Here is a 144,179-nt window from a genome sequence, read left to right on the forward strand (position 1 = left end):
CGCATTTATCCAGGTTGAACTCCATCTGCCACCTCTCAGCCCATCTCTGCATCCTGTCAATGTCCCGCTGCAGCCTACAACAGCCCTCTACACTGTCAACGACACCTCCGACCTTTGTGTCGTCTGCAAACTTGCTGACCCATCCTTCAATTCCCTCGTCCAAGTCATTAATAAAAATTACAAACAGTAGAGGCCCAAGGACAGAGCCCTGTGGAACCCCAGGTTACATCTTTAGGGTAGGTATCCTTAGAGGCTTCACAGTGGAGTTAAAATTGTTTCAGAGATAGTAGGAACTGCAGATGCTGGAAAATCTGAGATGACAAGGTTCGGAGCTGGATGAACACTGCAGGCCAGGCAGCATCATAGGAGCAGGAAGGCTGATGTTTTGCACGGATCCAGGCCCGAAACGCCAGCCTTCCCGCTCCTATGATGCTGCTTGGCCTGCTGTGTTCATCCAGCTCCACACCTTGTTATCTCAGATTTTCCAGCATCTGCAGTTCCTACTATCTCTGAAGAACAGTGGAGTTATCATTCACTCAGAGATCATAAGAACTGCAAATGCTGGAGCCAGAGATAACGCAGTGTGGAGCTGGATGAATACAGCAGGCCAGGCAGCATCAGAGGGTCAGGAAAGCTGACATTTCGGGTTGCCCCTGACTTGAAACATCAACTTTCCTGTTCCTCTGATGCTGCCTGGCCTGCTGTGCTCATCCAACTCCGCATTGTTTTTATCTATTGAAGAACAGAGGAGGATGTTTAAAGAAATATTTAACACCATACAAGATCAGTTTATATCCCTGAGCAAGAAAAAAATCCATTTTATTACAAAAAACATCAAAGGACAGCTAAAGAGGGCAGCATAAATCTAAATGAAAGGACTTACAAAACTATAAACAAATAGCACTCATCCTATTGAATGGGAAAGGTATAAAGACCAGTCAATGGCCACAAAACTGCTTATAAGAGCTACTAATAGAGATAGAACATAGAACATAGAACATAGAACATAGACATTACAGCACAGTACAGGCCCTTCGGCCCTCGATGTTGTGCCGACCTGTCATACCGATCTCAAGCCCATCTAACCTACACTATTCCATGTACGTCCATATGCTTGTCCAATGACGCCTTAAATGTACCTAAAGTTGGCGAATCTACTACCGTTGCAGGCAAAGTGTTCCATTCCCTTACTACTCTCTGAATAAAGAAACTGCCTCTGACGTCTGTCCTCTTTCTTTCACCCCTCAATTTAAAGCTATGCCCCGTCGTGCTCGCCGTCACCATCCTAGGAAAAAGGCTCTCCCTATCCACCCTATCTAACCCTCTGATTATTTTATATGTCTCAATTAACTCACCACTCAACCTTCTTCTCTCTAACAAAAACAGCCTCAAGTCCCTCAGACTTTCCTCATAAAACCTTCCCTCCAAACCAGGCAACATTCTAGTAAATTTTCCCTGCATCTTTTCCAAAGCTTCCACATCCTTCTTATAATGCGGTGACCAGAACTGTACGCAATATTCCAAGTGTGGCTGCATCAGAGTGTTGTACAGCTTCAGCATAACCTCTTAGTTCCGGAACTCAATCCCTCTATTAATAAAAGCTAAAACACTGTGTGCCTTCTTATCAGCCCTGTCAACCTGGGTGGCAACTTTCAAGGATCTGTGTACATGTTCACCAAGATCTCTCTGCTTATCTACACTACCAAGAATCTTACCATTAGCCCAGTACTTTGCGTTCCCGTTACTCCTACCAAAGTGCATCACCTCACACTTGTCCGCGTTAAACTCCATTTGCCACCTCTCAGCCCAGCTCTGCAGCTTATCTATGTCTCTCTGTTACCTACAGCATCCTTCGTCACTATCCACAACTCCACCGACCTTAGCGTCGTCTGCAAATTTACTAACCCATCCTTCTACGCCCTCAACCAGGTCATTTATAAAAATGACAAACAGCAGTGGACCCAACACCGACCCTTGCGGTACACCACGAGTAACTGGTCTCCAGGATGAACATTTCCCATCAACTACCACCCTCTGTCTTCTTTCAGCAAGCCAATTTCTGATCCAAACTGTTATATCATCCACAATCCCATTCCTCCGCAATTTGTACAATAGCCTACTGTGGGGAACCTTATCGAACACCGTGCTGAAATCCATATACACCACATCAACCGGTTTACTCTCATCTACCTGTTTGGTCACCTTCTCAAAGAACTCCATAAGGTTTGTGGGGCATGACCTACCCTTCACAAAACCGTGCTGACTATCCCTAATCAATTTATTATTTTCTAGATGATTATAAATGTCGTTATAAATTCAACATGCTTTCATTTCCCCAATTCATTGACGACATCCTCACTATCAGTCTTCAGTGGGCCAACATTGCTCCTGGCCACTTGATTTCCCTGTATGTCACTTTAGAATGTTTTCTTATAGATTTTAATGTCCCTAGAAAGTTTCCTTTCATTATCGCTTTCATTTTCGACAGTATTCACTCTAGAAAACAACAATGTTGTCGAGGAGAATACTGAGATACAGGCTACTAGACTAGGTGGGATTGAGGTTCACAAGAAAGAGGTATTAGAAATCCTACAGAGTGTGAAGATAGATAAGTCCCTTGGGACGGATGGGATTTACCCTAGGATCCGCTGGGGAGCCAGGGAGGAGATTGCCGAGCCTTTGGCGTTGATCTTTAACTCATCATTGTCTACAGGAATTGTGCCAGATGACTGGTGCATAGCAAATGTGGTTCCACTGTTCAAGAAGGGGAGTAGAGACAACCCTGGTAATTATAGACTAGTGAGCCTTACCTCAGTTGTTGGCAAAGTATTGGAAAAGGTTATGAGAGATAGGATTTATAATCATCTAGAAAAGAATAAATTGATTAGGGATAGTCAGCACGGTTTTGTGAAGGGTAGGTCGTGCCTCACAAACCTTATGGAGTCCTTTGAGAAGGTGACCAAACAGGTAGATGAGAGTAAACCGGTTGACGTGGTATATATGGATTTCAGCAAGGCGTTCGATAAGGTTCCCCACTATAGGCTATTGTACAAAATGCGGAGGAATGGAATTGTGGGAGATATAGCAGTTTGGATTGGAAATTGGATTGCTGAAAGAAGACAGAGGGTGGTAGTTGATGGGAAATGTTCATCCTGGAGACCAGTTACTAGTGGTGTACTGCAAGGGTCGGTGTTGGGTCCACTGCAGTTTGTCATTTTTATAAATGACCTGGACGAGGGCGTAGAAGGATGGGTTAGTAAATTTGCAGACGACACTAAGGTCGGTGGAGTTGTGGATAGTGATGAAGGATGCTGTAGGTTACAGAGAGACATAGATAAGCTGCAGAGCTGGGCTGAGAGGTGGCAAATGGAGTTTAACGCAGACAAGTGTGAGGTGATGCACTTTGGTAGGATTAACCGGAAGGCAGAGTACTGGGCTAATGGTAAGATTCTTGGTAGTGTAGATGAGCAGAGAGATCTTGGTGTCCATGTACACAGATCCTTGAAAGTTGCCACCCAGGTTGACAGGACTGTTAAGAAGGCACACAGTGTTTTAGCTTTTATTAATAGAGGGATCGAGTTCTGGAACCAAGAAGTTATGCTGCAGCTGTACAAAACTTTGCGGCCGCACTTGGAGTATTGTGTACAGTTCTGGTCACCGCATTATAAGAAGGATGTGGAAGCTTTGGAAAGGGTGCAGAGGAGATTTACTAGGATGTTGCCTGGTATAGAGGGAAGGTTTTACGAGGAAAGGCTGAGGGACTTGAGGCTGTTTTCGTTAGAGAGAAGGTGGTTAAGAGGTGACTTAGTTGAGACACACAAAATAATCAGAGGGTTAGATAGGGTGGATAGGGAGAGCCTTTTTCCTAGGATGGTGACGGCGAGCATGAGGGGGCATAGCTTTAAATTGAGGGGTGAAAGATATAGGACAGATGTCAGAGGTAGTTTCTTTACTCAGACAGTAGTAAGGGAATGGAACGCTTTGCCTGCAATGGTAGTAGATTCACCAACTTTCAGTACATTTTAAGTCGTCATTGGATAAGCATATGGACGTACATGGAATAGTGTAGGTTAGATGGGCTTCAGATTGGTATGACAGGTCAGCACAACATCGAGGGCCGAATGGCCTGTATTGTGTTGTAATGCTCTATGCTCTATGATAATTACTTCGTCCCAATATTTACAGGAGAAAACGGAGGATAGCTTACCAAAAGTCCTGAGGAAATTAATAGAGGTTTGGAACCAGGAGCTGAATAAAATTAGTTAAAGTTAAACATCAGTAATGAGGAGATTAATGGAATTAAAGACTGACAAATCCCTGGGACCTGACAGTTTCCATTCAAAGATGTAAAAGGAAATAGAGGGCACATTGTAGACAACCCAACTATAAACTTTTACGTTCCCTAGATGCAGGTGTTGACTCTCTGGATTAGAAAGTTGCACATGTTACTTCACTTTTTAAGAGTGAATGTGGAAAACCAGGGAATTATAGACCATTTAGCAATATGGCAGGGAAATTGTTGGAGTCTATAATCAGGGAAGGGTAACTAAACATTTTGAAATTTTTCAATTAATCAGGGAAAGCCCGCATGTATTCATAACATGAAGGTCATGTCTGACAAGTCTTATTGCATTTTTTTGAAGAGATGACTAAGGTAGTAGATAGGGGAATGTTTATGGATATTGTTTATTTGGGCATCCAGAAGGCATCTTGTAAAATCCTACACGAGAGAATGTGAACTAAGATAGAATTTCAGATGGAACTCAGGGCAAATTATTAACATGGCTGGCAAATTGGTTGAGTAGCAGATGTGAGGAAGTGGGGTAATGGTATTCACAATGGCAGAATGTGACAAGTGGTCCCTCAAGGATCTGTGACAGAGCCTCAATTATTCACGTTATTTATTATCAACTTGGTAATGACGTAGAAAGTTAAATATCCAAATTTGCTGATGACACAAAGTTCCACAGCTTTATAAACAGTATAGATGATAGCATAAAATCACAAAGATATTGATCAACTTGGTGAATGGACAATACTGTGGCAGATGGAGTTCAATGTAAGCAAGTTAACAAAACGTGTAGCTGGATGAACACAGCAGGCCAAGCAGCATCTTAGGCGCACAAAAGCTGACGTTTTGGGCCTAGACCCTTCATTAGAAAAGGGGGATGGGGAGAGGATTCTGAAATAAATAGGGAGAGGCAGACTGAAGATAGAGGAGAAGATAGGTGGAGAGGAGAGTATGGGTGGGGAGGTAGGGAGGGGATAGGTCAGTCCGGGGAGGAGGGACAGGTCAAGGGGGCAGGATGAGGTTACGAGGTAGGAAAGGGAGGTGTAGCTTGAGTTGGGAGGAGGGTATAGGTAAGAGGAAGAACAGGTTAGGGAGGCGGGAACAACGGCGCCACCTCATGCTCCCAAGAGGAGCTCGAACAGTTCATCCATTTCACCAACACCTTCCATCCCAACCTCAAGTTCACCTGGACCATCTCCAACACATCCCTCCCCTTCCTGGACCTTTCTATCTCCATCTCAGGCAACCACCTACAGGCTGTCCATTTCAAGCCCACTGACTCCCACATCTACCTAGAATACACCACCTCCCACCTACCTTCCTGCAAAGATTTCATCCCCTATTCCCAATTCCTTCGCCTCCGCCACATCTGCTTCCAGGATGAGGCATTTCACTCCCGCTCATCCCAGATGTCCTTGCTCTTCAAGGCCGCAACTCCCCGCCCCCCCCCCCCCCCCCCCCACCCACCACCCCCCACCCTGCAGTGGTCGAGAATGCCCTCGACTGTGTCTCCCACATTTCCAGTACCTCATCCCTCACACATCGCCCTTGCAATAACTGCCCTAAAAGAATCGCCCTCGTTCTCACATACCACCCCACCAACCTCCGGATACAACACATCATCCCCGACACTTCTGCCATCTACAATCCGACTCCACCACCAAAGACATTTTTCCCACTCCACCCTTGTCTGCCTTCTGGAGAGACCACTCTCTCCGCGACTCCCTTGTCAGCTCCACACTCCCCTCCGACCCCACCACACCCGGCACTTTCCCCTGCAACCGCAGGAAGTGCTACACCTGCCCCTGCACCACCTCCCTCACCTCCATCCCTGGCCCCAAGATGACTTTCCACATCAAGCAGATGTTCACCTGCACATCTGCCAATGTGGTATACAGCATCCACTGTACACAGCGTGGCTTCCTCTACATTGGGGAAACCAAGCGGAGGCTTGGCGGCCGCTTTGCAGAACACCTACGCTCGGTTCGCAGCAAACAACTGCACCTTGCAGTCGCAAACCATTTCAACTCCCCCTCCCATTCCTTAGATGACATGTCCATTCTGGGCCTCCTGCAGTGCCATGATGATGCCACCCGTAGGTTGCAGGAACAGCAACTCATATTCCGCTTGGGAACCCTGCAGCCCAAAGATATCAATATGGATTTCACCAGCTTCAAAATCTCCCCTCCCCGCCCCGCCCCCACCTCCCAAAACCAGTCCAGCTCGTCCCCGCTTCCCTAACCTGTTCTCCCTCTCACCTATCCCCTCCTCCCACTTCAAGCCACACCTCCATTTCCTACCTACTAAACTCATCTTGCCCCCTTGACCTGTCCGTCCTCCCCAGGCTGACCTATCCCCTCCCTACCTCCCAACCCATACACTCCTCTGCACCTGTCTTCTCCCCTCTCTCCCTATTTATTTCAGAATCCTCTCCCCATCCCCCTTTTTCTGATGAAGGGTCTAGGCCTGAAACGTCAGCTTTTGTGCTCCTGAGATGCCGCTTGGCCTGCTGTGTTCATCCAGCCCCACACTTTGTTATCTTGGATTCTCCAGCATCTGCAGTTCCCATTATCAATGTAAGCAAGTGTTATGTTGCTCATTTAGAACTGAAGAAAGGATAGGGCCAGATACTTTCTAGATGGTATGAAGTAAAATTCAGTAGATGAACAAAGAGACTTAGGGATTCAGGTGCATAGATCTTTAAAATGCTACAAACATGTGCAGAAAATAGTCAAGACATCTAGTAGAATGTTGGCCTTTATGTCCACAGGACTGGAGTACAAAGATGCAGAAGTTATGCTGCAATTTTAGAAAATCCTGTCAGACCCCACTTGGAGCACTGTGAGCAGATCTTCTTTTGGCCTTGGAGAGAGCAATGTAGATTTACAGGAGTGATACTCCACACCAGAGGTCAAGTTATGAGGCAAGATTATGTTCTTAAGAAGATTAAGGGGCCATCTGCTCAAAATCTTTACGATATTAACAGGAAAAGACAGTAAAAGATAAATTATTTCCACCACTTGGGGATTGTAGAACTAGGGAGTGTAGTCTGAGATTTAGGGCCGGACCATTTGGGAGAGATATTATTAAGCACTTCTACACACAATGAGTAGCTGATGTTTCGAACTTTTTCCATATCAATATGGATCCTGTGGTTGCAGGATCAGGTGCTCATTTTAAATCTGAGACACACAACTTTTTTTGTGCAGTGGAGTATTAAGGAATATGGGACAAAGACAGGTACATAAACCTAGGCCACGGATCAGCCATGATCTCTATCAATGGTGGAACAGGTTTGAAGGACTGAATGGCTTACTCTAGCTCCTATGTTTCCAACTGACTCTATTACCCTCCCAGGCTGTGCATTTCAGAATCTACCACCTTCAATTTCTTCAATTTCCTTTAAACCTCAAAAGCATGACCCCTTGCTGTTGACCCTTCAATGAAGGGGACAGCTGCTTTTACACTCTCTTTGCATGCCTGCCATAATCGTATATACCTCTGTTAGATCCCCACTCAGTCTTCTCTGCTACAAAGAAAATAATCCAAGTTTATCCAAAATCAATTCAAAACTAAAATGCTCTACCAGAGGCAACAACTTGGTGCATCTCCATTGCTCCTTCTCCAGTTCAGTCAGTTTCTTCCTTTGCTGCAGTAACTGGAACTGTGCACTTTACACGAGCTGTTGTCTAACCAAAGTTCTGTACAGCTTCAACATAACCTCCATGCTCTTATAATCTATGTTATGACTGATAAAGGCACATGACCTGTATACCTTCTTAACTATCCTCTTAACATGTCCTGTTACTTCAGGGATTTGTTGACAAGCACCTCAAGACCCCTTTGTTCCCTCAAATTCCTGGTGACCTACCATTTATTGGGTGGCACGGTGGCTCAGTGGTTGGCACTACAGCCTCACAGTGCCAGGGATCTGGTTCGATTCCAGCCTCGGGTGATTATCTGTGTGGAGTTTGCACGTTCTCTCCGTGTCTGCGTGTGTTTTCTCTGGGTGCTCCGGCTCCTCCCTTGTCTTGTTAATTCTTCCAAACTGCATTACATTGCACTTATCAGGATTCAATTCCATCTGCCACTGCTCTGTCCACCTGACCAATCCCAGTTTCTAGGGTACATGCTTTCAGAGAGGGTTCCAAATTCTCTTTGCTTCTCAAAATTGAGAAAAGCATTTTTTTGTCCATTTCTCTTAGTAAAAGTTCTTCTTTTGTCATGTTGGCAGTGGCCCATAACTAAATGATTTCACCAGCTCACTAACATTATGTCCTCTATTTTCTTTCAAATGGTCAATTGCCCCGGTTGCACCATGAAGACTTTCCAAGCAATTTATTAGTGTTTTTTGACATTTACTCTAACAGTGTGTGTTCAGAAAATTTGACTCCCAAATAAAGAAGTCCGTCTGAACACTTTGGCATAGTCAAAGCTGCACTTAAATACCAGCACAGAACAGGATTTTCCAGAAGAAATTGCTCTTTTTGTATGCAATGTCTTGAATTCCATATGTAATCTTCTATGGAACGTTCTTCACTCATTCTGAACTTGTCAAAATCTGATCATGCCTCATGAGCAATTTTTAAATCAGCTCTTTGATAAATTTTAATTGAAGTAAATTAATAATCTGGTCAAATCTTTATCTACGTTCAAATAATCAGGCTTCAATTCTGAAAGCAGGGGTAATTGTACCCAACTTATTTTACATGCAGACAACTTTCTGGAATTTTCTCCAAGTGACTTTTCAGTTGGAATAATTTTGTTTTATTCACTCATGGGATAAGGGTGTCACTGGCTAGACCATCACTTATTGTCCATCCATAATTTCCAAGTGGGCAGCTAAGAGTCTGGAGTCACATGTAGATCTAACCAGCGAAGGATGACAATTTCCTAAAGGACATTAGTGAACCAGATGAGTTTTTACTCCAAAGAAGTCATGGTCATCATTAGGCTCTTAATTCCAGACTTTTTTAAAAATTGAATTCAAATTCCATCACTTTTGAACCCGGGTCCCCACGCCATTCTGGATCATGGATTTGTAGAGTAGTGATAATACCACTAGGCCATCACCCTGCCCATTTATGCCTAGTATTCAATCTTTGGCATATAAGTATTAAATTGTTCTCTGCTACCAATTTTATACATTGTAGCTTAAATGTTGCTGAGACAGAATCTAAGCATACACCTGTCCAGTCAGAGTTTTGTTTTACGCATTCTCCACAAACTTTAACAACACTTGCTACCTCTAGATATGGATACTTTTAATCTGGAGCAGATGGGGCTTCAACTCATGTCTTCTCAGTCAGAGGTATAAGCATTACAGTGCTCCAGAAGAGCCCTTTTCCCCGACATATAAACACCCAGTCAAGTCCCCACCCAACTATCCTTCACTTAACATAAGATCTTCACCTGTTCCTTAGTTCAGTTTAGTCACAAGCATTCCTGCCAGATCACAACACTGTTGGTAACAAAAAGGACGCATCACCATACTTAGAAGAAGGCTGAACAAACTACAAAATATATAGGACTAATCACATTTTTGTTTGGATATATAATCCTTCTTCATGTGAATGTGAAGACTGTGATGTAAATTTAGAGTGAATAGTTATGTTATAAACTTTGATTATCGCACATTCTATGATCTAGCACTCAGCACCATTACAGAATCCAGGATTTTAAATGAATTAATTCAGAGATGTGAGCATCACTGGTTAGCCAGCATTTATATCACGTCTGCAGTTGCCCTTGAGAAGGTGGTAGTGAGCTGTTTTCTCGAACCACTGCAGTCCACATTCTGCAGGTGGATCTACAATGACATTAGGGAGGGAATTCTAGGATTTTAAAGCAGTGACACTGAAGGAATGACAATATATTTCCAAGTTGGGATGCTGAGTGGCTTGGAGTGGAACTTGCAGGTGGTGGTGTTCCTATGTGTCTGCTGTCCTGACATACAATCATATATTCTTCATCCCTCTGATTGGCGGTCATAGTAGAGTCAGGAATACATCTGGCAATAAAGCTGTGCATTATGTTTGAGTACAATTCTACTGCTGTTGATTGCCAGCTTGTCCTCATGGATGCCCAGTTTTGAGTTGCTGGATATGTTGTAAATCTATTCCACAACCCTTTCCTGTGAGTTCATATTGTATTAATCATGTAACCCACACGAGTTCCTCTGTGAAAGTGCACCGTCTCACTTAAATAAAAACCAAAATAACTGAGGATGCTGTGAATCAGGAACAATAGACAATAGGCAATAGGTGCTGGAGTAGGCCATTTGGCCGTTCGAGCCAGCACCACATTCATTATGATCATGGCTGATCATTCACAATCAGTATCCTGTTCCTGCCTTATCCCCATAACCCTTGATACCACTATCTTTAAGAGCTCTGGCCATCTCTTTCTTGAAAGCATCCAGAGAGTTGGCCTCCACTGCCTTCTGGGGCAGAGCATTCCAAGTATCCACCACTCTCTGGGTGAAGAAGTTTTTCCTCAACTCTGTTCTAAATGGCCCACTCCTTATGTTTAAACTGTGTCCTCTGGTTCTGGACTCACCCATCAGCGGAAACATGCTTCCTGCCTCCACAGTGTCCAATCCTTCAGTAATCCTATACACCTCAATCAGATCCCCTCTCATCCTTCTAAACTCAAGTGTATACAAGCCCAGTCGCTCCAAACTTTCAACATATGATAGTCCTGCCATTCCGGGAATTGACTTCTTGAACCTACGCTGCACTCCCTAGCTGGATTAGCTGGAAAAGCTCAGCAGGTCTGGCAGCATCTGTGAAGGGAAAACACGGAGTTAACATTTCCGGTCCAGTGACCCTTTCCCAGAAAAGGTGATGGAACTGAGTTCTGGGGAAGGGTCACTGGACTGGAAATGTTAACTCTGTTTTTCCTTCACAGATGCTGCCAGACCTGCTGAGCTTTTCCAGCAACTTCTGTTTTTGTTGCATTGTTTCACTTTGTTTTATACCTATTACTTATACATGGTTTTGGCAGAGCTAAAGGCAGGCTGGTTGTTCTCCTGTTCTGACTGTTTGGATATTTGTGCCCAGAGTTTTGAAGCTAATATTGGTCTTGCAAAAAGCTGCCTCATCTCTGAGTGTGCAAGGAGCCGCAGATGCTATGATTTGGAAATGAATCAGTATTGACAATTTGCAACTGACATTGGGAGGAATGGGAACAACTTCCCAATTCTCCATTTCCATGTATGGACTTAGTCCAGGAGATTCTCAATTTCCCTCTTCCCAGCAGTGCTTTGCCAGCCAAGAGCTGAGGTGCAATTTGCTGCAATTTAGTTAGGTTGTGAACTAACATGGTGAAGGTTTTCCTCCATCATATTTAATAAGCTTTCAATCTTTATTTTTAATGCATATGGAAACCAACACAAAGGCTTGAGAAGTTATGGTATCTTTGTTAGAGACATATTCTTTAAACTCTCTATAATCAAGTACTGTGCGTCTGGAAATGTTGACAGAACCGAACTTATTTTCTTCTTCTTCTTCTGAATAGTTACTTCATTGATAACCACTAAAATCCAGCAACTATTGGTTAAAATTTAATAATCATCTGAGGATAGGCTGGAAATTGGGAAGGCCTGATAAACAGATGCATAACGTTTTGTTTGTCTTTTGCCTTGTGGTTTTAGGGTCACACCTGAGTGTTTGGTTCCAAGATACGGAGGTCACGGCGAAGAGAAATCAAAAGCTACCTTCAGATAGGCTTCTTCACAATCCTAACCTTACATGGTAATTGGAGATATACCAGGTTCTCAATTTATCATTATATTGTTACAGACTATTATCTATATATGCTTCTCTCTCTCAATTCCACTGTGCTAATTATGCCTTGAGGAAAGCAGCTCTATGACATCATCATTAAATTGCTCCAGGTTCCTGAAACCCTTACACAATAATCTGATGCTGCACCCAGCATCCAATTTGCCATCAATGGGAAATGTGGCAGATAACCTTAATTTAGGTCCTTTGCTACCTCCATTGAGACATTTTGGCTGTGCCACAACTGAGGATCATTTGCTCTGTGGTGGAAGCCTCCATTTCAATACTGAGGCTACCTAGAAGGTTGAGTAGAGGCTCTCTTGTCAGAGTTGTTAGATCGCAGAAGGACGTATCATCGGTAATACCTGTGTTTAAGGAAATAGAGCAACTTGCACTCAATGAACAACCCCATCACCACTGCACCACATCACCCTGGGTGTCTTTGAGAGCCAATGGTTCTTAATGTTTTCATTTGTTTCAGATAAAGCTCCAGCGGTGGCCAATATTAGCAGTGATGATACTGAAGTTGCTGAGCTGTCATAACTCTGATTGGCCAACAGCTCTACACCAACAGTAGTGACTTAAATTGTCTGCCGCATATAAAATCAGGACCAGGGTCCTGAAACAAAAATGGTTGAAGTCAAAACATGGAATATTTTCAAGTAGGAGTTATATACAGTTCTTAAGTGTGGAGATAAAGCAGGAACAGGTAAGGGTTTGAATGATCAACCACGATATATTGAATGTCAGAACAAACCTGAAAGGTCACCTCCTATTTCTGCATTTGTATTTATCTCAGTGTGATTGCCACAGTAGCCAGAACCTTGTTGTCAATCCCAGTGTAGGAATCCTATCTGCCCTCTCAATGTCCAGCTGAGCAGGGGTCTCCATCCACATGTTACCATCTGCACTGCTGTCTCTGTCTCCAGCATCTGCTTATGCTCATCTGATACATGCCTCACATCTGACAGTGCAGTTTATTGCCTTGGAAACCCAGTTGAGATATATGCATCTGAACTGGTGGAAGGAGTTCATGAAATGTGCCTTGGGGAATTATCAGAGCAACTCTTCCTCTTCCTGCACAAATCCCTGTGGATGCTTGAAGGACTTGAGGTTGTTGATGAATAAAACTGATTGAATAGGTCAATTTCTAAAGAAATATTCAGTCTTTTGAAGCAGTAATGTCTCTTGATGGATTGTTGTAATGCAATATTTTGTTAAATGTAGGTAAATACATTGTTAATTGTATTTCAAATATGTAACAACTCTCAAGGTACAAAGAAAGACCTTTTCATGATTCATATGGTCACCTAGAATTCCTGAAGGGCATTGACAATGAATGCACTAAAATAGTGGCTCTTAACTGCTGCCCACAGCTGATTGAACATCTATTGAAAATCTTCAAGGGATCTAAGAGCCTGAAGATGCCCAGTGAGCAGGGTAACAATCCAGGGTGCCATTTTCAGGTCTTGGAATTCGACCTTGCTACCACATAACCATTCAGGGTGTTGTAGACTTTGGCTAAAAGTATCTTATAGAATCAAATGGTAGATACTAAATGTGTCCCAAGCTCCTCCCTCTTCATAATTCCTTATCACTCTATCTGTATAAAGTTGTCAAACTGGTCTTAGAGCATTCTTCATCCATAATTCACAGGGTTACTGCTCTACCAGGCTCGGTAAATAGAATTATATTTTAATTGCATGAGATTTTGACAGATGTACCGGGGGCAACTTTCTATCAATCTTTCCTTACGGGCCTTCACTGTATTTAGCATGATTTGTAAGGTAAGTATCATAAACTATTACACCAAGGACAGACACACTTTATAATAAGAAGCAGACTGTGACACCTACAAGCAAATGCTTGTCCTAAAATCATTATTACATCCCACTTTGGATGCAACATTTTTCATGCTGGGTGTTATCATTTAGATGTTGAGTGTGGTGTTGCTTATTATTACTAATCCATTTGAAAAAATGTTCTTTGGTCAAAAGAGGTTTCAGAATCACTGCATTAAGGAAGAGACTTATCAATTCATTAAAGTCTGCAGAGAAGAACTTCAATCCATTTGTAACTGGAGGTAGTGGACTTGTATCTTTATACTTTAATGGGAAATGGGTACAGTCAGCATTTTTTTGCACATCCTTAAATGTCCCTTGAACAACATGGCTTGCCTCACCATTTTAGAGGACAGGGAAGAGTCAACCACATTCCTAGAATCACACAAACAGAGCAGGTAAGGGCTGAAGTAAACCAGAAGGGTTTATGTGACAATGATTGATGATCTCATGGTCACATTCCAGACTTATTAATTAAATTCCAAGAGCTGTTACACTGGGATTTGAACCCAACTCTCAGAACATTAATATGGGCCTCTGTATTGCTAGCCTAATGACATGACTACTATACCACCCTTAATGTAGCATTAGTGAAGACAATTTGTGTCAATTTATTGAATCATACTTCAGTGAAAGTATTTGTAAAATGACTTTGTTCAAGTCCGAAGCCATTAATACAGGACACCTTAGGTGGCAGCTGTGGGAGAGCAGGGCGGCACCATTCCCAGCATTACAATTGGAGGCACAATGCGCTCAAAATTTTGATGTGTTGTTGCCTTGTTCACAGTCTATCAGTCTGCATTTGCAATTTAATGCGCAAATTAAAATTTATTTAATTCTAAAACTATGCCCTTCAGTAACTGTGACTCTTTCAGTCGTAGATAGTTTGAACTTGCTGATTTTAATGTACCTGCATTGTCACCAGCTTAAAAGCACAACTTCCTCTGGTTTAAATAATGAGTGATCATGCTCAAACCTGGTCCTGATGTCAGACAGCGGGGAATATCTTCATTATTTAAAATTGCAAGGTAATCTTGACCTTTTGTACTTTGGCATGGAATAAATTGTTCAGCAGTTATGAATAATTGAATAAAATATAGGTATGGCTGCAGATTAAGTGTGAACTAATATTAATTTATCAACAAAACAACATGTTCTACACATATTGAGACAGATTATGGAGGAAAAAATTAATAACCGCTCAGTTTTGGCAAACAATTCAACGGGAATGTACTTAGGGGAAACTTAACAATGCAAACTAGGCATTTTGGAAGATAAAATGGAACTTGTACCATTTAGAGCCTCATGTGACTTTTTAAATTGGGGTTTTCACTGAGCATGGAGGTGAACAACTCTTAGTCTTAAACTCTGCGTACCTTTATAACTAAATTTAATTCTTTATTAAGTTAATATGTAATACAGGTGATGCATTACTGCACTTCCTTAACCATCCCCTCTCTGCAAAGAAAGAGATTTCAAGCACATTTTCTTCATGATAGCTGTTAACCATTTATCCATGTATTTGAGGTAAATTAATCCCAGGTCTATTTGGGAGAAGTTATTAGTGCAGTTGACTACATTGGCAACTTGACTTCTGGTAATCTAGTCCTGTTACTCAACCTGAAATGCTCTCTAAATAAAAAGCGAAAGAACTGCAGACGCCGTAAATCAGGAACAAAAACATAAGTTCTGAGGAAGAATCACGGGACCCAAAATGTTAACTCTGACTTTTTCTTCACAGATGCTGCCAAACCTGCTGAGCTTTTCCCGTAAATTCTGTTTTTGTTCCTGAAATGCCCTCTCTGTGTGTGTATGGGGGGGGAAAAGAACAAATCAAAAAAGCTTAAAAGAAATAATCCTAATAAGAAAATACCATGGTCCACCTGATCAACCCTCAAATTGCAGAATGGTCAGCACCCTACAGAAACTGCCTGTTATTATTGCTAATATCAAACAACTGTGAGAAAAATAACATTCCACTTTGTGGTCTGGACTTTTGATCTTGGAATTTTGCTTACCATGTGCATAGCCTTTCTCCACACATTTGTGTTTGTCTGTCGTCTTCGTGAATGAGAGCGTGTAGATTTTTGATTTTCAAAAACAAAATTTAAGTTGCATTGTAGCAAGTTAGAAATTCTCCATTTTTTTCTGTTATGCTTAAAATTGAGTGCGCTATAATTAATAGTATTTTTTTCCCCTGTTAATGACAACACCTAGTGTGGATCGCTCTTGTTTGCTTTTGAAGAGCAGTCAGTCAGGTAAATTGTTCACTTTGGTGGTCTCATTAAGATTTTATAGAGTTAACATTGTGTGACAGCTTCCATGTTGTGATGTCTCATTTCAATATATATCAAAACCCTTAAAAACCCTTAAAACATATCAAAACTCTTCATATTGTCTTTTTTTTAAGCTGATCTTTATTCTCTGGTTAAAATAGTCATTGTAAATCAAATTGTTCTTAAACATAATTTGTTCACCCTCATAAATCTGGCCATCACTGAATTGCAAATACAATAGAGCATTGCAAATGGAATTCAATCCAGATAAATGTGAGGTGAAGCACTTGGGCAAGACAAACAAGACAACAGAATATATGATGAATTGTAGGACCTTGGATAGCACTGAGAATCAGAATCACCTTGGCATGTATGTCCACCAATGCCTTAAGGTAGCAAGGGATAAAAAGACATTTGGTAGACCTGCCTGTATTAGTTGAGGTGCAGAGTTCACAAAAAGGGAAGGCATGTTGCCATTAAATGAGACCATAAGTTAGGCCAAAGCGACAGTATTCTGTGCAGTTCTGGAATCCACATTATAGGAGGAACGTGATTACACTGAAAAGGGTGCAGAGGAGTGCAATGATTGTAATTAGGTCAGCCAGGTGGCTCTCATAGAATATGAGTTCCATGATTGGGGCTGTTAATCTGGTCCAATCAGGGCGCACTGGTTGACAGATATAAACAGCAGTATCAGCAGCTCTGTTCATTCTGAGGGAACAGGATCAGCGTCAAGGACTTGCCACCTGTTAATAAAGGTTGACTTAGTGATGGGGTGCCGAGCTCTGTGGTGTTATGTCAAGGAGAATTACTGGCATGTTTTCTGGAGACTTTCAGTTTTGAAGAGAGATTGGGAAGATTGGTAGTTTTCCTCAGAACAGAGGTGACCGGGGTGGGGACATTGAAATTGACAAAATTATGATGGGCATAGATAGATCACTTGGAATGATGATTGACAGGGGACATAGATTTAGGGTAAGGAGGAGAAGGTTTAAAGGTGATGTAAGGAAAAGCTTTTTCATCCAGAGGTGGTGGGTATCTGGAACTCACTGTTGATAAGGTAGTAGAGGCAGAAAACCCCATAACATTTAAGAAATACTTAAATGTGACTTGTCATGCCAAGACATACAAAGTTATGGGCCATGTGCTGGCAAACAGGATTAGATTGGTTAGACAAATTGGGCCAAAGTTCTTTGTGCTGTAATTCTAAGATACTGTGATAATAAGGACATTTGATCAGTGGAAAACAAAGCTAAAATGCCTCTCTATGGTAGCAGGAACTGCAGATGCTGGAGAATCTGGGACAACAAGGTGTAGAGCTGGATGAACACAGGGGTCAAGCTTCAGAGGTAGTAGGAATAGTAGGGTCTAGGCCTGAAACATCAGCCTTTCTTCCTCTTTATGGTGTTCGGAGTTATCACTGAGGACATTCACTGCACTGGCTTTATACCATAGGGATTGATAGAGAGATCTGGTTCATTGGAGTGATTATGTAACGATAGTCTTGGATATACTTAAACTTGGATAGTCTGAAAGGCAGGGTCTTCTAATTGTGCCACTACTCCCAGGCTGTAAGTAAAGAGAACACAGTAAGATAGTAGGGATTTTATTTGTCTTTGTCGTTTCCTGACTCAGTATCAAAGTCACAGCCAAGTTTTTCCTTTCAGTTTTACTTTTTTTCATTAGGATCAAAACAAAGTTGCTGGAAAAGCTCAGCAGGTCTGGCAGCATCTGTGAAGAACTGAGTTCTGAGGAAGGGTCACTAAACCCTGACTTTTTCTTCACAGATGCTGCCAGATTTGTTGAGCTGTTGTAGCAACTTTGTTTTTGTTCCTGGTTTACAGCATCAGCAGTTCTTTTGATTTTTTTTTTTAACTTTTTCTTTGTTCTTTTCTAACAGCTTTGAGACAACTGAGTGACTTGTTATTCAGGTCATTTATATTAGGTGATAAGGGTACAAGAAACAAATGTCTGGAGGAGGTGCAAATGGGAAAACCTAATTATTGCATCAACTATTGTCCAAAAACAAAACCAAAAGCTATTCATTCATCCTGAATTTAAACAACTATCTTGGCCTGTATCCTTATTCCACTCACTCCCACATCTATCTACCCAACACACATACAGGTCCCTTGTGAATTCTTGTCTTGTTATTCATAATCGAGGAACTCAGAAGGCAAGTTGATATTCATGGCACACAGGATGAAGTAGAGCAACAAACATGTTCAACAGAACAATATCAAAATGGTCTGTTTTACCAAGAAAAATATGGTGAACTGAAAACCAAAAGATAGTTTCATTATAGACTGGCATTTGTCCAGCTAGCTTGCTCTTTAACAGGTTTTTCAGAGCATGCAGTTGATCACAGATGGTACCATTTTGCAGACTGTGCTTTTTTGTACATCAGTAGATATATCACAGTCTCAGTTTGCTTAGCTCCTTTGATATTCATTGGCAATAATGCATCGCACCTGTAGTGCTGTGCTGAATAAATACATTGTGGATTCATATCACTTATTGATTTTCAAACTGAGAAATGGGCTCTGATATATCTAAGAGTGAAAAATGCACATATCCTATGTTGGCATTTCAAATTGAGATTGAAGAAAATACAGACATTAATGATTTTTATCCCCAATTAAGGCACTCCAATCGATCAAGTACTCTGAATTAAGGTGATTAAAATATGATGAATGATTTACAACGACTGAATAAACAATGGATTCTCATGTGTCAAACTCCTCTAAGTCCTTCCAAACAGCACAGTGAGAACACCTACACGATGCAGATCACAGCAGTTTAAGAATGTATGAAATTGGAATGTGCGTAGAACATTCAGTCGCCAATCCTGCCCACTGTTCAACAAGGTCATGGCTGATCATTTTAAACATTCCAGTTTTAGTAGATCTGCTTTACATATAGAACATAGAACAATATAGCACTGAACAGGCCCTTCAGCCCTCAATGTTGCGCTGACCTGTGAACTAATCTAAGCCCCTCCCCTACACTATCCCATCATTATCCATATTCTTATCCATATGGTGGAATGAACACAAGAAGGTGGTTTGCTAGCTATTACTTTCTCAAAGGCAATTAGAGATGGGAAACAATTGCTGGTCTGCCCACTGAGCTTACATCCCAGCAACAATTAAAAGCAATTATTGTTGTCTTGGCAAACTAATTTATGATTTTGAATGTCAACTTAGCTGCCTGTCCATTTTTCCATAAAACCGCAAAACATTTAAAAGAAATGTATTAACAAATCTTATTTTTAAGAAATCATTTCTATTTTATTATTTTATCCCAATAGCAAGGCCAACATTTATTAACCAGCCTGAAGTTTTCAATGCAGCATGTGGTGTTTAAGAATTCTGATGGGATTGGAATCTTACGTATAGTTGATATGTTTCAGAATGTATAGTTTCCTTTGAACATTGATGAATCTTTTGGGTTTTTCATGAAAATTGCACAATTTTGCTGATATCAGATTTTTACTTCAAGCTTTCTGACAATGTAATATTGCTCGCAATGAGCTGAAAGTTTTAAGCAGTTGGGCTGTTATGCCACCTGCCCAGTTTAGCACTACTTGGGACAACCCAAGTTCCAGCAGAACAAGACAAGCAGCTTTGGAAGGGAAAGCTTATTATTTGCTAATAACATAGAAGGGACTTCTAGGAAGAACATAGAACATTACAGCACAGTACAGGCCCTTCGGTCCTCAGTGTTGTGCCGACCTGTCATACCGATCTCAAGCCCATCTAACCTACACAATTCCACGTACGTCCAAATGCTTGTCCAATGACGACTTAAATGTACCTAAAGTTGGCGAATCTACTACCGTTGCAGGTAAAGCGTTCCATTCCCTTACTACTCTCTGAGTAAAGAAACTACCTCTGACATCTGTCCTATATCGTTCACCCCTCAATTTAAAGCTATGCCCCCTCATGCTCGCCGTCACCATCCTAGGAAAAGGCTCTCCCTATCCACCCTATCTAACTCTCTGATTATTTTATATAGAACATAGAACATAGAACAGTACAGCACAGAACAGGCCCTTCAGCCCACAATGTTGTGCCAACCATTGATCCTCATGTATGCACCCTCAAATTTCTGTGACCATATGCATGTCCAGCAGTCTCTTAAATGACCCCAATGACCTTGCTTCCACAACTGCTGCTGGCAATGCATTCCATGCTCTCAACTCTCTGTGTAAAGAACCCGCCTCTGACATCCCCTCTATACTTTCCTCCAACCAGCTTAAAACTATGACCCCTCGTGCTAGCCATTTCTGCCCTGGGAAATAGTCTCTGGCTATCAACTCTATCTATGCCTCTCATTATCTTGTATACCTCAATTAGGTCCCCTCGCCTCCTCCTTTTCTCCAATGAAAAGAGACCGAGCTCAGTCAACCTCTCTTCATAAGATAAGCCCTCCACTCTAGGCAGCATCCTGGTAAACCTCCTCTGAACCCTCTCCAAAGCATCCACATCTTTCCTATAATAGGGCGACCAGAACTGGACGCAGTATTCCAAGTGCGGCCTAACCAAAGTTTTATAGAGCTGCAACAAGATCTCACGACTCTTAAACTCAATCCCCCTGTTAATGAAAGCCAAAACACCATATGCTTTCTTAACAACCCTGTCCACTTGGGTGGCCATTTTAAGGGATCTATGTATCTGCACACCAAGATCCCTCTGTTCCTCCACACTGCCAAGAATCCTATCCTTAATCCTGTACTCAGCTTTCAAATTCGACCTTCCAAAATGCATCACCTCGCATTTATTCAGGTTGAACTCCATCTGCCACCTCTCAGCCCATCTCTGCATCCTGTCAATGTCCCGCTGCAGCCTACAACAGCCCTCTACACTGTCAACGACACCTCCGACCTTTGTGTCGTCTGCAAATTTGCTGACCCATCCTTCAATCCCCTCATCCAAGTCATTAATAAAAATTACAAACAGTAGAGGCCCAAGGACAGAGCCCTGTGGAACATCACTCACCACTGACTTCCAGGCAGAATATTTTCCTTCTACTACCACTCGCTGTCTTCTGTTGGCCAGCCAATTCTGTATCCAGACAGCTACGTTCCCCTGTATCCCATTCCTCCTGACCTTCTGAATAAGACTACCATGGGGAACCTTATCAAATGCCTTACTGAAGTCCATATACACCACAGCCACAACTCGACCCTCATCAACTTTTCTAGTCACATCCTCAAAGAACTCTAACGTTTGTGGGGCATGACCTGCCCCCCTCAAAGCCGTGTTGACTGTATTTGATCAAGCCATGCTCTTCCAGATGGTCATAAATCCTACCCCTCAGAATCCTTTCTAACACCTTGCAGACGACAGACGTGAGACTTACTGGTCTGTAATTGCCGGGGGTTTCCCTATTTCCTTTCTTGAAGAGAGGAATTACATTTGCCTCTCTCCAGTCCTCAGGAACGACTCCAGTGGAGAGCGAGGATGCAAAGATCTTCGCAAGTGGCGAAGCAATTGCATTTCTCGCTTCCCAAAGCAGCCGAGGACAAATCTGGTCCGGGCCTGGCGACTTGTCAATCTTAATGTTTGACAAAATTTTCAGCACATCAGCTTCCTCTATCTCTATCCATTCCAGCATGCACACCTGCTCTTCAAAGGTTTCATTCACTACAAAGTTCGTTTCTTTCATAAAGACAGAAGCAAAAAACTCATTTAGGGCTTCCCCTACCTCCTCAGACTCCACACACAAGTTCCCTATGCTATCCCTGATCGGCCCTACTCTTTCTTTGACCATTCTCTTATTCCGCACATAAGTGTAAAATGCCCTTGTGTTTTCCCTGATTCGTGCTGCCAAGCCTTTCTCGTGCCCCCTCCTGGCTCTCCTCAGACCATTTTTGAGCTCCTTCCTTGCCTGTGTGTAATCCTCTCTAGCTGAACTTGACCCTAGCTTCCTCCACCTTACGTAAGCTACCTTCTTCCTTTTCACAAGAAGCTCCACTGCTCTCGTCATCCAAGGTTCCTTTCTCTTACCCCTTCTTGCCTGTCTCAGAGGGACATATTTACTCATCACTCGCAACAACTGTTCCTTAAACAGTCTCCACATGTCTATAGTGCCCTTACCATGGAACAACTGCTCCCAGTCCATGCTTCCTAACTCATGTCTAATCGCGTCATAGTTTCCTCTTCCCCAATTAAATATCCTCCCATTTTGCCTAATCCTCTCCTTCTCCATAGCTATGTAGAATGTGAGGCAGTTATGGTCACTATCACCAAAATGCTCTCCCACCACAAGATCTGATACCTGCCCTGGCTCGTTTCCGAGCACCAAGTCTAGAATGGCCTCTCCCATCGTCGGCCTGTCAACGTACTGCGTTAGGAAACCCTCCTGAACACACCTTACAAAAACAGCTCCATTCAAATCTTCTGCTCGAAGGAGGTTCCAATCAATATTAGGAAAGTTAAAGTCACCCATTACAACAACCCTACTGCGTGCACACTTTTCCAAAATCTGCGGACCTATGCTTTCTTCAATCTCCCTGCTGCTATTGGGGGGCCTGTAGTAAACCCCTAACGAGGTGACTACTCCCTTGCTGTTCCTAATTTCCACCCATACTGACTCAGTAGGCAGATCTTCCTCGACAATGGAAGCTTCTGTAGCTGTGATACCCTCTCTGATTAGTAGTGCTACACCCCCTCCTCTTTTTCCCCCCTCCCTATTCTTTTTAAATGTTCTAAACCCTGGAACATCCAGCAACCATTCCTGCCCATGAGAAACCCATGTCTCTGTTATGGCCACAACATCATAGCACCAGGTACTGATCCATGCTGTAAGTTCATCACTTTTATTCCTGATACTCCTTGCATTAAAGCAAACACACTTTAACCGATCCCTTGGTTCCTTCCCACTAGCTGGTCTACCTCTTGCTACTGCCTCACCTGCATCAACTCTCACCTCCGGTATACAGCTCAGGTTCCCACCCCCCTGCCGTACTAGTTTAAACCCTCTCGAACTACTCGAGCAAACCTTCCACCCAGGACATTCGTCCCCTTCCAGTTCAGATGCAACCCGTCCTTCTTGTACAGGTCCCACCTTCCCCAGAAGGCATCCCAATTATCTACATATTTGAAGCCCTCCCTCCTACACCAGCTGCGTAGCCACGTGTTAAGCTGCGCCCGCTCCCTGTTCCTCGCCTCGCTATCTCGTGGCACCGGTAGTAAACCAGAGAACACTACTCTGTTTGTCCTGCTCTGCAGCTTCCATCCTAACTCCCTGAAATCACTTTTTATATCCTCAATCCTATTTCTGGCTATATCATTAGTGCCAATATGTAACACGATTTCTGGCTGTTTGCCCTCCCCTTTTAGAACCTTATACACCTGATCGGAGACGTCCTGGACCCTGGCACCAGGGAGGCAACATACCTTCCGGGAATCCCGATCCTGACCACAAAGTCTCCTGTCGATTCCCCTAACTATCGAGTCCCCTACCACGAGTACTTTTCTATTCTGCCCCCTTCCCTTCTTTGCCACAGTGTCAGGCTCAGTGCCAGAGAACTGACTACTATGGCTTTCCTCTGGTAGGTCATTCCCCCCCAGCAGTATCCAAAACGGTATACTTATTGCTGGGGGGAATGCCCACAGGGGATCTCTGCACTGTCTGTCTGTCCCCTTTCCTCCCCCTAACTGTAACCCATCTATCCTTGTCCTGAGCCTTAGGAGTGACCAACTCCCGGTAACTCCTCTCAGTTACCCGCTCTGCCTCCCAAATGATCCGTAGTTCATCCAGCTCCAGCTCCATTTCCCTAACACTGTTTTCAAGGAGCTGTAGTTGGGTGCACTTCCCGCAGATGTAGCCGGCAGAGACGTGTGCCAAGTCTCCCAACTGCCACATTCTGCAGGAGGAGCAAGCAACTGCCCTAGCATCCATACCCCACTTATCTGAACACCCACTCAGTACTAAAGTAGAAAGCTTACTTCGAGTAATAATAACAAATTAATAACAAACTTATATTCAATAGAGAAAGTTTAGAATGAACCTTACCTTATTAACTAGGTTAGAGGAGGAGGGCGGGTGGGAGACACTATAGTTGTAGAGTCTCGGGTTTAGCCGCCTTGCTGATACATATGGTCACTGCTTTCCTTCCCGGCTGCCCCTCTGGTCCTCGTCACTTCCTCTGGTGCTCCCGCTCCTTCTCTGAAAGAGGAAAAACACCGCTGCCCGCTACCGGTAAGTAATTTTAAAAATAAACTGCTTTACCTTAGCTGCAGTCTTCCGGGTTCGTCTTACCTCCGCTGCTGCTCGCACTCAAAATGTTTCAATTAAGTCACCTCTCAACCTTCTTCTCTCTAATGAAAACAGCCTCAAGTCCCTCAGCCTTTCCTCGTAAAACCTTCCCTCCATACCAGGCAACATTCTAGTAAATTTCCTCTGCACCCTTTCCAAAGCTTCTGCATCCTTCTTATAATGCGGTGACCAGAACTGTACGCAATACTCCAAGTGCGGCCACACCAGAGTTTTGTACACATTCACCATAACCTCTTGGTTCCGGAACTCGATCCCTCTATTAATAAAAGCTAAAACACTGTGTGCCTTCTTAACAGACCTGTCAACCTGGGTGGCAACTTCCAAGGATCTGTGTACATGGACACCGAGATCTCTCTGTTCATCTACACTACTAAGAATCTTACCATTAGCCCAGTACTTTGCCTTCCGGTTACTCCTATCAAAGTGCATCACTTCACACTGGCCTGCATTAAACTCCATTTGCCACCTCTCAGCCCAGCTCTGAGGCTTACCTATGTCTCTCTGCAACCTACAGCATCCTTCATCACTATCCACAACTCCACCGACCTTAGTGTCGTCTGCAAATTTACTAACCCATCCTTCTACGCCCTCATCCAAGTCATTTATAAAAATGACAAACAGCAGTGGATCCAACACCGACCCTTGCGGTACACCACTAGTAACTGCTCTCCAGGATGAACATTTCCCATCAATTACCACCCTCTGTCTTCTTTCAGCAAGCCAATTTCCGATCCAAACTGCTATATCTCCCACAATTCCATTCCTCCGAATTTTGTACAATAGCCTATAGTGGGGAACCTTATCAAACGCCTTGCTGAAATCCATATACACCACATCAACCAGTTTACTCTCATCTACCTGTTTGGTGACCTTCTCAAAGAACTCCATAAGGTTTGTGAGGCACGACCTTCCCTTCACAAAACCGTGCTGACTATCCCTAATCAATTTATTCTTTTCTAGATGATTATAAATCCTATCTGTTATAACCTTTTCCAACGCTTTACCAACAACTGAGGTAAAGCTCACTAGTCTATAATTACCAGGGTTGTCTCTCCTCCCCTTCTTGAATAGGGGAACCACATTTGCTATCCTCCAGTCATCTGGCACTATTCCTGTAGGAAATGACGAGTTAAAGATCAACGCCAAAGGCTCGGCAATCTCCTCCCTGGCTTCCCAGAGGATCCGAGGCTAAATCCCATCCAGCCCAGGGGACTTATCTATCTTCACCTTCTGAAGGATTTCTCATACCTCTTCCGTGTGAACCTCAATCCCACCTAGTCTCGTAGCCTGTATCTCAGTATTCTCCTCGACAACATTGTTGTTTTCTGGAGTGAATACTGTTGAAAAATATTCATTTAGCACTTCCTCTGTCTCATCTGACTCCACACACAATTTACCACTACTATCCTTGATTGGGCCTAATCTTACTTTCGTCATTCTTTTATTCCTTAAATACCTATAGAAAGCCTTAGGGTTTACCCTGATCCTATCCGCCAACAACTTCTCATGTCTCCTCCTGGCTCTTCTGAGCTCTCTCTTTAGGTCTTTCCAGGCTACCTTGTAGCCCTCAAGTGCCCTAACTGAGCTTTCACATCTCATCCTAACATAAGCCTCCTTCTATCTCTTGACCAGAGATTCCACCTCCTTCGTAAACCACGGCTCCCTCACTCTACAGCTTCCTCCCTGCCTGACAGGGACATGTTTATCTAGGACACACAGGAGTTTTACCTTGAATAAGCTCCACATTTCTAATGTGCCCATCCCCTGCAGTTTCCCTCCCTATTCTATGCTCCCTAAATCTTGCCTAATCTCATCGAAATCGCGTTTCCCCCAGCTATAACTCTTGCCCAGTGGTATACACCTATCCCTTTTCATCACTAAAGTAAACATAACAGAATTGTGATTGCTATCACCAAAGTGCTCACCTACTTCCAAATCTAACACCTGTCCGGGCTCATTACCCAGTACCAAATCTAATGTGGCTTCGCCCCTTGTTGGCCTATCTACATACTATGTCAGGAAGCCCTCCTGCACACTCTGGACAAAAACTGACCCATCTATAGTACTCGAACTATAGTGTTCCCGGTCAATATTTGGAAAGTTGAAGTCCCCCATGACAACTACCCTGTCTCTCTCACTCCTATCGAGAATCATCTTTGCTATCCTTTCCTCTACATCTCTGGAACTATTCGGAGGCCTATAGAAAACTCCCAACAGGGTGACTTCTCCTTTCCTGTTTCTAACCTCAGCCCATACTACCTCAGTTGAAGAGTCCCCAAACATCCTTTCTGCAACTGTAATACTGTCCTTGACCAACAATGCCTCATCTCCGCCCCTTTTACCATCTTCTCTGTTCTTACTGAAACATCTAAATCCCAGAACCTGCAACAACCATTCCTGCCCCTGCTCTATCCATGTCTCCGAAATGGCCACAACATCGAAGTCCCAGGTACTAACTCATGCTGCAAGTTCACCCACCTTATTCCGGATGCTCCTGGCATTGAAGTAGACACACTTCAATCCAACTTCTTGCTTGCCGGCGCCAGCTTGCTTCCCTGAAACTTTATTTCGGACCACCCTACTCTCAACCTTTTCTATAGTCGAACTACAATTTTGGTGCCCATCCCCCTACTGAATTAGTTTAAACCCACCCGAACAGCCTTAGCAAATTTCCCCCCCAGTATGTCAGTACCCCTCTGGTTCAGGTGAAGACCATCCTGCTTGTAGATGTCCCACCTACCCCAGAAAGAGCCCCAATTATCCAAGAATCCAAAACCCTCCCTCCTGCACCATCCCTGTAGCCACATGTTCAACTCCTCTCTCTCCCTATTCCTCGCCTCACTAGCACGTGGCACGGGCAACAAACCAGAGACAACAACTCTGTTTGTCCTAGCTCTCAACTTCCATCCTAGTTCCCTGAATTTCTGCCTTAAATTCCCGTCTCTCTTCCTACCTATGTCGTTGGTGCCATTGTGGACCACGATTTGGGGCTGCTCCCCCTCCCCCTTAAGGATCCCAAAAACACGATCAGAGACATCACGCACCCTGGCACCGGGGAGGCAACACACCAACCGTGAGTCTCTCTCGTCCCCACAGAACCTCCTATCTGTCCCCCTAACTCTGGAGTCCCCAATGACAACTGCTCTGCTCCTCTTCCCCCTTCCCTTCTGAGCAGCAGGGTCAGACTCTGTGCCGGAGACCTGTGCCCCACTGCTTTCCCCTGGTAAGTCGTCCCCCACAACAGTATCCAAAACGGTATACTTATTGTTGAGGGGAATGGCCACAGGGGATCCCTGCACTGCCTGCCGGTTCCCTTTCCGTCCCCTGACCGTAATCCATCTGCCTTTCTCTTGTACCTGAGGAGTGACTACCTCCCTGTAACTCCTCTCAATAACCCCCTCTGCCTCCCGAATGACCCGAAGTTCATCCAGCTCCAGCTCCAGTTCCCTAACGCAGTTTTCGAGGAGCTGGAGTTGGGTGCACTTCCTGCAGATGTAGTCAGCAGGGACACTAGTGGTGACCCTTACCTCCCACATTCTGCAGGAGGAACATTCAACTGCCCTGACCTCCGTTCCCATTATTCTAAATTCCCAAGACTTAAAAAAACATAAACTTGTTACCTTACCAATCAAGCACACAGAACCTTTTTTTTTGGTTAGAGGAGGAGGATGGGTGGGAGACACTACCCGGGTAGTGTTTCGGGTAACGCAACCTCACAAATATATTATCTCACTCACTCACCAGCCCCGTGTCGGCTCCTGCTCAGCGTCTCTCCGCCTATTCACGAGGTAAGCTTTTTAACGATTCAAAAACAGTGACTCACCGGCTTCCTGACAGGCTCCTGCTCCAAGCTCCTGCTCGCGCTGCCACTGCAACCAAAAGAGAGGTAATAGCTAATTTACGGATAGTTTATGTAATTAGAAATATATCAAATAGAGGTAGGAGTTGGCCATTCAGCCGTTCAATCCTGCACCACCATTCAGTACGATCATGGCTGATCTCACAATTTCAGTATCCCATTCCCACGCTCTCCCCATACCCCTTGATCCCTTTAGCCAGATAGGCCACTCCCAGCTTCCTCTTGAAAGTATTGAATGAACTGGCCCCAAAAGCTTCCTTTTGGGAGAGAAATCAACAGGTTCATAACGTTCCGAATGAAGAAATTCTTCCTCATCTCAGTACTGAATGGCTTATCCCTTATTCTTAGACTGTGAACCCTAGTCTGGACGTCCCCCAAACTCGAGAACATTCTTCTCGCATCTAGTCTGTCTATTCCCATTAGGGCTTTATATGTTTCAATGAGATCCAACCTTGTTCTATTAAATTCCAGCGAGTGCAAACCCAGTTAATCCAATCTTTCCTCATATGTCAGCCCTGCCCTCCCAGGAATCAGTCTGGTGAACCTTTGCTAGACTCCCTCAATAGCAAGAATGTCCTTCCTCAGGCTAGGAGGCCAAAACTGCACACAATACTCAAAAAGTGTGGTCTTTCTGAGTCTCTGCATAACTGCTGTAAGACATCCATACTCTGATACTCAAACCCTCTCACTATGAAGGTCAGCATGCCACTACATTTCCTCACTGCCTGCTGCACCTGCATGTCACTGCTCAGCGAATGTTCCACCATGTTTGCCCTCGGGAGTAATAGGGCACTTATCATGCAATAATAGTGTCTCTACCTCCAGGTCAAAGGTTTAGGTTCAAGATCTCCCTTCTCCCCACAATGAGATACTGCCATATAACTGCTGTGTAGGGGGGCCTAAGATCTGGCAGCATTATTGGGCGGTGAGGATAGTTGATTTGGTCAATGGGCAGATGGAGTTTAATTTGGATAAATGCAATGTATTCCCTTTTGGTGAGGCCAACAAGGGCAGAACTTATACAATTAATGGTAAGGCCCTAGATAGTGCTGCAGAACGGAGAGATCTGGGGTTTCAGGTACATAGTTCTTTCAAATTTATATCACAGGTAGACAAGGAGGGTTAAGAAGGCATTTAGCACATTTACCTTCATTGCTCAGACCTTTGAGTATAGGAGTTGGAATGTCATGTTGAGGTTGTACAGGATGTTGGTGAGGCCTCTGTGTACAGTCTGCTCGGCCTGGTATAGGAAGGATATTAGAACATAGAACATAGAACATTACAGCACAGTACAGGCCCTTCGGCCCTCGATGTTGTGCCGACCTGTCATACTGATCTCAAGCCCATCTAACCTATACTATTCCATGTACGTCCATATGCTTGTCCAATGATGACTTAAATGTACCTAAAGTTGGCGAATCTACTACCGTTGCAAGCAAAATTGGATATTATTATATTATTATTATTAAATTGGAGAGGGCTGATAAAAGATTTACCAGAATCTAGCTGGGAAGTTATAAGGAGAGGCTGGGTTGACTGGGACTTCTTTCACTGGGGCATAAGAAGTTGAGGGATAACCTTAGAGAGGTTCATAAAATCATGAGGAGCATAGATAAGGTGAATAGCAAAGTTATTTTCCTCAGGGTGGTAGTGTTCAAAATTGAAGGCATAATTTTAAGGTGAGAGGAGAGAGACTTCAAAGGGACCTGAGGGGCACATTTTTCACAGAGAGTGGTTCGTATGTGGTATGAATTACCAGAGGAAGTCGTGGGTACGGGTACAATTACAATATTTAAAAGATGTTTGGATAAGTACATGAATAGGAAAAGTTTGGAGGGATATGAGCCAAAGGCAGACAAAAGGACTAGTTTAGTTTGGTGAAATGGTTAGCATGGACTAGTTAGACTGAAGAGTCTTTTTCCATGCATATATCTCTATGGCTCTATGACTAGGGTCTTAGCTCAGGGAGAAGTGAGGGATAAAATTGAAGGTATTTTTATCTATACTATTTCATGATATGATATATCATACACTGTGTAAACCTGAGCTCATACAAAACTCTGCTGACCATATCATAAGTCCAAGTCCTCCTTATGATAGAGGAGATTATAAGATAATTTTTGACAAAGATGTTCAATATCATGATGGGTTTTGATAAGGAGACAGAGTGTCCAATGTCAAAATGGCAAATTTAAATTAAAAAGAACAGATTTCACTTACATCCATCGTTCCTAACAATTGTTTCCCTGGCTTTTAAAGATACCAGTGCTTCTCTATTGTCAAACGATGAAGAGTGGAAAGGTAGTATTTGTGAACGGCAAGCCTTTGCAATCCAATATGTGGTATGACTAGTTGCCAGTATTTAAAATAAACTCTATCAATAAAAGCTCAACTGTATTCTGTAAATTGTGGTATATTATCTTAGCCTAGTCTCACCTTGTAGCACAGTAAAAGTATTATTGCCTCTCAATTAGGAGACCAGGGTTCAAATCCCACCTGCTTTATGGTGAGTACTAACATCTCTGAACAGTTTGATTTGAAAGTATGCCTTATCTTAGTCCCTGTTGAAGCCCTTGAATGTTCTGGGACATGCCATGAGCTCATGTTTAAGATTTTTTTTAGGGATGCAAAGGTCTTTGATTAAAAACATTATGAGATGTGCCTGCAAGTGCACAGTCTTTCTGTACATAGGTAATAATTATGAGATTTACCTATAAGGTGTTCCGATCTTACTTAGAGTGCTAGTTCTTCAAGTTTCTTCCTCTTGCTGAGGGTCACATGTAATGTTAGACCAGTTGTTCTTTTTCCCATGTACACTTCACAATGAATGAAACTAATGCCAATTGATAATGTTTCAATCCACTACTCGGGGGCTGAACTTTCACAAGGGTTTTTTTTCAATCTTCTTCATCATTTCAGAAGACGGTTTGAGGAAATATCTCAATGCAGTGGCTGATTGGAAGAACCTGGTAAAAATTCTTTGTGATAATTTAAGATGCTACTTTAATAATTTTCCAATGAATTGTGAATGATTTCATTTGGTTCCTGTTTTCATTTTTATTGATAGCTTTCGTTACCTGCTGATTGTAAATTAGCTATTTTCCCAAACTCTGAATGGTCTTTCATTAGCTATTTAGGATATTCATTTCCAATCGCATTGACCACATCAAAGCAGTCCAAACCCATTTTGAATCCTGGGCTGCTACATGCATCCACTCCCATTTGGAGACAACAGTTGCTCTGTAGGTGGACTGATTGTTAATGTTCGTTGCTACATGCTGTGAGCTTACTCCCCTGCTTGTATGATCCAGTAATATCACAGTAGTATTCCTTTCTAATATTGGCTGGATCTTTTCTACGTGAATTTCTGAAGAATGAGTGGATACTTACAAGGTGAGGATTGTGCAAATCGTATATGGACACATTTTAAAAGTGATTACATTATTGGTGCAGAAATCTAGAGTAATAGTCCAGAGAACATGAATTCAAAACCTCCTGTGGCAATTTGAGAGTTCAAATTTTTTTAAATAATCTGGAGGTAATATTAAGGAAGAAATTTGGTCTCAGTCAAAGTGCTTATAAAGCTGTCAGATTGACTTGAAACTTGATTGACAGCTGTTTCATGGTCAATGTAATTGGAGAAATGCAGCAATGCTCTGTCCCCTTTTTTGTAAGTAATAAGATGAAAATTGTGCTAATCAGAGTGGATAAAACAGCAGGTCCTGCTGACATGCTTCTAAGGTTGTTAAAGGACATTAGAGAGAAAGAGCAAAGGCTTAACTAATTTCCTTGGGCTGAGACAATTGGAGAATTGCTAATGCAACACTTTTGTTCAAGGAGGAAAGTGGAGATAAACTGAAAAACAATAAACTAGTTAGCATAACATCAGCAGTAGGTATCCTGCAGGATAATATGAACACTCAGAAAAACATTGATTAAATATAGGCATGAAAGAATATGTAAACAACAAGCTATGCTTAACAAATTTAAGTGTTTTTTTTTCAAGGACTGTAGAGAGTATAGATTAAGCATCAGTGAAAATTGCCTATGTAAATTCTCAAAAAATCTTTTGAAGCTGCAACGCATACTACGTTAATTGAATTACCAATGTCCTTTAGGAAGAAAACTGCCATCCTTACCTGGTCAGGCCTACATGTGACTCTTGACCCACAGCAATATAACCTCATGCTCAAGGGCGATCAACAATGGTCAGTAGCGCTCACATCCCATGAATCAATACAAATGCAAGAGTGCACAGTATTAAGAAGAATGGGAAAACAGGATAACTGAAGAGTAGAAAGTGAAGAAAATGGTGAATAAATTCTTTTGCTCTTAGAGACATTGTCATTTTAGAGCCAGAAGCAAGTCAAGGGCCAGAGAGGAGGAATCCAGTGAAGGTTAGTGAAGCAGTTGGGTAGAATGCTGGTAGAGGGATAGACAGTGGGGAAACTTGGAATATTGTTCAGAATTTTTGTCTATGGTACTTTAACACAGCCATATAATTTGAAGATTACTTTCAGATTTGAGGCAGCTAGTGTGGCATGGATCCTTAACAGCAACATCCCAATAACTTATACAAAGGTGGAATTCAGTGCATTTAGGTGTTTGATCAATGAGAGAGAGGTTTAATCATGGATTCAGAATGATAAAGAGCCACAAGATAATAAAATGTGAGGCTGGATGAACACAGCAGGCCAAGCAGCATCTCAGGAGCACAAAAGCTGACGTTTCGGGCCTAGACCCTTCATCAGAGAGGGGGATGGGGGGAGGGAACTGGAATAAATAGGGAGAGAGGGGGAGGCGGACCGAAGATGGAGAGTAAAGAAGATAGGTGGAGAAGGTGTGGGTGGGGAGGTAGGGAGGGGATAGGTCAGTCCAGGGAAGACGGACAGGTCAAGGAGGTGGGATGAGGTTAGTAGGTAGCTGGGGGTGCGGCTTGGGGTGGGAGGAAGGGATGGGTGAGAGGAAGAACCGGTTAGGGAGGCAGAGACAGGTTGGACTGGTTTTGGGATGCAGTGGGTGGGGGGGAAGAGCTGGGCTGGTTGTGTGGTGCAGTGGGGGGAGGGGATGAACTGGGCTGGTTTAGGGATGCAGTGGGGGAAGGGGAGATTTTGAAACTGGTGAAGTCCACATTGATACCATATGGCTGCAGGGTTCCCAGGCGGAATATGAGTTGCTGTTCCTGCAACCTTCGGGTGGCATCATTGTGGCAGTGCAGGAGGCCCATGATGGACATGTCATCAAGAGAATGGGAGGGGGAGTGGAAATGGTTTGCGACTGGGAGGTGCAGTTGTTTGTTGCGAACTGAGCGGAGGTGTTCTGCAAAGCGGTCCCCAAGCCTCCGCTTGGTTTCCCCAATGTAGAGAAAGCCGCACCGGGTACAGTGGATGCAGTATACCACATTGGCAGATGTGCAGGTGAACCTCTGCTTAATGTGGAATGTCATCTTGGGGCCTGGGATGGGGGTGAGGGAGGAGGTGTGGGGACAAGTGTAGCATTTCCTGCGGTTGCAGGGGAAGGTGCCGGGTGTGGTGGGGTTGGAGGGCAGTGTGGAGCGAACAAGGGAGTCACGGAGAGAGTGGTCTCTCCGGAAAGCAGACAGGGGTGGGGATGGAAAAATGTCTTGGGTGGTGGGGTCGGATTGTAAATGGCGGAAGTGTCGGAGGATAATGCGTTGTATCCGGAGGTTGGTAGGGTGGTGTGTGAGAACGAGGGGGATCCTCTTGGGGCGGTTGTGGCGGGGGCGGGGTGTGAGGGATGTGTCGCGGGAAATGCGGGAGACGCGGTCAAGGGCGTTCTCAATCACCGTGGGGGGGAAGTTGCGGTCCTTAAAGAACTTGGACATCTGGGATGTGCGGGAGTGGAATGTCTTATCGTGGGAGCAGATGCGGCGGAGGCGGAGGAATTGGGAATAGGGGATGGAATTTTTGCAGGAGGGTGGGTGGGAGGAGGTGTATTCTAGGTAGCTGTGGGAGTCGGTGGGCTTGAAATGGACATCAGTTACAAGCTGGTTGCCTGAGATGGAGACTGAGAGGTCCAGGAAGGTGAGGGATGTGCTGGAGATGGCCCTCACCTTCCTGGACCTCTCAGTCTCCATCTCAGGCAACCAGCTTGTAACTGATGTCCATTTCAAGCCCACCGACTCCCACAGCTACCTAGAATACACCTCCTCCCACCCACCCTCCTGCAAAAATTCCATCCCCTATTCCCAATTCCTCCGCCTCCGCCGCATCTGCTCCCACGATAAGACATTCCACTCCCGCACATCCCAGATGTCCAAGTTCTTTAAGGACCGCAACTTCCCCCCCACGGTGATTGAGAACGCCCTTGACCGCGTCTCCCGCATTTCCCGCGACACATCCCTCACACCCCGCCCCCGCCACAACCGCCCCAAGAGGATCCCCCTCGTTCTCACACACCACCCTACCAACCTCCGGATACAACGCATTATCCTCCGACACTTCCGCCATTTACAATCCGACCCCACCACCCAAGACATTTTTCCATCCCCACCCCTGTCTGCTTTCCGGAGAGACCACTCTCTCCGTGACTCCCTTGTTCGCTCCACACTGCCCTCCAACCCCACCACACCCGGCACCTTCCCCTGCAACCGCAGGAAATGCTACACTTGTCCCCACACCTCCTCCCTCACCCCCATCCCAGGCCCCAAGATGACATTCCACATTAAGCAGAGGTTCACCTGCACATCTGCCAATGTGGTATACTGCATCCACTGTACCCGGTGCGGCTTTCTCTACATTGGGGAAACCAAGCGGAGGCTTGGGGACCGCTTTGCAGAACACCTCCGCTCAGTTCGCAACAAACAACTGCACCTCCCAGTCGCAAACCATTTCCACTCCCCCTCCCATTCTCTTGATGACATGTCCATCATGGGCCTCCTGCACTGCCACAATGATGCCACCCGAAGGTTGCAGGAACAGCAACTCATATTCCGCCTGGGAACCCTGCAGCCATATGGTATCAATGTGGACTTCACCAGTTTCAAAATCTCCCCTTCCCCCACTGCATCCCTAAACCAGCCCAGTTCATCCCCTCCCCCCACTGCACCACACAACCAGCCCAGCTCTTCCCCCCCACCCACTGCATCCCAAAACCAGTCCAACCTGTCTCTGCCTCCCTAACCGGTTCTTCCTCTCACCCATCCCTTCCTCCCACCCCAAGCCGCACCCCCAGCTACCTACTAACCTCATCCCACCTCCTTGACCTGTCCGTCTTCCCTGGACTGACCTATCCCCTCCCTACCTCCCCACCCACACCTTCTCCACCTATCTTCTTTACTCTCCATCTTCGGTCCGCCTCCCCCTCTCTCCCTATTTATTCCAGTTCCCTCCCCCCATCCCCCTCTCTGATGAAGGGTCTAGGCCCGAAACGTCAGCTTTTGTGCTCCTGAGATGCTGCTTGGCCTGCTGTGTTCATCCAGCCTCACATTTTATTATCTTGGAATCTCCAGCATCTGCAGTTCCCATTATCTCTGATAAAGAGCCACACTTCAGTTTAGTGATGCATCGCCTGATGCTCTGATGGGTGCAGTCAGGATCAGGCTCTTCCCCCAGCGATGGGAGTGGTACGAGAGGAAATGGCCAAAACCCCCTGTTAATTAAATTAAAACACAAGCCCCAATTTGTTACGACAGCAGTAGGGGCTCCCCTCTAATAATTACCCCCGAAATACCCAGAGAAGCTCATCTTTCCACTCGTAATCTATTAAAAGAACGGTTAAAAGAAAGATAATCCCTGATCTCCACTTTACCAGTAACAAGAAACAATTTATTGAACCCAAAAATGAACAAATTAACAAAATTACTAACAAACCAATAATACCCACCTAAGCAACTAGCTACTCCATAACTGGTCTAAATTCTACTGGAATGCTGTTCAAATGAAGACAAGTCAACTAAGATAAACCCAGTTAATAAGGGACAATAAATTACAACAATCTCTCCAATTTGGCACAGACTGTCTTCTGGAATATCCTGTCATCTCTGCTCTCTTCACAAACACCTTTCTCCCATTACTTCTGCGGTCAGGAATGTTTTGTCTCTATAATTTCTTCAGTGAGGACTTTGAGCTAAAATGCTGTTGTACCTTTGATTAATTAGATGGGCTTTCTCTGAGAGCTGAATGGTGCTAACTCTGTCAGGTGGCAAATGGTTCTCTCTCTCTCAGATAGTTGTCTCTCCCTGATTTTTCCAAATGTCCTTGTCTTATATACCCATGATGACATATTCAAATTCCTATAATATGTTTGGTTTCAGGCAGTCAACACCATCAGGATTAAATTCAATGGTTTTCTGTATCTAGGTGTTTTGTTTAAATTAATTGTCTGAATTCAAACTCATTGTCACAACATCAAAACAAGACCACTTTTTTGTCTGCCACCTGTAAGGCCTTTTTGATCAGAGGTAATAGGAACTGCAGATGCTGGAGAATCCGAGATAAAAAAGTGTGGAGCTGGATGAACACAGCAGGCCAAGCAGCAGCTTAGGAGCACAAAAGTTGACGTTTCGGGCCTAGACCCTTTGTCAGAAAAGGGGGATGGGGAGAGGGTTCTGAAATAAATAGGGAGAGAGGGGGAGGTGGACCGAAGATGGATAGAGGAGAAGATAGGTGGAGAGGAGAGTACAGGTGGGGAGGTAGGGAGGGGATAGGTCAGTCCGGGGAGGACGGACAGATCAAGGGGGCGGGATGAGGTTGGTAGGTAGGAAATGGAGATGTGGCTTGAGGTGGGAGGAGGGGACAGGTGAGAGGAAGAGCAGGTTAGGGTAGTGGGGACGAGCTGGGCTGGTTTTGGGATGCAGTGGCGGGGAGGGGAGATTTTGAAGCCTGTGAAATCCGCATAGATACCATTGGGCTGCAGGGCATCCAAGCAGAATATGAGTTGCTGTTCCTGCAACCTATGGTTGGCATCATTGTGGCACTGCAGGAGGCCCAGGATAGACATGCTGTCCAAGGAATGTGAGGGGGAGTTAAAATGTTTTGCGACTGGGAGGTGCAGTTGTTTATTGTGAACCAAGCTTAGGTGTTCTGCAAAGACTTGTTTTACTTATTTTGAAGATCTCTGCACTAGCAACTTCAGCTACTGCTTACAAGTCTCTTAAAGGAACCACACATTCTTTTCCCTGCCTTGCACTTCACAATTCCTCTAACCAACCTCATAACACATCCCTGCTTTAGAAACAAAAGAGCCGGTAATTTTTAGAAATTCATTTTGTGGGATGTTGGCATTGCTGGCTGACCTGCATTTCTTGCCCATCCCTAGGTGCCCTTGAGAAGGTGGTGGTGAGCTGCTTTCTTGAATGGCTGCAGTCCACCTGCTATGGGTTGACCCACAATGCCTTTTGGGAGGGAATTCCAGGATTTTGACACAGGGACAGTGAAGGAACGCTGATATATTTCCAAGTCAGGATGGTGAGTGACTTAGGGGAACATGGAGGTGGTGACAGTCCCATATTTCTGCTGCTCTTGTCCTTCCAGATGGAAGTGTTCATAGGTTTGGAAGGTGCTGTCTGAGGACCTTTGGTGAATTTCTGCAGCACATCTTGTAGAAAGTAAACACTGCTGCTACTGAGCATCAGTGGTGGAGGGAGCAAATGCCTGTGAATGTAATATGCTGCTTCAAGTGGTTTGCTTCATCCTGGATGGTGTCAAGCTTCTTGAGTGTTGTTGGGGCCGCAATCATCCAGGCAAGTGGGGAGTACTCCGGACTTGCGCCTTGTAGTTGGTGAACAGGCTTTGAGGAGTCAGGAGGTGAATTACTCACTGCAGTATTCCCAGCTTCTGGCCTGCTCTTGTAGCCACTCTGTTAATGTGGTGAGTCCAGTTGAGTCTCTGGTCAATGGTAGCCCCCAGGAGTTGATAGTGGGGGATTCAGTGATGGTAACACCATTGAATATCAAGGGATGGTCGTTTGATTGTCCCTTATTGGTGATGGTCACAACCTGGCATTTGTGTGGCACGAATGTCACTTGTCAATTGTCAGCCCAAGCCTGGATATTGTCCAGATCTTATTGCATGTGAACATGGACTGCTTCAGTATCTGAGGGGTTACGAATGGTGCTGAACAATGTAAAATCATCGGCGAACATCCCCACCTCTGACGTTATAATGGAAGGAAGGCCATTGAGGAGGCAGCTGAAAATGGTTGGGCTGATGACACTGTCCTGAGGAACTCCTGTAGAGATGTCCTAATCTCAGATGATTGACATCCCACAACCACAACCATCTTCCTATGTGTCAGATATGACTCCAACCACTGGAGCTTTTTTGCCCCCTGATATCCATTGATTCTGGTTTTGCTAGGGCTCCTTGATGCCTTGGTCGAATTCAGCCTTGATATCAAGGGCTATCAGTCTCACCACACCTCTGGAATTCAGCTCTCTTGTCCATTTTTGAACCAAGGCTGTAATGAGGTCGGGAACTGAGTGGCCCTGGTGGAACCCAAACTGGGTGTCACTGAGCAGGTTATTGACGAGCAGGTGCTGCTTGATAAAACTGTTGATGACACCTTCCATCACTTTAGTGATAATCGAGTGGAGACAGATGGCTGGGTTGGATTTGTCCTGCTTTTTATGTACAGGACATACTTGGGCAATTTTCCACATTGTCGGGTAGATGCCAGTGTTGTAACTGTACTGGAACAGCTTGGCGAGGGGAGTGGCAAGTTCTGGAGCACAAGTCTACAGCATTATTGCTGGAATGTTGTCAGGGCTCATAGCCTTTGCAGTATCCAACGTCTCCAACCTTTTCTTGATTTCACGTGGAGTGAATCGAACTGGCTGAAGACTGGTATCTGTAATGCTGGGCACCACTGGAGGAGGCCGAGATGAATCATCCACTCAGCACTTCTAGCTGTAGATTGCTGTGAATACTTCAGCCTTATCTTTTGCACTAATGTGCTGGGATCTTCCATCATTGAGGATGGGGATATTTGTGGAGCCTCCTCCTCCAGTGAATTGTTTTAATTGTCCACCATCATTCACGACTGTATGTGGAAGGACTGCAGAGCTCAGATCTGTTCCGTTGGTTGTGGGATCGCTTAGCTATATCTATCACTTGCTGCTTTTGCTGTTTGGTGTGCAAGTAGTCCTGTTTGGTGGCTGCATTAGGTTGACACTTAATTTTCAGTTATGTCTGGTGTTGCTCCTGGCATGCCCTCATGTACTCTTCATTGAAGGGTTGATTCCCTGGCTTAAGATAACAAAGTGTGGAGCTGGATGAACACAGCAGGCCAAGCAGCATCTGAGGAGCACAAAAGCTGACGTTTCGGGCCTAGACCTGAAACGTCAGCTTTTGTGCCCCTGAAATGCTGCTTGGCCTGCCGTGTTCATCCAGCTCCACACTTTGTTATCTTGGATTCTCCAGCATCTGCAGTTCCCATTATCATTGATTCCCTGGCTTGATGGTAATGGTTGAGTCAGGGATATGCTGGGCCATGAGGTTACAGATTGTGCTGGCAGACAATTCTGCTGCAGCGAATGGAACACAGCGCCTCATAGATGCCCAGTCTTCAGTTGCTAGATCTGTGTGAAGTCAGTTCCATTTAGCACAGTGATAGTGCCATACAACACAATAGAAGCTGTTCTCAATGTGAAGGTGGGATTTCATGTACACAAGGACTGTGCGATTGTCACTCTCTTACAAAATACTGTCATGCACAGAAGCAACTGCAGTTGGCAGATTAGTAAGGATGAGAGTAAATCTGTTTTCCCCTCTTGTTGGTTCCGTCACCATCTGCCACAGACCCAGTCTAGCAGCTATGTCCTTTAGGACCCGACCAGCTGGATCAGTAGTGTAATAAAATGTGAGGCTGGATGAACACAGCAGGCCAAGCAGCATCTCAGGAGCACAAAAGCTGACGTTTCGGGCCTAGACCCTTCATCAGAGAGGGGGATGGGGAGAGGGAACTGGAATAAATAGGGAGAGAGGGGGAGGCGGACCGAAGATGGAGAGTAAAGAAGATAGGTGGAGAGAGTGTAGGTGGGGAGGTAGGGAGGGGATAGGTCAGTCCAGGGAAGACGGACAGGTCAAGGAGGTGGGATGGGGTTAGTAGGTAGCTGGGGGTGCGGCTTGGGGTGGGAGGAAGGGATGGGTGAGAGGAAGAACCGGTTAGGGAGGCAGAGACAGGTTGGACTGGTTGTGTGGTGCAGTGGGGGGAGGGGACGAACTGGGCTGGTTTAGGGATGCAGTAGGGGAAGGGGAGATTTTGAAACTGGTGAAGTCCACATTGATACCATATGGCTGCAGGGTTCCCAGGCGGAATATGAGTTGCTGTTCCTGCAACCTTCGGGTGGCATCATTGTGGCACTGCAGGAGGCCCATGATGGACATGTCATCTAGAGAATGGGAGGGGGAGTGGAAATGGTTTGCGACTGGGAGGTGCAGTTGTTTGTTGCGAACTGAGCGGAGGTGTTCTGCAAAGCGGTCCCCAAGCCTCCGCTTGGTTTCCCCAATGTAGAGGAAGCCGCACCGGGTACAATGGATGCAGTATACCACATTGGCAGATGTGCAGGTGAACCTCTGCTTAATGTGGAATGTCATCTTGGGGCCTGGGATGGGGGTGAGGGAGGAGGTGTGGGGACAGGTGTAGCATTTCCTGCGGTTACAGGGGAAGGTGCTGGGTGTGGTGGGGTTGGAGGGCAGTGTGGAGCGAACAAGGGAGTCACGGAGAGAGTGGTCTCTCCGGAAAGCTGACAGGGGAGGGGATGGAAAAATGTCTTGGGAGGTGGGGTCGGATTGTAAATGGCGGAAGTGTCGGAGGATAATGCGTTGTATCCGGAGGTTGGTAGGGTGGTGTGTGAGAACGAGGGGGATCCTCTTGGGGCGGTTGTGGCGGGGGCGGGGTGTGAGGGATGTGTTGCGGGAAATACGGGAGACGCGGTCAAGGGCGTTCTCGATCACTGTGGGGGGAAAGTTGCGGTTCTTAAAGAACTTGGACATCTGGGATGTGCGGGAGTGGAATGTCTTATCGTGGGAGCAGATGCGGCGGAGGCGGAGGAATTGGGAATAGGGGATGGAATTTTTGCAGGAGGGTGGGTGGGAGGAGGTGTATTCTAGGTAACTGTGGGAGTCGGTGGGCTTGAAATGGACATCAGTTACAAGCTGGTTGCCTGAGATGGAGACTGAGAGGTCCAGGAAGGTGAGGGATGTGCTGGAGATGGCCCAGGTGAACTTACGTTTGGGGTGGAAGGTGTTGGTGAAGTGGATGAACTGTTCGAGCTCCTCTGGGGAGCAAGAGGCGGTGCCGATACAGTCATCAATGTACCGGAGGAAGAGGTGGGGTTTGGGGCCTGTGTAGGTGCGGAAGAGGGACTGTTCCACGTAACCTACAAGGAGGCAGGCATAGCTGGGGCCCATGCGGGTGCCCATGGCCACCCCCTTAGTCTGTAGGAAGTGGGAGGAGTCAAAAGAGAAGTTGTTGAGTGTGAGGACGAGTTCAGCTAGGCGGATGAGAGTGTCGCTGGAGGGAGACTGGTCGGGCCTGCGGGATAGGAAGAAGCGGAGGGCCTTGAGGCCATCTCCATGCGGAATGCAGGTGTACAGGGACTGGACGTCCATGGTGAATATGAGGTGTTGGGGGCCAGGGAATTGGAAGTCCTGGAGGAGGTGGAGGGCGTGGGTGGTGTCACGGACGTAGGTGGGGAGTTCCTGGACCAAAGGGGAGAAAATGGAGTCCAGATAGGTGGAGATGAGTTCGGTGGGGCAGGAGCAGGCTGAGACGATGGGTCGACCAGGGCAGGCAGGTTTGTGGATTTTGGGAAGGAGATAGAAACGGGCCGTCCCCTCGTTCTCACACACCACCCTACCAACCTCCGGATACAACGCATTATCCTCCGACAATTTCGCCATTTACAATCCGACCCCACCACCCAAGACATTTTTCCATCCCCTCCCCTGTCAGCTTTCCGGAGAGACCACTCTCTCCGTGACTCCCTTGTTCGCTCCACACTGCCCTCCAACCCCACCACACCCGGCACCTTCCCCTGCAACCGCAGGAAATGCTACACTTGTCCCCACACCTCCTCCCTCACCCCTATCCCAGGCCCCAAGATGACATTCCACATTAAGCAGAGGTTCATCTGCACATCTGCCAATGTGGTATACTGCATCCACTGTACCCGGTGCGGCTTCCTCTACATTGGGGAAACCAAGCGGAGGCTTGGGGACCGCTTTGCAGAACACCTCTGCTCAGTTCGCAACAAACAACTGCACCTCCCAGTCGCAAACCATTTCCACTCCCCCTCCCATTCTCTAGATGACTTGTCCATCATGGGCCTCCTGCAGTGCCACAATGATGCCACCCGAAGGTTGCAGGAACAGCAACTCATATTCCGCCTGGGAACCCTGCAGCCATATGGTATCAATGTGGACTTCACCAGTTTCAAAATCTCCCCTTCCCCTACTGCATCCCTAAACCAGCCCAGTTCGTCCCCTCCCCCCACTGCACCACACAACCAGTCCAACCTGTCTCTGCCTCCCTAACCGGTTCTTCCTCTCACCCATCCCTTCCTCCCACCCCAAGCCGCACCCCCAGCTACCTACTAACCCCATCCCACCTCCTTGACCTGCCCGTCTTCCCTGGACTGACCTATCCCCTCCCTACCTCCCTACCTACACTCTCTCCACCTATCTTCTTTACTCTCCATCTTCGGTCCGCCTCCCCCTCTCTCCCTATTTATTCCAGTTCCCTCCCCCCATCCCCCTCTCTGATGAAGGGTCTAGGCCCGAAACGTCAGCTTTTGTGCTCTTGAGATGCTGCTTGGCCTGCTGTGTTCATCCAGCCTCACATTTTATTATCTTGGAATTCTCCAGCATCTGCAGTTCCCATTATCTCTGGATCAGTAGTGTTGTTGCTGAGCTACTCTTGGTGGCGGAGTTTGAAATCCCCCACACAGACTCCGCTTTGTGCCCTTGCCATCCTCAGTGCTTCCTCCTAAGTATTGTTCAACATTGAGGAATACTGATTCATCAGCTGAGGGTGGACGTTACGTAGTTATCTTCAGGAGGTTTCCTTGCCCATGTTTAACTTGAAGCCGTGAGATTTCATGAGGTCAGGAGGTAGTGTTGAGGACTTCCAGAGCAATACCCTCCCAGCTGTATACCACTGTGCCACCCCCTCTGCTGGGTTTGTCCTGCCGGTGAGACAGGACATATCTAGAGATGGTGATGGTGGTGATTGTGAAATACATAATTCAGTACTTTAAAGTTATACCTTTCATACTGACTCTAAATGTATCTAACATTAGACCATTCTGGTTCTCAGTTATCCACACATTTTCTTTAAACCCGTGATAAGATTCCTGTAACAACATTTTTCAATCCCACAGCATGTGCAATTTGTAAGTTAAGAGCCTAAAACATAATACTCCAACAAAATAGTCTAATATTTTCGTCCTTAAATCTTTCCAAAAAAGAGAGCGTTGTGTTCTGTACACACCACCCTCTCTGAAATATTGTTCATAGCATAAACCTTAAAATGATGTAAGGCCAATATCACACTCAATAATTCTTTTTCAGCAGTGGAGTATTTTTTCTGATGAATATTGAGTTTCTTTGAAAAATATCCAATTGGCCTTTGAATTCCATCATCATCCTTTTGCATCGGCACAGCTCCAACCCCCGTATCACTGGCATCCATAGCAACTTTAAAGGGTTTCAAGAAATTATGGGTGGCTGACATGGCTTTTAAATTCTCAAAGGCATCCTGGCATTGTTCTGTCCACCCAAGTTTCATGTTCTTCTTTAGCAAATCTGTCAGCGGTGCCACCACGCTACTATAGTTGGGCACAAACTTCTGGTGGAATCTGTTCAGTCCCAAAAATCAAAGCACCTCTTTCTTCAAGGATGGTCTTGGAAATTCCTCGACGGCCTTCATCTTTTTGTTCCTCGGGGTCAACTTCCTATGTTCGATGTTATGCCCCAAGGGTATCCCTTCTGCCTTCGCCAATTCAGCTATTGCTAAGTTTATAACCAGTTTTACCTCCCAAAAGCTTTCAAAGAGCTCTGCCAAATGAACCATGCAATCTTTCTATGAATGGCTAAAGATCAAAACATCATCTATAAACACAGCAAAATTATTCAATCCTGTCACAACTCTGTTCATAAGTCTCTGAAATGTGGCTGGTGCATTCTTCATACCAAAGGGTATGACTTTAAATTGATACAGTCCATTTGGGGTTACAAACATAGAAACTTCTTTTGCTCTCTCTGACAGAGGTACTTTCCAGTAACCATGGAGTAAGTCCAACTCAGTGATTTTTTTTTCCCCTTTATTCATTCACGGGATGTGGGTGTTGCTGGCCAGGCAGCATTTATTGCCCATCCCTAATTGCCCAGAAGGCAGTTAAGAGTCAACAATAGTGCTGTGGGCCTGGAGTCACATGTAGGCAAGAGCAAGTAAGGATGGCAGTTTCCTTCCCTAAAGGACATTAGTGAACCAGATGGGCTTTTCCTGACAATTGGCAATGGATTCATGATCATCATTAGACTCTTAATTCCATATATTTATTGAATTCAAATACTGCCATCTGCCATGGCAGGATTCAAACCCAGAACATTATCTGGGTCTCTGGGTCAACAGCTCAGCAATAATGCCACTAGGCCATCACCTCCCCATTGCGACATGCTTGGCTTGTCCAACTGTTTTCACACAGACCTCCAGCCTTGAAATTGGGTATGATTCTGATTTAGTTATGGCATTGACCTTCTGACAATCTACACAGAACCATTTGAGTACGATCAGGTTTCAGAGCCAACACGATTGGCGAACTCCATTCACTTTGACTCAGCTCAATGCCATCTTCCTGCAGTATCGCTTCCACTTCCTTCTGTATCTGTGCGGCTTTGAGAGGATTAAGCCTGTAGAGGTATTGTTTTATTGGAAAAGCATTCCCTATGTCAACCTTGTGCATTAGAGTACTCATCCTCCTCATTCTATTCCCACATATATCCTCATATTCCTGCAACAAATTTGGTTCTGTGTTCTTGAGACAGTAGCTCACTATCCTTTCCCATCTATAATAACTTCATCATTATTTAACTTACTTTGAGGCACATCAAAATCAGATGATTTGGATTCTGATCCCTCACTCTGAGGGTCAGTAACTAATATCTGCTTCTCTGGTTCCCTGTCCAAAGGTGCGAGTTCTCTTACTTCCTGTGGCTTCTCTACCATTTAACAAGTATGACAGGTACGGCAAAATTCAACCACATCCTTATGCAATCCAAGCGAATAGAAGCGTTTTTGTATTTTAACCTCACTCCTAAATGACAACCTATTGGTAATTCATGTGCTAACAGTAATGCTTCCTGGCTGTGTGTTACTGGCACACAATTTGGTGCACTTCCACCCATTTGTCCTCTGTACTAGCCAGCCAGTGACACCCATGTGCCCAAGAGTCAATTAAAAAGCTTTACAACTCAAGCCACCCAAATGAGCTAAACAGCCCTTTACATGTTTATACAGACACAGCATTGCAGTCCAAACCCTGGACACAGGCTCAGCGAAATCAGGAACATTACAAGACAGGATAATTGATGTGTCAGTGTGTGTTTTTATTAAACATGCAGAATTGTCTTGTTGAAGTAACCATGCAAGAGGTGTGCCTGAAATGAATTAGAAAACAGATGTCCCAAAGGCACACCCTGAAAGAGCTTTCATTCCTTACCCATTGCCTCATTCATTACCTCACTGCCTGTGAGAAGTGGCAGGTGTACAGTGATGGATGCAGTGGGTAGTGATCTGTGCTGTCAGCAGCCAGCAGCAGTGAGGTTTGGAAATGGCCAACAGGAACACTGGCTGGCTGGAGAGGGAGGAGGGGTGTTAACTGAAGGCTTTATCACTGTCAGTGATCACATCACAGCCTTCTACATGCTTCACACCTCTCTGTATTCGATTTTTATTAATCACTTGGCCATCTTGCTATCTATCACCGTTCTCTTTGCCCATAGTAGTTGTGAATTCTCAGTCATCTCCCCATTTTTGAATTGTGTCCTTTTTTCGACATTCATTTGTGGGACATTGGTGTCTAGATGGTTGTGGTTGTGTGTTTGGAAGGTGCTGCCACAGGAACCATAATAAATTTCAGACCCAAGTGTTGATGTCAATATAGAGCAAAAGAAGCATGCTCATCCTAATACCCCCTGGGCTACCTCGTGACATTCTTCCACCAGTCAGAAAAGTTCTCAACAGCAAAGTTTTCAAAAATAAGTGGAATTGAACACTTTCCAATGTATCGTATTTTGTGGCAGGAAGCTAAAGGCCTGCCTCAGTTGTTTGTGATTCCATCTCAAATATTTTCTTTAATATTAGGCACTCCCTAACCTCCCAGAAACCTCCCTCACCTACCTTCCCATACTAATACATATGGCAACTCATGCCCCAATACATTCTAATGCCTGTCATACACTCCATGCTAATGTGTGTCTACCTGCATATTCCATAGCTCTTTATAGCTCTGTGGCAACTTAATGCCAAATTATCATCCTTCCACACGGCCCTTCATATCCCCTACACAAACACATACCCACCTTTGCCCTTCTTCAGGATTCTCAAAGGTCACTGAACCTGAAGCATTAACTCTGCTTTCTCTCCACATATACTGCCAGGTCTGTTGAGTTTTTCCAGCTGATTCTGTTTTTGTTTGCCCTTGTGCCTTCCATGCCAATGCATTCACAAGAAGACCTTTGAAGCTAAGAGGAAATTAAACAAAGTTCTAAATATCTAATACAGACTTCACTACTTTAAAAAGAAACTCAAATTCACAAAGGCCGTTTTAATATATTGACATTCCCTCAATACTTTACCCATTATAAAACAAATCTCTGTGTACAATACCCCATAACAAATGTAGCTACGTTTTAAACTGCTCAGGGGAAGTTGGTATCAGTGGCTAGCTGAGAATATAGCTCCAATCTTTAATTACCCAGGTAATCCATTAATAACCTATTTCAGCTGATGATAGAACTATGAACTTGCAGCAACTCCTCAGGTTTTGGAAAGGAGCCAAGAATCATTACTGGTGCTTTGGGTCATACAGTCAGCGACATATAGCATAGAAACAGGCCGGACAGCCCACTATATCTATACCGACAACAAACATCAAATGATATTAGTTCCATTGACCTTCACTTCACCTATACTTACTATGCCTGGCATTTTAAGTGATTGCCCAGATGCTGCTTAAATGTTGGTAGAGTACCTGCCTCTATCGACCTCTGAGTCCTATATTTCTATCACCTCTGGGTAAAAAAATGTTTCCATAGATTTCCTTTAAACCACTTATTCCTCAAATTAAACTTATGCTGTCTGGTCTGAGACACCTCTGCCATGGGGAACAGATTCCCATGATCTACCCTGCTCTAATAATCTTGTTTACTTCAACCAGATCCCTCCCTAGCCTCCTCTGTTCCAAGGAAAACAAACTCAGCCTATCCAGTCTATTTTCATAACTGAGATTTTTCATACCAGGCACCGTCCTGGTGAATCTCCTCTGCATCCTCGCCAATGCAATCACATCCTTTCGATACTATGGTGACCAGCACATGCACATTATTCACCTGTGACCAAACCAATATTTTATAAAGTTGTATCAAGATTTCCTTGCTCCTATGTTTTATGACCTCGCTAATGAAGACAAGCAATCCCGTTTGCCTTCTATCACAACAGCTACTGAGAGGAGGTGAGGGTGACTGCCCTCGACATCAAGTTCTCTTATGATTGATTGTGGCATCAAGGAGCCCCAGCAAAATTAGCTTTACTGTGAATCATGGGGGAAGCTTTCTGCTGGTTGGAATCATACTTAATACAAAGGAAAATGGTTTTGGTGGCTGGAAGTCAACAATCGAAGCTCAAAGGTACACAGCAATGTGTACCATCTAAAAGATGCACTGCAGAAATTCACCAAGAGGACATCTTTCAAATCCATGACCTTCTTGAAGGATGAGGGCAGCAGACAGATAGGAAGAACAGTACCTGCAAGGCACACAAAATCCTGACTCGGAAGCATACCTCTATTTTACCACTGCCTCCTGATCAAAATCATTCATTTTCTCTCTAAAAATACGCAACTGTTACAAAACCTAACGGACTGCAGTTGTTCAAGAAGGAATCTCACCGTTGCCTTCTCAAGGGTAACTAAGGATAGGCAATAAATTCAGGCCCAGCCAGCAATGCCCACATTCACTGAATGAACAACAACAAAAACTATTGAGACAGCATTTTTTCAACTTTTACGGATGCAAACAGTTTTTTGGAAATTTTTTAAAGCTTTGGTTACTTAAATAAATTGCCATCATGAGTTTCCAACTCTCACAGACACAGGCAATTTATTATATTTTGAAGGACTTCTATTTAAATGAATTGATAGTTCTGCATCCTTATCTATCCATCAACAAAGTCTGTGACCTCTCCAAATATTCACACCTCTGACAGCATGAGAAGGGCCCTTACTCCAGGGAAAATGAGGTCCGTTTGAACTTAACACTAGGTTCAAATGCCCTTGCCAGGTTGTTTGACTTTCCCAAACATGAGTCTTGTTCCACCCTGTTCCCTCCTCAATCCAGTGAAAATATGGATCTATGAGAAAAGCAATCCCAGGTGTGAGTATGGCCCATCATTCTGAAAGGTCTGCAAAGTCTCAATGACTACATAAATAGCTGATGGTGGAGGATAACACCATTAACTGCCTGTGATACGAGTGGATGTTTCTGCCAAAGAGTCTGCAGGTTCCATATGTCTTTTACTTTAGTTCACAGGCATCCAAGTGTGACAGAACTCATTATCTCCCGAATTCACAAAAACGGAACCATTGTCAGTTCTATTGCAAACATGTGCATTATGAGAGCACAGACTCTTTCTCATTTAGAGAATTCATTTCATCCTCCAGGATTTAATGTGCAGGCTTAATCAGTATTGACAAAACCAAGCATGTATTGCCTTCCTCACTGCAACAAAATATAAACGATTGTACTCAGTGTAACATTTTTATTATAATGTTTTGTAATTAAAGAACAAAGGCAGGTTTTTTTTTGCCTTTATCTAAAATGTCACTTCCTGAAGTTCAGAACCGCGCACGTTCTGTGTGCTGGGGGAGATATGTTCTTCATTCTCTTGATGTAAACTTGTTTATAAAGGAAGGAAAGAAAGAAAGAACGTTTGAACATCATACTTCATATCTCAGATATCCCTAAATAATTTATAATCAGTGATGTGTTACAAAATGGTGGAGTCTGACTGAGTTGGTTAAAGAACCTGCCGAGTAAACAGTAGATCCTGGGTTCACATCTCAGTCATCCCTGTAATTTGGCGTGGCCTGGTGACTCAGTGGTTAGCACTATTGCCTCACAGTGCTAGGGACCTGGGTTTGATTCCACCCTCAGGCGATTGTAGCAGTAGAGTTTGCACTTTCTCCCTGAGTCTGTGTGGATTCCTCTAGGTACTCCAGGTTTCTCTCCCGGTCCAAAAATGTACAGGTTAGGTGGATTGGCCATGCTAAATTACCCATTGTGCTCAGGGATGTGTAGGCAAGGTGGGTCAGTCATGGGAAATGCAGGTTTACAAGGTTAGGGGAATGGGTTTGGGTGGGATTCTCTTCAGAGCATTGGTGTGAGTTTGATGGGGTGAACGTCCTGCTTCCAAATTGTGGACAATCTATGAATATAATATTGACTCCCATTTAAAGAAAGAAATGATATAAAGATTCACAGCAAACTAATATAAACAGCAACATGATGAATGGCCAGATAACATGTTTGGTGAGATTGTTCAAACTTAAGAAAACTCCTTTACCCGCAGAAGCAAATTTCAAAACTGATTTGTTAAGTAAATTAGTCTTCATTATCTGACAGAATCTGTTCCTATCAATTGTAAACAGAAACTAACAAGCAAGGAAACATTGATTGAGCACTGTAAAGACCACAAAGGTGAAAATTATTTTACTAGTAGCTGTAAGTCACCCATGTTTGACTGCCGTATGACAGTTTTGTAGGAAATATTGTGTTATGTTTGACGGCTACACTTTTAAGAGACATGCCCATGATACAATGATGGTATCATAGCATGTGACCTCAGGATATAAATCTCTTACATCCCATTCTTAACTTGGTCCTCTTGATGCATGACATGCTAATGGAAGCATGCTACTCTTTGAAACCAAATAGCCTAATATTAGGCCAGACATGACTGCACCTACGAAAGTAATATTTGTATACGTTAGTGAATGGCGCTAAACAATTGTATATTTTGGTACCACAGAGCCCATGTCTATTTTTGATGTTATGAGGGATAACATAAACATTATTCTAACTGATACAACAGCTGCTTGAGGCAAAACGCACATCATGGTCAGCAGTAGTGGCCAGTTACAGCAAATGATTCCTAGATCTCAGAGGTAGATATTTGTAAATCTCATTGAAGACAATAAGACAACAGCCCAAGAAATCACAAATGTGGACAATTAGCAACATCAGCGACTGTGAATATATATCTGTGGATAACATTGCCAGCCAGACAACTGAGAGATGTTCTTTCTGATTTAAACTTTTAAATTCTTTCAAGTTAGAAGACCTGAGTCCCTTTAAACACAAACCCTGAGAAAACCTGTAGTTCAATTTTTGAAATAAAGGCAACCAAATGTTCCACTTGCCAAATCTACAAAGTGCTCCTGAACAAAAAAAAATCTAGAACAAAAAAGTAAAACTGCATCAAGAAAGCTTACCTTCAAAGGTCAGTCAGTTTCACAATTTTGCTTCTTCAAATTTAGATGAAAATAGATGATGCCCATATGACACATCATTCGTTACTTGGTGCGAACATCATCTGGTGGCTGAAACCTGAAACTACAAACTTACAATTTTAAACAAATGAGGCAGTAGCTCTTAAAATATTTCTCGCTAACAACAGAGAAGAATAGGCCATTTGATCATAGGAGCAAAATTTGAATATTCAGGCAAAGAAGTCTACTACCATTTGCTCATGGCTGATATGTTTCTTGACCCCCATTCTTCTGCCTTCTCCGTGTAACCCTTGATCCCCATACTAATCGAGAAACTATCTATCTCTGTCTAATATACACTCAATGAATTAGCCTCCACAACCTTCTGTGGCAATGAGTTCCACAGATGCTCCACCCTTTGGCTGAAGATTTTCCTACTCATATCAGTTCAAAAGGATCGTCCCTTCACTCTGAAGCTGTGTCCTCGGGCCTTAGTTGCTCCTATTAGGGGAAACATCTTCTCTGCATCCACTCTATCGAGACCTCTCAGTATTCTGTAAGTTCCAATGAGATCCCTGTTCATCCTTCTAAACTCAATTGAGCACAGACCTAAAATCCCCAACTGCTTCTCATATGACAAGCCCTTCATTCTAGGGTCATAATTCTCTACTCTGCCAGATCCCTTCCAAGGCCAGAAAATCCTTTCCAAAGAGCCCAAAACCTTTCCCTGATTTGATTTTTTTAAGAAAAAAATGATTTATTATTGTCACATGTACCTAGGTACAGCTCACAATATTCCAAATGCAGTCTGACCAAAGCTTTATACAGCCGCAGCAGCACATCTCAGCTCTCGTGTTCTAATCCTTTTGAAAATACAGCGAAACGGAGGCAGAAAAAGGAAAATTAAAAGGAGAGAGAAGCAAAACTAATAAGAAAAATAGACAAGTATGACATTGCTTCTATAATTTAAAAAGAATGAACACCTCCAAACTGAAATTGAAGGCAAACATTTAACTATAGTCGGGTGGCCAATTATGCATCGAATGAACTGTCACTGTGTAAACTGTCCTCGCCCCACAAATCAAGCAATAGATGATCACCAGAAGTGAGTTCTGAATATCCTGGACAATATCTTATCCATGGACAATTAGAAAGATCCTGAAAAGATTGAAGTCCAGCCAAAAGTAAAATAATAACATCAGGACTAATAGACACCAACTCATGTTACATGGACAGTTACCTAAGAGTCTGTTGGTTGTTCAGCTGTTCAGAAGATGTTGTAGTAAAGGGCATGAGGATTAATATTTCCAAAGAAGGACTCCTAGAGAGGTGCATTGAATTAATAATCACTTCTGCACAAATTTAAAAGGAAGCCAAATGCAATATTGGCATTTATTTTGAGAGGCCTTGAATATAAAAGCAGGGATATACTACTGAGGATTTATAAGGCCCTAGTCAGGCCATATTTGGAGTATTGTGTGCGTTTTGGATCCCCAACCTCAGGAAGGATGTACTGGCCCTGGAGTGGGTTTAGAGGATGTTCATGAGAATGATCCCAGGAATGAAAAACTTAACATATGAGGAACTTTTGAGGGCTCTGGGACTATAGTCATTGCAGTTTAGAAGGATGAGGGGGGTGTCTAATCAAAACTTAGAACACTGAATGGCCTGGACAGAGTGGATGTTGGGAAGATGCTTCGATTGGTAGGAGAGACTAGGACCCAAGAGTGCAGCCTTAGAGTGAAGGGAAGGCCTATTAGAACAGAGATAAGGAGAAACTTCTTCAGCCAGAGAGCAGTGAATCTATGGAATTCACTGCCACAAAAGGCTGTAGACGCAGATCTAGAGACTGAGATAGATAGGTTCTTGATTATCAAGGGTTACGGGGAGAAAGTGGGTGAATGGGGGTTGAGGAAGTTATCAGCCATTATAGAATGACAGAGCAGACTCGATGGGCCAAATGGTCTAATTTCTGCTCCCATGCCTTATGGTCTTATGGGCCTTCTTGTCAAGTGAAAGGACCATATTACAGATGTTTTACTTGAGGATGAACACATATCAAGTGTGAAGCTAGATGAACACAGCAGGCCAAGCACCATCTCAGGAGCACAAAAGCGGACGTTTCAGGCCTAGACCCTTCATCAGAAAGGGGCATAGGGAGAGGGTTCTGAAATAAATAGGGAGAGAGGGGGAGGCAGACTGAAGATGGATAGAGGAGAAGATTGGTGGAGAGGAGAGTATAGGTGGGGAGGTGGGGAGGTGGGGAGGGGATAGGTCAGTCCGGGGAGGACGGACAGGTCAAGGAGGCTGGATGAGGTTAGTAAGTAGGAAATGGAGGAGCAGCTTGAGGTGGGAGGAGGGGATAGGTGAGAGGAAGAACAGTTTAGGGAGACGGGGATGAGCTGGGCTGGTTTTTGGGATGCAGTGGAAGAAGGGGAGATTTTGAAGCTTATGAAGTCCACATTGATACCAATGGGCTGCAGGGTTCCTAAGCAGAATATGAGTTGCTGTTCCTGCAAACTTCGGGTGACAACATTGTGGCACTGCAGGAGGCCCATGATGGACATGTCGTCTGAGGAATGGGAGGGGTAGTTAAAATGATTCGCGACTGGGAGGTGCAGTTGTTTATTGCGAACCAAGCGGAGGTGCTCTGCAAAGCAGTCCCCAAGCCTCCACTTGATTTCCCCAATGTAGAGGAAGCCACACCAGGTACAGTGGATGCAATATACCACATTGGCAGATGTGCAGGTGAACATCTGCTTGATATGGAAAGTCATCTTGGTGCCTGGGATGGGGGTGAGGGAGGAGGTGTGCTCAAGCCACACCTCCATTTCCTACCTACTAACCTCATCCCGCCTCCTTGACCTGTCCGTCTTCCCTAGACTGACCTATCTCCTCCCTACCTCCCCACCTATACTCTCCTCTCCACGTATCTTCTCTATCCATCTTTGGTCCACCTCCCCCTCGCTCCCTATTTATTTCAGAACCCTTTCCCCATCCCCCTCTCTGATGAAGGGTCTAGGCCCGAAACATCAGCTTTTGTGCTCCTGAGATGCTGCTTGGCCTGCTGTGTTCATCCAGCTTCACACTTTGTTACCTCAGATTCTCCAGCATCTGCAGTTCCCATTATCTCTGATCACAATAATTACGTATTATAGGTGTAGCCAGCACTATTGTTAATTTTAACAACATGTACAAAATCAACACAATCAGCTCCGATATGGTTTATCATGCCTACAAAATTGTGTACAAAATGACCAGAGGTACAGATAGAGTGGGCAGCCAGGGTGGAGATAACTATTATGAGGGGACATAGTTTTAAAGTGAGTGAAGGTAGATATAGGGGAGATGTCAGAGGTAGGTTCTTTATTCAGTGAATGTTAGCGATGTGGAATGCATTGCCGGAGAAGGTAGTGGAGTCAGACTCATGAGGCGCATTTAAGCTGCTATTAGATAGGCAAATGGATGATAGTATAACATAGTGGTGGAGGTTAAATAGACCTTAGGTTTAGGTTAAAAGTTCGGTACAACATTGTGGACTGAAGGGCCTATACTGTGCTGTACTGTTCTATGTTCTTTCCAAAAGCTGTGCAGCTTTTCTTAATAACTGCAAAACATGTGGCACCAAGGAACATCTCGTACATATGTAACGGAAATTTGGTTTCAAAGGCCAAGTCAGACGCTAGTATAAAATGCATGTGACTGACAAGGTGATGCACACTACAACACTGGGAAGCTAGCAAAATGCTAAGAAGGTACACAAACACAGAAGTATCTGTGAAATTCAGAATCAACCAAGTGAAAGGCCAATATCAGAGGATGACCAAGCTTTCCGTATTGTTAACCTCACTAAGAGATGATGAAAACACCTATGACCATTGTCATCAAATGCCCTGAAAACACCTTAAAGTCAAAACCAACACAGGAATTAGTGCTACTATCTCACTACTATAAATTTTAGAAGATTTTAAATCTTAGAAAGCGGCAACTTTTGGTACATTTTGAGAAAAACCATAAACAGTTGGGTGTCATGGTATTAATTGGTACAATGAATATATGAGAAAAGGATGAGATCCTAAAAACAGAACATCAGGGTTTAGGGAGTAAATGGAAAGGTCTTAGGATTGCTCCCAGTGACAGGTACTAGTCAGGGTAGAAATAGCAAGATGTTTCAGATGAATGTGGGCTGAAGAACTGGTGGGGGGGGGGGTAGAATTTTGGATCCCGGGGGCATTGGGGCCAGGTCTGAGGGAAGTGGACAACTCCAAACTGGATGGGTTTTACCTCGGCAGGAACAGCGCTAATGGCCTTCAGGGGAGTATTTGTTGGAGTTGCTGGGGTGACTTTAAACTAAATTGGCATGGGAATGGAAACCTACGCAATGAGCCAGAGGAAGGGCGAATGATGAACAAGCGAAAAGACAGAAGCAGGAATAAAATAAATATGATAGGTAGAGAAATGAAGGGTATCATTTGAGTAGGAAGGTAATCTAGTTGTACGAGGCCCCTCAGGGATGAGTGGCCATAATGATAAAATTCCTCATCAAGATGGAGAAAGATGTAGTTCATGCTGAGACCTGGGTCTTGAATCTTCACAGAGAAAATTATGACCCTATGAGGTGCAAATTGGTCATGATAGAGTGAGGAACGTTACTTAAAGGGATGATCTTAGACAGAAAATGGCAAACATTCAAAGGGTGCGTGGGTAAACTGCAACAATTGTTCATTCCAGTCTAGTGCAAGTATAAAACATTTTTTGAAGAGGGTCTAGACCTGAAATGCCAGCTTTCCTGCTCCTTTGATGCTGCTTGGCGTGCTGCATTCATCCTGCTCTACACCTTGTTCAAGCTATGGATTACAAGCTATGAAGATCCAGTTCAAGAGCGAACTATATGGTAAATAGAAAAGCCCTGGGGAAAATTGATGCACAGAGTAATCTGGGTGTTCAGGTCCATTGTACCATGAAGGTTGATAGGGTGGCCAAGAAGGTGTATGGCATGCATTCCTTCATCGGATGGGGTATTGAGTACGAGTGTTGGCAAGTCATGTTACAGTTGTATAGGACTTTGGTTTGACCACATTTGGAATACTGCGTACAGTTCTGGTCATTACATTACCAAAAAGATGTGGCTGCTTTGGAGAGGGTGCAGTGGAGGTTCACCGGGATGTTGCCTGGTATGGAGGGCGCTAGCTATGAAGAGAGGTTGAGTAGATTAGGATTATTTATGTTAGGAAGATGAAGGTGGAGGGGGGACCTGACTGAGATCTACAAGATCATGAGAGGTATAGACAGGGTGGAAAGCAAGAAGCTTTTTCTCAGAGTGGGGGACTCGGTTACTAGGGGTCATTATTTCAAGGTGAGAGGGAAAAAAGTTTAAGGGAGATATGCTTGGAAAGTTCTTTACGCAGAGGATGGTGGGTGCCTGGAACGCGTTGCCAGTGGAGGTAGTAGAGGCGGGCACGATAGCATCATGGGCAGGGAGCAGAGAGATACAGATCTTTGGAAAATAGGCGATAGGTTTAGATAGAGGATCTGGATCGGCACAAGCTTCAAGGGCCAAAGGGCCTGTTCCTGTGCTGTAATTTTCTTTGTTCTTTGTACTACAAAGAAAAATAGTGATAATATTACATCCAACAAAGAGGCATACAAACAGGTCAAAAAAAAAAGCAGCAGATTGGAGGAATGGGAGCAGATTAGAATTCAGCAAAAGGGACAAGGTGGATTGACTAATTTTCTTTTCTTAACATATTCATTCATGGGGTGAGGGTGTTGCTGGCTAGGCAACATTCACTACCCATCCCCAATTACCCAGAGGTCAGTTCAGAGTCAACCACATTGCTGTGGGTCTGGAGTCATATGTAGGCCAGACCAGATAAAGATGGTAGCTTCCTTCCCTAAAGGACATTAGAGAACCAGATGGGTTTTTCCTGACAATCAACAATGAATTTGTGGTCATCATTAGGCTCTTAATTTAGATTTTTAAATTGAATTCAAATTCCACCATCAGCCATGGCGGGATTCAAACCTGGGTCCCCAGAACATTATCTGGGTCTCTGGATTAACAGTCCAGACATAATACCACAAGGCCTTTGCTTCTCCATAGAAAATGGAAAATAGAGTACTAGTGTAGGCTTCAGAGAACATAAAATTAACTGTAAAATTTTCTGTAGGTATTCAAGTGAAAAGAATTGGTGAAGACTAACGTAGGTCACTTTCAGTCAGCATCAGCAGAATTTGTAATGGAGAACAAAGAAATGGTCAACCAACTAAATACATACTTTGGTTCTGTGTTCGCATAGGAGAACACAAATAACATATCGTGAACATTGGGAAGCACACGGATTAGTGAGAGGGATGAACTGAAAAGCATATGTATTAGTAGGAATTTAGCGGGTGTCAGGGATATTGGTGGGATTGAAGGCTATAAAACACCATGGCTTGATTATTTGCATCCCAGAATACTCAAGGAAGTGGCCGTAGAATAGTGGATGCATTGGTGGGCATCTTCCAAGATTCTATAAATTCGACAACAGCTCCTACTGATTGCAAGGTGGCCGGTATAACTCTTCTACTTAAGAAGGGAGGCAGGGAGGAATCTGAGAAGCATAGACAATTTAGCCTGAAGATAGTTGTGGGGAAAATGCTAGCGTCTACAACGAAAGATTTAATAGCTGACCCTTTGGAAAACAGTGGCAAGATTGTACAGAGTTAGCATGAATTTACAAAAGGGAAACTATGCTTGACAAATGTACTGGAATTGCTTGAAGATATAACTAGTAGAGTTGATGAAGAAGAGCAGTGGATGTGGCTTATTTGGCTCTTCTGAAGGCATTTGACACAATCCCAGATAAGAGACTCGTGTGTGAAATAAAAGAGAATGAGTTTGGGATAGTTTATTAAATTGGATGGAAAACAGGGTGGCAGGCAGGAATTAAAGAATAAGAATAAATAGGTATTTTTCTAAATGACAGGCAGTGATCAGGGTGGTACACTAGAGATTAGTACTTGGACCCCAGCTATTCACAACCTACATTAATGATTTTGGATGAGAGAATGAAATGTAATATCTCTAGATTTGCTGATGACATGAAGCTGTGTGGGAGGATGAGCTGTGAGGAGAATGCAGAAATATTTTATTGTGATTTGACAAGCTGAGTGAGTAGGCAAATGGACAGTAGATGCAGTATAATGTGGATAAATATGAGCTTACCCACTTCGGTAGCAAAAATAGGAAGGCAGCTTATCATCTGAATGGCTATAAATTGAGTGAGGGAAATGCACAATGAGACCTGAGTGTCCTGATACACCAGTTGCTGAAGGTCGGTGTAGATGCAGCAGGAGATGAAGAAAGCAAAAGGTATGTTGGCCTTCATAGTGAGAGGATTCAAATACCGGAACAGGGATGTCATGCTGCAATTATACGCGGTCTTGGTGAAACTGCAACAGAAATATTGTGTGCTGTGACAGGGGCAGACCTCATAGTTAACCAAATAATTTTAACAGCTCTAGACAGGGGAGATATAGAAAAGACACACCTGATGGTGGGGGAATCCAGATCCAATGGTCACAGTCTCAGGATACGTGGTAAAACACTTTGAAGTGAGATGACAAAGTGTGGAGCTGGATGAACACAGCAGGCCAAGCAGCATCTCAGGAGCACATGTGCTCCTGAGATGCTGCTTGGCCTGCTGTGTTTATCCAGCTCCACACTTGTTATCTTGGATTCTCCAGCATCTGCAGTTCCCATTATCATTGAAGTGAGATGAGGTGAGTGTTACCTGAGGTACTTGTCTTATTTTTGCTTAATTGATGAAGGCTTCTCATTAAATCGAATGCTTTATTAGGGATGATGTGGATGTTGGATTGGGATGGCCAAGGTCAGAAATCACACGATGCCAGGTTATAGACCAACAGGTTTATTTGAAATCACAAGCTTTAGGAATGCTTTTCCTTTGCCAGGTGAAGTGAAAAGAAGCACACTGGCACAGAATTTATAGGCAGAGAGATCACACAAATAGTGACACTTTACTCGCACCATCTGAACGTTTTGATCAGCTGCGGAGACTTATTGTTCAGTCTGTCGACAGTCCACTCACACCATTGTACAATCTGTTGATCTCTATGCCTGGGTGCTTCTCTTTATTTCACCTGACGAAGGAACAACACTCCAATAAACCTGTCGGACTAGAACCTGGTGTCATGTGACTTCTGACTTTATTAGGGGGCTAATGTAATCAGTGGCACTGTCCTATCTCTGAGCTACAAGGCCTGTGTTAAAGTCCGACCTGCTCCAGAGATCTGTCATAACATCTCTGAACAGGATGCTTAGAAAATTATCTATTAGTGGCTACTGGGGCACAAGGGGCGCAGTGGTAGTGACTATGTCTCTGGATCAGAAGGCCTTCTATGCAAGATCCACCTGCTCCAAAGGTGTGTCATAACACATCAGAACAAGTTGATTGAAGATTCGTATAAGTGGATTTTTGTTTTACAAAGCCACCAGCTGGGGAGTGTTTTTAGTGGAATTTAGTGCTTGGGAGAGCATCCTTTCTGAAAAAAAACATTTAAGGGTGATAAAGTTACATATGGCTTAAGATCATACAAGTTAAAACTAACATGGACAGCAGTGAATTGCACATGGACAGCAGTGAATTGAGGGGAATGTAGGTTAGGTTATTTTATTTTTGGATTAGGATTATTCCACGGCACAAAATCGTGCGCCGAAGGGCCTGTACTGTGCTGTACTTTTCTCTGTTCTATGTAATAAAGAAAATTACAAAGTAAGTATGAACGGGAGGTGCATAATGACAATTAGTGTATAAATGTTGTTAGTGAAGTATACATATACATTAATACATAGTGCTGAGTGAGAAAAAAAAAATCACAAACGATTGATTATACAGTCACAAATGTAATCACATTCATTTACAACTTAACTCTAACACCATAACTGCATTGAACAAATATTAGTGCTTCTCTATTTCAAAAACATTTTTACAATAAAAACTAGTCTAATGTACATCACTGCTCACCCCACTCCTTTTAAGCCATTTTGTAACTTAACCTGTGATAATGATAACAGCGGATACTCGATAGTGATTTGACAATGTGAGCCTACTCAGTTAATCTTGAAAGGCTTTAAATTCTTGCTTGGATATGAAAAGAAACTTGGCAGCGACCATCTTTCAATTGAAGGATGGGTTAGGAGCTGAGCCAGTTACATGGTGCAACACTGTCCCTCACTGAATACACTTAGAAGGAATAAAATAATCCTGAGCTAATTGCTTAGTGCACTTTTTATTGTTTAGTCACAAATAAGATAAAATTAATTATTAAACATAGAGTTCCCTGTACTTGTTACTTTCTTCTCGTTGCCTCAGTCAGGCCTAGTTCACAAAGGGTATAGAGGAACTTCACTAGAATTGATAACAGAGATGAAATGAAATTTGTCTGTAGAGGCTGGGTCACTTAGTATATTCAAAAGCTGCATAGGCAGATGTTTAATAAGTAGGGATATCAAGGATTATGGGGAAAAGATAGGAAAGTGATATTGAGGATTATCAGATCAGCCACCATTTCATAGAATGGTGAAGCAGTCTTAATGGGTTTAACAGCCTGAGTCTGCTCTTTTGTCTTATGGTCAGAGGAGAGACTTCAGTTATTTGGAGAGACTCCATAGAACAGGGGAAATTAGAGGAGGTTTAAATGTGATGTTCAAAATTGTGAAGATTTCTAGTAGAATAAACAGAGATTTATTTAATTGGCTGATAACCTGAGGGCAGCTGAACAGAATTTTCTTTTTTGATATTGACCTGGAAAACACCTTCAGAAAGCATACTGGAAGCAGATTCAATGCTAAATTTCAGAAAGCAATTGAGAAAATACTTAAAGGACAACAAAGAGGGCATTAGAGAAAGAGCAAGGCAGTGATAAATAACCTTCAAAGGACACAGGAATGATAGACTGAGTAACTGATAAAAAGAAAACTAGTCCAATGGTGATGGTGTAATCATTGTTGCTCTTAATGAAATCCCATCTGGTTCACTATTGTCCTTTGAGAAAGAAACCTCCATCCTTACCCGTCAGGCCTACATGTGACTCCAGAACCACAGCAATGTGGTTGATTCCTATATGTCCTTTGAGCAGTTAGGATGAGCAGTAAATGGCCTAGTGAATGAAGCCCATGTTTCATGAAAGAATAAAATGAAAGCCTTACCTTAACCCTTTGAGTTAATAGATCCTTCAAAAATGGCTATCATTTCTGTATTGCATCCCAGCCTCTGTTGTAATCCTTAGGCATTCTGGACATGTTGTACTTGTTACTCTGGGAATGGATGTCTTACTGCAGTTATACAGTGCATTGGTTGTGCTGCGCCTGGAATATAGTGAGCAGTTTTGGTCTCTTTCTCCTGGGAAAGATGTTTATGCTGGAGATGGAGTGAAGTGAAGGTTTACCGAATAGATTCCTACGATGGCAAGGCTGATGTGTGAAGAGAGATTGAGCCAATTAGGATTGTATTTGCTGAAATAAAAGCTGAAGTTGCTGGAAAAGTTCAGCAGGTCTGGCAGCATCTATGAAGAAAAATCAGAGTTAACATTTTGGGTCAGCGACACTTCCTCAGAACTGAGGAAAGGTCACTGGGCCTGAAACATTAACTTTGATTTTTCTTCACTGATGCAACCAGACCTGCTGAACTTTTCCAGCAACTTCAGCTTTTATTTCTGATTTATAGCATCTACAGTTCTTTTGGCTTTGATTTTGTATTCACTTGAGTTTAGAAGAATGAGGGGGGATATCATAGAAATTTATGAAATTCTAACATGACTAGACAGATTCATAGCAGGAAGAAGTTTTTGATGGTAGGGGAGTTCAAAATCAGAGGTAATAGTTTAAGGATATGGGGTAAACCTTTTAGGATTGAGATGAAGAGAAATGTTTTCACCTAGACTGTAGTGATCTTGTGGAATCCATTACCACAGAAAGTGGTGATGGCCAAAACATAATGTGTTTTCAAGAAGTGGGTAGATATAGCTCTTGTGGCTAAGGGGTCAAGGGATGTAGATAGATGATGGGATCAAGGTATTGAGTTTGATTATCAACCACAACTGTATTGAATGGAGGACCAGGCTCGAGGGATTGGGATGGCCTCCTGCTCCTATTTTCCATATTTCAGCTAGTACTTTTGACTGAGCATCAGATATTTGTCAATTGAAATGAAAATGGTCAATGATTTACACCAGCACAATTCTCCAATGTTACATGAGTGTTTTGCAAAGTCAATGGATATTTAAACGATCCACCCCTTTTGTAGTGATTGGAACCAGGTGGATCATATTGGCTATAAGATCCTTGATTGGAGTTGTTAACCTGTGCCAATCAGAGAGCCCTGGCTGACAGATATAAACAGAGGATTCAGAGCACCTCCTAAATTCAGGGACTGGCTGTGAGCTGGCTGGTCGTAGCCAGTATATTGTGCACACGTAACTAAAGGGTGACTTAGTGATGAGATATTGGTCTCTGAAGTTAGTTTGGCTTTGATTTACAATAGGATTCACTCTGCATCCAACTATTGAGTGGAATTGCTGTTGCTTGGCCACATTACAGATATAACTAGCCTCATTTTTGCTGGACCACTGAACTTTTAATTCGTTGTTGGAGATACAACTTCATGTATATCAGTGCTACTGGAATCCTCCAGTTCTTATTTTCAGAGTCTAGCTAGCCTGGGTTGCGATCCAGTCTTTTGATAGGTAATATGTAATGGATGAACTGTCATGGATGAGAGCTGGAATGGTCACAGATGCTCAGTCAGGAAATGCTGAGAGCAAAGTGAATTAGCTAAATATTTCTCAAACATTTATGGTGCAAATTTGAACATTTATTTTGAATATGTGGATGTTCTAAGTGATCATTTGAATTCAAGCATAGAAAATAGGATTTATCACTTTCCTGCCCTTAACGCCTAAACTAAAGAACCTGAAGTGAGCTTGAAAGACAAAGACTCTGCAATGGATTAATAAACAAAAGTAAGTGGGAAGAATGGACCTGCTAAGAAGAAACCCTCAAGCAAGAGAATGAAATCAAAAACATTAGAAAACAAATGCCAGGGAATCTCACAGCTGGGCAACAAGGATTAAACTCAGAATATATTTATAAGAAATATAAACCATGCCTGAAATAAAAATCACTAAACTGACAACTGTCCCAAACAGCATTGACAATGCTTTTATTTTTCTCCTCTCCTGTCTCGAAGGCAAATTGACTCATCTTCAAACAGAGTTTCACATTGATCTCTGACTGAAGACAAACTCTAAAGATACATCCTGCTGCCTTGGAAGTTTTCAGAGCTGACAATGAAGTCAGACTGCTCCCCACTTGACTTTTGAAAGGAGCTTCTAGAGCTTTAAATCACTCCTACTTCCTGTTACCCCATGGTGTAAATTTTTCTCTTGCGTCCTTGGAATACAGGCTTTGCTGAAAAAGTCAGCATTTATAGCCCATGCCTGTTTGTTCTTAAAAATGATGCTGAGCTATTTCCTTGAATCACTGCAGCTCATATGGTGTAGCTACTTGGGTGGCACAGTGGCTCAGTGGTTAGCACTGCAGCCTCACAGCACCAAGGACCTGGGTCTAATTCCAGCCTCGGGTAACTGTCAGTGTGGAGTTTGCACACTCCCCCTGTGTCTGCGTGGGTTTCCTCCGGGTGCTCCGGTTTCTTCCCACAGTCCAAAGATGTGCAGGCTAGGTGGATTAGCTATGCTAAATTGCCCGTAGTGTTCAGGGGAGAGTGTGTTATTAGGGGGATGGGTCTGGGTGGGATGCTCCAAGGGGCAGTGTGGGCTTGTTGGGCCAAAGGGCCTGTTTCCACACTGTAGTGAATCTAATCTAGTCTACACACTCAGTGTTTTTACAGCATGAGGTCCTGCATTTTGAACTACCAACATCAAAGCAATGATGCTTTCCATATCATAGAATCGCAGAATCCCTACCGTGTGGGAGTAAGCCATTCAGCCCAGCAAGTCCATACTGACTCTTCGAAGAGCATCCCACCCAGACCCATCCCCCTATCTGATATTGGTAACCCAGAATCTCCCTTGGCTAATCCATCTTGACTGCACATTCCTGGACACTATGGGCAATTTAGCATGACTGATCTGACTTTCTTCAGATCCACTTTCCTATATTTTGGCAGCAAGCGGATTTTCCTGGTCCTGACCGGCTTAAATGTACTTACTGAGACCGTCTGGCATGAAACTCAGGGAGTGGCTTCGCCTTGTAGCAGAACCAAGTCAGGAAAGTGGGCACACAGGAGATTTTATGCATGTCCATAAGATCAGCTGGATGGATGAGAATGGAGTGTGGTTGTGGATTGGTAATTGTGAGGGGGAGGTTGGAGAGTAAAAAAGAAGTGGGGATACAACCCAAAGAGAGAGCAGAAAAGTTGGACAAAGGAGTGGTTAAAGGTCAGTCTGGAGGAATGAACATCTGCAAGTAAGGGCTATTAGTGGCTGATAGAAAGTAGTGTGTAGAAGCAGCACATGTGATGACAAGGCCTGGTGTATGGGGCTTAGGGGAAAGCATGGGGAAAGAAAATTGTTGAGCCTGATATTAAATCCAGAAGGCTGCAGGGTTCCAAATTGGAAAATAAGGTGCTGCTCTTCCTGAAGCAAGAAAAGAGATTGCTGGATAAAACCAGCAGGCCTGGCAGCACCTATGGAGAGAAATCAGAGTTAATGTTTATGTTGGGTGCCCCTTCCTTGGAACAGTGCATTGAATGTTCCAACTGGAATGCTTCTTGTGTAGATTCTGCCTCCAACAGAATCTCCTCTACTAATACTTTGGATCGCAGTTACATATCAACATGTGTGGTGACTACGCAGTGAACTGGTGTTCTTCCAGCTTGCACTGAGGTTCACTGGAGCACTGCAGCAAGCCTGAGTCAGAGACACTGGCCAAATAACATGGTGGTGTGTTGAAGTGGCAAACAACTGAAGCTCAGTGTCTCTTTGTGGACAAAATATAGGTGCTCTGTCAAGCAGTTACTCAATCTGCACTTGCTTTCCTCAATGTACAGGAGACAACATAGAGAGTAGCCAGCACAGTAGACTAGATTGAATGAAATGCCGGTAAAGCGCTGCTTCACCAGGCTGGTGCCTTGGGGCCTTTGATATCGAGGAAGGAGGAGGGAAATGGGCAGGTTACACTTTCTGTAGTTGCAGGGAAGGTGCCACGGGGCTGTGGGGAGGTGTTGGGAGTGAAGGAAGAGTGGACCATGGTGTCTCAGAGGGAATGGCTCCTGCGGAAGGAATGGGACGAGAATATGGGCGGCATCATGCTGAAATCGTGGCTAATCATCTCTGGGTGTGGCTGCTGGTGGGATGGTAGGTGAGGGCAAGGGAGACCCTTTTCTGTTATGGCAGTGAAGAGATAGAGTGAGGACTGAAGTGCGGAAGATGGGTCAGAAATGGCTGAGTTGTGTCAACTCTGGTGCTGAATAGCCCTCAGTCGTGAAAGAAAGTGAACATTTCTGAGGCTGCCTTATTGAAGTTGGCATAATCAGAACAGATACAGCCATTCATTCAATTAGCAGCTGTTTATTCCCCCAAAATGACCTTTACTAACTACTTTCTCGGTTTGGGTTCTATCTCCATCTATCATTTACTCTCCCCCACCCCGTCTTCTGTATAAAAGCCATCCTTCTCCTAGTTGCCATGAGTTCTGAAGAAGGGTCACTGGACCTGAAACACTGACTCTGATTTCTATTCACAGATACTGCAAAACCTGTGGAGATTTTCCAACAACTTCTGTTTTAGTTTCAGATTTCCAGGATCAGTTCTTTCATTTTTTCAAAAATTATTTTATGGATTTGTTATCCAATTGCTGAATGCAATCAGCACATAAACTCATCAGATTATTAAGTATGTGGTATTAATGGGACCTGCACATTGAACATTCCAACTGGAATGCTTTTTGTGTCGATTCTGCCTCCAGCTGAATCTCCTGTATTAATGCCATGGATGACACAATTACATTTGAACATGTGCAGTGACTACTTAATGAGCCGCTTAGCACTCAGTGTGAGGCCAAATTTCTTGACCGGAGTTTGGATTTGTTTCAGCTATATTCTGGCTAAACAAAACTACACTGCTTCCATTTTTCAGTGCTGCTCATTTTTCATTTAATATATGTAACCTGCTCTTTAATTGACGTTTTATGGTCCATTAATCATAATATATTCATTCACAACTATATCGTTTTCTCTGACATATTGACAGTACTTGTAGAAGTAAATATATTTTTCAAAAATGAAAGCTGTTTGACAAATTGTGATTTTTTTTTGTCCTTTCATACAATGTGGGCACTTGCTGGTCATACATATTTGCCCTTGAATTGAACAGCTTGCTTGGCCATGTCAGAATGTCATTAAGAGTCAACCACATTGCTGCGGGCCTGGAGTCACAGATAGGCCAGGCCAGGTAAGGGCAGCAGATTTCCTTCCCTCGAAGGCATTAGTGAACAAAAGAAGATTTTATGATGGAGGGTTACCAGAATCGAAACATTGACTTTGCTTTCTATTCACAGATGCTATCAGGACTTCTGAGTTTTGTCAACAATTTCTGTTTTTGTTTGGGATTTTATGCCAACTGGCAATTTTGTGGTAAGCATTACTGAGACAAACTGTCAATTGTACATTTACTAATGGAGCAGTTTTATAGATTGATTTTGTTTTTGTAGTGAGGGCAATTGAAAGGTAATCAGGAGTATTTGGGAATGCTGAATTAAAAACACAAACAGATTAACCATGATCTTATTGAATGGTCGAGCAGATTTGAGGGGCCAAATGGCTCACTACTTCTTTTAATTCATGTGTCTATATGAACTTAAATTTTGAAAGGTGATCTCATGTCTGAGAGATTTAGTGAGGTACCTACACTACTATCCCAGTGACATTACTTTCTGCTTTCTGTAACATGAAGAAGATTATACGCTCTATTGGATCAGCAATACATGACAAAAATGGTGAAACCTGAGAGATGTTGGGTGCTGATGCATCTACATCGGGGAAATGTGGAGTAATTGGGACTTATCTTCTGAAATTGCATTCCAAATCAACAAGTGCATCCTATATCCAGATGCTTAATGTATGAAATGATCTTTGAATATATATCTTGGGGCCCTGATTGCATTTAATAGGTCTCAACCATTTAAAGAGTAAGATAACCCCTCCATTCCTTTAGGCCCTTTTTTGCCCTAATTTTATCCTGCTTGGAGAGATAGGGTACTAAGGTTAGGGTGCCAGGCTTGGGTGAATGGGATAAATATTTAAATTAATCTGGTTATGGAATTTGGGGCTGGGGTCAATTGGCAGTCGATTGGGCAATCAAAACCCTACAAAGCGGTCAAGCAGTTTCAAATTCCACAATGTATATTTTACCTTCAGCATTTTTGTTTGATAAGGAAAACATATAGGGATTCTGGGAATGTGGAATTGAAACAACAATCAGATCAATTGTGAACTCATAGACACATAGAAGAAAGAAGCAGCAGAAGGATATACAGCTCATTGAGTCTGCTAGGCCTTTCAATATGATCACCGCTGATCATTTAATTCTATTCCCACTTTCTCCCATGCCTTTTGATGCCTTCAGCTGCTAAACTGGGTCAACAGCAGGTAGTGAGGGAACCAATAAGAGGGAAAAGCATACTTGACCTCATCCTTACTAATCTGACAGCTGCAGTTGCTTCTGTCCATGACAGTATCAGTAAGAGTGACCATCGCACAGTCCTTGTGAAGATGGAGTCCCACCTTTACTTTGAGAACAACCTCCATCGTGCTGTGTGGCTCTATCACTGTGCTAAATGGGACAGATTTCGCACAGATCTAACAACTGAAGACTGGGCATCCATGAGGCGCTGTGTTCCATTCACTGCAGCAGAATTGTCTCAACCATTGCCATCAAGCCTGGGGATCAACACTGGTTCAATGAAGAGTGCAGGAGGGCATGTCAGGAGCAACACTAGGCATACTTGAAGATGATGTATCAACCTGGTGAAGCCACCAGACAGGGCTACTAGCACACCAAACAGCAAAAGCAGAGAGTGATAGACGCAGATAAACGAACCCACAATCAACGGATTAGACCTAAGCTCTGCAGTCCTGCCACATCCAATTGTGAGTGGTGGTGGCAATGAAACAACTCACTGGAGGAGGAGGGTCCTCAAATATCCCCATCCTCAATGATGGAAGATCCCAGGACATTAGTGCAAAAGATAAGGCTAAAGTATTCGCAGCAATCTATAGCCAGAAGTACTGAGTGGATCATCCATCTCGGCCTCCTCCAGGCATCCCCAGCATTACAGATACCAGTCTTCAACCAATTCAATTCACTCCACACGATATCAAAAAAATATTGGAGACACTGGATACTGCAAAGGCTATGAGCCCTGACAACATTCTGGCAATAGTACTGAAGTCTTGCGCTCCAGAACTCGCCACTCCCCTCGCCAGCTCTTCCAGCACATTTACAACACTGGCATCTACCCGACAATGTGGAAAATTGCCCAAGTATGTCCTGTACACACAAAAAAGGACAAATCCAACCCGGCCAATTACCACCCCATCTGTTTCCGCTCGATCATCAATAAAGAACATAGAACATAGAAAAGTACAGCACAGTACAGGAGCTTCAGCCCACGATGTTATGCCATGGAATAATCCTTATCCAAAAATAACCTAACCAACATTCCCCTCAATTCACTGCTGTCCATGTCAATGTCCAGCAGTTGCTTAAATGTCACTAATGACTCCGCTTCCATGACTAACACTGGTAAACTATTCCATGTGCTCACAACTCTCTGAGTGAAGAATCTCCCTCTGACGTCTCCTCTATACCTTCCTCCTAACACCTGAAATCCATGACCCCTCTTGGCAGTCAATCCTGCCCTGGGGAAAAGTCTCTGGCTATCGACTCTATCCATGCCTCTCATTACCTTGCACACCTCGATCAGGTCACCTTTCTTCCTCCTTCTCTCCAGAGAGAAAAGTCCGAGCTGAGTCAACCTCTCCTCGTAAGACAAGCCCTCCAGTCCAGGCAGCATCCTGGTAAACCTCCTTTGCACCCTCTCCAAAGCCTCTACATCTTTCCTATAACAGGGCAACCAGAATTGGATACAATATTCCAAGTGTGGTCTCACCAGGGTTTTGTAGAGCTGCAGCATAACCTCGCGGCTCTTAAACTCGATCCCCCTGTTAATGAAAGCCAAAAATACCATATGCTTTCTCAACAACCTTATCCACCTGGGTGGTAACTTTGAGGGAGCTATGCACTTGAACACCAAGATCCCGCTGTTCCTCCACAATGTTGAGAATCCTGCCTTTAATCCTATATTCAGCATTTAAGTTTGACCTTCCAAAATGCATCACTGCGCATTTATCCAGGTTGAACTCCATCTGCCATTTCTCAGGCCAGCTCTGCACACTGTCAATGTCTCGCTGAAGCCTGCAATAGCCCTTGATACTATCAACAGCACCTCCAACCTTTGTGTCATCAGCAAACATACTAACCCGCCCCTCAACCCCCTCATCCAAGTCATTTATAAAAACTACAAAGAGCAGAGGCCCAAGAACAGAGCCCTGTGGGACACCACTCAGCACTGACCTCCAGGCTGAATATTCACCATCTACAACCACTCTCTCCCTCCTGTCAGCCAACCAATTCTGAATCCAGACAGCCAAATCACCCCGTATCCCATCCTCCTGACTTTATGAATGAGCCTGCCATGGGGAACCTTATCAAATGCCTTGCTGAAGTCCATGTACACCACATCCACTGCTCGACCCTCATCAACCTGTCTCGTGACTTCCTCAAAGAACTCAAAAAGATTTGTAAGGCATGAGGTGCCCCTCACAAAGCCATGCTGACTCCCTTTAATCATGCTATGCTTTTCTAAATAGTCATAAATCCTATCCCTCAGCATTCTTTCCAAAACCTTGCTGACTACAGACGTAAGACTGACTGGTCTGCAATTTCCAGGGATTTCCCTATTCCCTTTCTTGAAAAGAGGAAGAATATTTGCCTCCCTCCAATCTTCCGGTACGACTCCCATGGAGAGTGAGGAAGCAAAGATCTTCACCAACGGCTTAGCAACCTCCTTTCTCACTTCCCGGAGCAACCTAGGATAAATCTGATCTGGCCCTGGGGACTTATCAATCTTAATGTTTGCCAAAATTTCCAGCACATCAACTTCCTCAATCTCGATCTGTTCAAGGCTGTTTTCCTGCTCCTCAAAGTTCTCATTCACAACAAGGTCCCTTTCCTTAGTGAAAACCAGAGCAAAAAACTCATTTAGGGCTTCCCCTATCTGCTCAGACTCCACGCACAAGTTCCCTACGCTATCCCAGATTGGCCCTACCTTCTCCCTGATCATTCTCTTATTCCTCACGTATGAGTAAAATACCTTTGGGTTCTCCCTAATCCTTCCTGCCAAGCCTTTTTCATGCCCCCTCCTGCCCCTCCTCTGTCCACTTTTGAGCTCCTTCCGAGCAAGCCTGTAATCCTCTAAAGCTGTGCTAGACCCTTGCTTCTACCACCGTACGTACGCTGCCTTTTTCCTTTTGACAAGAAGCACCTCTGTACCCGTCATCTAAGTCTCCTTAATCTTACCCCTTCTTACCTGTCTCAGAGGAACAAATTTATACATCACTCGCAACAACTGCTCCTTAAGCAGCCTCCACATGTCTGCTGTGCCCTTTCTGTGGAACAATTGCTCCCAATCTGTACTTCCCAACTCCTGCCTGATAGCCTCATAGTTTCTTTTTCCCCAGTTAAATATCTTCCCCTGGTAACTGCTCCTTTCCCTTTCCATGGCTATGGTAAATGTGAGGCTGTTGTGGTCACTGTCGCCAAAGTGTTCTCCCACCACGAGATCTGACACCTGCCCTGGCTCATTACCGAGCACCAAATCCAAAATGGTCTCTCCCCTCGTCGGCCTGTCGACATACTGAGTAAGGAAACCCTCCTGAACACACCTGACAAAAATGGCTCCATCCAAACTATCTGCACTAAGGAGGTTCCAATCTATATTGGGAAAGTTGAAGCCACCCATAACAACAACCCTGCTATGTTTGCACTTTTCAACAATCTGCCGGCCAATGAGTTCTTCGATCTCCCTACTGCTATTCGGGGGTCTGTAGAAAACCCCCAGTGAGGTGGCTGCTCCCTTGCTGTTCCTAACTTGCACCCATACTAAGTCAGTCGACAAACCTTCCTCGGCAACCTCAGCCCATACCACCTCAGTAGACGAGTCCTCATCAATGGTTCTTTCAGCCACCATACTGTCCTTGACCAACAAAGCCACACCTCCCCCTCTTTTACCACCTTCCCTGACCTTAATGAAAGATCTAAACCCTGGAACCTGCAACATCCATTCCTGACCCAGCTCTATCCATTTCTCCGAAATGGCCACAACATCGATGTCCCAGGTACCTATTCAAGCTGCAAGCTCACCTACCTTATTCTGGATACTCCTGGCATTAAAGTAGACACACATCAATCCAGCTTGCTGTCTGCCAGCACACTCCTGTGACAGTGAGGTCCTGACCATGTTCTCCCTTCGCTCATCCTCCTGTGTACTAGGACTACACCTCAGTTTCCCATCCCCCTTCTGAGCTAGTTTAAATCCACCCGAATAGCACTAGCAAATTTCCCACCCAGGATATTAGTGCCCCTCTGGTTCAAGTGGAGACCGTCCTGTTTGTCGAGGTCCCACCTTCCCCAGAATGAGCCCCAATTGTCCATGTGCCTGAAGCCCTCCCTCCTGCACCATCCCTGCAGCCATGTGTTCAGCTGAAATCTCTCCCTGTTCTTTGCCTCGCTATCACGTGGCACGGGTAACAAACCAGAGATAACCACTCTGTTTGTTCTAGCTCTCAACTTCCACCCTAGCTCCCTGAAATTCTGCCTGACATCCCTATCCCTCTTTCTGCCTATGTCGTTGGTGCCTATGTGGACCATGACTTGGGGCTGGTCACCCTCTCCCTTCAGGACCCCAAAGACTTGATCCGAGACATCACGGACCCTGGTACCTGGGAGGCAACACACCAATCGTGAGTCTCTTTCGTTCCCGGCAAACCTTCTATCAGTCCCTCTAACTATTGAGTCCCCAATGACTATCAGTCTCTTCCTATCCCTCCTTCCCTTCTGTGTAAGAGGGACAGACTCAGTGCCAGAGACCTGCACCCCAGTGCATGCCCCTGATAAGCCGTCCCCCCCCAACAGTATCCAAAACGGTATACTTGTTTTTCAGGGGAACGACCACAGGGGATCCCTGCATTGACTGCTTTCCCCCGCTTCTAACAGTTGCCCAGCCCTTCTTCATGCTTAGGAGTAACTACTTCCCTGTAACTCTTGTCTATCACAGACTCTGCCTCCCGAATGATCCGAATTTCATCCAGCTCCCGCTCCAGGTCCCTAACACGGTCTTGGAGGGGCAAGAGTTGGGTGCACTTCCTGCAGATGTATTTGGATGGGACACTAATGGCGTCCTTCACCTCATACGTCATGCAGGAGGAACATTCCTCTACCTGCACTGCCATCCCTGCTAATCTCCTAAACAGGAAGTTAAAAAAATGTGAAGCTTACCTTGATTTGTCCCTGGTGCATAAGGTTAGAGGAGGTGGATGGGTGGGAGGCCCTACAAGGGTAGGGTGTCAGGGTTACACAACGATCAGTTACATAGCTGAGGGATGAAAAAAAAGTCACTCCCTTCTCAGAAGCCTCTGCTCCAAGGTGCTGCTGATCGACGTAAGCTTTTTAAAGATTCAAAAACAGTGACTCACCGGCTTCCCGACAGGCCCCTGCTCCAAGCTCCCGCTCGCGCTGCTGATGGAAGATGTCATTAACAGTGCTATCCAGCAGCACCTGCTCAGCAATAACCTGGTCAGTGACGCCTAGTTTGATGCCAGGGCCACTCAGCTCCTGACCTCATTACAGCTTTGGTTCAAACATGGACAAAAGAGCTGAATTCCAGAGGTAAGGTGAAAATGACAACCTTTGATATGAAGGCTACATTTGACTGAGTGTGGCATATAGGGAGTGTGCAAAACTGGAATCAATGGATATCAGGGGGCAAAAGCTCCAGTGGTTGGAGTCATACCTGACACATTGGAAAATGGCCGTCGTTGTGGGAGGTCAATCATCTGAGATTAGAACATCTCTGCAGGGGTTCCTCAGGATAGTGTCCTCGGCCCATCCATCTTCAGCTGCTTACTCAATGACCTTCCTTCCATTCTAACGTCAGAGGTGGGGATGTTCGCTGATGATGTTACAATGTTCAGCACCATTCGTAACCCCTCAGATACTGAAGCAGTCCATGTTCACATGCAATAAGATCTGGACAATATCCAGGCTTGGGCTGACAATTGACAAGTGACATTCACGTCACACAAATGCCAGGTTGTGACCATCACCAATAAGGGACAATCAAACGACCATCCCTTGATATTCAATGGTGTTACCATCACTGAATCCCCCACTATCAACTTGACAGATGTGGATAAAGGTAAATTTACCACTTTGATAGCGAAGCCAGGATGGTAGATAAGTGCCTGAATGGCAATATATCGGGAAAGAGGGAGATGTGATGAGACCTGGATGTCCTTGTAAACCATCATTGAAGGTGAGCCTGCAGGTACAGGTAAAGTGATGAAAGCAAATGGCCTTCATTGTTGGGAGATTTGAGAACAGGAGCAGGGATGTCTTGCTGTTATTACAAGGGCCTTACTGAGACCATGGCTGGAGTATTATGTGCAGTTTTGCTCTCCATATCTGAGGAAATATGTTCTGACTGTGAATGAGACTAATGAAGGTTTATCAAACTGATTCATGGAAGAGCAGGACCATCATCAGAAGAGACACTGCATCAGTGAGGACTACATTCATTTGAATTTACAAGAATTGGAAGGGGAATCTCATAGAAACCTATGAAATTCTAATAGGACTAGATCGGGTAAACACAGCAAGGATGTTCCTGATGAGCAGGGAGTCCAGAACTAGTGGTCACAGTTAAAGGTTACGGACCGGTCTGTTTACAACTGAGAAGAGGAGAAACCTTTTCACCCAGGTAGTGGTGAGCCTGTGGAATTATTTGCCCCAGAAACATTGAATGCTTCCAACAAGGAATTTATTTTACTATTCTTTTGTGGGATGTGGGCATTGCTGGCTGGCCAGAATTTCTTGCCCATCCCTAGTTGCCCGTGAGATGGTGATGTTGAGCTGACTTCTTGAACTGCTGCATTCCTCTTGCTGTGGGTTGACCCACAATGCACTTAGTCAGGGAGGTCGAGGATTTTGACTCAGTGATACTGAAATAATGACGATGAATTTCCAAGTCTGGATTGTGAGTGGGTTTCTGGTGAGCATGCGGACAGTATTTCCATATGCATGTTGTGTTGTGTATAGAACATAGAACAGTACAGCACAGAACAGGCCCTTCAGCCCACAATGTTGTGCCAACCATTGATCCTCATGGATGCACCCTCAAATTTCTGTGACCATATGCATGTCCAGCAGTCTCTTAAATGACCCCAATGACCTTGCTTCCACAACTGCTGCTGGCAATGCATTCCATGCTCTCACAACTCTCTGCGTAAAGAGATGGCAATGGAATGTATGTAATGGCAATGGATTTGAAAGTTGCTGTCAAAGGAACCTTGGTGAATTTCTGGTAATTGTTGCACGCAGCTGCTCCTGAGCATTGGCAGTAAAGGGAGTAAATATTTGTGGATGTAGAACTAAGCATCAAATGGATTGCTTTGTCCTGGGTGGTCTCAAGCCTCTGGAATGTTGTTGGAGCTGCACCCATTTAAGCACATGGGGAGTATTCCATTACACTCATGATTGCTGCCTTACAGATGGTGGGCAGGCTTTGGAAAGTCAGAAGATGAGCTACTTGTTGCAGTATTTCTAGCCTTTGACTTCCTCTTGTCTTCACAGTACTTATACAATTTTTTTTTTTCCAGATTTTTCAAATAATTGTACCTAGAGGAAGATGAAATTAAGCTCCCGATAGAAGTTGGGAAGCTTGGCAGGTGAAATAGTCCCAGTTATTTACATGTCTAGGAAGCCACTATGTTCGAATTTAAGTCCCCTTCTGAACATGTGACAAAGACAAGTGCCTGAAGCAGTCCTCAAAATTGTGTTTAATAATATTCATTGTGGTGGCTTGAGGAACAAGGAATTTCCAAAGCCAAAGGCTGGACCACGAGCACTTTCCAAACCCACAACCTTTCCCACAAGAAGGACAAAGGCAGCCAGCGATGCCCACATCCCACAAAAGAATAGTAAAATAAATTCCTTGTTGGAAGCATTCAATATTTTGTCTTCAAACACTTTCTGGGGCAAATAATTCCACAGGCTCACCACTACCTGGAAGAAAAGGTTTCCCCTCTTCTCAGTTGGGAGCACCACCACCTGCCAACTCCCTTTCAAGTCACTTACCGACCTGACATAGAACTGTATTGCTATTCTTTCAAAACCAATGGGTCAAAGGCTGGCAAGTCCCTCCTGACCAAAATACTGGGGTTATGTAGTCCTGTGATAATACTATGGTTTTCAGAGGTATATTTTGTCCTGGTCTTTTTTGCATGGAGAAAGGTGAAGAGCAGTCTACTCAAAGCCCACAATGTAAACAGCTTATGAGGCCTTGCTTTTTTTTCTGTTGGAATAATAGAAGCAGCCTGAATGGGTGGTGTCAAGCTCTCAAAGAAACAAGATTTTTACCTTTAGTTTCTCAGTGGCAGTTGCTGGAGTCTTGAAAATGGGTTTAGAAACTGCATACATCTCTCTCTGCTACTGTTTCTCTCAGTTTTCTCGTGTTTTTCTTCCTGGACTGGAGAACTGTCTGTGAGACAATCTATTTTCTGAATTTGCCTTTGCCAAGGGTAGGTTTATGGGATGTTATTATATTGGTCCCATTGCTGTTTAGTAGATAAATAATCTATCATTCTGTTAAGTTTTCTAATGTAGTTAAGTTATTCCAATTTCTTCTGTCTTTTCTTGTATTTTATCTGTTGTGAGTGGAAAAAAAAAGTGTGTTTTGGTTCTAGTCTAGTAGTTCAGCCAATATAGTTGAATCCAGAATGCAACACCCGGCACTTGTTATTAAAATAAGAAAATGTTAGCATCTAGGCTATTTTCTTAATATACTTTGAGGGGTTTAGTCTTTTCTATAACACACTGTATGAACTGCAGTGGCTCGAGAAGGCAGCTCACTAGCATTTTTCCCAGGACAATTAAGGATGGGCATCAAATGCTGTTCCGTTCAGTGGTGCTCACATCCCAAGAATGCATTAGCAGATACGTTTAAGCATATCAGGCCCTGGATTGGTCCTCCACCCATATTTGGAAAGACCTTTCCAAATATCCATTCTCCAAAATTACCTACCTATCACCAGAATGGGCAGGGAGTGAACTAACATCATAACAATCAGGCTGCAAGCTTGTAGTCAGTGTAAACCTCACATTGCAAAAGTTGGGTAGTTAGTGATGGAAATCATCAGCAAGTTTGGATAAACCCCATTTTCTTCAAGATGTACTGTTTGAAATGGAGATAACAAAGTGTGGGGCTGGATGAACACAGCAGGACAAGCAGCCTCTCGGGAGCACAAATGCTGATGTTTTGGGGGTCTAGGCTGAAACGTCAGCTTTTGTGCTCCTGAGATGCTGCTTGGCCTGCTGGGTTCATCCAGCTCCACACTTTTGCTATCTTGGATTCTCCAGCATCTGCAGTTCCTGTTATCTCTGTTTGAAATGGAAGTAACATTCTGTGCTTCAGATGCCTTCTATAATCAATGTGGTTTTATAAATAAGTGCAAATGTTTTAGTTTAATTTCAGTAAGTTAACCATTAAATTGAAGGTGATGAAAAGATATATCCCTCACTCAATGTCCTGAGAAACTCTAAAACATTGTAAGGTATATTTTCTACAATAGATTTGGAGAACCAGAAACTTGTTACAGCACAAAACAGGATCACTCACCCCATCAAGGATCAATGTCAAGTTTCCACAAGAGCTCCTTAGTTAGTCTCACTCCCTGCCCTTTGCCTGTAGCAGTAGCTCTAGCAGTATATCAACTTTGGAGAATTGAAGTAAGCAATTTGGGCAGAGGCCGAGACAGATTTTTGATGAGTAGGAGAATCAAGTGTTATGAAGAAAGGGCAGGAAATGGATGTGGGGAATGCCATGATCTTATTGAATGGCAGAGCAGGATTTGAGGGCTAAAAGACCTATTCCTGTTCCCATTTCTTATGGTCTTATTTCCAGGGGTGTACTTTGCAAAGGGTGTGGTGGGGCATTGAAAGAATCGCTAGTGAGTCAAGGTTGTACTGAATATTTTCCCTCTTCAGTCTGAGCTGTTGTGAATATGTATATCCAACATTTGATCCTCAGGCCTGTACTATGAAAAAAGCTTTGAATGCTTGACTGATACATTTCATAATAAAATAATTTAGACAGAGATTGATCATGTTTTGTATCAAAACTTTATTTATCAAACAAAAATGCACCATTGAAATAACATTTCTATAAAAAACGAACATCTGACTGTTCTACTGTGTATTACAAAACTTTTTTTGTGTACATGTTTTATGTAGAAACAGCCATTCCATGTTTCTTCTTTTAACTGTTTGCAATTCAATGCACACTTAAATATTGTGGTTGCTAATCTAATTTAGTTAACATTGCCTATACTCCAACATATGACAGTTTGGTCATTTCACAAAGAGATTTTATTGTGGCGTGCAAAGCTCCACCACATTTACCCTTTATTGTAGTCACAAAAGAGCCTACTCCAGACTCACCAGTATGTTGACACTTTTTTCTTCATAAATTATTGAAAAAGGACAGCCTAATAAATTAAATATTCATTATAAAAGGTACAGTTCCCACCCTCCCTTCAATCCCCCAGTTAGCAACTCACAAAGAAATGAGTTCTTAAACATTATTATACAATAAAAATGGCGCCGTTCTTTCCGCAATCATGTATTTTCAGCTTGCCTTAATTTACAGTAAATGGTAATAGTAACAATATTTAGCAATGCATGTGTAAGATAGTCCTCACTGAGATGGCTGCTTTGAGACATGGTTGTTCCGTGGTAGAAAACCAACCTACAGTTCAACAAGGAAACAAAACTGATTGAAAAACTACCATGCAGTGTCAAGCAAAGTGAACAACATTGAGGAAGCCTTCTGCAGACTTTACTTTAACTTGGTACCTGTATTATGTTGTAGCTACTCAAAAGAATATCGTACAAGCAACAATGTTCTTAACGACTGCTCTGTTCATGAATGTTAAAGAACCACATGATCAGTTGTATTTTAATGCAAGCAAAAGAACAGCAGCAGCCTAATTCCCATATAATACTCAAAATGCTGTGCAGTCATTGTGTGAATCAAGTTTAATTAAGGGTGTTTGGCAAAAGTGGATTGGAAAATAAAAACTTCAACTCAAATCAGGATCATTCTGAATGGCATCAATACATTGCATGCTAAATATATTTTTTCTTGGAATGGTTTCAATAACATGACTAAGCTGATATATTGAATGAAACTTCTAAAAGATAATTGAGTTAAAAATGTGCAAGGAGACAGTTTTGTTTTGGAAGGGTAAGGCATGTGGGCAGACAGGATCCCTGTCACTAATTTAGGAATATGTCTGTAGGGTCAGAGTGACTTGCACAGTGATGGACAGCATGCTAGTTAGGCCAAAACACAGGTCCTCACCCAGCTAAGGGGTTGAATGATGCCAAGAACAAAGGTAAAAGGGGCAGGGTAGTGTCACAGGGCGGGAGCAGTGGTGGGGTTGGGAGAAGAGGAAAGATACTTGAAGATCCATCCTCCCATCCTCTGAAAGAATAAATGAACCTTTTGTACTTAATCACAACTCTGTAAATATTGATCCTCTGAAGTTTCCAGAGGACGGACTTGATAAGATAGCTATGGAACAATTCGCAACGTGGACTTCCTTCCACCTGTCTATAATATGTGGTCCTCTTTTGGTACACCGTTGTTAAACTTGCCGAAGGATTTGCCATTTCATTCTCTGAACTATTGCCTCGTAAGACAGTCAGCAAAATAATAATTCTCTTAGGAAACTCTGGAATGTGGCACATGATCCTATTAATAGTTGATTTTGTTCTTTAGTGTTCCCAAGGTATTTACCATCTAATCCTTTATTCCTTCAATGTTGGACCATGTAGATTACATTATCCTTCATAACTTCTGTTATGTTCAGAATCACTGCATTGCCAATCTTCTAGGTGATACAATTTAAACAAAGGCATCTATCCTTTCCCAAAAATAGTCATCTATCTTAGCCCTTGATAGAAAACTCACCCAAGTTCTCTTGTTCAACATAAATTTGATACTGCATCCCATGCCCATGGAATAGACAAGTACAAATCTTAAATGTGACTGCATTCAGAATTTCAGTTAATAATCAACAGCTCTCATTAGCAAGCTAATTATGCTCCAAGTTGGCACAATACATAATCATATAGTATAATTGAATTAATGTGCAACTAATTACAGTTCCATGAGAGTCAAACCAATAGCCATGGAAGAAATATTTCCCTTGCCAGCAGTTGATGTATTTTATTGGTTTAAATATTAATGTTATGAAAATGAAAATATTTAAATAGCTGAAAAGCCCAAGTTTTCTGCTACATCACCTTCAAGCTATCATTGGCCAATAACATCATTCAAATGATCCAGGTTTCCATCAAGGATACACGTTCACTATCACAGGAATAGAGCAACATAGTGTAATCAGCTTCTCATCGATTTTCAAAAGACAATAGCATCATGGCCTGGTACTGCACTGTGGGCCTTGACCTGCCTCAAGTATTTCTATATTTAAAAAGTTACATTCCCTAATCCATCCACTTCGTCCATGCACAAGTCATCATTGCTGAATTTGGTTTCTCAGTTTTCATTGTGATTCTTCTTCATTCATTCATGAGATGAGGGTGTCGCTGGCTAGGCAGCATTTATTGCCCATCCCTAATTTCCCAGAGTGCAGTTAAAAATCAACCACATTGCTGTGGATCTGGAGTCACGTAAATGCCAGACCAGGTAAGAATGGCAGTTTCCTTCCCTCAAGGACATCAGTAAGTCAAATGGGTTTTTCCCGACAATTGGCAATGGGTTCACAGACATCATTAGATTCTTAATTCCAGGTGTTTATTGAATTCAAATTCACCATCAGTTGTGGCAGGATTTGAACTCGAGTCCCCAGAAAGTTATCTGGGTCTCTGGAATAACAGTCCAAAGATAATACCACTAGGCCATTGCCTACTTTAAAAGGATCGATAAAGAAAGTTGGAAGGGAATAAATATCTTTGTTGGGTTAATCATATCATATTTTCTATATGGTGGACCTTTCAGATTCCCTGCTGTAAAGTGTGTGAAAGGAAACAAATTTAACAATATGCAAATATTGGTCTATTCGTTTTACTATAATAGATGAGGAATCTAAATATTGAAGACAAGTTAATTTCAATTCTAATAATTAAAGTTAAAAGAAAAGTTAGTCAGATTTTGTCTTGATATAACAGTGGTTAGCACTGCAGCCTCACAGTACCAGGGACCCGGGTTCAATTCCAGCCTCGGGCAACTGTCTGTGTGGAGTTTGCACATTTTCTCCGTGTCTGCGTGGGTTTCGTCCGGGTGCTCTGGTTTCCTCCCACATTCGAAAGATGTGCAGGCTAGGTGGCTTGGCCATGCTAAATTGCCCATAGTGATCAGGGGTGTGGGTTATAGGGGGATGGGTCTGGGAGGGATGCTCCAAAGTAGGGTGTGGATTTGTGGGCCAAAGGGCCTGTTTCCACACTGTTGGGAATCTAATCTAATCTAATCGAAATGAATACAAATAATGAATTAAACACAGTATTTAATTGGGGTAACCGTCAGTTTGGACCAACTTCAGACATCAATGCCATTGTCAAACTCCAAGCATTTTTAACTGATTATCAGTGAGGTTCCAAAGAACAAAGAAAATTACAGGACATGAGCAAGTCCTTTGACCTTCCAAGCCTGCGTTGATCCATATCCTCTATCTACACTGTCATCTATTTTCCAAGGATCTCTATCCCTCTGCTCCCTGACCATTCATGTATCTGTCTAGATACATCTTAAACTAAGCTATTGTGTCTGCCTCTACCACCTCTGCAGGCAGCGTGTTCCAGGCACCCACCACCCTATGTGTAAAGAACTTTCCACGCATATCTCCCTTAAACTTTTCCCCTCTCACCTTGAAATCATGACCCCGAGTAATTGAGTCCCCCACGCTAAGGAAAAAGCTTCATGCTATCCACCTTATCTATACCTCTCATGATTTTGTAGGCCTCAATCAGGTTCCCCCTCTCAACCTCCGTCTTTCTAATGTAAATGTTCCTAATCTACTCAATCTTTCTTCATAGCTGGCACCCTCCATACCAGGCAACATCCTGGTGAACCTCCTCTGCACTCTCTCCAAAGCATCCACATCTTTTTGGTAATGTGGCAACCAGAGCTGTACACAGTGCTTCAAATGTGGTCGAACCAAAGTTCTATACAACTGTAACATGACCTGCCAACTCTTGTACTCAATACCCCGTCCAATGAATGAAAGCATGCCGTATGCCTTCTTGACCACTCTATCGATCTGCGTTGTCACCTTCAGGGTACAATGAACCTAAACACCCAGAACTCTGCATCAATTTTCCTCAGGACTTTTCCATTTACTGTATACTTCGTTCTTGAATTGGATCTTCCAAAATGCATCACCTCGCATTTGCCTAGATTGAACTTCATGGCCTGCCTCTTGTTAATCTCAGTAAACCATTGAATTATGTATGAGTAGCCATTGCTTTCATTCTGTAAGTGTACGTGTGTTAAGATAGGAATCTTGCATGTGTAATCTTGTAAAAGTTTAAATATCACCTTAACAATGAAAAACATCAAAAAGTACAGAAATTTCCTTAGTCTGTACTGTTCCCTCTTCATTGTAATAGAATCTGTAAAATCCCATGGGACAGTATTTGACAAGAAAATTTTGAGAAGCACACAGAACAGTGATTGTGTTTTGTGGTGTTGATAACCAATCAGCCCTGTTGCCACGTTTCTAGGCTTGTAGGACTGAGATGATGTGGAAAGAGTGATGAAACGGTTAAGAGAAAATCAGTGAACACCTTTCATCATTTTTACAAATAATACTTTGTCATATTTGTTTTTCGAAACTGCAAACAACAGTGTAATTTTCTCTTTCAAATTGAAGATCATTCTTGACAGAGACAGAGAACATTGCTGGGGATGGGGACTGGGGGAGTCTCAGCCAAGACTGCGTGAAATTAAGTGAGTTACATTGTTTCTGCTCTTCCAGTTTTAATTTTTTTTTGCTTTGGAATAAATTGAAAGCTGGGAGTAAAATTATTTCCAGCTCCTGTTATGCTATTTTATCATCAGTTACCTTAATGAATTCAGAAAAAAGACTTGATGCTGCTCAGTTCAATTAATTAAACTAAGTACGGAAATAATAATGAACGATTATTTAAGTTATTACAGGCACAAGGAACACTCTTGAATTACATGTTTTTTGTATGGTCTGTCTTGCTGACTGTATTTATCTATTTGAATTGTTAATTATTGCTGTGTTAATAGTTTAGGCAACTTAATAAACAAGTTAACTTATAAAGCTGTGAATGGCAGCAATAACTCAATATTAGCATTTTCATTCACTTTCTACTGATATCTATAGAAGCAACATGGTTAAAATTTTCACAATGAAATCAACAGTTTAGCATTGTTATTCTATGCAAATGTTGGTCTCAGATGCAGATGGTGCTGAAGGCCTATTTATTTATTGCCTACCTTAAGAGTCCTGAAACACTACTCAATAAATAGTTACAGTCCTTGTGGCACTGTGCTCTCAGAGCGCCTTATTATGCTGCTTTTGGGGGTTAATCGGTATTGATCACACATTATGGAATGCGTCACATTGTTGGCACTCATTCTTTGTTAAATAATATTAGCAATCTAATTCTGCAGCAAGTCAGAAGCTGTCTAGGTCATTTCCTTCTTATAAAGCCCCACATATTTCCAGATTAACTTCTGCTAATTTGAAGGTTGCCAAAGAGGAATTGTTACAACATTAACTTGGAAAGTTGGATCTTGAGGAGGGTAACCAGTAGGCTATTATGACAAAGTAATATTCAATGTGACTTTGTTTTAATTCAGTCTCAGAAGTGTATGTCACAGTCAAATTCAGCATCTATTCTTGAAGCCTAGATGCTCTTCACAAAGCGGTGAGGTGTCTTCTATAAAAATAAGAGCAAGAGTAGACTATTCAGCCTATTAAGGCTTTTCTGCTACTCAGCTAGTACATGGCTGAGTTACGTCAACACCATTTTTACATCCTATCCCCATATCTCTTGATAATTTTAAAAACAAGAAAATTGTTAATCTCTGCTATGAATATATTTGAGCAGGAAGAAAAATGGAACAAAGTTACTATAAGTAACAGTGACAAGAAAGCTATCGGATTTTAGCAGTCACAAAGTTTGTTCTCTAACTTCATGTTAGGAAAGGAAATCTAACAGTTTGGCACAATCTGAGCCTGAATATCACTTCAGGCCCATAGCAATGGAATTGATTCTCAAACACAATGTTGTCACACAGCCTTGTCACGGCAACTAGGGAAAGATTACAAGAACTAGCTTCACCAGTACGATCCACATCTCATGAATAAATGACTGAGATTTTTAGCTTTTGTAATCATTAAAAAAAATATTAAACTGCCCTGGTGCAATTTGAACCTGTGTTCTCTAGGTTATTGTTTCTAAACTCTGGATTACTATTTTGCAACATAACCACGACTACATCACTCTACTTGTACCTTTTAAAATAAAGATCTGAAACAAACTAAAATAAGATAAAGATACAGTTTCAAGAGTCAACAGAAAAGAGAGAATGGCACACAAAATGGGTGGTTTGAGGTTTGAAAGGTGAGAATTTTATTTTCTCTATCTAAACGTCACAAGATGACCCAGTAGATGTATGCAAAAGAGGTAGAAGTAAAATGAAACTGTTAAGTTAGCAGCCGAATGTGTTAGATGTAATGAAGGTATGGGGACAGCAATTTCATTGAGGCATCTAACTCTCCCCTCTGTTTGTCTTACAGAGTCCATTCTCTGAGGAGTAGAAAATACATTAATTATAAAATGACTCCTATTCAAACAACTCAGCATCACTATTTTTAGTGTGAAAAATATGTTGTGCTTTCTGGAAACTGCTCGTCCATTATTTAATCATGGCATCAACAAATAGTGTTTGAAATGAAATCTACAAGAACCAGTTAACTTGAATGGAGTTTTCTTTAGGATAAACTAGAAGATGAATGTAAAGAAGAATGGAAAAAGAATCAATATATATTCATTTAGTAAGCATTGAGTCAAATGCAAGGTTTTAAAAGTCTTTGTAACATCTAATGCACAATCTGATAAATTCAGTCCTACAGCCAAACCAAATTTGATTTTCCAGTCTCACTTCCTTCTACAGCAGATCAGGACCAAATGTTCTCCTGCCTTTATATGACTTACTGAAAGCATGAGACGAGATCAGAGTGAAGTCAATTCACAAGATAACAGATTTCAGAGACATTAATGATATGTTATACAACAGTTGTTGTAACACGAGATGATTTCAATCATTCAGAAATATCATTATTATTTTACCTCTGCTGTTCAGACTGCCCTTGCAAGTTCTTGTGTTTGGTTGCAAGGGGGATTTAATGTGGTGATAGGGTCCAAGCTGTCTTCCCACCCTCTAACTCATTTCAGTCCATGGCGATAAAACATGTGGATAGTCTTTTCTGTCCTGCTATCAATGGGGTCCTTGAGTGGGTGATTAACGTCTGCTTGCCTTGTGCCTCTACCATTGGTATGAGCAAAGTGGTGAATGGGATACAGCCATGTGGAGACCATGAGAAGCAAACCCACATAGCATTACTTGTAGGCAATCTAAGGTTTTGGAGGATGGAGGCTTTTCTTTTAAAGGCACTCAATGCCTGAGAAGATCTGAATAAGGAACGAGCATTTGGGCGTTGGGATTCTGAGAGCGAAACTCTTGGCTTTGCTGCTGAAACTGGCCCTCCAGCCTCTCCCAGTGACACCCAGTGTCCCACCTTCCACAACTCTATTTACAATCTGCATCAATGATTTGGAAGAAAGAACTGACTACATGGTGTCTAAATTTACTGATGATGCTAAGGTAGGTAGAGTCATAAATTATCAAGATGTGGATCTGCAAAGGGAGACAGACAAGTTCAAGAAATGGGCAAAAAATTGGCAGATGGGGTATACCAAGAGGAAATGTGAACTGGGAGGATAGAAACCCAATTAATTAACCCTGAATTAAAGAGACTTTTAATGGTTAAGGGAGCCAACGGCAATGGAATGCAGAAGGGGAAGTGAAGCAGAGACCACAATCAGATTAGCCATAAATTTATTAATTGGTAGAGCAGTTGTGATGGGTCAAGTAGCCTATTCCTGATCCTAAGGACAATGTTCCTGTCATCATTCACATCTGGGTCCAGTAATAATCCTTGGCATCAGGTGACTGGACTTGTATCAGACTGCCCAGCAGTGCTGCTGATCAAAAGAGATGCCTGCATCTTCTCCACCTTCTTGATGCTGGCGAAGCTTTACCATTGTTAAGTGCCTGATTGGCCCCATAATTCAGTAGGCCTTTTTGAAAAGGGAAGAGTTGGGTTCCAATCAGCTCTCAATCTGGCAGGCAAGACACTCTTGGTCTTCATTAAATTTGCTTTTTAATTGGAATAATTGGGAAAATATTATGTCCTCTCTGTAATGTAGAAGTAGGTTAAATCTGTTATGAAGTTAGTAATTGATTTTTTGAGGTTAAGTTGGGAAATTATCTTTATTCCACTCTGTTTATTTTACAGCTCTCAATTTGCAATTTGGAGGCGGGTGCAATTTCAAAGAAGAATGTGATCTGATTGGAAAAAATAAAAACAGAATTGCCACTCAGTCAAATACATTGGGAAATTAAACGGCAATTACTAGAAGAATAGCACATTTATTGTATAGCCATAATCATAAAGACATTTATTACCAATCAGGAAGAGCTTATTGAAGGATGTGCAAAATTGTCAATAGGACCAGGAAGAGGGAATTTGGAAAGCTGTTGTTGCGGGTCATGGCTAAATTAAACAGGATCAATTTTTGTTCCTATAATTTGGCTTACACTGACCAGTATGTTCAAAGAGAAAAAATTCTAACTGTAACTGCTATTGTATGAGGTCAGAAGTTCACAGGATTGCAGAATGACAGAATTGTGACAACACAGAAGGAGACCAATCAGCTCATTGTGCCTGCATCGGCTCTTCAAATGACCATTGTAACCGAGTGCCAATCTACACAAACTCACCTTCAGATCAGATACGGTCTTGTTGATGATCTGGTTTCAATTCTCTCCCAGATGCTCAGGGTCAGTACTTTTCTTAAATCCAATTAACAGGAAGATTTCTTATGGGGTAGTCTTAACCCCTACAATACTTTGTATCAGTGTAACATATGCTGGTAACTTGTATTACAAGGCTTATTGGTTCATCAACTACAAAACATTTCTAGCAAAGAACTTGGGAATAAAATATTGAGGCAGGTGTCTAAAGCTAATAAACAGCGGCCGCTCATTAGATTGCAGATGTCAAAAATGGTATATTAGCCAATGAAAATGGATATACAACAGATCTTACTATAGTCCAAAAGCTAGGAAGCGAATGGGGTTGGGAATAGTTTACGTTTCTCAATAAGGAAAATTTGCAACTCCTGGCAGATCAGGCATATGTCCTGAATGGCCTGATCATCCTACATCTATGTTCTTATTTAATATCAAGCAACTTAATTTTTAGCACAGAATTGGCAGGAAAGAAAATCTTCTCAGGTTCTTCCATTTGTATCCCACAAACACAGCTTATTTCTATTCAGCTTTGACACTTTTATCGCGAGTAAATCCATTACTCTTCCATACCTTGACCATTCCTACTGCAATCCATGTCATCTCAGTGTAAGCAGAAGGGATGCAGAGTTTGGCAAACAATGGTATATTAGCCAATGAAAATGGATATACAACAGATCTTACTATAGTCCAAAAGCTAGGAAGCGAATGGGGTTGGGAATAGTTTACGTTTCTCAATAAGGAAAATTTGCAACTCCTGGCAGATCAGGCATATGTCCTGAATGGCCTGATCATCCTACATCTATGTTCTTATTTAATATCAAGCAACTTAATTTTTAGCACAGAATTGGCAGGAAAGAAAATCTTCTCAGGTTCTTCCATTTGTATCCCACAAACACAGCTTATTTCTATTCAGCTTTGACACTTTTATCGCGAGTAAATCCATTACTCTTCCATACCTTGACCATTCCTACTGCAATCCATGTCATCTCAGTGTAAGCAGAAGGGATGCAGAGTTTGGCAAACAATGGTATATTAGCCAATGAAAATGGATATACAACAGATCTTACTATAGTCCAAAAGCTAGGAAGCGAATGGGGTTGGGAATAGTTTACGTTTCTCAATAAGGAAAATTTGCAACTCCTGGCAGATCAGGCATATGTCCTGAATGGCCTGATCATCCTACATCTATGTTCTTATTTAATATCAAGCAACTTAATTTTTAGCACAGAATTGGCAGGAAAGAAAATCTTCTCAGGTTCTTCCATTTGTATCCCACAAACACAGCTTATTTCTATTCAGCTTTGACACTTTTATCGCGAGTAAATCCATTACTCTTCCATACCTTGACCATTCCTGCTGCAATCCATGTCATCTCAGTGTAAGCAGAAGGGATGCAGAGTTTGGCAAACAATTGATTTAGCTAGCCATGTTAAATCTGGCTTGACTGAGCAAGATTGAGTCCTGCCCCCTCAGCTAAAACTCCTCACTATTCAAGATCTTCCTAGGATACAAGGATAACCCACAGCTACTTTTCTTTACAACAAACTATCCCATTAAGCACTGCCCCACGTCTCCTTACCCTCCACCCTCACCTCCAATAATAAGTGTGAGGGACTGACCTCTTTGTCACTAAGATCAAGAACATCCAATCAGTTACCTCTATGTCCTCGCTTTCCCAGCAGGCCAATATTGGTCTAAAATAGCCTCCCACCTAAGTTTTGAACTCACATCTTTCTCCAGTTTCCACTCATGCGCTCTGAGTTCAGCTTGGCTGTGAGAACCTAATCCCATTAACCTGCTGATGACCTGGGTTCACTTCCTCGTTCCTAAATTAGCTGATATTGTAAGCAGTGCCCCGCTTTCAGATTTTGTGCTACTCTCTTTTAAATCATTGTCACCGTCCCTCTTAATAAATCAACCCTTACTTCATCCTGTTTGCACACTGCTGTACCATCTCCAAGCTTCCTTCCTGCTCTAAAAATCTTGCCCATCTTGTTGCCTCTCGAATTAATGCCAATCTTTTCTGCAAACAATCGAATCAGGTTTCTGCCCTGCCACAGCACTGGAATGGCTCTAATCAAAGACCCAATCTACATTTTGTAAGGCTGTGATAAAGGTGAACACTCCCTCCTTGTCATTCTTAGCTAAACTGCAGCCTTTGACATGGTTAACCACAGTATCATCCTTAAACGCCAACTGGCACCTTCCCCAACTGGTCAGGAGGCCAACGGGGACTGTGCGGGGAGACGATCGCCAGGGTTTTATTTTGCTTTTTGTTTTTTTCTTTTAGTTGGTGTACGTACCCCCAGGGTAGCCCGGAGCGGCTAGCATGACCGTATAGGTGTGTAAATTCTTTGTATATTCTACGAATAAAGTATATTTTTTAAAATAAGAAAACCATCCTTAAACGCCTCTCCACTACCATTCAGTTGGGATTGCCATTGCCTGACTCCATTTTGACCTTTCAGATAACCGCCAGAGTATTAGCTTCTCTTCCTGCTCCTGAGCTCCTGCTTCTGATGTCTCACATGCATCTATTCTTAGCCTGCTCTTATTTCTCAGCTGCAAGCTACCCTTCAGCAACCTCTCTCAAAAGCAGAGAGTTGGATTTTATACATACGATGCTGCCTCTTAGATCCACCCCATCGTGACTTCTCTGTTGCTAAATTAGCAGGGTCTTTAATCTGGCAACCACTGCTGCACCTCCAGAAATTTCTTCTACTTTATGAGAAGGAAGGCTGAAGTCTTCAGTCCTCTATTCAAACTCTAGTCCATAGCTACCACTGCCATCCCTCTTTTAGTTGGTGCCTTGGACTAAACCAGATCATCAACCAGACCATATCTGATCTGAAGGTGAGTTTGTGTAGATTGGCACTCGGTTACAATGGTCATTTGAAGAGCCGATGCAGGCACAATGAGCTGATTGGTCTCTTTCTGTGTTGTCGAAATTCTGTCATTCTGCAATCCTGTGAAGTTCTGACCTCATACTTTCTCGATACTGTTAAAACCAACTAGTTCCAACCCCTAACTCTGCTAATGTCTCAAGTTATCTGCTGCTGAAAACCCTCATTCATGCCTACCATATCAAGAACTGCAGATGCTAGAAAAAAATCAGCAGGTCTGCTAGCGCCTTTGGAGAGAAACCAGAGTTAATATTTCAGAGATAACGGGAACTGCAGATGCTGGAGAATCCAAGATAATAAAGTGTGAAGCTGGATGAACACAGCAGGCCAAGCAGCATCTCAGGAGCACAAAAGCTGACGTTTCGGGCCTAGACACTTCATCAGAGAGGGGGATGGGGTGAGGGTTCTGGAATAAATAGGGAGAGAGGGGGAGGCGGACCTAAGATGGAGAGAAAAGAAGATAGATGGAGAGGAGAGTATAGGTGAGGAGGTAGGGAGGGGATAGGTCAGTCCAGGGAAGACGGACAGGTCAAGGAGGTGGGATGAGGTTAGTAGATAGGAAATGGAGGTGTGGCTTGGGGTGGGAGGAAGGGGTGGGTGAGACGAAGAACAGGTTAGGGAGGCAGAGACAGGCTGGGCTGGTTTTGGGATGCAGTGGGGGGAGGGGACGAACTGGGCTGCATCACACAACCAGCCCAGCTCTTCCCCTCCCCCCACTGCATCCCAAAACCAGCCCAGCCTGTCTCTGCCTCCCTAACCTGTTCTTCCTCTCACCCATCCCTTCCTCCCACCCAAGCCGCACCTCCATTTCCTACCTACTACCTCATCCCACCTCCGTGACCTGTCCGTCTTCCCTGGACTGACCTATCCCCTCCCTACCTCCCCACCTATACTCTCCAATCCATCTATCTTCTTTTCTCTCCATCTTCGGTCCGCCTCCCCCTCTCTCCCTATTTATTCCAGAACCCTCACACCATCCCTCTCTCTGATGAAGGGTCTAGGCCTGAAACGTCAGTTCTAAATGTCATGCCAGTTTTAAATTTCGGTCTACCTAATTATGACAGGTTTTTATCTGTACTAGACAGTTGTGTTTAGCAATGAACTATGTAAGAGTCAAATTTTCTCAATATCCAAGAACAAGGCAGCAGGAGACTGATTTGATTGTAGTTATTTTTCCGTAAAGATTCAGCAGACCCACAAGGTTAGAAATTGATCTGGGCCTGGTTTTCGTAGGTTTGGCACTTCACAACCAGGGCATGGATCTTCCTATGGGTTGAACTAAGAAACTAACAGTAGCAGCTCTTCTAATCAGAGATATGGATATCAGGCATTCCTCTGGTAATCTTGCAACACATCAAGGGAAGATTTCATGGACAAGAAAATAACAGGAGGAATTGCTTGGCACCAGATGGCATAGTTAGCAGAGTGGATTGGTGACAGAGTCATCACCCCACATCACTTCCTGCATTTCTTGAAATGTAATATTAATAATCTGGCCAGGATGCTAAGATGAAATTCTTCACTCCTATCTATCAGTACTCTTGCACAATAACCCTTTGTTACCTAAAATGACAGCACACTCCTTCCCGATGAACAACACTCTCCTCGATTTCCTCCCTCCACTTCTTTCTGTTGCATTGTGCTCCTTTTACTCACTGCACTGTTGTTTACGGAGTTCACCTCCTCATATCTGTGCCATTTTTCACACACGAGCAACACATTCCCAAAGCCTCTCTGTGCACTGCCACTTGCATTCTCCCTTGGCTTTCTCGATGGGAAAGCTCATGAACCACAGCAAGGCAAAGGGCTGAAAGAGGAAGAACCTACATTCAGGCACTGTCTATGTCATGGAGGAAGTCAAAGAGTCTATGATAAGCGTGGCTTACCCAGAGAATGGTGAGGCTGGGAAGGCAAGTTCTGCATCTCCAAGATTTTAGTTTTACACTCTTTCACATCTCACCAAAAGCTCATTGTCACCCACTTCCTGACTGAATGAAGTTCTTTTCAGCAGCCATCCATCAGTCTGTGCTCATCTTTGACAGTAAGGGTCCAATTATTCCCTTCCTAGATTTGGTCAAACTGGCCCCAAGAAAGGGAAGTTGGTCCCGGAGAGAAACTCAACTCTTTCTCTCCACCATACTAATTATGTTCCAGGTAAGAAAGTCCACTGGTAACTTTCTCAACTCATTATGAATTAAGGCTCTTAGGGTGGTCAATTAATGGCTACTTAAAGGCTTCTCCTCATTACGTTCATAATCACCTGCTTCTTTAGCAGGTAAGAAAGGTACCTAGTTACATGACTTAGTGAACAGGGTGACTTCCCCACCAGGACTGGGGTGGGGGTCTGCAATTTCACCAAGCAGATGCATGGATGAGGATGAGGATGAGGGTGGTGCATGGTGTGGACTCCAAAAGACAACCCTCTTCCCTTTCCTCCCATATCCCCATGAATCCCACCCTACAAGGAGAACACAAGAAGCATTTACCCTCTTGGCAATGGATGGCCCCAAGGAATAAGCCTTTAATCAGAAATAATGGGAACTGCAGATGCTGGAGAATCCAAGATAACAAAGTGTGAAACTGGATGAACACAGCAGGCCAAGCAGCATCTCAGGTGCACAAAAGCTGATGTTTCAGGCCTGGACCCTTCATCAGAGAGCCTTTGATCAGATTGGCCAGCAGCTTCTGAAAGCCCCAGCTTACTAGTGTCAAGGCCTGTGTTTTACTGCCCAGCTCCTAATGAGGTGACTGGCAAGCTGTCAGATGCATTTTCTGAGTTTTGTTCTTTGAAGTCTGTGGCAAGTGTTTTAAATGGCAAAAAAAAGTTTACAATTCTAACTAAATACTAATCCTCAAATCCCTCTTCCATTTAAGCTGAAGTATGTGCATTGTGTCTGGAGGCTGAGGGCTGGGAGAAGACACTGTCAGTTGATGTTATCTCATGAACCTATTCAGAGATTCACATTGCATACACATTAAAAGCATACAGAGGTCTAAATATCATGCACAGCCAGAAAGCCCCAGATGTAGAATCACAGGATTGTGTGGAAGGATAACACTCAGGCCATTATGTCTGCATTGGCTCTGCAAATGCGCAACTCATCTTGTGTCAATCTCCTGTCTTCTCCATGTAACCATGTACATAGTTTTTGAAAAGGAGCAATCCAACAGACTTCTGAATGCCTCAATTGGACTAGGTCAGTTTGGAATGCCTGGTCGGCACAGTCAAGTTGGATCAAAGGATTTGCTTTGGGGCTGTATGTCTCTATAATTCTAACTGAGCCTGCTTCAACTACACTCTAAGGCAATGAATTATGGGCCCTAACCACTTGCTGCATGAAAATGATTTTCTATATGAATAGTATTGTTGGTTTGGAATAATCTACAATGATTGTAAATTAAGACATTGGTCCAGGGCTATAACTGCAAGACACCACTATTTTAGTGTAAGGGTCTTTGCTTGAGGGCTTCTGGTTTGTTAATGTGGAAACTCTTGTCTCGTGAGCTCCATGCATAGGCTTCTGTATTTGTTCCCAGGTTCCCCTGCCAGGGATCTCATCCAGCTGCATAAGGGATATCCTCGTCTTCAATGAGGGAGCCACTGACTTGATTGGCAGGCAAAGTGCTTTAAGGAGAGTTGAAGGCATTGTAAGTCCGATCTGCCAGGGTGGCAAAATGGCTCAGTGGTTAGTGTCGCTGCTTCGCAGTGCCAGGGAGCCCGGTTCAATTCAGCCTTGGGTGACTGACTGTGTCAAGTTTGCACATTCTCCCTGTGTCTGCATGAGTTCCCTCTGGATGCTCTGGTTTCTTCCACAGTGCAGTTTAGGTGGATTAACCATACTAAATTTCCCACAATGTCCAGGGATGAGCAGACTAGGCAGATTGGCCATGGTAAATTGCCCACAGTGTCTAGGGATGCCCAGGTCAGGTGGATTAGCTGTGGGAAATGCAAGGTTACAGGAATAGGTTCTTGGTGGGTCTGGGTAATTTGCTCTTCAGAGGGTTGGAACAGATTTAGTAGGCCAAATGGCCTCCTTCCACACTGTATGGATTCTATCATTTGGAAATTGGGCTCAGAGGTACTTTGTTCACAGCCTCTGGTCACAAAATAGCTGAAAATGCAATGATGAAAACCCTTTCCAGTTATGAAATTTTGTTAGTTTTTGACAGGTACAACATAGAGTGGTGTGTATGCAGACAGTGAGGTCTTGAACCTGAGGAAATGCAGTAACATAATCTGACAGCTTTCTCACTCTGATCAGCAGCATCTCTTGGGAAGGTGTTGCCTCCTTTCAAAATAGGACATCAATCACTGAATTGCTAATCACAAGGGCAGAAAAAACAAACTAGAGTGTCTAACATTCCCCATCACAGCCTGAAAATAGTTGACAATATAGCGGATCACAGTTCTAGGTAGTGCTGTGTGTTTCCAGTTCCTACAAGAATACGAGTCAGTGACTGCCTGTCTGCTGAAGGATAGCCTCCTCATGTGCTATGACTTCATCAGGTTGAGATGAAATAGCGTGTTGCAAAGTCCCTGCATGTTGGAAGGTCTCCTAAACTCTGGCCTCATGATTTCCTGCTACTCTATCCCTTCGTGCCACTGGGCCTTTTCATACTTTTACTCCATTAAAAGTAGAAGCCTTGATTCCACCTACGCTGCTATCTTTCCCACTAAAACAGCCTCAGACAGTGGCATATGTCCAATCTAAGTTAAAAATTAATTCATTGCAGACAATATCTAATAACAACAAGAATTAGAATATGTGTCTTTTGCTGCCATTAAGCTAATTTGGCTTGGTTGCTCTAGTAGTCTAAACACTTGTAACATCTACAGCTTTAACTAACTTTTCTCATCAATTTTCTTGATTCAAAACTTCTTTCTCAATCTTTATTGCCACCAAGTTATGAGTTTCACTGAAACTCATAAGGTCATGGATATATAACTCTGACAAAAGGATAAAAGAGTAACACATGGTTGATTCACTGACAGGACAACATTGTTTGAGAGGTGTGTTTTGATAAAGATGATGGGATCAGATTTAGAGACACGCAGGCAAGAGACACGGTTCTACGGTTTATATGTTGCTACTCTTCCTTGCAGATCAAAAGCAAGCAACATATAGCAGCAACACTTGAGAGGAACGGCAATAGTTGACAAGAAGATGACATGCCACACCATGAGAATGCTGTGATTCTTAGCCTCACAATTCCCACAGTAAATCTACAACATTAAATACTTGGTACACAAAGTAATCCAATTAGTAAAAAAAAATTCCAAAACTTTGACAGCTACAATTTTGTGATCAAATTACAAGCATAATTAATCCTCAAAGGATCAGTGGTTGAATGATAAATCCATCATGGCCATACATCGAACAACATGTCCTTGTTAAGATAATTTGACCAAGGGTGCTCCAGAAATCTGAACATCGTGCTGCATCTGCTGCTTTAATTACTTTCTCTCTTATCAAATGAGCAAAAGAAAAACAATTGGTTGCTTCAAAGATCAATAAAACATCCCTGATGATTTCATTTTAAACTAGCCCACAAACAAGTTCATCACAGCACACAAAGTTGAACAGAAGTTTTGATCCTTTCTGGCCTGCAGTATGCATTTAATGAAACTGTCTGAGGCTGTTGTACTCTGTTCTCTGGATGGAACCTTTGAATGTAAGCTGATGTGAATAATTTAAGATATTGTCTCATATTAATACCTCCCCAACACAACTATATTTTTGTTTTAGCAATCAATATTTAGGTGCTCGTATGAAATTGTTCTGTTTTCTTCCCCAATTGTTCATGGCCAACAGGTGTCTCTCGAGTCTCATCTAAATACCATGTCTTTTCTCCCCACAAGCTGAATTGGATCACCAAATGGAGTGAGTTTACAAGCTCCACTCTACATGCAGTTGACTGTCATGTTGTGGAAGTAGCATTTTCTGGAAATATAATTTACTGCTAATGTAATTCCAGATCCCTCTCCCCCACCCCCACTCCATCCCCCCTCCCAGCCCTATGTGCACCATTCACCCTTAGTCTTGTTCAAAGTTAGCATAGTTTCTTGTGATCTAGTTGCAAGTGAAACATTCAACCAGTCACTAAACTCCAGCACGTTACTCTAAAACGGTGTATATATACAGATGAACAATGGAATAGTTGCCAACAGAACAATGTCCTTTTGAGAAATTTTCTTGTTTGAACTATAAGTTGTTGAAGAAGGGGACACATTAGGTGTCCCAAGGTCAGTAGGTAAATACTGGCATAGTGCCTGGCTCCTGGTTGATTTATCTCTAGCAGATGTTGGTGTTGGTTAGAATGCCGAACCTGTGATGGCATTCAGCTGCTTCATTAGGCCTTCCAGACTGGCCATTTGCTCACTCAAGTCATCTTGCTCATACACCTGAATGAGGAAACATGACAGCTATGTTTTATACTGTGCAGACATTCTGAAGTGTGGAAAAGACAAAACACTACAACGAAAGTGTCTCCCCAAAAGAAAAACTATCAGAACTTTTCTAAATACTGTTTAATATATCTTGTGACTTACTTATCACTCCTCGGAGTGCAACTCAGTTCCAAACTCAAACTATTAGTATAAGATGAGATGAAAAGATATCTATACAATTCATCATTTTAGGCTTTTTTAAAAAATATATTTTCAGATCCTTCTATTATGCTGTTTTATATAAAATGTTAAATATATGGAATGTTAAACAATGGCAAGTTGCATGGTGATATCTAGGTGGCTGTTGAATGGAGATATAACTTTGGGAGATTCAGATATTTAATGTGAAGCCGACTGTCAAGTAAACTTACAACGGGTGAGCCTCAGTGACATAAAATGTGTGTACTTGAAATGTGACAGTGTTTTAGATTCTGACTGAATGGGAAAGAAACATTCAATTTGTAGCCTTATCTGCCAAACCAATGTCCATCACTTACTGTCTTCCTGTTTGCCTGGTATTGCTAAATCTGTTGCTATTGTATTCTATGAATAAAAGCAACTGCAGAGAAATGTCATCTTGCTGACAATATGCTGATATCAATTATAATCTTACTGAGGGGAATATGCTACCAACATGGGAAACAACAATGACACCACTTTTTTTTCCAGCATCAGCTGTTTTGTTTTCAAAATGTAACTAATTCTATTGACCTTACATTAGAATGATCCTCTGTCCTGTGGCTCTCCTCTGTGACCTCTGGGGCTGTTGGGACGGAAACAGGAAGCAGCGGAGATCTCGCTTTTCCAGCCAGTCCCAGCGAGGCCGTCTTACCATGACTCAGCGTAAGATTAGAACCTGTGATCAAAACCCGCAAAATAAAAAGAATTAGACAACATATAACCCTCAAATGCCAGGCAAGTCAATACAATTGTATGAAATAACTGCACACAAAGTTGGGCTTGTAAGGCATCCTTAATGGAACTGGAAGCCTGCCAAATGTGTAAGGGATCAGCAGAGCACACAAACCTGGATGAAGTGGGGATAGATACTCTCACAAAGTGGATTGTGGAGTGGTTCTCCCGATTTGTCACTCCAGAGCACTTCACATATACACGCGTAGCAGAAGGTGGTAGCTCGGCTCAACAGTTTGATTGGAACCTGGAAGACACCCAGCACCTTGTTTTGCACATCTACCTGCCAAAGGGAAAAGCACATGACACTATGGCCACCCACCGAGACCAGGCCAGTAATGGGAATGGCTTCAGGGGCTGTGCCATGGGGTTCTCACAATGGAAGGTGGCAGAGTTCGTCAGGCAGAACAAGAGTGAGCTTTATTCATGGGACCTGAAAGAGAATGATGGGATCTTTGCCACTTCCCATTCTACACATTCAGATTGATCACAATTATGTGATTGAGATCCACACGTAAATCTGAAAAAGGTCTCGATCTGCCAGATCTGGGATACACTGGGCAGGTTAAAAATCGCAAATGATGGAATGTGCAAGGGCTGGGAGGAGTGTGAAGCTGAGCTAGTTAAAAGTCATGGCTCAGTTCTCCAACAAACTGCCCAGCTCCCAAAATAATTTAAAATCCCTCTGAGTCTCATTTCTCAACCCGTCATCACCCTGATGTTTTTGTAAGTCACCAAATCTATGCCCCTCCCACGTATTCTCCATATTCAATCACACAACTGTCACTAAGTGCAGTCTTTAAGAGTTTTGTAAAAGCAGTAGAAATTATTGTAAATTATTGGAAGAACATTAACTGTTTAAAAGTTAAAAAAACGCTTAATTCAAACATCTGTCATTAATGATTGTAAAGAAAACAACTCCAGTGGGGAATCAACTATGATTCTAGAAATTGCCGATATTGTTTATAAGAGAAAAAGATACATTAACGATAGTTGGTGCTTTTTAGGAGCCTTTTTGAAGTTTCAGTCCTTCTTTTATCAGACTTTTACATTCACCTCTCATGGATTAAAGGTGATCTTTCTCTGCACATTCTCTGTAGCTGTACCAGTATATTTTGCATTCTGTTCTACTATGCTGATATGCATTTGTAAGAAATGATTTATAATGTCAGGGGTCTTGGAAATGTACAGCACAGAAAAAGATCCTTCGGGCCAACTTGTCCACGCCAACCAGAGATCTTAAATTAATCTGGCTCCATTTGCCAGCATTTCACCCATTTCCTTCTAAACCTTTCCTATTCATATTACCTATTCAGATGCCTTTTAAATGTTGTAATTTTAACAGCCTCCACCTGGTTAACATGTAAAACAATACTTTTCATTGTATCTCAGTATATGCAACAATAATAAGTCAAATCAAGAATAAAATAGATACCTGCTGAACTGAAGCCAACAAATGTTGAAATTCTGCCAAGCATTCATAATGGCTACAGTTCACATAACATCTCCAGCCACATTGCTGTAGGCTGACAGAGAAGAATGTTGTCTCATTTCCATTTCTGGGCAGAGTGTCTATTAATCAATGGAAGGGAACATTTATAGAAATTTCCTTCCAATTCAAAAAGCGGGGGTCTTTAACTGCCAGGGTTGTCAATTGATTCAAGTCACAGCACAAAGCATGACAGCAAAAGATGACAGGACACTTTTGTTTTGGAAATGTAGTGTAATTCATGACTGCAATTACGGAATGTTGATCAATGCAAATGTAAATTTATACTTGCACGAGATCTTTCTGATGCATCACCACATTAAAAACAAATTTAGATTATAATAAAACATTGAAAAGGTGAGTTGCTAAATATTTAATACTTAGGTTTCAGAATGTCCCCAACTCTGCAGCAGGCTGCCCTGATTGTATATTAACACTCCAAGAGTGGAATTTTTTTTAGGATTTATGAAATCCAGACCACCACCACGTGGGAGGAAAATTAACATTGTTCCAGTCCTCAAAAAGGGGAACCTGACCTTTGTAGAGGTCATAGAGTCATTCTGCATAGAAACAGGCTGACTTTAATCCCAAACTAAACTAGTTCCTCCTGCCTGCATGTGGCACATTTTCCTCCAAATATTTCTTATTCATGTCCTTATCCGCGTGTCTTTTAAACATCATAATTGTACCCACATCCACACCTCCTCACATGAATCGCTCTCTATGTAAAAAAGTTAACCCTTACGGATTTTAAAACTCTTTCTCCTCTCACCTTAAAAGTATAAGGAAAAGACACTTGCTATTCGCCTTACCTATGCCATAAAACCTGAAGGCCATAAGACATAGGAGCAGAAATTTGGCCATTCAGCCCTTTGAATCTGCTTCACCATTCAATCAAAGCTGGTAAGTTTCTCAACCCCATTCTCCCACTTTCTCCCCATGACCCTTGATCCCCTTAACAGGCAAGAGCCTATCCATCTCCTTCTTAAATATATTCAATGATCTGGCCTCCACAGCCATTTGTGGCAGTGAATTCCATAGATTCACCTTTTTCTGGCTGAAGAAGTTTCTCTTTATCTCCTTTCTAACAGATCTTCCCTTTACGTAAGGCTGTGCCCTCGGGTCCTAGTCTCTCCTTCCAACGGATACATCTTCCCAACATCCACTTTGTCCAGGCTATTCAGTATTCTGTAAGTTTCAAAATTAGATCCCCCTCATCCCTCTAAACTCCATTGACTACAGACCCAGAGTGCTCAAACATTCCTCATATCACCCTTCAGTCTCTTAGACTCAGTGGGTAAATGTCCCAGCCTATCCAGCCTTTCCTTGTAAATCAAACTCTCCATTCTCAGCAAAATCCTGGTAAATCTTTTCTGAACACTCTCCAACATAATAATATCCTTCCTAAAGCAGGGTGATCAGAACTGGACATAGAAGAGGCCTCACAACGCCCTGTACAACCTCGACACGATGTCCTAACTTTTACTCTAAAAGGTGTGGGCAATGGATGCAATTGTGTTATACTCCTCCTTAACTACCTTGCCTACATGTGATGCTAACATGTACCTGAACCCCTAGGTCTCTGTTTTACAACACTACCAAATACCCTACTTTTAATCGTATAACTCCTGCCTTTGTCTGTTTTATCTAAATGCAATATCTTGCATTTATCCAAATAAGACACCCTCTGCCATTCCTCAGCCCATTGGCTCATTGGTCAAGATCTCTTGGCAAGGTTGATTAATTTTTTTCACTGTCCACTATACCTCCAAATTCAGCGTCATCCACAAACTTACTAACCATGTTTTCTGTTTTCTCATGGAAATATTTATATAAATGACAAATAAAAGTGGACCCAGCACCAGTTCCTGTAGAACACTGCTGGTCACAGGCCTCCAGATTAAAAAACAACTCTCACCACTTTCTGTCTGCTACTGTTAAACCAATTTTGTATCCAGTTGGGAAGCTCAGCCTGAATCCCATGTGATCTAACTTTACTAGTGGTTGAATATGCTGCACTCAAGCATTATCAATCCATGAAAAAGCTACACAAGAGTGGTATAGGTCAGGAAGGCAGAGGGAAGTTGATTTTTCCAGGGTGAAATAAAAATTAAGTTCAGGGTTTTCCAACCTGATACACATTGAGAGGTGAAAATCCAGATCAAAATGTTGGGCCTGCAAATCAACACATCAGTCAATTTTGACATACATGTGTGATTTTTCTTTTCCCCCTGGCCTTACATGGAAAGATCTGAGTGATGGCCATGGCCGAAGCAATGTGAGATACACGCCTGATGGTACAAGTTGGGTGATAATCTGCAGAGATGCAGAATCAATTGCCCTTGGTCATTCTGAGAAAGTATGCCACGATCAACAGAAACATTTACTGGCATAATGCGATGTTGCTCCCTGTTTGGAGCGAGCGCTTTCTGAAAAACCTCTTTCATATATATCCCCTCTCCTATTATATTTCTGACCCGTTGACTGCTAATGTTTAAATGATTGTGGGTTCCTAGGAATTTTATTTTACTAATCCATATGCTTTATTTTAATATGACATCCTGACCTTGCTCTAATAACACAAAGAGAGTGAGAAATACGAAATTAGGAAGAAAAAGAATAAAAACATAACTAGGATTGAGAAAAAGAATATGCAGTTACGAATGTCTCTGCCTATTTCATAACCTTTTGCTGCAAAGTGTGTTTCTGTACATCCATGACAAAAATTGGCAGGCTGAAAGCACAGCAGGATCATGCTGTGAAAATGGGAAATCACAACTCTGATTAGAAGCAGTTTAGGCCTCAGTTAAAGTTCTCTCAAAATACATTTACTAAAACAGGCTGTGTTAACAAGCATAGAAATTTGCATGCAATAAGATTACTGCAAGGATAGAAAAGATCAGAGGTCCCTAAATTTCTTTGGCTCTGTCAAGAGAAATGATGCGAGTGATTCCACAGGGCATAAAATATACCCACATAAGTGTATCGTGATTAGCTGCATTTAAATTGTATCCAATTACTGGCACTCAAAACAACAAAGCCTGATCAAGATCACCAATGTGGAGATTACTATAGGTTACTATTACTAGAGCAGTCAACCACATTACTGCATTCCTGGAGTAACATGTAAACCAGATAGGTAAGAATGGCCAATTTCTTTCCCGAAAGGACATTAGTGAACCAGATGCTATTTTAGAACAATCACTGAAAATCTTGGTCATCATTACTAATACTGAGTTTACAACACTAGATTTCACTGAATTTAAATGCCATCAGCTGTCAAGGTGAGATTTGAACCTGAGTTTTTTTTTAATATTCATTCATGGGATGAGGGTATCACTGGTTAGGCCAGCATTTATTGCCCACCTCCAATTTCCCAGGGGATAGTTAAGAGTCAACATTTGTCAACTAAGATAATGAAGTGTGAGGCTGGATGAACACAGCAGGCCAAGCAGCATCTCAGGAGCACAAAAGCTGACGTTTCGGGCCTAGACCCTTCATCAGAGGGTGATGAAGGGGCTAGGCCCGAAACGTCAGCTTTTGTGCTCCTGAGATGCTGCTTGGCCTGCTGTGTTCATCCAGCTTCACACTTCATTATCTTGGATTCCCCAGCATCATTATCACTCACCAACATTTGTCAACTACTTTGTCGTGAGTCTTGAACCACATGTAGGTCAGACCATGTAAAGATGGGAGTTTCCTTCCCCAAAGTGAATTAGTGAATGAGATGGGTTTTTCCGACAATCAACTATGGGTTCACGGCATTATTAGACTCTTAATTCTAAATATTTATTTAATTTAAATTCCACTATTTGCCGTGCCGGAATTCAAACCTGGGTCCCCAGAACGTTACCTGGGTCTCTGCACTAACAGTCCAGTGATAATACCATTTGGCCTTCAACTGCTCCTAAGTGCTCAGAGATTTAATGTGAGTTTTTGGATTACTACACCATTGACATTACCAAGATGCAACTATTTTCCTGAAAAGGGCACAGGAAGAAGCATCCTAAAGATTGAACTCTGTGTCTCACTGAGAGTACGCCAACCCTCTTGGGACTGTGCAGCTGTCTCAGGAAATGGAGGGCTGTATTCTGGATATAGCATGGCACTGCAGCTGGTAGCCCAGGAGCAAAGTATTTTGCATTTACAGTTTCCGCTCACACATTTTCTTTTCCTGTAAATCGGAGAGCAAACTGAACTGCAGACGGGAATTAACTGCAAGGATTTCTTCAATATGTTGATTTCTTGCCCAGATCATGATTCTAAACTTAGGTTAAATGGTTGATGCCCCTACTCATAAAGCACTGTTGAATAGAATACACCCTATTCATTTATAGAACTGGGCATACAGCCACAGATAGAATCTTTGTGTGTATGGAATTTCACCAAAACAACATTTATCTGTTAGCTTACTGATTAGATCACCACCACAAAATACGCATCAACCCGTATTGACTAAAATGCAAAATTATTCCAGTAATCTGTTATAATCATGGCAGCTAAAACATATTCAGTCATGGTAACAGACTAGATGCTATGTGAATTTAAACAGCTGTATTTCTTCATTCAGCATCAATCTGCTGAAAGAGAATAAATAGATTAAATCTTGCATATCAAAAAAAAATCCACTGCATGTACAGAGTACACTTATAATGTCACAGGGAAATGTTACATTTCAAGAAAGATAATTCCAAAGTTGCAATGAAGCATTTTATTTGCTCTGCAAAAAAAAAAACAGGAGATATAGAGGTTTTCTTCCAGGCACTGTCAATGGCTTCGATGTGCAAATTAGCAGACATTTAGAAAAGGTCAGGCGAGTGTTATGATAGCTAAATGATGAAGTGAATTGTCTTTTATCTGAGCCCTTTACTGATGACACAGTGGTTTACTTTGTGAAAGTCATTTGGTCAATCACACAGTTGCATCTCCATTATTAACAAATCAACATTGACATCACTGCACTAAAACAAATTACACCGGGTGCTGGAAATCTGAAATACTTAGCACCTCTGGCAGCACCTGTGGAGTGAGAAACTGAGTTAACAGGCTCAACTGAGTGGAGACCCTGACATTATGGAGGTCTTGCTGGGTCTCTAGCTGGTGGTCAACACCCCACATCACCTCTGTTCACCTCCAAAATGATTTTCCCAAGTCAACAGCCTAACAGCTCAGCAGCTACATGAAGAGCAGCAAGAGTTAGACGTGAGGCAGCTCCAGCATTTTGAGTCTGATGTGTGATCACATGGCCAGTTCAATTGTAGGTGGGAGGGGGAGAACTCCCCCTAAGTAAAATCTGAATGTACGGCAGGATTGTAGAAAGTTCCCATAACAATTTGGCAAATGTTTACTGATTTACACCAGGTTTCTTCAAATTATGCTGTTTGATTTAACAAGTTTGTCCAGATTTTCACTACATTGGCAGCGTGGAGTGGGGGGAGGGGGCAAAACTCCTTCCTGAGATGAATCTTCACGTCACTGGAGGCTCTAACGGCTTTTTGCTTTTGTTATATATCGTCATAGGAAGAGGCTGCCTCCGGCAATACTGCCACTATAAAATGCATTGGAACGTGCAACTGAAAACCAAATTGAATCCACACATAGACTTTGCTCCTTCATGACTGTGAATGCAAATTTTAGTGTCTACTATTCAACAGTCAACTACATATATTACCTTATACATATAATCAGAGACAAATACTTGAGGAAAATCACAAGGCAAGCCTTGACGCTCATTCTAACTATGGAAATGAATTTCCTTAAATTCTACTGAAAAATATTGCATGTGACTGAGAAGTGACAAATATACTATTTTCATATTCAAAGCCTTTTGATTTAATTTGCTGTAAAGCGACAGACAGCTTTTGATTGACTGCTATTAAAATTTAAAATATCAGCAAAAATTGAGTGATTTAATTTTATTTTGCTGAAAGCTTTTATTGGAAACTTGATTCATGACCGCATAATTTAACACAGGCAGGTGCAAACAGCTGATGTGGGTGAAGATGCAAGCCGAAAATCACCACAAAACCTGTTGCCTCTATATACAACAAAGTGTAGAGCTGGATGAACACAGCAGGCCAAGTAACATCTTAGGAGCACAAAAGCTGACATTTTGGGCCTAGACCCTTCACTTTTCTGAAGAAGGGTCCCGACCCGAAACGTCAAGCTCTCCTGCTCCTTTGATGCTGCCTGGCCTGCTGTGTTCATCCAGCCTCCCACTGCGTTATCTCAGGTTCTCCAGCATCGGCAGATCCTACTATCTCTAACTTTTTAACCTCGGTTACTGATTTCCCCAACTGTGGGTGGAATTTGGTTTCCCTAACCCCAGAGCTGGCAATGGGGCCAGAGAATTAGCAAAGACGACAGTAAGTAGATAGCCTGTCACCTACTGACTCTGCATGAGGGGGAAGGCAGGTGAGAATCTCACGTACCAATTGAGCCCCTAAATTGATGGTTAATAGCCCCTAATGGACCTCATCTTATCAATACTGAAACTGTATGTCCAGCCCGTAGGCTACCTATGGCCATGGTGGGGTTGCCACCACGTTTCTGGCTCGTGAATGGCACCATTGCCACAGCTGCTAAAAGCTGGCTGCCTTCCACAGGATCAAGCACAGTGGCCTCCTGTTTGGGCACCCCGCAGCCCAACAAAATCCCACCCTAGCAACGAGGTCAATTATCTTAAGGAGACCTCCTTTCTCTCCACATTGAACATCACTACCCAATGCCAAGGTCAATTAGACAGGACCTGGTAAGTCTAACTACTCAACCTTTAGGGGGTCCCTCTATCATGTATCTGTTCTCCACTTGCTCAGCAGATCCTGGAAGTGGGATCTTCACACTTGAAGGATTGGCAGCCTGTTAACTTCCCACTGGGGCTCCTGAAAATGTCTGCTGAAATAACTCTGCAGCGGCCAAGTATTCTGTCACCAAGCCATCCTTTATTTACAAAGGGAGAGCCCTTAATGCTGATCCAACTCCCTCAGAGCCAGCTCTCAGAGTGAACAGAACCTCTGGCACTGCTGTTTATATCTGTCAGCCAGGATTTCCTGACTGGGCCAGATTAACAGCCCCAGTTAGGGAACTCGTAATCTATGAAAGATAATAAGAACTGCCAATGCTGGAGTCTGAGACAACAGTGTGGAGCTGCAGGAAAACAGCAGGTCAGGCGGCGGAGGAGGAGGAAAGCTGATGTTTCGGGTCAGGACCCTTCTTCAGAATTCTGAAGAAGGGTCCTGACCAGAAACGTCAGCTTTCCTGCTCTGTAGCTCCAGTTCCACACTGTTAACTCATAATAAAGGAAGTCCATCTGGCTGACTTTGTTACAATTGCTACATCTGTGGTAGAGTTACCATCAGCTTTCTGGATGATGGACAAAGCCACTGCTGGTGGCGGTGAAATTCACCCGTGTGTTCAATCTTCTTGCTCTGTCATTCAGTTGAGTTGGGCCCAGGGAACAGTCAGACTAAAGTGTAAATAATGACTGGTCCAAGGAGAATTTACTATATAGCTCACCCTTACTCAAATCCAATGGCTAGAGAGCTCTGTGAGAACTCTAAATTCAAATATAGAACAAAATTATAAGGGCAAATGTATATTTGCATGTTTTTGGTATTGTTCTTTTTCTTATTTCTATTACTGCAGCTAGCTAAGCTGCTAAATGGAGCTGTACATTGAAGACCTGTTCAGACAAAGCCCTGGAAACGAAGCTGATAACAACAGTTTTGCTTTTAGTTCGCTGCAGAAATTAAACTATCATTGCCCTTTATTATTGTGATACTGACAGTCAACCTGTCAACTTTATGGCCAGAAAGAAATTCAAAATGGTGGGAGTTTCATCACAAACATAAACCTGTGGAAAGTAACAATAGACACACGCTCCAGATAAAAAGGTAAACATAATCAGAAATGATTCTAAGTCAACCTCATTGTACAGAGTAGAATCCATCTGCTCAAACCGATACTTACTCATCACAACGGAGCAAGGGTGAAAGGTTTCAGCTGAGGTGACAGCATTTTAACATATGCCACAGTTTACTTTCTAATCCATATGTCAAGATTTGAGTTCCTAAGCTGCCAATCTAGTTTGTTCTTGTTAATTGCAAAATAATTTAGTGCACTTTCAATTCCATTTGGCTCTCTGAAGTGTCTAGCAGGGTACTACAGCACACAGCACCCAAATTCGAGAAACATCTTCATCAACTCCTCTTCAGCATGTGAGTGGGATTTTAATTCCGGTCTGTCTGGGCCAGAAAGTAGGAAGTAAAATGAAGAATGGCTTTTGCAATTTTCAATTAACATCTTACAAATAAACTTCCTTGGGGATACATTTCTCTCCTTTTGAAGTTGTTATTTTGCCTGACAACAGGCAAGCTGGCATTTAATACTTCAACACATTTACTGCTGCTTTGCTTATACATTTTGACATACATGGTTGGCTTTTCACTGTTGCATTAATTTAACAGGTAGCAAGAGGACAGCGTGAAATGCATAAACCAAGGGAGGCAAGGGATTATGGTTGGGGATATATTATTAGAAGCAAGCCATAAAACCTCTCCAGCCTATTTGATTAAATCCTGAACAATCTACACCCCAACTTCATTCATCACCATTCACACAAACTCCCTCAATACCCCTTACATAACAAAAATCTATGAAGCTAAGATTCAAATTTGTGTATGTGATGTTTAATGCTGGAAATACTTATCAGATCAATTCACATCTGAAAAGAAAGCTGGTGAGTGTCCAGGACACCTTTCATCAGAAATTATTGCTCTCTTGGGGAATACTTGTACACAGACACTAGGGGACTACAGCGTTCAGTTAGATTGACTCTTAGCTGCCTTCTGAAATATCCTAGCAAGCCTCTCAGTTGTATCAAATTGTCACAGAAAATAACAAAGGATGAAAGCAGACAGACCACACAGCATCAACCATTGCACTGGAAATGATAACACAGCTAGCCCTGTCAATCCTATAAGTCCTCTCACTAATCTATGGATCATTGTGGCAAAATTGGGAGAGTTTTCCCACAGACTTGTCTTGCAATAACCTGACATAGACATACTCCTTCACTATCTTTCCTCACAAGCCGGACAAGGACAGCAGATACAAGGGCACACCATTATTGAGAGTTTCTCTTTAAACCACTCACCATCCTGACTTAGAAATACAGCATCGTTCCTTCACTATCACTGGATCAAAGCCCTGGAATTCCCTCCCAGCTGCACACTGGGTGTCCCGAGGCCACATGGACTGCAAGAGTTTGAGAAGGTGACACACTGCCATCTTCTCACGGTTATTTAGGCATGGTCGATAAATACTGGCCGAGCCAGCAATACATTCATTCCATTAATGAAAACATTAGGAACATAAGAATGAAGAGGAGGAGTAGACATTTCAGCCTCTCGAGCCTGCTCTGCCATTAGATACAATTATGGCTGATCTTATTGAAATAAAAAGTGTCACCATTCTCTGGGAACAATGGCAGTTTATTTCCAAGTAAAGATAGAAGATATGGTCCTCACACATCTCAATTACAAGGCTGAACCATGCTATTAACATACCTGCACAAATTACGGCCACACTTCAAAAGTAGTTCATCGGCTATAAGGTACTTTAAGATTTTTCTCCTGGTGTATTGACTGAATATTTAAGGGTGGCACGGTGGCTCAGTGATTACCACTGCTGCCTTTCAGTGCCACTGATCTAGGTTTGATTCCACCTTCAGGTGACTGTGCAAACGCCGCCGAGACATTATCCCCGTGTCTGTGTGGATTTCCTCTGGATGCTCTGGTTTCCTCCTACAGTCTAAAGGCGTAGAGCTGGATGAACACAGCAGGCCAAGCAGCATCAGAAGAGCAGGAAAGCTGACGTGCTGGGCCTGGATGTGCAGGTTTGGTGGATTGGCCATGCTAAGCTGACGGGCCAAATAGCCTGTTGTAGGGATTTTATACCTTCCAGTCATGAAAGGTGCCTTATGAATGCGAGTATTTTCCCTTTCATTACATTGTGCAGTATCAGTAAATACAGCAGGAAGAATGCTTCTACAGGTGGCTTCCCTTTTTGGCTCGAGAAAAAGCAACAGATTATTGATTTTAACCTGCAGCTCTAACTACAGTTATTTTTGTACCATTCATAGATTAACAAAAATAGTGCTACTCATAGCAAGCTGCCCATTTTCTGCTGAGTAAGAGAGAGCTGGAACCTTCTTGACCATATCAGAATCTACTAGAATGGCTCAGATTTCAATACTATAAGCAAGAGAGAAGACTAAATCATACCCAAAACCTTTTCAAGAAAAAGTTAGTCAATACAAATGGACAATAAACACAGGCCTTGCCAGTCAGGTCCACAGCCAAAGAATGAATAAAGAAGCTGTATTGAAAAGCTAAAAGGCTGGATTTTAACTTGGAACAGGGCAATTGCTCAGATAAGTTGAACTTCTCATCAGCAAGAGGCAGTCAGTGATTTGAGCCATTGATTGGGCCCCACTTAAATCTTGCTGGTCTGCTTTTCACTCAGATTGAGCAGTGAGGCAATACACATCAACTGCATGAGTTCACGGTCAAGCTATCTTTCATACCACTGCCCACCCCAATATCAGCTTCACCCCACCTCCACCTCCCAACTGCACTCCTCCATTTGTTTCTGCAGTTAAATGGGTAGGATGCGGTTTCAGGAGTGATTCAAAAGAGCAAGGACAATTCTGATCCTTCCTTGAATATTTTTGATCACTTGGTCTCCATGCCATTCTGTGGTAGAGAATTCCATAGGTTTACTACCATTTGAATGAAGAAATATTTCCTCATCTCAGTCCTTAATGTCTACTCCATACAATGAAAATATGACCTCTAGTTCTAGACTGCTCAATCAGGGTGAACATCTTCCCTGCATCTAGTCTGTCTAGTCCCTCATCTTTTAAACGCTATTGAATATAGGCCCCACTTTAATCAATCTCTCCTCACAGAACAGCTCTGTCATCCCAGTATCAGCCTAGTGAAGCTCTTCTGCACCCCCTCTCTGGCAAGTGCATATTTTTCTTTGATAGGGAGACCAAAATTGCTTGCAATATTCTATGATGAGGAAGTGCTGGTTTTGGGCAGACGCGGACAACGTCAGAAGTCACATGACACCAGGTTATAGTCCCACAGGTTTATTTGAAATCATAAGCTTTTGGAGCGCTGCTCCTTCACCTGATGAAGGAGGAGTGCTCAGAAAGTTTGAGATTTTAATAAATCTGTTGGACAAGAACCTGGTGTTGTGTGACTTCTAACTTTGCAATATTCCAGGTGGGTTTCACTAAGGCTTTCTAGTACTCCAATAAGGCATCCCGACTTCTTAACTCAAATCCTATACCATTTGCCTTTCCAGTTGCCTTTCTAATTGTTCATTGCTCCTGCATGTCTCCTTTCATTAGCTGGTGTACAAGGACAACCAGATCCTTTTGAACCTTCACACTTCCCAATATAAGCACTATTTCAATAATGCCCCTCCTTCGATTTTTACACCAAAGTGTATAACTTGGCACTTAGTCATTTGGACTCCATCTGCTACATATTCCCCCACAGATTTAATTTGTATTAATCATCCTAAAGCCTCCTTGCAAGTTCCTTACAGCTCACAAATATATACAAATCTGAAACAAAAAACAGAAATTGTTGGAAAGACACAGCAGGTCTGGCAGCATCTGTGGACAGAAATCAGAGTTAATGTTTCCAGTGACCCTTGCTCAGAACTAATGTATCCAACGTTTTCAGGGCCACTTCCTTGACTACCCTGGAATGTAGAATTAGACCAAGCTGATTTGTCAGCCCTCAATCTCATTAATTTTCCTAGAACTATTTACTTACTAAGACTACAGTACTACAATTTCTTTCTCTCACTCTATCCTTGGTCCCCAACATTTCTGGGGAGTTGCAAATATACAAATATATGAACAAGAAATGACATGATTCTATGAGTCTGCTCCACCATTCAATAACGCCATGGGTGAACTGATTTTAACTCCAAACTGTATCTTCCTGCATATCCCCAATAATCTCTCATCCCTTTGAAAATCAGTAATCTTTCTACCTTTTCCTTAAAATATTTAAAGAGTTGTTTAAAATAGAACAATTCTATACCGTTCATTTACTGTTGAGAACAAACCTCTTGTTGATATATCTGAATCACAGGATAAACAAATGTTTTAGCAACAAGTTGACAATATCACAGAAAAGTGATTGACACTAGCATAAGTGGTGATAAGCTTTCTCTGGGATTCATATTTTCTTATTGCTGTAATCTTTTCTTCATATCTAACATCACTGTCAGTGCAAGAGTTGGCATTGGCTAGCTGGATCTCTGACAACAAGGTGACTCAGTCAGGCAATTTCATGGCTTAGTTAAGAAAATGAGGGAGTTGGGACATCTATTCCAAACAAAAGTATGCGCAAGCATTAACAATTTGTAATAATGAGCAAAGAAATTCTGAAGAAGGGGTCACAACCCAAAAAGTAATGCCTGCTTCCTCCGCACAGATGCTGTCAAATTTGCTGAGTTTCTCCAGCAATGTCTGATTCTGTTTCTGAATTCCAGCATCTGCAGCTTCCTGCAATAAAGTGCCACTGGGAACTTTCAGTAATAGGTACAAAATACATGAACAGAAAATTCCAAAAGGAACAGTTACACAAGACAGCATCATCACTATTAGAACAAATGGCCACTTGCATTGGCAGTCCAAGCTCTAGCATAACCATCTCTTCCTTCCACTCTGGTGAGCTGCAAATTCAATAAGCAGCAACTACAAGAATCACTGCAAAGAGTCACCAAAGCTTCTTTGGCAGCTCTTCAAACCCACATGCTCAAATCCAAAGCAATGGGCAGCAGGCAAATGGAAATGCCATCATCTCCCTCTAGCAACCTGACTTCCATATGTGTACTCTTCCTTCACTGTCACTGTACGAGTAACCCTGGAACTCCCTAACAAATACATCAGTGGTACTACCTTCACCAGATGAATTGCTGCAGTTCAAGCAGGCATAGGTCGCCTTCTCAAGAAGAAACAGCAATATGAACTTGCCAGTAACTTTTACACCCCAAGAAAAAGTGGAGAAAAAGCTCAGTGAAATTTATCCTTCAAAGTATACTTGATAAATTTATATCAGAAGCTCATTTAGGCAATATAGATGCTGAGACCAGGGGAACTTGCACAATTTTGCCCTTAATGATGGACAGGTTGTTCTGTAAGTTGACCTATATGTTTGGATTCCGAATAAAAATTCTCAAAGACATAGTCTGTGTCAGCAACTCAGATTCAATAAGGTAAAGCCTTACATTTCATTGATGTTGCAAAGGATCAGGAAAGGTAGTAAGTCAACTGAATCTGAATTATTACAAGTTTGCTTGTGTATCAGATTTGTAGAAGTGCTTCAGACATTCTGATGATGAACTGTGGGGTTTTGAGGGGGTGCAATGTAGGGATATGTTGAAAGATTTAGATTATCAAAGATAAACAACTTTATTTACAGGAAGGAGTTGGCTTCTTGTGCATTTTTCTACAATTGAGACTATTCATACCATTTTGTAGTTTATGAGGTGGGAAAATCAAATTCAATTTCCTCCACATTTGTTGAAGTGCTTTTTAGTTCTTTCATGCTTACTGACATATTGATTGATGTAAGAATGAAAAGGTTACAGTTAGGAGCAGGATTTACTGAAATACAGCGTAATGTTGGGGAAGAGAAATAGCATACATTGATAAAACAGATGCGGCATAAAGATATTGCTCTGTACAAGGAGTTCTTTCCCAACTGTAGCAAACTGTGCGACTAAGATAAATGACTACATAATCAAAGTTCACCAAATCATTACTTGTGCTGATTAGAAACACTTAATTTCAGCAGATTTTATCCCCTTCCTGTTATCTTGTAATCTATGCGCTAGTTGTCTAGAAAATAGATTAATTAAATGGGCTTACATAATGTGAATCATTTCTTCCAAGCAGGTTAACAAAGTGTAGGGATGGATGAACACAGCAGGCCAAGCAGCATCTCAGGAGCACAAAAGCTGACGTTTCGTACAGTGACAGTGAAGGAAGAGTACACATATGGAAGTCAGGTTGCTAGAGGGAGATGATGGCATTTCCATTTGCTAGATGTTTCTAGACTCTTCTCTGATGAAGGGTCTAGGCCCGAAACGTCAGCTTTTGTGCTCCTGAGATGCTGCTTGGCCTGCTGTGTTCATCCAGCTCCACACTTTGTTGTCTTGGATTCTCCAGCATCTACAGTTCCCATTATCTCTTCCAAGCAGATTGTTTAGTAACCACAATAGTGCAACTTTAACCTTTGACCAATGGGCTTAAAATTCTGTAGGTGAGTTTTTTTAAAAAATAATTCGCTTGTGGGACATGGGCATTGCTGGCTGAGCCAGAACTTTTTGCCCTTCTCTTGTTGCCCTTGAGAATGTGGTGGTGGGCTCCCTTCTTGAACTGCCGCAGTCCACCAACAAAGCTGAATGATCATTGGAGCAAAGGTGGGATTATCACGAGTATCAGATTCTCCTCCAAGTCCCACACAATCAGTTTGTTCCATGTCATTGAATTAAATCCAGAGATTCCTTCTGTAAAAGCACTGTAGGTCTACATTCAAAGGCAGAGAGAGAAAAATCCATGGCCCCAGTGTCACTCCTGGCACAGGCCTCCAGTCACACCTCTAGCCCAAGTGCCTGAGCTTACTAGATCCCGGGCTATTGGGTCCTGATGTATTCCCATATCTCATACCATCTTGATGGTAGTAGTTCAAGAAATGGCTCACCACCACTCAAGGGCAGTAAGGGATAGACAGTAAGTTTTGTTTTACTCATTCAATAACGTGGCTTCAGTGGTTGGTCAGAATTTACTGCCTTTATTCAAGAAGGTGCCTATCCCACCAACACATGTTAGTTTAGTGTAGGATTCAGTATAAAAAAGCTCACCATCAGCATCTATATTAAGAGCATTAACTGGCTACCTGAGTTGGGCAGGAACCTCACTCACAAGTAGCTTGACTCTAATTGAACTTGGAAAGAGCAGAATTCATACAGTGGCTACACTGACTGCATTAACCAGGTATGAAAACAAAAGATTCCTTTTCGAGTAATTTTATAATTTTTATTTGTGAGACCTGAAGGAGCAGGAATATTCCTTTAGGCTCCATAAGGAGAATACAAATTACCAGCTGCAGACTGTTCTTTTCCAATCTGTGATTGTGCCAGGGTTACTCCTGTACTCTATGCTCGATGCCCAATGCCCACATTTAGCTTGGGCCCTGATAGGCAGCCTCTGAGTAACCTGAAGCTGGGATTTACTCATGGTGAAACTGGACAGACTTCCCAAAGCCACTGCTGAATGTGTCATCCACTTGCCTGTCTGCGAGTGACAATTCTATTCACCGGGGGTCTTACACAGCCAAGAATTACATGCGTGCTGTTCATAGTACTGCACTCACCGGTGATCATATGACAACAACAATAAGTAACCTGCCTTAAGGCATCAGTAGTTTGAATGGACATACCGTAAAATCAGGCAAAGTCAACTCAGAGGGATCCAACCACAAATATGATTGATGTGGAGCCCTGAGATAACTGAGGAAGCTGCTGCGTAGCCTGATTTGCTGACAAATGCATTCAATGTCAAAAAAATCCCAAATGAAAACAGTGACAGAGTGAAAATGTGAAAAATGTTTTCATTTTCTATTTGTTTCTACCTTGCAACGGCCTGATCTTGTTTTTTTGCCAATTACTGATGGAATCAAGGTCCATCACTTTCACACGTACAACGTTCTACATGAGTCCACACAACCGACTGAAATCATTCTCCTCCTTCTACTTCTCAATCTTTAGTCAATGATTTTGAATCCGTGATCTTATTGACCCATTCAGGTGGAATTTTTTCTACCTATTTACGTGATGGAAACCTATCACTAACTGGAAACCTTCATTTGGTCGCCTCGTTTCAAAGGAGAACAGTCTAACTTTTCCATCCTCACCTCATTACCAAAGTCCCAATCCCTGGTAAGATTCCAGTATGGTGTAATGGTAATGTTACTGGACTAGAAGTCTAGAAATATAGGTTAATGTTAGACCATAAGACCATCGGGAATAGAAGCAGGAGTAGGCCTTTTGGGCCTTTAAGCCTGCTCTGCCATTCAATAGGGTCATGACTGATCTGACATTCCTTACACCCACGTTGTAATGTCTTGAACAGGGGTTCAAATCCCACTCTGGAAGTGGGTGGAATTTAAATTGAATTCCTAAATCTGAAAATAAAAGCTAGTCTCATTAATCATGACCATGAATCAATTGTCACTAAAACACATCTCGTTCACTAATAGGTTTTAGAAATGGCAACGTAACATCCTTCCCTGGTCTTTCCTACATGTAACTCCAGACCCCAGCAATGTGGTTGACTATTAACCCTTCCTCATAGCTCAAGTTCTTCATCTTTAGTAACATACCAATAAAACTTCTCTCCAACCTTTCCAATGCTTTGACATCTTTCCTGAAGTGTAGAGCCTAGATCTACGCACAACGTTCCAGTGAGCTCCAAATACATCCAGCATCATCACTATGGTATAATCCCTCACTTTCTTTTAACTATCTTTGTTATTTGACCGGGCATCTTTAGGGTTATGTGTACATGGGTACCAGCATTTCTCTGCTGACTTATATTTTGAAAATTTATTTCTAGTCCTGTTTGTACTGTATTGAATTTCTATATTAGTTTCAAAGCAGACATTTTAGGGTTCTCAGAAGGATACTAGTAACCACTTCAAAAGGTAGTAATCCCTGGTTTATTTGCAGTGCCTATGCACTTGTGAACATTGAAATAAAATCACAGAGCAGATGAATGTGTGGCTGGAGACCAATCACCTCAACAGAGCAGGGCCCAATATGCCATTGCTTTTTAGGCAGTATTTAGTGTTTTTCAGGAGGGTTTAAGTTATCTTACCAGGGGAAATGAACCAGCATGTGGCATTAGAAATGTGAAACAAGGTGGACTAAGGATTGGGAGAAATGGACATGACTAGACTAATAAATAGCAATGTTTAAGGTAGGTTCAGAATACAAGAACAGTTTCTTTACTTCTGTGTTTTCAAAAACTGAGTACAGCAATGAGAAAGAATTGTTTTATAAAAACACAAAGATTTACCAGGATGGCTGCATAAATTCAAAGCAAATATTTAAATATATATTGTGAACTCTATTTTAGTGTGGCTACAGGATTCTGCAAAGTGCAGACAAACAGGAGCTGAAGAGAAGTTTATTGGTTCCCAATGAACTGAGAATTAGAAACAAGTTACAGAGACACAGACACAGAGGGACAGAGAGAGAAAGACAGAAGGTGTGCTGTTGTTCTTCTCATCAAAAGCTGGCTGTTCTCTGCAGTAAAAGAAACTCAGTTTAAATTTGAAAAAAGCCAGTTACCTTTCCTGCAGCAGTGGCTGCAAGCAATGAATTTGGAATTCACAAATCAGAGATATTTTTGAGGTGAATCAGTCAATCTGTAATTCTTATAAACCAGTAGATGTTTCCAGAGAAAGATAACTGAGTCCTGGCTAGTTGACAGGATCAGTTCAACATCGGAATTAGAAAGCAAAGGCCAAATGAACTGACTTTCCACTTTCTTTTTCTGCCTACAATGTTGTTTTTTCCGCCAGTGTGTTTGTCTGTTCATGCATGTTTAATGGGAGTTCATAAAAGGATTAAAGTTTGAGATACAAGTGTTATTTGCCAATGGTTTTTGCTTCCACCATCAGATCTCAGAATGATGTTGCATTCATAAGATCAATGTTGAAACCTTAATTATGCCACAAGATAGCTTTCAGTTGGGGCCTTGGAGCTGGCCTAAGCTGCTTTTGCTTAGTACACCCATCAAAAATACGGTGGCTCAGAGCCAGGTTCCTCATTTTTAGCATTTTTCATTCAACCCGTTCCTGCTTGGCCAAGGAAGTGCATAGGAGATTAAAAGCAAGGCGCTCTAGTTCAGTGCTTGCCAGCTGGGCCATAAGAATATCCAATTTGTTCATTTGGAATAATTGAATTTTTATAATCCTGTTTATTAACAGGATGTTGAGCAACTTGGTCATTCTTAGGAGCCTTTGATGGATGGGGTATTTTATTATATTTTATTACTGATAACATTCTTGGCAAGTGGAAATCTGGTCAATCTTTTAAGTAATCTCAAATGTCAGTGAGAGATAAATGGGTGCTTAGCCTGCATTCAGATGAAGTGCATTGAATCATTTCTTGCACTGATTTTGCAGACATTGAAAAAATAGATACTCACTTTTGGCTATCCTGGGTCTATATAATACTTGTTTAAAACAAAGACTGATTACTCAAAGTTCTAATCAGCTTCAGTCTAAACATTGGACATGACAAAGGCACCATATTACCCAGCCAACTCCGCAATGTCATTCTCACTTCTGTGGATCTGTGAAAGATGACAGTGGGATACCCTCTTGAATATTGCAGTCCTTGTGGCCTGGGTACAACCACAATGCTCTTAGAAAGGAGCTTCCATAATTTTGACCCCAGCGAAGCTTAAGGAACAGTATTATACTTTTAAGTCAGGATGGTATTGGTGTTCCGATACATCCAACGCGAATATTCACAGGGTGCTGCCAATGTACTTTCCACAATAGAGCAAAGATTATTACAGACAGAAAAAGAAAAGTCTTGTCATAAACAGCTAAGAAAGAAAGATTCACCTTTGTCCTCACGGCATCTTTCACAGACATTCACCTTCACTCAAAAATTTTTTACTTGTTTAACTAGTTCATGAAAGGTGCCTTTTCTGTAAAATTCTACGTATCCACCATGTACCGCATCTTCCTGAGATCCAGAGACAGGCTAACTTACTGACCTTACTCACTAAACTCTAAGAAAAAAGAACATGCTTTTTCCTGTTGCTTTGACTACTTTAAGGCTGTTAAACTGCACCTCTCCTTCTAAGACTCTTTCCTTCTGAACTGAACTTGCCTCTGGCCTCTCCACCTGGCTCTCTTAGCATTGTAAAATCTCAGCATAAAATATACAATTTCCTTAGTTATGTAGCTTGTCTTGTGACTTAAGCTGCATGACATGACTTTATGAAATGCTGTTCTTTTTTTGCTGTGGTAACATGTTTGCGTTTTAAAAGAGTCACTTTACTGAAATTAAAAAGAAACAAAATCTCATTTTCCTCTACCTTAGAATCTAAATCATAAGATAAAATTATTGACCTTCATCACTACAGGGAATTATGATGCAAATTTGAAGAACATCGGTCATGCTGTTAGAACGGAGAAATTGGCACTGTTCTTAGAGGAGAGGAGATTGAGAGGACTTTTGATTAAGGTGTTCAAAATCATGAGGGTTCTGGGCTGCGTTGATAGGGAGAAATAGCTCCTGTGCAACAAAAGAATGCAGAAGACATAAGTTAAAGGTCATTGGCAAATGAAGCCATGGTAACTAGAGGAAAGTGTTTTCATATAGCGAGTGATGATGATCTGGAATGCATGGCCTGAGAGTCTGGTGAAAGCATAGTCAATTGAAACTTTCAAAAGGGAATTGTCTCATCAGAAAAAGAAAAAAAAAAGTAGGGCAATGGGGAAAGAGCAAGGGTTCTAGGATAAATTGCTCTTCAAAATGTGCTGCTGGATCTATTTAAGACCACCTGAGAGGACCGACAGAGCCTTATGTTAACATCTTCAGCTGGGCAGTACTGACTGAGGAGTTTACAGAGTATCAAACTAGAGAACGTATTCAAACCTTGGGAGCAGGAATTGAACTCACACCAGGGTATGGTTAGTATTGGAATGACCGTGTAGGCGACTGCGGCCATATGCCAACAATTTTGTTAACATTTCCCAGGTTACTGTTCATAGTTGCATCGAAGAGGTTGCCCAAGTTCAGCATTCTCTGTCACCTGACAGAAACAGGCAGAGTAAGCATTTGATTTTGCAATGATTTCTGGCTTTGCCATTGCTCACTGACTGCATGTCAATACCTAGATGTGTCACACCTCAGACTTAGCAGTGGCTTTCTGAGCTATTGCATCAGCAGGGGCACTGACAGAGTGGCGGTGGTGGGATCTCAAGTACTGTCATCCACAGGGAGGCCAGCAGATCCATGCTCCATGTGGCCACTTCCACTCCCATGGACCGTAGTAGCATCCCTAGCAATCTGTTAGATGACAGGTATCTGGACAGTATAAAATCCAGTTGTATTGACGGAGGTGCAACAGATTTGACGATCATTTCCAAATTGGAAACTATGGTTTCCAAGCTCTTCACGTTGGTTCCAAATTGCAGGGTGGGCATAATGGCAGGCTGACCAACTTGTGCATACAAGTCAGCTTTTTCATAGAAAGCCTACAATGTGGAAACAGGCCAATCAGCCCAACAAGTCCACACTGTCCCTCTGAACATCATCCCATCCAGACCCATCCCTCTAGCCTTTCCCTGTAAGCCATGTTTCCCATGGCTAATCCACCTAATTTACACACCCCTAGACGCTACAGGCAATTTAGCCATAGTCAATCCACCTAGCCTGCACATCTTTGGACTGTGGGAGCAAACTCCACAGTCACATTAGGGTGGAATTAAACCTGGGTCCCCTGCGCTGTGAGACAGCAGTGCCAACCACTAAGCCATCATATTGCCCAAGTTGTGGGTTGTGCCTGAGCTCGGTAAGAAGACTCCATAATTCACCATATCAAAATGCTCATCTGAGTCTTCTGTGACAGACCTTGTGTATGACCTGAGGCTCTGGAAAGCTAGTGCCTGTATGTAGTGTTTTTCTGCTCTGTCAGCTGCAGGTCAGGCGTACCGGACACCTCACCCTATGCACCCTGCTTTTAATACAATCTCAAAGGTGTGAAGTATTAGTATCTGATCTGGCATCTGTGCATGTGAATGTGAGTGATAGTTCGTATTCTTTGTTACACGCAACATTCCTTGCCATTGCTTGCTCTTCCGCCACTGTCCAGCCAGGTAGCAGTTCTTGCTCATCTCAAAGGAGGTAGTAACAAGGGCAATAACTGTGTTGCATGAAGGGGAAGTGAAGCAAAAGCAAAAGCTGATATTCGCAGAATCCTCAGTAGCTGGTAAATCAAAAGTGCTTTTGGAATGAGTGTTTGCAATGTGGAATCAATGGATTAGTCATGAGGACAGTGTGATCTTGGATTGTTTCAGCCCAGTGCTGGCAAAGATATCTGCAACTGGCTCCTCCAATGAGGAATGTAGAAAAGGATGTGCCACTGCATCAGACATAACAGGAACTGCAGATGCTGGAGAATCCAAGATAACAAGGTGTGGAGCTGGATGAACACAGCAGGCCAAGCAGCATCATAGGAGCAGGAAAGCTGAAGTTTCAGGCCTAGACCCTTCATCAGAAAAAAAGGGAGGGGGAGAGGGTTCTGAAATAAATACGGAGAGAGGGGGAGGCAGATCGAAGGTGGAAAGAGGAGAAGATAGGTGGAAAGGAGACAGACAAGTGAAAAGGGCGGGGATGGAGCCAGTAGAGGTGAGTATAGGTGGGGAGGTAGGGAGGGGATAAGTCAGTCCGGGGGGGACGGACAGGTCAAGGGTGTGAGATGAGGTTAGTAGGAGGGGATAGGTGAGAAGAAGAACAGGTTAGGGAGGCGGGGATGAGCTGGGCTGGTTTTGGGATGCAGTGGGGGAAGGGGCAATTTTGAAGCTTGTGAAGTCCACATTGATACCATTGGGCTGCAGGGTTCCCAAGCGGAATATGAGTTGCTGTTCCTGCAACCTACGGGTGGCATTGTTGTGGCACTGCAGGAGGCCCAGAATGGGAATTTCATCTAAGGAATGTGAGGGGGAGTTAAAATGGTTCACGACTAGGAGGTGCAGTTGTTCATTGCGAACCGAGCTTAGGTGTTCTGTGAAGCGGTCCCCAAGCCTCCGCTTGGCTTCCCCAATGTGGAGGAAGCCACGCCATGTACTGCACATGTGCAGGTGAACATCTGCTTAATATGGAAAGTCATCTTGGGGCCTGGAATGGGGCTGAGGTGGTGGTGTGGGGGCAGGTGTAGCACTTCCTGTGGTTGCAGGGGTAACTGCTGGGTGTGGTGGGGTTGGAGGGGAGTGTGGAGCAGACAAGGGAGTCACGGAGAGAGGGGTCTCTCCAGAAAGCCGAGAAGGAAAAATGTCTTTGGTGGTGGGGCTGGATTGCAGATGGTGGTACTGTCGCAGAATGATGCTTTGGATCCAGAGGGGTGGGGTGGTATGTGAGCATGAGGGGGATTGTGTTTTGGTGGTTATTGCGGGGATGGGGTGTGAGGGATGAGGTGCAGGAAATGTGGGAGACATGGTCAAGGGTGTTCTCGACCACTGTGGGGGGGCGGGCGGTGCGGGAGTTGCGGTCCTTGAAGAACTTGGACATCTGAGATGTGCGGGAGTGGAATGCCTCATCCTGGGAGCAGATGCTGTGGAGGCAAAGGAATTGGGAATAGGGGATGGAATTTTTGCAGGAAGGTGGGAGGAGGTGTATTCTAGGTGGCTGAGAGAGTCGGTGGGCTTGAAATGGATCTTGGTTTCTAGGTGGTTGCCTGAGATGGAGACTGAGAGGTTCAGGAAGGTGAGGGATGTATTGGAGATGGCCCAGGTGAATTCAAGGTTGGGGTGGAAGGTGTTGGTGAAGTGGATAAACTGTTTGAGCTCCTCTGGGGAGCACCAGGCAGTGCCTATGCAGTCCTCAATGTAACCGAGGAAGCGGTGGGGTTTAGGGCATGTGTAGGTGCGGAAGAGGGACTGTTCCACGTAACCTACAAAGAGGCAGGCATAGCTTGGGCCCATGTGGGTGCCCATGGCCACCCCCTTTGACCGTAGGAAGTGGGAGGAATTGAAAGAGAAGTTGTTGAGAGTGAGGACAAGTTTGGCTAGGTGGATGAGTGTGTTGGTGGACAGGGAAACTGGTTAGGCCTGTGGGACAGGAGGAAGCAGAGGGCCTTTAGGTCATCCGATGGGGAATGCAGGCATATAGGGGCTGGACATCTATGATGAAAGTGAGGTGTTGGGGACCGGGGAATTGGAAGTTCTGGAGGAGGTGGAGGGCGTGGGTGGTGTCACAGACATACGTAGGGAGTTCCTGGACCAAAGGGGAGAAAATGGAGTCCAGGTAGGTGGAGATGAGTTTGGTGGGGCAGGAGCAGGCGGAGACAATGGGTCGACCAGGGCAGGCGGGTTTGTGGATTTTGGGAAGGAGATAGAAGCGGGCCGTTGCAGGGTTGGGGAACAATGAGGTTGGAGGCTGTGGGTGGGAGGTCACCTGAGGTGATGAAGTTGTGGATGGTTTGGGAGATGATGGTTTGGTGCTCAGTGGTGGGGTCATGATCCAGGGGACAGTAGGAGGTGGTATTGGAGAGCTGGCGTCTGGCCTCAGCGATGTAGAGATCAGCGTGCCATTCTACAACTGCGCCTCCCTTGTCCACGGGTTTTCGGGTGAATTTGGGTTGGGAGTGGAGGGCTGCACGTTCTGCAGGGGAGAGGTTGGAGTGGGTGAGAGGGGTGGATAGGTTGAGGCGATTGATGTCTTGGCAGCAGTTGGAGATGAAGAGTTCAAGGGAGGGGAGGAAGCCTGGGGGTGGCGTCCAGGAGGAGGGCTTGTGTTGGAGGTGGATGAAGCAGTCAGTGGAGGGAGGGTTCGGCTCACTGTTAGAGAAGTAAGCAGAGAGAGACGGAGGCGGTGGAAAATGCTTCTTACAATGGGTACCCTATGGACACAGTCCGCCGATTCCTCAGCAACAAACCCAAACAAACAGACAAAACGGACTCAGAAACCAGAACCACTCTCCCCTACATCAAAGACATTTCCGAAATGACTGCCAGACTACTCAGACCCCTTGGCATCAGGGTAGCCCACAAACCCACCAACATACTAAAACAGCAGCTAATGAACTTAAAAGACCCTATACAGACAACAAACAAAACAAACGTCATCTACAAAATACCTTGCAAGAACTATGACAAACACGACATTGGACAAACAGGCAGAAAGCTAGCCACCAGGATACATGAACATCAACTAGCCACAAAACGACATGACCCACTATCACTCGTATCCTTACATACAGATGAGGAAGGACACCACTTTGATTGGGACAACACATCCATCCTAGGACAAGCCAAACAGAGACATGCACGAGGATTCCTAGAAGCATGGCATTCCAACCGGAACTCCATCAACAAACACATTGATTTGGAGCCAAACTACCATCCCCTGAGAAAAAGAACAGGAAATGATGTCACCAACGCAGGAAATGACATCACCAACCCAAGGAAACCGAACCAGATAAATAGAAAGCGGGACATAACACCAGTGCTTCATCAGAGGCTCACTGATGATGTTACCTAGAATGGTGACGAAGCATCTGGGAACAAACCGGCAAGCTCAGTGAACCAGCTTACATCTGGAACAGAATAAAGACCCGCTCTCTTGTGGACCGAGAGGAGGAGAGTGCTGTGTTAGAGGTGAAAGGAGGACGTCAGGTTGGCTGTGCACCCTTGTGACCAGTGGATCTTAATGCTGGCTTCGGCCGAACGCTGGTTCAGGGGAGCAGCCAACCTGCAACGATGGCTGCGGCGAGTGCTCGTGCCCCAGGTCAGGGGGTCCAGAACACCATCTGCGTTTCTGTAAAAAAGGTGGATGAAGGTGCACCTGTGGACCGCACCTTCTTCGTGAAGAGGGTCCTGTTGGACTGTTGTGGGTTTGCTGCTGCTGCGGACATTTACTGCCCGCAGGATTTCCCCGGAGGAGGTTTTTACGACGTGACCTTCAGGAGTGCCAAGCTTTGCGAGCGCTTCCTGGAGGTTTTCAAGGAGAAAGGAGGTGAGGGCCCCCTCTCTGTATTGACCGCTGTCCCACTGTTTGTGATGCCAGCACAGAGGAGCCGTATGGTGACTGTACACATGTACAACCCGCATGTGCCAGCAGTTGATGTCCTGACCTTCCTCGGAAGGTACGTGAAGGTGGAAGGGGACCTCACTAACATCATGGACCCCTTTGGCATCTGGACGAGTAAGAGGCAGGTCAAGGTGACGCTGAGGATGGGCGCAGACGGGAATGTCGCACACCCACCGTCCAGCTTTGAGATCGGCGGGAGCAGGGGCTACCTGACCTATGCAGGGCAACCTAAAGTCTGCCATGCCTGTGGTAGGTCAGGTCACGTGGCGGCCGACTGCAAAGCCACCATCTGCAGGAACTGCAGGGAGGAGGGACACCTTGCAAAGGATTGCCCACGAGAGAAAAGCTGCAACCTTTGCAGGGAAGCGGGCCACCTCTGTAGGGCATGACCGCGGCAGGGGACCACCTACGCCCAGGTCGCCGGCAGGGGCAATGCGGGGCCAGCCCCCCCGGAGGAGAGGAAGGCACCAGGGCCCAGCAAGGACCCCACTAATGTGCAGGAGGGCCAGGCCGTGCAGGAGGGCCCAGCCCCGCAGGATGGGCCCGAGGCCAGCAAAGCACCCCTGCAGGCTCCGATCCCCCCCGACAACCCGGAGCCGATGGAGGCGGCGACAGGCGACCCAGGGGAGTGGACAACAGTCCGGAAAGCAAGGAGGAAGGTGCATCGACGGGCCCAGGAACCGCAACCATCAGGCGGGAAGAGGCAGCTACAGGGGGGCTATAAGAGCTCCTCTGACGAGGGGGATTCGGAGAGGGCCCACCCGAAGCAGAAGTTAAAGATCTTGAGGAGGAGGGAAAGCAGCACCCCGCTTCCAGGTGACAGGAGGCATCCTGAGGCTCCCTCCGACACCCAGTCAAGTGCTGCTGGAGCACTGGAGGGCCCCCCGGAACTTCCAGGCAGGAAGGAGGAAACAGCGCGTCCCCAGCCTGACCCGGAGCTGGACCCTCCTGCCTCCGCACCCCTGACGGGGGGATGCCACCTGGAAGGCAGCACTGACGGTTTCCTGAGCCCGGAGAGCGTCCAGCAGTTAGCCCGGGCAATGGGCATGAAGGGACAGATGGAGGGGCTGGCCCTTGGACTTGGGTAGGGTACTGCGGTCACTGCCCACAATGGGGGTACGAGTTGCGAGCATTAATGTGCGCAGCGTCAAGTCAACCGCAAGATGTATGTCCACGTTGGCCTACCTGACCACCATCAAGGCGGACCTCCTGTTTCTGCAGGAGTGCGGGATACCGCACCTCAGCAGGTACGGGAAATGGTCCGGCGCCTGGACCTGTGGGCCTTCGATCTGGTCGGGGGGTAATGACTGTCGCTCCTCGGGCCTGGCTATTCTGCTGCAGGGGCGCAACTTCACCATCTCTCAAGTTCAGGAGGTGGTGGGGGGGGAGGGCGCCTCCTAGTGGCTGACATCACCTATAGGAACGTTCCCCTGAGGCTGATCAACGTGTACGCCCCAGCGGTACGGAGTGAGCGGTTGGACGTCCTGCAGCGGCTTCCACCCCTGCTGGCTACGTCCAGGCCGGTCATCCTAGGCAGAGACTTCAACTGCATCATCGATGCAGATGGAAGATCCGGCATGGGGGGAGTCAACTGGACGTCACGTCCAGATTCCTGATGGGCACGGTGAAGGGTGCCAAGCTGCTCGACGTCTTCAGCCCCCCTGCAGACGGAGCGCAGCGGAAGTACACCTGGTCGCGGCCAGACGGGTCTATTTGCTCAAGGATAGACTTCCTGTTTGTGTCACGGGCGTTCTCGGTCAGGTCCACCGGCGTCGAGCCGGTGTTCTTCTCTGACCACTGCCTCCTGCTGGCCGACTGTCACTTACAGGACGACCAGCCGGCCGGCAAGGGGACGTGGAAGCTCAACACGACTCTGTTGACCCCAGAGAACGTCGAGGAGCTTAAGAGGGAGTACGCCGGTTGGAGAACCGTGAAACCCCTCTGAGTCTCCAGGCGACTGGTGGGAGATGGTGAAGGAGAACATCAAGAGGTTCTTTGTCCTCAAGGGTGTTCGGAAGGAGAGAGAGGCGGGGAAAGCTATCGCGACTCCAGAAAAGGGTGCAGAATCTGCTCCTTCTGCAGTTGATGGGGATCGATGTCACGGAGGACATCCGCGAAGTGAGGGGCCAGCAAGCCTCGCTTTTCGCCGCGGAGGCCTCCAGGATAATCTTCCGGTCCAGGGTTCGCTCCGTGGAGCAGGATGAGACGTGCTCGTGTTTCTTCTTTCAGAAGGTGCACAAAGAGAGCTCTGTGCTTAGCCGGCTGAAGGAGGACGACGGCTCGGTGACATCGTCTCGGCCGACATTTTGAGGATCAGCAGATCCTTCTATGCCGGACTGTACGACACGAAGCCAACGGACAGCATGGCCTCCGAGTCGTTCCTGTCATCTATCACGGAGGTCTTAGACAACGGCATGAGGGAGTGGCTGGACCGGTCGATATCCCTGGACAAGCTGACCAGAGCCCTCAAGTCCTTGGAGAGGAATAGGACTCCCGGGAGCGACGGCTTACCGGTCGAGCTGTATTCCACTCTGTGGGACCTGGTCGGCCAAGACCTCCTGGAGGTATACGATAGTGCGCTTCGGGCAGGGGAAATGTGCAAGTCCATGAGGAAGGGCATCATCACCCTCATTTACAAGATGAAGGGGGAAAGGGAAGAAATTAAGAATTGGCGTCCCATTTCACTTTTGAACGTGGACTACAAAATCCTGGCCAAGGTCATAGCCAACCGGGTTAGGTCTGTCCTGGAGTCGGTGATTCACCCTGACCAAACCTGTGCTGTGCCGGGCAGGAAGATCGCTGAGAGCCTTGCGCTCATCAGGGATACAATCGCCTACGTACAGGACAGGCAGGTGGACACCTGCCTCGTCAGCCTGGACCAGGAGAAGGCCTTCGAAAGGGTCTCTCATGCTTACATGAGGGACGTCCTCTCCAAATTGGGGTTCGGGGAGGGCATCCGCAATTGGATCCTGCTCTACACCAACATCGTTAGCGCAGTCTCGATCTGATAGGACAGTTTTCCCATCAGATCTGGAGTCAGGCAGGGCTGCCCGCTCTCTCCTGCCTTGTTCATGTGCTGTGTGGAGCCCTTCGCAGCATCCATCAGGAAGGATGTGAGCCTGAAGGGCGTGACTATCCCAGGCAGCGGAGGCCTTCAGGTCAAGACCTCCCTGTACATGGACGATGTCGCCGTCTTCTGCACCGATCGTCGGTTGGTGAGTAGACTATTGGACATCTGCGGCCAGTTTGAACTGGCCTCGGGTGCCAAAATCAATAGGGGTAGGAGCGAGGTCATGTTCTTCGGGAACTGGGATGACTGCTCCCTCATCTCCTTCACCGTCAGGACAGACTACCTGAAGGTGCTGGGTGTTTGGTTTGGTGGAGCTGGGGCGTGCGCTAAGACTTGGGAGGAGCATATCACCAAATTGAAGCAGAAGCTGGGCAGGTGGATGCTCCGGTCCCTCTCCATCGCGGGTAAGAACCTGGTTGTCAGGTGCGAGGGGCTTTCGGTACTGTTGTACGTGGTGCAGGCCTGGCCTATTACCTGGACCTGCGCCGCTGCGGTCACCCGGGCCATCTTCCACTTTATTTGGGGGTCGAGGATGGAGCGGGTCCACAGGCACACCATGTACAAAGACCTGGAAAAGGAGGGAAGGGGCGTACCGAACGCCACCCTCGCCCTGACGGCTACCTTTGTGTGCGGCTGCATCAAGCTGTGCGTAGATCCTCAGTACGCAAACACCATGTGTCACTACTTACTGAGGTTCTACCTGTCCCCAGTGTTGCGAAGGATGGGCCTGGCCTCGTTGCCACGGAACGCTCCGAGTAGTTGGACCATTCCGTACCACCTGTCCTTCGTGGAGAAATTTTTGAAAGGAAACACCTTTGACCACAAGGCCGTCAGGCAGTGGTCAGCACGTAGTATCCTTAGGACCCTTCGGGAAAAGGAGAGAGTGGATCCTGTCGTGTGGTTCCCCATGCAGACTGCCAAAGTTGTTTGGCAGAATGCCTCATCGCCAGGACTTTCAAACAAGCACAAGGACATTGCTTGGCTGGCGGTGAGAGGGGCTCTGCCAGTGAGATCCTTTATGCATGCCCGGAATCTCTGCGCCACCGCACACTGCCCTCGAGGTGGCTGCGGGGGGGACGAGACTGTCTGTCACCTTCTTCTGGAGTGTGCCTATGCGCAGGAGGTCTGGAGGGGGATGCAGTGGTATTTGTCGAGGTTCGTCCCGAGCAGCTCCATGACGCGGGACTCCGTGCTATACAGGCTGTTTCCTGGGACGCACACAGAGACGAACATCAACTGCACCTGGAGGACCATCAACGCGGTGAAAGGCGCTCTTTGGTCTGCCCGCAACTTGCTGGTCTGCCAGCTGAAAGAACTGACCCCGACCGAGTGTTGCAGACTGGCGCACTCCAAGGTCCAGGACAACGTGCTGAGCGATGCGCTAACGCTTGGGGCAGCTGCCGCCAAGGCGCAGTGGGGAAAGACCACGGTATGAAACCCCTCGTCCAGAATAGAAAAAAGGGCCCTATCTGGTAACTGGGGCCAGCTGGTGCCTTCCCCAACTGGTCAGGGGGCCAACTGGGACTGTGCAGGGTGACGACTGCCGGGGTACTTTCTTTGCTTTGTTTTTTTTTCTTCTTTGTTTTTTTTCCTTTAGTTGGTGTACGTACCCCCTGGGTAACCCAGAGTGGCTTACATGACTGGGTAGGTGTATAAATATGTTTTATTTTTTGTATATCTTATGAATAAAGTATATTTTTACAAATTAAAAAAGCGACAATGTCTGAAAACTAACCTTCCAGCTCAGCGAGCAATATCACATCCAGAACCTCAACCTGAGCTACAAATCTTCTCAAAACTCGCTAGCTTCTTACAATGTATTTCAGCTGTGCCTGGTTACATCAGAATGCAAGGAATTGGACTGAGATTAGACCATTCGGCCTGTTCCACCATTCAATAAGAACATGGTTGATCTTTTTGAGGGCTCGGCTCCACGCATCCACATGCTCACCATAACCCTTCATTCCCTTACTGTAGAAAAATCTATCTTTGCCTTGAAGACATTCAATGAGGTAGCCTCAACTGTATCACTGGGCAGGGAATTCCACAGATACATAACCCTGTGAGCCAAGAAGTTCCTCCTCAACTCAGTTACTCTGCCACTTTGTCCTACAAGCAACTGCAAAGTGCATAATGAAAATGTATTTGGATGACGTGATTGTCAGGATTATGTAGTTGGCTATGTGTGCAAGTCCTGAGACAGAGGTGTGAGGTTTGCTACTGTGTTAATCTGTGAGGATATGGCAAAGTAATGCATATTTGATAAGAAACCTGACAAATGGTCATTATAGATAATAAAGTGTGAGGCTGGAGGAACATAATGGTCATTATAGGTGAGTGATGGGGGTTTGGTCCATAGCACACTGTTGAGTTCATGAGATAACACAGTGTGGAGCTGGAGGAACACAGCAGGCCGGCCTCCATCACAGGAGCAGGAAAGTTGAGATTTTGGGTCGGGACCCTTCTTCACAAACCAGGAGGGGGATGGGACCTCCGAAATAAATAGAGGAGCGGTGGGGTTGGCGAAGGTCGGTGGGATGATGATAGGCGAGTGCAGGTCGACAGTGGTGGGGATTGGTCAGTGAGGTGGGAGGAGCAGACAGGTGGGAGAGGAGATGGACAGGTTGTCAGGCAACAGAGATGGGGATGAGGGGGAAGGTTGGTCATGGGATGAGGCCAGGAATGGAGGTATTTTGAAACTGGTCAAGACCACAGTTAGGCCATTGTGCTGTAGGCTCCCCTCCTCCCTTTGATGTGGTCAGCCTGTTGTATATTTTCAGCATTTTCTGTTCTTATTGCAAAACCCACTCATGACATTGAATACACTCAATCTCTGTACGTACTTTCACAGACAAAGCATCAGAAGCAGCTATCATTATACATGCGTCTGCTTTTCTGCTCAATTAACAATAGCTTAACAGAGTGCTAAATTTCAATGGAATTTTACTTGCTTCCACCATCCTTTTTATTCTGTCCCTTTGATGCTAAATCGTATTTGTAAAACTAATACTAAACAAATGCAGGGGTGATCTGAGCAACTCAAAAGGTTTTTAATAACTGTTCTCCAGTTTTACGAAGAACAATCACAGCTCCTTAGTACTTGAACTATCTACAGAATCTGTAAACTGTTGCAGATTTACAGAGGATGTTAAGATTGCTCTTACAGTGGATCAATAGATCGATCGATCATTCCCAAACTCTAATGCCTTTCACATTTTGAGTATTTGAGCATTGTTCCAATCGAATTCCTTAAAGCAGTCAAGGAAATTTGCACTCTGTAATTCACACAAAGTAATGAGAGCAGTTGGCTCATTGCTGCTTACCTGGTTGGGTGAGAAGAGGCGTGTAAGGAACTTTGGGCTCCAGTGCAGTCATAGGAGGAGGTAGCAGGGGGTTTGCAAAGCTGCGCAGCGGGTGAGTGGGTCGGACACAGGCTGTGGGAATCGTTCTGCTCGGAGCCTCTTCTCCTGAGGGGTGCTCAGGCTGTGTCTGGCTTAACACGGCTGGCTGCTGAAGGTGTGATGTTTGAGCCTCAGGCATGGCTTTCAGGAGGAAAACAACAGTTACATTGAATTATTTTCCATTATATCAAGTCTACAACACAAAAATGTGCCATTTAGCTCAACTGATCAACGCTTGCAATTATATTCCACAGGGACTACATCCAACAGCTTATTATCCAATATTATTATTATACCCTTGTATTCCTTGAGAGTGACAATAAATAAATATTCCAGGACATTCACATACTTTAAAACATTCCCACCTCCATACTGCTGATACTACAATCTCAAAATGATTCATTAACAACACTACTTTATATAACTCTCTGAAGAATGGGGAATGCTACAAGAGATCAATTACATGACTGGCATGGTGCACCATGGGCATAATGTGCCTGATTTTCCAATTAGTGGCAATTACACATGGATTACCAATCCACTCTGACTTTGGTTCTGGTAAAGTGGAACTCTCCATTTCTGACAGGAGATTCCAAACATCGCTCCTTCAGCAATGCGGAATGTACCTGAACCTGAACAGATTCCATGTAGGAGGGGAGGATGGCATTGGAGGAAAATCAAACCACTTTGCCTGTTTCATGGCAGTAGTTGCCATATTCTTCGATTTAAATATCCAGGAGCATAGTGAGCCACTTTCACTGCTCCTGCAGAAGTAAGTACATATGAGTGAGATTACAGTTAAGATGGTAGCATGCCAGCTGGGTAGGATTGTAAGTTAGGGGCCAGGTAAGCAAAATAACTACACAGAGACTGATATCCCATCACATTTATGGCTAGCCAGCTTAGAGTCAGTCCCCTGAACTGAGAACCTGGTTCTAATCACTGCATCCCTCCCCTACTAATTCTGGGGACAGAAACATAGACGATAGGAACAGACCTTCCTGAGAGAGAGAGAGAGAGAGAGAGAGAGAGAGAAAGAAAGAAAGAAAGAAAGAAAGAAAGAAAGAAAGTAGTGGAGACTGGTCAGTGGGAAGGGTGGGGCAGATACTTGAGAAAGAAGATGGACAAGCTGTGTCAGGTCTAGGAAGCAAGGATGAGACGGAGGGTTGGATATGGGATGAGGCCGGGGATGAGGAGTTTTTGAAGATGGTGAATTATATGTTGAGTCCATCGGGCTGTAAACTCCTGAGGCAGATTATGAGGTGTTGTTCCTCCAGTTTGCACGTGGCTTCATTGTGACACTAGAGGAGGCCTGGGATGGACATGTTACCAAGGGAATGGGAGGGGGAGTTAAAATGGTTAGCAACTGGAAGGTGTTGTTAATTATAGTGTATCAACATGTTTCTAAGATCCCTTCCTCTCCCCAGTCCTGAGGAAGGGTGTAAACCCGAAACATTGACTTTCCTGCTCCTCTGATGCTGTCTGACCTGTTGTGTTCCTCCAGCTCGACACAGTAATGACAAATTATTAGATGTAATGTTGAAAGATATGATTAACTGTTACTTGAAAAGGAATGAAATAATCAGGGTCAGTCATCAGGGTTTTGTTAAGGGAAGGCTGTGTAGTACAAACTAAAGAGGGGAGGTGATGGTCAAATGGCATTATCATTGGGCTATTAATCCAGGAGCTCAGCTAATGTTCTGGGGACCTGGGTTAAAATCCCACTATGACAGATAGAACATAGAACATAGAACAGTACAGCACAGAACAGGCCCTTCAGCCCACAATGTTGTGCCGACCATTGATCCTCATGTATGCACCCTCAAATTTCTGTGACCATATACATGTCCAGCAGTCTCTTAAATGACCCCAATGACCTTGCTTCCACAACTGCTGCTAGCAACGCATTCCATGCTCTCACAACTCTCTGCGTACAGAACCTGCCTCTGACATCCCCTCTATACTTTCCACCAACCAGCTTAAAACTATGACCCCTCGTGCTAGCCATTTCTGCCCTGGGAAATAGTCTCTGGCTATCAACTCTATCTATGCCTCTCATTATCTTGTATACCTCAATTAGGTCCCCTCGCCTCCTCCTTTTCTCCAATGAAAAGAGACCGAGCTCAGTCAACCTCTCTTCATAAGATAAGCCCTCCAGTCCAGGCAGCATCCTGGTAAACCTCCTCTGAACCCTCTCCAAAGCATCCACATCTTTCCTATAATAGGGCGCCCAGAACTGGACGCAGTATTCCAAGTGCGGTCTAACCAAAGTTTTATAGAGCTGCAACAAGATCTCACGACTCTTAAACTCAATCCCCCTGTTAATGAAAGCCAAAACACCATATGCTTTCTTAACAACCCTGTCCACTTGGGTGGCCATTTTAAGGGATCTATGTATCTGCACACCAAGATCCCTCTGTTCCTCCACGCTGCCAAGAATCCTATCCTTAATCCTGTACTCAGCTTTCAAATTCGACCTTCCAAAATGCATCACCTCGCATTTATTCAGGTTGAACTCCATCTGCCACCTCTCAGCCCATCTCTGCATCCTGTCAATGTCCCGCTGCAACCTACAACAGCCCTCTACACTGTCAACGACACCTCCGACCTTTGTGTCGTCTGCAAACTTGCTGACCCATCTTTCAATCCCCTCATCCAAGTCATTAATAAAAATTACAAACAGTAGAGGCCCAAGGACAGAGCCCTGTGGAACCCCACTCACCACTGACTTCCAGGCAGAATATTTTCCTTCTACTACCACTCGCTGTCTTCTGTTGGCCAGCCAATTCTGTATCCAAGATGTGGTAATTTAAATTGTTTTCAAAAAAAATCTGGAATTGAGAGTCTGATGATGGCCATGAAACCATTGCTGATTGTTGGAAAGCCAATCTGGTTCACTAATGTCCTTCAGGGAAGGAAATCTGTCATCCTCAACAAGAAGTAACTCCAGGTCCACAGCAGTGGTTGACTCTCAACTGCCCTCTGTAAAGTCCTAGCAAGCCATTCAGTTGTATCAATCTCCACAAAGTCACAAAGAAATTAAACCAGACGGATCACACAAAATTGATCTAGGCACTGGAAAAGCCAACCTCAGAAACAGCCCTGTTGACCCTGCAAACTCCTCCTTACTAACATATGCACAGACTAGTCAAGCAATAGGCCGACACTGTCACTCTCACAGAATCATACCTGATAGACAATGTCTCGCCACCATCCCTATTGTTGGATATGTCCTGTCCAGCTGGCAGGGCAGGCCTAGCAATGGTGGCAGCACAGTGGTATTCAGTCAAGAGGGAGTTTCTCTGGGAGTTCTCAATATTGACTCTCTGTCCCACGAACTCTCATGGCTTCAATTTAAACATGGTCAAGGAAACCTCCTGCTGATTACCACTTACCGTCTTTCCTCAGTTGATGAATTGGTGCTCGTCCATGATGAACAACATTTGGTGGAAGCTCTGAGGATGGGAAGGGCACAAAATGTACTCTGGGTGGGGGATTTCAATGTTCACCACCAACAGCGGCTAGGCAGCAGAAATATTAATTAAGCTGGTTGGGTCTGAGGGACATAATTGCTGGACTGGGTCTGCAAACTTCCCGAGTCGTTCCAGAGCTGCACTCATTCAGGTAAGTGAGGAATATCATATCATACTCCTGACTTCTGCCTTGTAGATGGTGCACATGCTTTGAGGAGTCAGGTGATGAATTGCAGGATTCTTAGCCTCTGATCTGTTCCTGTAATGACAGTATTCATATGACTAGCCCAGTTGTGTTTCTGGTCAATGGTAGCCCCCAGGATGTTGATGATGGAGGATTCAGTGATGGTGATGTCATTTAATGTCAAGGGGCAATGGTTAGATTCTCCCTTGTTGGAGAATGTAGTTGGCTATTATTTATGTGGCATGAATGTTACTTGCAACTTCTCAGTCCAAACCTGGCTATAGTCTAGGAGTTATTGAATTTGGGCATGGGCTGCTTCAGTGCCTGAAATGTTATGAACATTGCGCAGTTATCTGTAAACATCCTCATTTCTGACATTGTGTTGGAGGAAAGGTTATTGAGGAAGAGTTAAAGATGATTGGGCTTAGGACATTATCCTGTGGAACTCCTACAGCGATATCCTGGCGTTGAGATGATTAAACTCTAATAAACATGATCATTTTCCTTTGTGTGAAGTCTGACTCCAACCAGTGGAGAGTTTTTTTCCTGATACCCATTGTTTCCAGTTTCAATGGAGCTCCTTGATGCCACACACAATCTAATGCAGCCTTGATGTCAAGGGCAGTCGCTGTCATCTCACCTATTGGTAACGTACATCAATGATTTCAAGTTAAATGGGGGAGGGTTACTGGGAAATTTGCAGACAACATAAATATTAGCTGGGTAGTTGATAGTGAAGAGGATGACAGTCAACTGCAGAATAATGACAATCATTTTTATCCCATTCCTTTAGAACAGGAAGTATGTGGTGTCATGATAATATCATGTGACCGGTAGCCTAGAGGCCCAGAAAAAGCCCAGGGTATTGGTTTGATTCACCCATCTACAACAGGTGGAATTACAATTCAATCAGTAAAATTTGAAAATAAAAACTCAGCTGATTCACTAATGCCGGTGATAATGGGAACTGCAGATGCTGGAGAATCCAAGATAATAAAATGTGAGGCTGGATGAACACAGCAGGCCCAGCAGCATCTCAGGAGCACAAAAGCTGACGTTTCGGGCCTAGACCCTAGGCCCGAAACGTCAGCTTTTGTGCTCCTGAGATGCTGCTGGGCCTGCTGTGTTCATCCAGCCTCACATTTTATTATCTTTGATTCACTAATGCCCTTTCCTTTATGGAAGTGAAGCTGCCATCCTCACCTCAACTGGCCTACAGCTGACTTCAGGCCCACAGCAATGTGGTTAATTTTAACTCTGCAACGGCCTAGTGAGCTACTTAGTTCAAGAGCAATCAGGGATAGTCGATAAAGAGTGACCTTGTCAGTGATACCCAGATTCCTTAAAGGAATAGAAAATCAACTAGGTGCAACACAGATATAATTTCGTATAAATAGTCAATCAAAAATGGATCCTTACCTGAGCCAAATCCACGATCGACAGTCAGTGTGGGGAATGGCATGGTACGCAATGGAAACTGTGGGTGAGGATATCCACATGTCGGAGATGGCAGGATGCCAGGGTATTGGGCACTCTCCAGTGTCGGAACAGGAATTGCACTTACCACAGCTGCAAACAAGAAGCAAATAAAAATTCACACCACTGTTTGGTCACATTTTGAGTAAACTGAAAACTGTTTGCTTGAGAAAACTACTTGAAATATCGCTGAATGAGACTTAGTTTTCTAATTAAGCTACATTTGTACAATTTGATGAGATTTAAAAGTTAAGTTGCATTTCTTTTAAGTCTGATTAGAAAAAGAGTAACACCGTCAGTTTTCGCTAGAGGACTGTCAAGGGAGATTGTCTTCTGACAAATGAATTGTCCCAAGACACTTTGAAGCTCAGCAGATGAAGGCAGCAGCTTTATAAACATGAGATGCTGTCATTACTCGCATCTGCCTCAACAGTTTTGGGATGTTAAATCATTTAGTAGTTTTATTTGCTTTAAGTTGGAACAGGGTTCATATTTCACAGAACACCAGGTAAAATTGAACAAGGTAGAGGAAAGAAAGGAGGTTCTGAATGGACAGACATAGAATTGTGGAATAACTGAGAAAACCATTGAAAGCAATCGAAAACAATTCCAGTAGGTTTTCCACTTTGGATACAATTAACAATCTGGTGCAATTGGCTTTCTGCTGTGCAGGTACAGCGATTTTCTACAGCGATTTCCCCATAATGCGATTTTCGATAGCGCAGGGTCACACAAGAACCATCGCCTTTAGGAGATCTGCTGTACTCTGCAATGAAGACTGATCAAACAATTTTTTCAATTCCTCTGTCATTTATTGGTTTCCTATTATTTTTACTCCAGCCTTATTCTTTAAAGGGTCTATGTTCAGTTGGTATCTCTCTTCGTGTTTTATACATTTAAAGAAGTTTTTATGGCCTAAATTCATATTGTTTACACATCTACTCTGAAATGTTATCTGCTTTACAAAATTATGAGAGGCATGGGTAGAATGGATAGTCAGAGTCTTTTTTCCAGGGTAGAAATTTCAATTACTGGCGGGTATAGGTTTAGAAAGGGAAAAGGGGAAAATTAAAGGAGATGCGAGGGGCAAGATTTTTACACAGAGGGTGCCTGGAATGCACTGCTAGAAGAGGTGCTGGAAATGGATATAATAGCAATGTTTAAAAGGCATCTTGACAGATACATGATCAGGATGGGAATAGGTGGATAGGGACTATGTAGGGGTGAGAAGGTTTTTAGTTTAGAAAGGTATCATGAGTCAGCACAGGTCGGTAAGCCTAAGGGCCTGTTCTTGTGGTGTACAGATTCTTAGTTCTTTGCTCTTCCTTTTCATTATTCTGGTCTTTTTTTGGTTTTAGATCTTTCCCAGTCTTCTAGCTTACCACTAAACTTTGCCATTTTGTGCATTTTTTTTTTCAATTTTAATACTATCCTTAAATTCTCTCGTTAACACCCTCCTGATCCTCCTTCTTACTTGGGTATATCTTTGCTGTGAGCTGTAAACTATTTTCACAAGACTTGCCAGATGGGTTGCAGAGTATTTGTTAATTCTATATTTATCTAACTTTCTTGCACTTCTATTCGTATGAGTACCAAGCATTCCTGGAATATATTACACCAAGCCAGATATAAAATGAAATTTCTTACAATCTACCCAAATGTGGATCTTGAGATGGGTTCTGAGAAGAATACTGATTATTGCATGAGACAATTCCATTCCCTGTACCACTCAGCTTAATAGGCCATTTATCATCCATTTTCCAAGTGTTCTCATGCTTGAATGCAATATTACTTGAGTGAAAGTGTACAAGTGGAGCAAAAGCAATTGCTTCAGAATATCATCTGATTTAAATTTCAGACAGAATTGATGACGGCCTTTTCGAACATTTCCTGCTGTTAAGCTGTAAAGGTCACGATCACTTCATCTTTGGATTTGCTTTGGATCTTTGATCGTGTTGTGCTGATTCAGAAAACAATAAGAGCCTGGGACGAAATGTTCATCGGCATTTTCAAATTTAAAGTTCTCTTAACTTCAGGGATTTAATTTATTGATCATTTATGCAAAGTTCAGGTCTGCGAGTGCACAATTCATCAGCTGTAAAGTGAGACAGTCACAGACAGGGGGACTAATACAGTGTCTCATTCGCTGAAAGCAAACACTTACTTATCAATTCCTTCAGCTCCTAATTCGCAGAGGAAGGCACTGCTCCACCCTCAGTAGTACAAAACATGCATTTAATAAAATAGGCAAAAAGTCAGCACCAAGCGAGTTAGCCCATGGATTCTGCATATTTTATGCAATTCTATGACATTTGAGTCCTAATTAGAGAAACCAGCTTGAATCGCAAAATATGTAAGTTACTCACGTGAATTGGTGGGCTGTGAATCCATGGGAATCATCAGCTTTGGTCGTGTTCCCCTTCGTGCTCCTAGAGAACGTTCCAGTGTGGACATACTGCTCCCAACTTCATCAGGATCATGACCTTTGGACAAGATAATCAAACTGTACTACCATTGGGTTTGTACAGAATTATGTCTAAGATTCAAAATGCTACACTCATATAACAATAACAACTAATTTCTGTGTTAACTTTCCATGCTAGAAATACCAATGTTAACATGTATAGTGGAATTTGCCCACTAAATATCAAATGCCGGCGTGGTATCCCACCTCTTATGCTAAGTCCTAGGATCTTTCTTATGCACTGTCAAAGTGTAGAACAATCCCTAGTGCATGGGACCATCACTGCTCCAACATAACACTGATAAATATCAGAGTCCAGAAATTGTACTGTCATAGACGCAAAACTCAACTTGAGGGAGCAAACCACATCAGAGTCTTTCTCCTCTTTGATGGGACCACTAATTTTCTTGATGGGCTGAAGATTAATTTTCTGTCTTCATTCATTTACATCTAGAATGGGCTTGAATGTGATTCTGGATTGGTGTATATTGGAGGAAGCTGCCCTGGACTACCTACAGAATCATGCCAAATATGGTTCAGATGAACCTAGTCGTACCTATTGAGTTCAGATGTCAGATCCATTGTGAACAAACAGGAGTTGAGCCCATTGAGTTAGGGTTATTAGGGGTAGGCTGGACTAGCTCATTTGTGTTCATTCTGAGTCTGCAGTCTAAGCCTGACAAACAGTTAAAAATTGCAGCCTTTAATCTCCAACTCAATCTCTATTCCACTTAGTCCCATAACTGCAACTTTTGAGATAGACACAGCATCACATTTCCCCCATAAAGCAATGTATTTGGAGGTCAGATACCATGCAAGTGTCGCTAAGCAGCCTTCCTCTTTATCTTAAATAGCTGTTGCTGGGATAAGAGAAATACAAGAGACAGGATAAAATTTTTCGATAGTGAGATATCCAACTGTAACAATTTGGTATCTGTATTCCCAGCTTAAAACTAGTGTGAGATATCAGTTAAATGGATACCTTAAGAAGAATGTCTCTAATCTTAAGGGCACCATTTTACAGTTTTCAGAGACAAATGGACAGAGATATAAAATTCAATCAAAGAAAACACTGATAAAAATCCCCTAACTGCATTTAGTGAAACAAAAGTGAGTTTATTAAATCACTGCAAATCAATAGCCCCTAGCCACACTGCACAACAATTCTATTATTATCAAACAGCAAGTCTTGACTCAAGGTGGTTAAAGTTGCAGGAGAGCTGTTAAAGTTTGCTTTCATAATTATTTCCTTTCAGAACTACTGATCCCAATATTTATGGAGTGACAGGTAGCGAGCAGAGGAGTGTTGTTTTCAGGGGAGAAATCCACAAAAGCCAGGGTGTACTGTCAAATTTAAACAAGTTTAACAGCCAGCCCTCATTATTTTATTATTCTGTTTCTCAGCCAGTCAGGCTGATTTGCTGCTGAGTGGGTGATGTTGATGGTCCCTGAGAATGGGGCTATCAGCACAATGGTGATTTTATTGGATTGGTCATCCAGAAATCCAAACCAACGCTCTAAAGTGATGAATTCAAATCACAGCACAAGAGCCGGGAAATTTACATTCAATTAATTCAAAAAATCAGAAATAAAAAGATATACCTGGATTCAGAATTGTCTGTCCAATAAACAACAGGGGGTGGTTATCGATGGAAAGTATTCAGCCTGGAGCTCGGTGACCTGTGGTGTGCCGCAGGGATCTGTTCTGGGACCTCTGTTCTTTGTGATCTTTATAAATGACTTCGATGAGGAAGTGGAAGGGTGGGTAGTAAGTTTGCTGATGATGCAAAGATTGGAGGAGTTGTGGATATTATGGAGGGCTGTTGTAGGTTGCAAAGCGACCTTGACAGGATGCAGAGCTGGGCAAAGAAGTGGCAGATGGAATTCAACCAGAAAAGTGTGAAGTGATTCCTTTTGGAAGGTTGAATTTGAATGCAGAATACAGGGATAATGGCAGGATTCTCGGCAGTGTGGAGGAACAGAGGGATCTTGGGGTCCACATCTATAGATCCCTCAAAGCTGTCACCCAAGTTGATAGGGTTGTTAAGAAGGTGTATGGTGTGTTGGCTTTCATTGGCAGGGGGATTGAGTTTACAAGCCGCGAGGGCATGCTGCAACTCTATAAAACCCTACTTAGGCCACACTTGGAAAATTGTTGTTTGGTTCTGGTCTCCTCATTATAGGAAAGATGTAGAAGCTTTAAAGAGGGTGCAGACGAGATTTACCAGGATGCTGCCTGGAATGGAGGGCAGGTCTTATGAGGAAAGGTTGAGAAAGCTAGAGCTTTTTTCATTGGAGCGAAGAAGGATGAGAGGTGACATCCTTCGTCAGATGAGGAGACCAAAGTTGCTCACAATGTTCCAGGCGTGGCCTCACCAATGCCCTGTATAATTGCAGCAATACATCCTTGTTTCTGTACTCAAATTCTTTCATTATGAGAACATACAGTTTGCGTCCTTTCCTGATGCTGTACCTGCACGCTTACTTTCAGAGACTGGTGCATGGGATCACCCAGGTCTCTTTGAATATCTACCTCTCTCAATTTACAGCTATTCAACTAATAGTCTGCCTTCATGTTTTTGTTGTGAAAGAGGATAACTTCATATTTATCTGCATTGTACTACATTTACAATGCATTTGCTCACTCACTCTGCCTGTCCAAATCACTCCACAACATCTCTGCATCCTTCTCATAAATAATCATTCCATCCGGCATTGGGTCATTTGCAAATTTGGTGACATTACATTTGGTTCCCTCATTTTAAATCATTAACATAACTTGTGAGTAACTTGGGTCCTACTACAGATTCCTGCATTACCCCAAGAGTCACTGCCTGCTATTCAGAAAAAGACCCATTTATTCTCCCTGATAATAAAATGTGGGGCTGGATGAACACAGCAGGCCCAGCAGCATCTTAGGAGCACAAAAGCTGACGTTTCGGGCCTAGACCCTTCATCCTTATTCTCCCTTTTTGTTTTGTGTCTGCTAACAAATTTTCTATCCATCTCAATCCCACATGATTTAATTTTACAAATTCATCTCTTATAGAACAACCCTTCGGCCCACGATGTTGTACTGAACTTTGACCCTAAACCTAAGGTCTATATAATCTCCAATCCTACCTTATACTATCATCCATATGCCTATCTAACAGCCTCTTAAATGCCCCTAATGAGGCTGACTCCACCACCCTCTCCGGCAATGCATTCCACGGCCCAACCACTCTCTTTTGGCTTTGTCAAAACCCTTCTTAAAGTCCAAATAATATTGGCTCTCCCAATAAACTCTGGTTACATCCTTGACCAATTCTGGTAGATTTGTCAAGCATGATTTCCCTTTTGTAAATCCATGCTGACTGTGTCTGATTCCACCATTGTTTTCTAAGTACTCTGCTATATAATCCTTTGGACTCTAGCATCTTCCTTACTGTTGATGTCAGACTTTGTGGTCTATAATTCCCTGTTCTCTCCCCGCAGCCCTTGTTAAATAGAATGGTTACATTAGCTGTGTTCCATTAGGATAAGCAATGGTGTAGTGGCACAATGAATCCAGACTATTAATCCAGAGACCCAAGTAATGTTCTGGGGACCTGAGTTCAAATACTGCAATGACAAATGGTAGAATTTCAATTCAATAATAATCTGGAAATAAGGGTCTAATGATAAACATAAAAATAATAACGTCCTTTAGGAAAGAAAACTGCCATCCTTGTCTGATTTGGTCTGGCCTACCTGTGACTCCAGACCCACAGCAATGTCATTGACTCTTAACTGCCCTCACAGCAATTAAGGATGAGCAATAAGTGCTGATCCAGCTGGTGATGCCCACATCCCGTAGATGAATCTTTTTAAAAATTCTGCAGGAACTGTTGAAGTGTCTAAAGAATTTTGGAAGATGATCACCAATGCAACCATTATTTATAAGGCCGCTTTGTTAAGTTGTGTTATATTGGTGCTTCCTTTGGAATCAGGAATTGTAAACTAGGTAGACAAATGGTAAATCTGAATAGAAACACTTGATTTACAATACTCACACCTCCACGCCCTCCAGTCACCTGACCAGCTCTTTTAAAAGGCCAGCATCACCAGCTACACACCTAACACTCTGGAATGTAGATTATCAGACTCTGAGGATTTATCAGCCTTCAAACCTACCAACTTCTCCAACACCATTTTTCTACTAACACGGATTGGTTTCAGTTCCTCCCTTGTTCTAAACCCTGTGTTACACATCCTGACCTCAATGATTACATACTAGGGACAGTTTTATTAACAAGGCAACTTAATAAGTACACTCTCGTCCTCCGGATGTGCATGTCAGAAGAACATGTTTTGGATGGGAAAATCATGAAAAGGCGACAGGATTTTGCAAAAGATGAGTCTCCAATCTAAGAGTGTACATTCATAAAATAAGCATGATAGTAATCTGCGGAAAGATTTCAGACAGTAAGTGTAGTATATTCTGTAGCATTTAATTGTACATAGTCTTACCTGAATGTGAGCCACTTTTGCTTGTTAGCTGGTTCTCCGAGTGGCTGTGACTGACAGGAGTGATATCTTGGCAGCTTTGCTGCATGGGCGAATCTCTTACAGATGGATCTGTGCCTGAGGGCTTCTCAATATTTTTCATCTCCATTTCTTCATGATGTATCCAAAGGTCTGGGGGCCTCAAGTCTTTTTGGCTGCCCTTCCGTTTGCCACCACTGTGTGCTGCCCGCTTTCTGTGATGGGAAGGTAATAAATTGAAGAGAAGGACACAATGAAGCCTTAATTTTACGTCTTGACCATTTAGCTCTGAGATTTGAGAAATTAATGATCATTCTATGTGTCCAAACATTCGGTAACCTATGACCGTTACTAATTTTTTAAACAAAAACAGTGAATGCCATAAAAGTGATGGTAAAGCAAGAGCTCAACAATTTTATTCCAATTGCATTTCCTCTTCTGCTGGAGTATGGTTCATTGGGAGCAGCAGCTTCATTTTAGAGGCCATTCCTGTGTTGTTCCTACATCACCTTTTATATACATGCAAACCAGTCAGTAACATTCACCAGTATTATTCCTAACTGAATGGGAAGTCCTAGGCTGACCGATATTAGAAACACGAACAGCAGTTGTGGTATCCCAGCAAAAACAAATGCTGCGCAAAACACCAACTGCAATCAGGATCTGAGATTTTCTAAACTCTGTTACTCCTTAGTCAACCTTAACACCCTCTACCTTCTGAATGGCAACTTTCTGTGCAAAATACAACACCAATTAAATTTCATTTCATCCTTTAAAATCTAGTGAATACAGGCTCAAGCAAACTAATTTCTCATCATAGGACTGTCCTACCATCCCCAGTATTAGCTTAGTAAGCCTCTGTTGCATTTCTTCTATGGCTAGTATATGCATTTTTTAGGTAGAAACACTTAAACAGCTCACATTATTCCAGGTGTGGTCTCACCATGGCCCAATATAATTACACAATCATATCCCTAATGTTGAACTCAAATTATCTTGCAATGAAGTCCAATTGACCAGTTGCCATCCTAATGGACAGCTGTACTTATCTGTCTATTTGAGTTGACTAATACTCATAGATCCAAAAGGGTTCTTGTGGCACAGTGATAGCATCCCTATCACTGGGGCAGGAGACTGGGGTTCACAGCCAATCTGCTCCAGAAGTGTGTAATAACATTTATGAACAAGTTGATTAGGAAAAAATGTATATCCACACTTTCCAATACATCTCTATTTAAATTATACTCTTCCTTTCTGTTCTGAAATGTATGGCTTCACATTTAGCCACATTGCACTGTATCAGTCATTTGTCTGCCCACCACAACTAGTCTAAATCACTTTGAAGTCTCCCTGTATCCACATGCTAACTCAAAATTCTGCCCAGTTCTCTGTTTTCAGCACGCTTGGAAATGTTGCATTTGGTTCCCTCATCCAGATCATTTACGTACATCATGAATAACTGGGGCCCAAGAATGGATCCTTGCGGTATCCCACTAATTATTGTGTGTCACTCAGAAAAACGATCCATTTATGTCCACTTTCTGTTTCCTGTCAACAAATCCTTCGCTAAAGTTAATATATTAACCTCACCCTCTGTTATTTAACTTTCGCCATTAATGTCTTGTGACAGACCTTTTTGAAAGGCTTCTGAAAATCCAACTACCTTATCTTTTCCAATGGCTTCATCCTCAAAACACTCCAACAGATTTATTCAGCATTATTTGCCTTTCATAAACTCATGCTGGTATTGTCCAATCTCATTAATGTTTTCCAAATATTCTGTTATTACATTTTTTAATATAGATTCTAGCATTTTCCCCATTACTGATGCTATGTGCATTGACAGCTATGCCTTCAGCTACCAGCCCATAAACTTCAGAAAGGCCACCCCTAAATCTGTTCACATCTCTTTCTCATTTAAGATGTTCTGTAAAACGTATCAATTTGACCAAGGTTTTAGTCATCAATCCCAATATGTCCTTCATTGGCTTGGTGTTAACTATTATTTGATAATTGCTTAGTGAAGTTCTTTGGACATTTTACCACATTATAGTAAATAAATGCAAGTTGTTGCTGTTGTCATCAGGTTTCAGGAATGATTCAAATGTCAACGCAAGGAACTGTACTACTGTTATGTTAAATCCATTCTGCTCTTGTTCTCTTTGATATTGCAAATATTTTTAATAATTTTTATATTTCTATAGAAGGTTGACAGTGTAAGCCTAGTAACAGCAAATGAGAAAAACACAAATAAAGGATTTGAAAAGTATTCATGAAAAATACTATGTACCAGATATGAATAAATAAGTATATTTTAATAAATGTATATATTTTCATCACATCAG

At 43.5% G+C, this 144,179-nt stretch overlaps 1 protein-coding gene and 1 long non-coding RNA gene across 2 annotated transcripts in view; one reads left to right on the forward strand and one right to left on the reverse strand.

Annotated features, from left to right (window-relative positions):
* The first annotated feature begins 11,939 nt into the window (after nt 1-11,939).
* Nucleotides 11,940-84,518, forward strand: LOC125454232 (uncharacterized). The gene is made up of 3 exons (XR_007247995.2): nt 11,940-12,045; nt 82,380-82,456; nt 84,282-84,518. It is a non-coding gene; the product is annotated as an uncharacterized LOC125454232 (long non-coding RNA).
* A 10,985-nt stretch (nt 84,519-95,503) lies between these two features.
* The window catches only part of dcc (DCC netrin 1 receptor), a 931,407-nt gene continuing 882,731 nt past the window's right edge, over nt 95,504-144,179 (reverse strand). The window contains exons 24-29 of the mRNA XM_059643861.1: nt 141,820-142,049; nt 137,231-137,347; nt 134,808-134,957; nt 129,654-129,872; nt 96,649-96,788; nt 95,504-95,887 (exon numbers count right to left, since the gene is read on the reverse strand). Of these exons, the coding sequence (XP_059499844.1) occupies nt 95,798-95,887; nt 96,649-96,788; nt 129,654-129,872; nt 134,808-134,957; nt 137,231-137,347; nt 141,820-142,049 (946 nt within the window). The 3' untranslated portion in view covers nt 95,504-95,797. The remainder of the gene's footprint in view (nt 95,888-96,648; nt 96,789-129,653; nt 129,873-134,807; nt 134,958-137,230; nt 137,348-141,819; nt 142,050-144,179) is intronic.

This window comes from Stegostoma tigrinum, chromosome 1 (assembly GCF_030684315.1).
Source record: "Stegostoma tigrinum isolate sSteTig4 chromosome 1, sSteTig4.hap1, whole genome shotgun sequence".
Taxonomy (NCBI): domain Eukaryota; kingdom Metazoa; phylum Chordata; class Chondrichthyes; order Orectolobiformes; family Stegostomatidae; genus Stegostoma; species Stegostoma tigrinum.